The 144,179-nt window shown below is 45.2% G+C and overlaps 1 long non-coding RNA gene across 1 annotated transcript; it reads right to left on the bottom strand.

Moving 5' to 3' along the window:
- Positions 1-34,790: 34,790 nt before the first annotated feature.
- On the bottom strand, positions 34,791-98,848 carry LOC309797488. Its single transcript, XR_014292660.1, has 3 exons — positions 98,748-98,848; positions 59,867-59,963; positions 34,791-34,853 (listed from the first exon to the last, which is right to left on the bottom strand). It is a non-coding gene; the product is annotated as an uncharacterized lncRNA (long non-coding RNA).
- Positions 98,849-144,179: the final 45,331 nt, after the last annotated feature.

The raw sequence follows: 144,179 nt of genomic DNA, 5'->3' as shown, positions 1-144,179 counted from the left end.
TAGAACCACATATACAAGCCTGCACGATGGATGAAGCCAAGGTCTCCTCCATGATTTCCCTTCTGACCACCTTATTGTCTCCTCAACCATAAAAGGTGAACTTGAAACTCAGGACCTTGCCTTGTCACCAGAAACATCCAAGCTTGGATCAGTCATTCTAAGACCAGATACTTGCTCTCTGAACTATTAGAGACTTGTCACATACACACAGGTAGAACAGGATTATTTCTATCTACCTGGGGACATGGAGTCTTTCACATTGCTCCTGATAAAACTCTCACAACAGCAAAACTTTACCTACAAAGGGTTCAAGCTATGACACTCCCAATTTCCACAAACCTCCTCAGCACTTGTGAGTCACATGCAGCCAATTCCAGGAATTGGAAACATGGTTGTGAGGATGAAACTGACTTTGGGGCTCCCCTTGGATATGGTCTTCCAGACTTACCAAAAGGCCATTAAGAGGAAGGTTTACCCCACCTCAGGGAAACCAGTGGCAGTACTTGCAGTCAAGGGCTGGCCATGGCTTCTGAGCTACATCCAAAAAGAATTTCATACTGTACCTGGGTCTGCTGAAGCCATTTCTGACTGTCCGAGAGCCAGCATGTACCGCTCCTCAACTGCCTCCATTGTGGATCTTCAGTAGGGCTGTCAGATTTAGGACATAAAAATACAGGATACCCAGTTAAACTTGAACTTCACATGAATAATAAGTCATTATTTTTAGTATAAGTAGATCCTATGAACTATTTGGGGCATACTTATCTTCAAAATGTACTCGTTGTTTTTCAAACATTCATATTTAACTAAACAGCCTATATTTTATCTGTCAACCCTACTCAGCAGAAATGATGGAGGCTCATAGAGATCCAGGAGACGCCTCACCGCCTCCTCAGCTTTTATTTCTACGTCCTGGACAGCGAGCACGAACCTTCCACTCCGTCATTGGCTAGAATGGAGGATATTCTCTGTTTTAGAGATTTTTCTACTTGTCATTGTTATTATCTTCCTTATTTTAAAGAGATGTTTATTTTTCCCCAAACTTAATAGCTCATCCAAAAGTATTTCAAAGTTCATTAGACAAGGGAAAAACAACATGTTTCTGAAAAGTGAAGGAAACCGCCTGGTGTTTAGTAAAGAAGTAGTAGGGAGATTGAAATAGCCAAACTTAATAAGCATATCTCTCCAAGGGTATTTTCAGAGCTTGATACCCTCCCACACCCTGAAAATATTATTACATCAAGAATGTAGAACTGCTAACCAAATGTAAGGCTCCCATATGATTCTATCAAACTGAGGATGCTTCTTTACTAAGCAGTGAGCACACTTGCTGCCCCAGGGACCTTGGCAGTTGCAACGTAGGGCTCTTCCCTTTGGGATGGAAACAGCAAGTTTTCCTGTGGTCTACACGCTGGCCCCCAAAATACTACACTCCCAGTACTTGTCAACTTTAAGTATTTTCCTACATATCTCCATTTTTCTGTTACTATTTGGGCTACATCCTAGACTTGACACTACATAAATTGCATTCAAGAAGCTATTTTTAAAAGTTGGTAGGAAACCTTAAATCTATGGCTTGCAGTCCCTGGCTTACTTTCATCCAGGTGCATAAGGGTTTTCAAAAGTAGTCAGGTTAGTTACCCCGTATCACAGCCCCACGCTTGTGTCACAGATATAAAAATGGAACATGATATTTAAGGTTTTAGTTGCCAAATCATCAAGCCTCCCAGACAGAGGCAATAGAGCAAAATGATTACAGAGGCATGGATTTTGATTTGCTCCAGCGTCTTGGGCAAGTCACTTGGCCTCTGTATTTATTTGTACTTATCTGCACTTATCTGTCACTTGGGGGTCATAATTGTACCTGATCCATGGGTACGCTGTACAAATGATCTGTAAAGTAGTTACAAGAAACCGACACAGAGTAAGCACTCCACAGACATTGGCGTTTAGCTATTGGAAATAGTTCTCCGTGAAACAGATGACTTTATCAGTGGATGACTCGGTGGGAGACAGTGAATCACAGAATCACAGCATGTTGAAAGTGACCTAGTTCACACTCTTATGTGAAAAAAAGAAAAGTGTGCATGGGTAGAAAATGTCTGAAACTTTACCTAACAAATAGTTCATCATGTTAGCATTGAGGATTAGTATAAATCAGGAAAGGAGGAAAGAAAAACTTGAGTGTAATTCAATTTCTCTATCATTTGTGTTTCTACACTGAGACTCTGAGTACACTGGAAGTGCAATTTTTTTTAATGTGGCGGGATAAAGGTTTTCAAGTTTTCCTGATCCATCCATATTATTATCTCAGAATTGCTGGCAGTTCTTGCCATCTTCGGATCTACACCCATGTGAGTCAGTGGGCCATTCTGGACGGAGGAGATAATAGAGCAGAAGTGAAGTGAGAGAAAAGGAGAGACAAGATTTTCTCTTTTCTCTTCAAAGAGGAAAGGTCTTTGGAATGGGAACAACTCACAACCAAACTTTGGGGAAAGGATGTGATGGAAAATGAGACAAACATCCTACCCCTGTGATGAGAAGGATTCCCTGGGCTGGATGGAGGGAGATCACAGGTGGCTGGACAAGGAAACCAACTAGGGAGAAACACACACAAGTGCAGGGCAAACACCCTGAGGCCACTCAGCCTGACTCCATGCAAACATGTGTCCAGCAGCCAGCCCTTCACCTCTGGCTCCCCAGCAAGACAGGTACCTCGGGCGTGCCAACTCATTCTGAGTCCATTATGCCTGGCCATTCATAAACCGCTGTCTAACGTGTGAGGAATAAACTCTCAATGTTTATGAGGAAACTGGGGAAGGAGATTGAAAGGTTACTTAAACGGCAAAAAAAGAAGTTCAGCAAGGCAGGATGGTAGAGAGACAAGAAAAAGACCTTAAAAAATAGAAAGGATTTGCCAAAGAAGAGAAAGAAAAAGAAATGATTCCAAATGGGTTAACCTGCAGCTAGGAAGTTAAGGAAGATTATTGATGGGTGAAGACTATGGAATAAAGCGAATAAAATTTATCCGAAATTGCTGAGAATATGGTAAGCAGCATGATTATCAAATTATGAATTGGCTGCAATGGCATTCTAGGGGGACACTAGGAAGGGGAAGCAAATGTTCCTGAGATGACAGTAGCAGGTGGAAAGTTGTTTCAGGGGAAGATCAGTCTTGCAGAGTGTGTATCAGAGGAGGGCAAGCGTGAGCAAGCAAGGAAATACTAAGTGTATACAGTTCCTTCACTGAGTGCACCCAGCCCCGCGGTCAGCCTTGAGAACAAGCAGGACTTCAGGTACTAGAGCTACATTTCAGTCATCAAGACTTGAGAAGACACCCTTAACTCAGGTCTTCTCTTCAAACTCCATCTTTCCTTCTTAACCTTCATTTGGCCTCTTCCCTTACCCTCCAGCTGTGGACTGAGGCCACAGAGCAAGATGGGTCACTAGTGTCCTCCATCCCCTGGCGACTGTGGTTCACATCAGTGGAGTACCAAAGGCAATAACCAAGTAACAGACACAAGATTGTATGAAGAAGAAGAGATTCTGACAAGGCTTTCTGTGACAGTGTGGGCCAAGTCGGCTCTATATGGCCGGTATCACGTGAATTATGAGCAGCCTTAGGGGAGAAGTTCTCAGAAGGCAGAGCCTGGCTCTCTAGAGGCTCTGCGTGCTCACAGCCCACTCCAAGACCTCAGTTACAGCTTCGGCCCCCAATATCCCTCCCTCTGCCTGCTCACAGATTTTGAAGTCTTCTTTCCTCCACATTTCTCTTGAGAGGTGGAGGAGGAAGATGAGCTTCAGGCTAGCTCAGACTCCCCTGGGATCCCAGCAAGATGCCTATCATTAACCTCCCACCTTCTAGGAAGCTCCTAAGATCTTCACATTTGGGGCAGTTCTCATTTCAGCTGTGCTTCAAATTGCTGGCTGGAGACGGCCTGTTGGAAGGTGGCTAAAAGCAAGTAGCAATCCTTCGGGCAGCCTGGCCCTTCTCGACTGTCAGACACCTTCAGGGATATTCTAGGAAATGTTGTTTGTTCTAGAGAAGGGAGGGAAACAATCCAATTGTCCAATAATGCTTGAATGGAAAATAAATGATGCTATATGCATGTGATCAAATAATATCAAACAGTCAAAAATCAAAGACCTAGATCTATATGGATTCACATGGATAAATCTTGAAAACATAATATTGATTGAAAGAAAATAAGATAAAGAACGTTAGATTGTGATAACAGGTATGTAAGTATTTAAATATTTAAATCAATTCAACATATTGCTTCTATATATATAGATGCAAGAAAATAAACTTTATCCAAAGAACACACTATTTACATTTAATATGCTCATTTATCTAGGAGACCCAAAAGAACCCACAGATAAACTAGCAGGAACTAATAAGACGGTTCAACAAGGCACACACATACAAGATCAATAAATTTTAAAAATCAATCAGGCTCCTCTACACTGGCGATAACAAATTAGAAACTGTAAAAGAAAATAAGAAAAAAAGAAGATCTAAAAATAGTCACAAGAGCCATATAAATTATTTAGAGCTAAGCATACGTAGAAGGCAATATAACTAACAAACTGAGTACGAACAGTTAAACTCCGCCCAACCCAAGGTTAGGAAAAGACTGTTGTTACTTTATGAGAACAGACCCTCTTCTTAAGGAGCAGATCAGTAAGTGAGAGTGAATCAAAGAAACACAGCATTTGAAAAGTCAGCTAGTCCAAGCCTCTTGATCGCACATACAGAAGCTGAAGCCCAGATAGTTTGAGTTACTTGCTAAAGGGCCCAATGTCCTGACTCAAGGACTAGCATTTTTCACTCAGTCGCAAGACACAATCAAATGCAGTACCTTGGAGAGAGATGGGGAAAAAATGAAGAAATCAATTATATAGTTCCTCATCTTTAAGTACAGAAATAGCTGTGACAAAATTACACGTATTGAGGGAAAATTGAAGTGCAGAGTTTAAAATGTCAATAATCCACAGGGAAACTGGAGACCATTTAAAATATTCATATTAAATCTCTCTAGAAAAGACATTAAAAGATGTCCAATCAAAATGTGAATTTTATAATAGACATGGTATGATACAATTTATAATAGATATGGTAGGAACCTTTCCCTTTCACGGGAAAGCATCGGCTGGGAAAAAGGAATTGTTCTTGAAAATGGGGCCTGTGCTACTGCAGACACTGTGCTCACCCTAGGTCCATCGAATGCACTGATGTCAGCACTGAGGTCACAGAATTCCGCTGTGCGCCTGGCAACCTTGCAAACATAACAGCCCTGGTGAGCACTAGGCAGTACTGCTGGTTCACTAAGTGGTACAAGTTTTTCAGCCATTTAGGAGACTTGACTATTTTTGTTTGTATTGAATCATTTCAACGGATTGCCCAAGAGCCAAGAAGGGCCAACCTGTAGGGAAGAGGAGGAGTTGGACATCTCTTGAGGCATCTTCTAAGGGAGACTTCTAGTTGGTACGATGGAACGGCGACAAAAGAGGAAACATCTGGAAAATGAAGAGTCCCAGGAAACTGCCGAGAACGGAGGAGGTATGTGGGGGGCAACTTGTCTGGGGCACATGGGTTTCTGCCAAACTGAAGCTTCTCTAGGAAGCGGGGGACTGAGAACGTGTCACCTGTGAAGCAGGGAGCGAGAGACCTTGTCTCACTGATGCTGCCGTATCTATCTGGAGGGCCCCTGTGGTGTGAGACGGCACAGAACGGCCAGATGACCCCTGGGAGTTGGGAGGTCAGCTCCGCTGGTCTGAGGACTCTCTCCTGGGGCAGCCGGGCCTGGAGCTTTGTCGGACTCACAGCAGGCTGCATCCTGCTTGCACAGACCTAGAGGTGCAGCTTTTCTCAGTCCCCGATTTCTCTCTTATTCTCTTGGATCTTTCCCTGGGGTCATGAGGTGGGGGATGTGAAGGATGCAAGGATGCTGAGAGAGACCCATGAGTTGCTTGGCCTCTTTTACCAAAGTGGAAAGAGAAGCCCCATGAGTTGAAGGCCCTGTTGAAAAATATCTTGACAAGTGGAATGCACTTTGAAAGAAGATTGTTTGTCTAGGGATGGTGTCATATTGAAAGCAAGGAGGATTTATTCCTTCAACAGGAAGAATTTCCCAAAGGAGATCAAGGGAAGGGAAGGGTTTTCCAGAGACTGAGACCACGTGAGCGGGGGTGAGAAATGGCCTCAGGGTCCTGCGGGGAGCTCTGAGAGCCACGGGCCACGTGGTGCCTGCGTGCATTAAATGTAGGCGAGTAGCTTGCCCTGGGAGAGGGGTGGTCACCCCAGAGCTCCAGCTAGAGGCCTCTGCCCCAGATTAGAGCCCAGTAGCTCCTACCAGGCCCAGGGCCCTGGAGACTGTAGGATGGGCCCTGGGAATGGAGCTCTAGACAGCAGGCAGATTTCCAGGCAGTGGCTGGGACAGGCTGGGGAAGGCAATGACTGCCCCTGACCATTCAGAATATTTTGCTCTATGTTCCTGTGTGTGTGTGGGTGTGTGAGTGTGTGTGTGTGTGTGTGTGTGTGTGTGTGTGTGTGTGGTAGTGCAGAGAAGAGCGAGATGAATGGGGTTAGAGTGCTTACCAGATATAAAGTCTGCGTGGTAAAGTTCTTGTCACCCTGCCTGGACCTGGCTGACACTCGGTGTACGTAAGAGTGTATACAGAATTCTTGTTAGGGGTGTTTTATGAGACAGTAACTCATACACCCATGTACACTCTGATGCAGCAAAAATATCACACACCCCACATATAACTTCCTTATTAAACCACACACAGCACATGGAGGTATATACACGCATCCCTCCTGTACTACATTCTCATACAACCCACCTGTATCACAATCCTGTCCTCCAACACCAAACGCTGGAGATGAGATATGTATATAGACACTCACACTATATATATAGGACACACAGACACACACACACTATATATATATATATATATATATATATATATATATATATATATATATATATATATATATATATATATATATATATGTATCTCCACAACTCTCACACAAACACAGCTAACTTCAGCCATCGCTAAATACCTCTGTAAGAACCAGTCACGTGTCATACACACCACACTTGTAACACATTCTTGAGTAATGCCAGACCCGCTTTGTACAAACCACAGTAAACCACAGTCTCAGTAACCCATGTCAGGATTGCCAGAGAAAATATGGGCTATCCAGTTCAATTTGAATTCCAGATAAACAACAAGTAATTTTTCAGTATCCGTATGTCCCAAATATTGTATGGGCCATACTTACACTAAAACTAAGTAAGAACAAATACTGCATGGGAATACTTACACTAAAATATTATTCTGGGTTTATCTGAAACTGAAATTTAACTGGGTGCCTTGTATTCTTGTTCGCTAAGTCTGGCAACCCTTATATACTTACCACCAGCTGATGTATTATATATTTATTGTAGTTTTGTTTAGTGTGTGTCTTCCCCTACTAGAATGTGCAGCGTTACCAAAGACTACAACAATGGAAGAGTGCCGGATACACAGGAGTAGCTGCTTACTGAATCTTGGTGAATGAATGAATGAACACGCACCATAAATACAAGCCACACCATGTAATGAGGAAACGTTACATGTCCCAGAATTCCTGACTTGTGAACAGAAAAAATGCACACAAAGGCCACAGACACAGATAGACACATCTGCACTGTGCTCCCCATGCCAACCCCACACATACCACAGACTTAACTGATACACATCACTCACTCTTCCCACACACTCACAGTCACCACCGAGGCCTACATTACCAACTAGACAGTGAGAGAATAAGTATTGATTGGAATTAAATCCTGGAGGATCCACTGGGAACCACACTCTCAACTGTGTGTATTCACTGCACCTGACACGTGTCACACACTCAGTAAATATTTGTGGACAGAGGACTGATGAACCCACCCTGAGCCTTTCATTCCTCCCTCAGGAATCTCGAAGTCACAAGAGGATCCCCCTCGGCTTGGATCCACTGTGGTGGCCCAAGGCTGCAGCCCAGGGGCAGTGGAGGTCTCCTCTGCCCCTAAATACTTCTTCTGTACTTCTACTCCGCGCAAGCTCAGCTACGCTGGTAAGGGCGCGGGGCTCCTCAGGTGAGGGGGTGCTTGGCTGTGAGGCAGGAGGCACACAGATCCCAGGGAGGCTGAGAGGAAATCCAGGGTCATCAGAGGTGATGAGGGCTCTGTGGAGGAGCCTGTGCAAGATGGCTGAGCTGTTCCGAGGGCGTGGATGCCAGCTGAGTCTGGGGGGGCGGTGTGAATACTGCTACTACAATGGTGGGGAAGTCAAGGAGCAGGGTCCGGAAATGTCTGGGCTTGAGGTGGAGGGAAGAGGGACCAGATTAAGCATCTTCAGAGGAAAATGTAGGCTTTGTCTTTGCCTTTGCTTCCAGAGAAGGACAGAGTTCTGCATCATACACCTCCAGACTGAGAGCAGGACCATCCAGCTCAGGTCCACACAGCTCACACATACATCTGTCCTCCAGGAACAGCCCTTCTCAGAGCACACATAAACCCCAAGCACCACAGCCCCATTCCACATGTAATGCACCACCGATATTACCAAAATCACACTCCTTGTCATACACGCATCCAGCCGCATCCCTCACATACCACAGCCCTCACCACCATACTCCACACCCCTGTATACAGACACCGCTCCAGTATCCCCCCCACACACATGAAAAGCCCACAGATGACACCAGATACACCGCTCCATCCTACGGCCAACAGACACCAAGCTCATGACAAAGCTACGTCATGCAAATGTCCCTCTCTCGTCTACCACACCTGCTCCCTCAGCTTCCGGCACGGCCCATGCATGTTATTATGGTTTTAATTTCCTTTTTCAGCAATGCGGAGATTTCGAGACACTGCCTGGCCTACAGCACCCCTAGCCCAGGTTCAGGAAGAAGGGGAGACCGCTCCCCCATCACACTGTGTCTCCTCCTCACTCTCTTCACCCTGTAAGGACTATCTGCACCCAGACAAAGAGGAAAGGGGCATGAAAATATACTACATGCAGGTACAAGTGAACAAGGGTGTCGCTGTCTCCTGGAAGACAAAGAAACACTTGGAGTTGCCTGAAAAGCAGCTGACGATAGAAGAAGTGACCCTTCCTGAGGATGCGTGCACAGTAGGCACTTGCCCCTCTGATGTGTTCACCGAAAGCCTCCTGTCTGACAGTGAGCCCACTGGGGAGGAGAAAGAGTATGAGGAAAGGGCAGAGCCAGGCAGCCCATCAGGGTCACCTGCCATCGAGGAGAGACAAAGGGCCAAGACACCGGACTGGATGGTGACCATGGAGACCGGCTTCAGGTGCATGGCCTGCTGCCGGGTCTTCCCCACCTTGGAGATCCTCCAGCAGCACGTGAAGGGCGGCGTCCTGCAGGGCTTCAGCTGCCGTGTCTTTCATCTCAACATGGCCCAGTGGATGGGCAATGTGGAATCCGAGAGCACACCTGAGGAGGAGGAGGAGGAGGAGGAAGAGAAGCAAGAAGAAAAGGAGAATGAGGGAGAGCAGCCCACGGGGGAAGGCCCCAGCCCAAAGAGACCCCGCAGGCAGGGTCTTTTCTCTCCTTTGAGTTCCAAACAGCAACTGAGATTCATGGGACAGAAGATCCTGGAGGACGGTGTGGCCGTCCCTTGGAAGAGGTAAGGCTTGAGGCTGGCAGTCTTCTGAGCCTATGTCACGAGGGCCCAGAGGAGTCTAAGGGAAGGGGCCGCACACATGTGCTGGTTTACCTAATGGCTCTGCAGTTGCATCAAATGGGACACACCCAGCACTAACAAAGGCATTGACCTCTGTTGACGTAAACAAGAAGGTGGAGCCTTTTCCTAGGAGTTTTCTCAGGGTCTGCACGATGGACCTCAACTCTTAGAGGACGTACTGCCAGCAGCTCCTTCTCGGCAGAGAGAGCCAGGAGTGGTCTCAAGAGAGGACAGGGGCCCTTGCAGGACCAGAACTTTGAGGTCTGAGAGCCTTGGGCCTGAGCCGAGATCTCACCCTGACCACTGGACCTAGCCTTCTGTGACAAAGGGGAATATGAAAGAGAGTCACGTGGAAATGAGGTCCCCCGAGATATGGAAATGTTCCAGAACCTTCGTTGCGTGGTAGTTGATCTGGAGCCAAGCTCACTGTGGTGTGTGTGGCTCTGAGCATTAAGGCAATGCTGGAGGGTAACCCTGACCAGCAGAGCTTGGAGTGCTTCTTGTCTCTTCCTGTCCTACCTCATTTGTTTTATCCCTTCCAGGGAGAAGAAAGGACCCTCGGGAGAGCAGCAGACAGAATGCCGTGGTCTGAAGGAGGATGAAGGGACTGGCACTCAGTCTAACATCATATGACAATAGAAGCGTCCTATGCAATAAAGGGCATTTTCCAAACCTTTCCTGGAGCTTTTATTTAAGGGCATTTTTCTATCTATGCATCTATCTGTCATCTACATCTGTATCTTTCAAGGTTTGTGAACAAGCTTTCACATAAGCACTAGAGACGTCCGCCAGCATTTTCCAGAAGAGGCCTGCAAATTGCTGGGGACTCCTCACAAATAGGGAACGGCCACAACCCCTGCCACACAGACTATGCGCGTGGCCCTCCTGACGTACTCCCACTCTCTCTCTGAATTTCCCAACGTCTGAGATGAGGGTGCTGGCTGGAAGCAATGATCACGTGCAGGCTGAATCTTCTCCAGATTCTGATTCTCTTCCTGGGCATATCGTCCTCAAGCACAGTCTCCATGTCCCTGGCCACACTGATCTCTCTCCTTCAGTCCTTCCCTCCCTCCCTCTCCTGCCTCCCAGTGCAGAGAATACTTTTTTGCATTTGAGACGACATTTATTTTTGGTTCACAGAATTCTCACCTGTTCTACTGTGGCCTCCGTTGTGAACATTCCAAAGCTGAGACTTTTCTGTTTTTCTCCCTCATTTCTGCTGAGTCTTTACCTTCCTAATGCAATGAACTCAGAGTGCCTAGCTGACTGGATGGGGAAAAAGATCCAGGGAGCAAAGAGAAATAATAAAAGAATATATCAGTTAATTTTTCATAGTGTTATCCAACTACATATTTTTAAAATTTTGGAATAATATTAGGAATCTTCTCTTTATAAAAAACTGAATTATCGGGCTTCCCTGGTGGAGCAGTGGTTAAGAATATGCCAGCGAATGCACGGGACATGGGTTCGAGCCCTGGTCTGGGAAGATCCCACGTGCCACGGAGTAACTAAGCCCGCGCGCCACAACTACTGAGCCTGCGCTCTAGAGCCTGTGCCACATCTACCGAGCCCACGTGCCACAACTACGGAAGCCTGCGTGCCTAGAGACCATGCTCCGCAACAAGAGAAGCCACTGCAATGAGAAGCCCGTGCACCAGAGCCAAGAGGAGCCCCCGCTCACTGCAACTAGAGAACGCCCGCTAGCAGCAACAAAGACCCAATGCAGCCCCAAATAAATTAATTAATTTTAAAAAATTGAATTAGTTTCAAGGGTACAATGTATAAAAGTACAATAAAAGCCCCCCTTCATAACCCCCCAACCCCACTCTCAAGATGGAATCGATATGCTGTGATACAATTTATAGTCGTAGTACTACTCCTCCTCCCACCACATCCGAAATCCTCTGAGCCAGGTGCAGCAGCTTCCTTTCACAATGCTAGGACCCGCCACAAGACACATGATAATCCCTTTGGACATTTCAAGGAGCGGCACCAAGGGAACAGTACCGGGGAAATGCCACTGACAGCTCAGAATATCCATGGCATTTCTAGAGCCTCGGCACTGCTCTTGCTCTGGGAATGAAGGTCCAAAAAGCACATCGGAGAATGTTCATAGTTGTAAACAAGCTCCACCTTTGAAACACGATCTACATAGAACCACATATACAAGCCTGCACGATGGATGAAGCCAAGGTCTCCTCCATGATTTCCCTTCTGACCACCTTATTGTCTCCTCAACCATAAAAGGTGAACTTGAAACTCAGGACCTTGCCTTGTCACCAGAAACATCCAAGCTTGGATCAGTCTTTCTAAGACCAGATACTTGCTCTCTGAACTATTAGAGACTTGTCACATACACACAGGTAGAACAGGATTATTTCTATCTACCTGGGGACATGGAGTCTTTCACATTGCTCCTGATAAAACTCTCACAACAGCAAAACTTTACCTACAAAGGGTTCAAGCTATGACACTCCCAATTTCCACAAACCTCCTCAGCACTTGTGAGTCACATGCAGCCAATTCCAGGAATTGGAAACATGGTTGTGAGGATGAAACTGACTTTGGGGCTCCCCTTGGATATGGTCTTCCAGACTTACCAAAAGGCCATTAAGAGGAAGGTTTACCCCACCTCAGGGAAACCAGTGGCAGTACTTGAAGTCAAGGGCTGGCCATGGCTTCTGAGCTACATCCAAAAAGAATTTCATACTGTACCTGGATCTGCTGAAGCCATTTCTGACTGTCCGAGAGCCAGCATGTACCGCTCCTCAACTGCCTCCATTGTGGATCATCAGTAGGGCTGTCAGATTTAGGACATAAAAATACAGGATACCCAGTTAAACTTGAACTTCACATGAATAATAAGTCATTATTTTTAGTATAAGTAGATCCTATGAACTATTTGGGGCATACTTATCTTCAAAATGTACTCGTTGTTTTTCAAACATTCATATTTAACTAAACAGCCTATATTTTATCTGTCAACCCTACTCAGCAGAAATGATGGAGGCTCATAGAGATCCAGGAGACGCCTCAGCGCCTCCTCAGCTTTTATTTCTACGTCCTGGACAGCGAGCACGAACCTTCCACTCCGTCATTGGCTAGAATGGAGGATATTCTCTGTTTTAGAGATTTTTCTACTTGTCATTGTTATTATCTTCCTTATTTTAAAGAGATGTTTATTTTTCCCCAAACTTAATAGCTCATCCAAAAGTATTTCAAAGTTCATTAGACAAGGGAAAAACAACATGGTTCTGAAAAGTGAAGGAAACCGCCTGGTATTTAGTAAAGAAGTAGTAGGGAGATTGAAATAGCCAAACGTAATAAGCAGATCTCTCCAAGGGTATTTTCAGAGCTTGATACCCTCCCACACCCTGAAAATATTATTACATCAAGAATGTAGAACTGCTAACCAAATGTAAGGCTCCCATATGATTCTATCAAACTGAGGATGCTTCTTTACTAAGCAGTGAGCACACTTGCTGCCCCAGGGACCTTGGCAGTTGCAACGTAGGGCTCTTCCCTTTGGGATGGAAACAGCAAGTTTTCCTGTGGTCTACACGCTGGCCCCCAAAATACTACACTCCCAATACTTGTCAACTTTAAGTATTTTCCTACATATCTCCATTTTTCTGTTACTATTTGGGCTACATCCTAGACTTGACACTACATAAATTGCATTCAAGAAGCTATTTTTAAAAGTTGGTAGGAAACCTTAAATCTATGGCTTGCAGTCCCTGGCTTACTTTCATCCAGGTGCATAAGGGTTTTCAAAAGTAGTCAGGTTAGTTACCCCGTATCACAGCCCCACGCTTGTGTCACAGATATAAAAATGGAACATGATATTTAAGGTTTTAGTTGCCAAATCATCAAGCCTCCCAGACAGAGGCAATAGAGCAAAATGATTACAGAGGCATGGATTTTGATTTGCTCCAGCGTCTTGGGCAAGTCACTTGGCCTCTGTATTTATTTGTACTTATCTGCACTTATCTGTCACTTGGGGGTCATAATTGTACCTGGTCCATGGGTACGCTGTACAAATGATCTGTAAAGTAGTTACAAGAAACCGACACAGAGTAAGCACTCCACAGACATTGGCGTTTAGCTATTGGAAATAGTTCTCCGTGAAACAGATGACTTTATCAGTGGATGACTCGGTGGGAGACAGTGAATCACAGAATCACAGCATGTTGAAAGTGACCTAGTTCACACTCTTATGTGAAAAAAAGAAAAGTGTGCATGGGTAGAAAATGTCTGAAACTTTACCTAACAAATAGTTCATCATGTTAGCATTGAGGATTAGTATAAATCAGGAAAGGAGGAAAGAAAAACTTGAGTGTAATTCAATTTCTCTATCATTTGTGTTTCTACACTGAGACTCTGAATACACTGGAAGTGCAATTTTTTTTAATGTGGCGGGATAAAGGTTTTCAAGTTTTCCTGATCCATCCATATTATTATCTCAGAATTGCTGGCAGTTCTTGCCATCTTCGGATCTACACCCATGTGAGTCAGTGGGCCATTCTGGACGGAGGAGATAATAGAGCAGAAGTGAAGTGAGAGGAAAGGAGAGACAAGATTTTCTCTTTTCTCTTCAAAGACGAAAGGTCTTTGGAATGGGAACAACTCACAACCAAACTTTGGGGAAAGGATGTGATGGAAAATGAGACAAACATCCTACCCCTGTGATGAGAAGGATTCCCTGGGCTGGATGGAGGGAGGTCACAGGTGGCTGGACAAGGAAAGCAAATAGGGAGAAACACACACAAGTGCAGGGCAAACACCCTGAGGCCACTCAGCCTGACTCCATGCAAACATGTGTCCAGCAGCCAGCCCTTCACCTCTGGCTCCCCAGCAAGACAGGTACCTTGGGCGTGCCAACTCATTCTGAGTCCATTATGCCTGGCCATTCATAAACCGCTGTCTAACGTGTGAGGAATAAACTCTCAATGTTTATGAGGAAACTGGGGAAGGAGATTGAAAGGTTACTTAAACGGAAAAAAAAGAAGTTCAGCAAGGCAGGATGGTAGAGAGACAAGAAAAAGACCTTAAAAGATAGAAAGGATTTGCCAAAGAAGAGAAAGAAAAAGAAATGATTCCAAATGGGTTAACCTGCAGCTAGGAAGTTAAGGAAGATTATTGATGGGTGAAGACTATGGAATAAAGCGAATAAAATTTATCCGAAATTGCTGAGAATATGGTAAGCAGCATGATTATCAAATTATGAATTGGCTGCAATGGCATTCTAGGGGGACACTAGGAAGGGGAAGCAAATGTTCCTGAGATGACAGTAGCAGGGGGAAAGTTGTTTCAGGGGAAGATCAGTCTTGCAGAGTGTGTATCAGAGGAGGGCAAGCGTGAGCAAGCAAGGAAATACTAAGTGTATACGGTTCCTTCACTGAGTGCACCCAGCCCCGCGGTCAGCCTTGAGAACAAGCAGGACTTCAGGTACTAGAGCTACATTTCAGTCATCAAGACTTGAGAAGACACCCTTAACTCAGGTCTTCTCTTCAAACTCCATCTTTCCTTCTTAACCTTCATTTGGCCTCTTCCCTTACCCTCCAGCTGTGGACTGAGGCCACAGAGCAAGATGGGTCACTAGTGTCCTCCATCCCCTGGCGACTGTGGTTCACATCAGTAGAGTACCAATGGCAATAACCAAGTAACAGACACAAGAGTGTATGAAGAAGAAGAGATTCTGATAAGGCTTTCTGTGACAGTGTGGGCCAAGTCGGCTCTATATGGCCGGTATCACGTGAATTATGAGCAGCCTTAGGGGAGAAGTTCTCAGAAGGCAGAGCCTGGCTCTCTAGAGGCTCTGCGTGCTCACAGCCCACTCCAAGACCTCAGTTACAGCTTCGGCCCCCAATATCCCTCCCTCTGCCTGCTCACAGATTTTGAAGTCTTCTTTCCTCCACATTTCTCTTGAGAGGTGGAGGAGGAAGATGAGCTTCAGGCTAGCTCAGACTCCCCTGGGATCCCAGCAAGATGCCTATCATTAACCTCCCACCTTCTAGGAAGCTCCTAAGATCTTCACATTTGGGGCAGTTCTCATTTCAGCTGTGCTTCAAATTGCTGGCTGGAGACGGCCTGTTGGAAGGTGGCTAAAAGCAAGTAGCAATCCTTCGGGCAGCCTGGCCCTTCTCGACTGTCAGACACCTTCAGGGATATTCTAGGAAATGTTGTTTGTTCTAGAGAAGGGAGGGAAACAATCCAATTGTCCAATAATGCTTGAATGGAAAATAAATGATGCTATATGCATGTGATCAAATAATATCAAACAGTCAAAAATCAAAGACCTAGATCTATATGGATTCACATGGATAAATCTTGAAAACATAATATTGATTGAAAGAAAATAAGATAAAGAACGTTAGATTGTGATAACAGGTATGTAAGTATTTAAATATTTAAATCAATTCAACATATTGCTTCTATATATATAGATGCAAGAAAATAAACTTTATCCAAAGAACACACTATTTACATTTAATATGCTCATTTATCTAGGAGACCCAAAAGAACCCACAGATAAACTAGCAGGAACTAATAAGACGGTTCAACAAGGCACACACATACAAGATCAATAAATTTTAAAAATCAATCAGGCTCCTCTACACTGGCGATAACAAATTAGAAACTGTAAAAGAAAATAAGAAAAAAAGAAGATCTAAAAATAGTCACAAGAGCCATATAAATTATTTAGAGCTAAGCATACGTAGAAGGCAATATAACTAACAAACTGAGTACGAACAGTTAAACTCCGCCCAACCCAAGGTTAGGAAAAGACTGTTGTTACTTTATGAGAACAGACCCTCTTCTTAAGGAGCAGATCAGTAAGTGAGAGTGAATCAAAGAAACACAGCATTTGAAAAGTCAGCTAGTCCAAGCCTCTTGATCGCACATACAGAAGCTGAAGCCCAGATAGGTTGAGTTACTTGCTAAAGGGCCCAATGTCCTGACTCAAGGACTAGCATTTTTCACTCAGTCGCAAGACACAATCAAATGCAGTACCTTGGAAAGAGATGGGGAAAAAATGAAGAAATCAATTATATAGTTCCTCATCTTTAAGTACAGAAATAGCCGTGACAAAATTACACGTATTGAGGGAAAATTGAAGTGCAGAGTTTAAAATGTCAATAATCCACAGGGAAACTGGAGACCATTTAAAACATTCATATTAAATCTCTCTAGAAAAGACATTAAAAGATGTCCAATCAAAATGTGAATTTTATAATAGATATGGTATGATACAATTTATAATAGATATGGTAGGAACCTTTCCCTTTCACGGGAAAGCTTCGGCTGGGAAAAAGGAATTGTTCTTGAAAATGGGGCCTGTGCTACTGCAGACACTGTGCTCAACCTAGGTCCACCGAATGCTCTGATGTCATCACTGAGGTCACAGAATTCCACTGTGAGCCTGGCAACCTTGCAAACATAACAGCCCTGGTGAGCACTAGGCACTACTGCTGGTTCACCAAGTGGTACAAGTTTTTCAGCCATTTAGGAGACTTGACTATTTTTGTTTGTATTGAATCATTTCAACGGATTGCCCAAGAGCCAAGAAGGGCCAACCTGTAGGGAAGAGGAGGAGTTGGACATCTCTTGAGGCATCTTCTAAGGGAGACTTCTAGTTGGTACGATGGAACGGCGACAAAAGAGGAACCATCTGGAAAATGAAGAGTCCCAGGAAACTGCCGAGAACGGAGGAGGTATGTGGGGGGCAACTTGTCTGGGGCACATGGGTTTCTGCCAAACTGAAGCTTCTCTAGGAAGCGGGGGACTGAGAACGTGTCACCTGTGAAGCAGGGAGCGAGAGACCTTGTCTCACTGATGCTGCCGTATCTATCCGGAGGGTCCCTGTGGTGTGAGACGGCACAGAACGGCCAGATGCCCCCTGGGAGATGGGAGGTCAGCTCCGCTGGTCTGAGGACTCTCTCCTGGGGCAGCCGGGCCTGGAGCTTTGTCGGACTCACAGCAGGCTGCATCCTGCTTGCACAGACCTAGAGGTGCAGCTTTTCTCAGTCCCCGATTTCTCTCTTATGCTCTTGGATCTTTCCTAGGGGTCATGAGGTGGGGGATGTGAAGGATGCAAGGATGCTGAGAGAGACCCATGAGTTGCTTGGCCTCTTTTACCAAAGTGGAAAGAGAAGCCCCATGAGTTGAAGGCCCTGTTGAAAAATATCTTGACAAGTGGAATGCACTTTGAAAGAAGATTGTTTGTCTAGGGATGGTGTCATATTGAAAGCAAGGAAGATTTATTCCTTCAACAGGAAGAATTTCCCAAAGGAGATCAAGGGAAGGGAAGGGTTTTCCAGAGACTGAGACCGCGTGAGCGGGGGTGAGAAATGGCCTCAGGGTCCTGCGGGGAGCTCTGAGAGCCACGGGCCACGTGGTGCCTGCGTGCATTAAATGTAGGCGAGTAGCTTGCCCTGGGAGAGGGGTGGTCACCCCAGAGCTCCAGCTAGAGGCCTCTGCCCCAGATTAGAGCCCAGTAGCTCCTACCAGGCTCAGGGCCCTGGAGACTGTAGGATGGGCCCTGGGAATGGAGCTCTAGACAGCAGGCAGATTTCCAGGCAGTGGCTGGGACAGGCTGGGGAAGGCAATGACTGCCCCTGACCATTCAGAATATTTTGCCCTATGTTCCTGTGTGTGTGTGTGTGTGTGTGTGTGTGTGTGTGTGTGTGTGTGTGTGTGTGGTAGTGCAGAGAAGAGCGAGATGAATGGGGTTAGAGTGCTTACCAGATATAAAGTCTGCGTGGTAAAGTTCTTGTCACCCTGCCTGAACCTGGCTGACACTCGGTGTACGTAAGAGTGTATACAGAATTCTTGTTAGGGGGGTTTTATGAGACAGTAACTCATACACCCATGTACACTCTGATGCAGCAAAAATATCACACACCCCACATATAACTTCCTTTGTAAACCACACACAGCACATGGAGGTATATACACGCATCCCTCCTATACTACGTTCTCATACAACCCACCTGTATCACAATCCTCTCCTCCAACACCAAACGCTGGAGATGAGATATGTATATAGACACACACACTATATATATAGGACACACACACACACACACACACACACTATATACATGTATCTCCTCAACTCTTGCACAAACACAACTAACTTCAGCCATCTCTAAATACCTCTATAAGAACCAGTCACGTGTCATACACACCACACTTATAACACATTCTTGAGTAATGCCAGACCCGCTTTGTACAAACCACAGTAAACCACAGTCTCAGTAACCCATGTCAGGATTGCCAGAGAAAATATGGGCTATCCAGTTCAATTTGAATTCCAGATAAAGAACAAGTAATTTTTCAGTATCCGTATGTCCCACATATTGTATGGGCTATACTTACACTAAAACTAAGTCAGGCCAAATACTGCATGGGAATACTTACACTAAAAGATTATTCTGGGTTTATCTGAAACTGAAATTTAACTGGGTGCCTTGTATTCTTGTTCGCTAAGTCTGGCAACCCTTATATACTTACCACCAGCTGATGTATTATATATTTATTGTAGTTTTGTTTAGCGTGTGTCTTCCCCTACTAGAATGTGCAGCGTTACCAAAGACTACAACAATGGAAGAGTGCCGGATACACAGGAGTAGCTGCTTACTGAATCTTGGTGAATGAATGAATGAACACACACCATAAATACAAGCCACACCATGTAATGAGGAAACGTTACATGTCCCAGAATTCCTGACTTGTGAACAGAAACCATGCACACAAAGGCCACAGATACAGATAGACACGTCTGCACTGTGCTCCCCATGCCAACCCCACACTTACCACAGACTTAACTGATACACATCACTCACTCTTCCCACACACTCACAGTCACCACCGAGGCCTACATTACCAACTAGACAGTGAGAGAATAAGTATTGATTGGAATTAAATCCTGGAGGATCCACTGGGAACCACACTCTCAACTGTGTGTATTCACTGCACCTGACACGTGTCACACACTCAGTAAATATTTGTGGACAGAGGACTGATGAACCCACCCTGAGCCTTTCATTCCTCCCTCAGGAATCTCGAAGTCACAAGAGGATCCCCCTCGGCTTGGATCCACTGTGGTGGCCCAAGGCTGCAGCCCAGGGGCAGTGGAGGTCTCCTCTGCCTCTAAATACTTCTTCTGTACTTCTACTCTGCGCAAGCTCAGCTACGCTGGTAAGGGCGTGGGGCTCCTCAGGTGACGGGGTGCTTGGCTGTGAAGCAGGAGGCACACAGATCCCAGGGAGGCTGAGAGGAAATCCAGGGTCATCAGAGGTGATGAGGGCTCTGTGGAGGAGCCTGGGCAGGATGGCTGAGCTGTTCCGAGGGCGTGGATGCCAGCTGAGTCTGGGGGTGTGTGTGTGAATACTGCTACTACCATGGTGGGGAAGTCAAGGAGCAGGGGCCGGAAAGGTCTGGGCTTGAGGTGGAGGGAAGAGGGACCAGATTAAGCATCTTCAGAGGAAAATGTAGGCTTTGTCTTTGCCTTTGCTTCCAGAGAAGGACAGAGTTCTGCATCATACACCTCCAGCCTGAGAGCAGGACCATCCAGCTCAGGTGCACACAGCTCACACATACACGCGCCCTCCAGGCACAGCCCTTCTCAGTGCACATCAACCCCAAGCACGTGCTCCACAGTACTCTCCTGCACCACAGCCCCATTCCACAAGGAATGCACCACCGATATTCCCAAACTCACACTCCTCATCGTACACGCATCCAGCCGCATCCCTCACATACTACAGCCCTCACCACCATACTCCACACCCCTGTATACAGACACCGCTCCAGTATACCCCCCCACGCACATGAAAAGCCCACAGATGACACCAGATACACCACTCCGTCCTACGGCCAACGGACACCAAGCTCATGACATTGCTATGTCGTGCCAATGTCCCTCTCTCGTCTACCACACCTGCTCCCTCAGCTTCCGGCATGGCCCATGCATGTTATTATGATTTTAATTTCCTTTTTCAGGAATCCGGAGATTTCATCGAGACACTGCCCAGCCTAGACCACCCCTAGCCCAGGATCAGGAAGAAGGAGAGACCGCTTCCCCATCACACTGTGTCTCCTCCTCACCCTCTTCACCCTGTAAGAACTATCTGCACCCAGACAAAGAGGAAAGGGGCATGAAAATATACTACATGCAGGTACAAGTGAACAAGGGTGTCGCTGTCTCCTGGAAGACAAAGAAACCCTTGGAGTTGCCTGAAAAGCAGCTGAGGATAGAAGAAGTGACCCTTCCTGAGGATGTGTGCGCAGTAGCCACTGACCCCTCTTCTGATGTGTGCACCGAAAGCCTCCTGTCTGACAGTGAGCCCACTGGGGAGGAGAAAGAGTATGAGGAAAGGGCAGAGCCAGGCAGCCCATCAGGGCCACCTGCCGTCGAGGAGAGACCCAGCGCCAAGACAGCGGACTGGATGCTGACCATGGAGACCGGCTTCAGGTGCATGGCCTGCTGCCGGGTCTTCCCCACCTTGGAGATCCTCCAGCAGCACGTGAAGGGTGGCATCCTGCAGGGCTTCAGCTGCCGTGCCTTTCATCTCACCATGGCCCAGCGGATGGGCAATGTGGAATCCGAGAGCACCCCTGAGGAAGAGGACGAGGAGGAGGAGGAGGAGAACGAGGAGGAGGAGGAGGAGGAGGAGGAGGAGAAGGAGGTAGAGAAGCAAGAAGAAAAGGAGAATGAGGGAGAGCAGCCCATGGGGGAAGGCCACAGCCCAAAGAGACCCCGCAGGCAGGGTCTTTTCTCTCCTTTGAGTTCCAAACAGCAACTGAGATTCATGGGACAGAAGATCCTGGAAGACGTTGTGGCCGTCCCTTGGAAGAGGTAAGGCTTGAGGCTGGCAGTCTTCTGAGCCTATGTCACGAGGGCCCAGAGGAGTCTAAGGGAAGGGGCTGCACACATGTGCTGGTTTACCTAATGGCTCTGCAGTTGCATCAAATGGGACACACCCAGCACTAACAAAGGCATTGACCTCTGTTGACGTAAACAAGAAGGTGGAGCCTTTTCCTAGGAGTTTTCTCAGGGTCTGCACGATGGACCTCAACTCTTAGAGGACGTACTGCCAGCAGCTCCTTCTCGGCAGAGAGAGCCAGGAGTGGTCTCAAGAGAGGACAGGGGCCCTTGCAGGACCAGAACTTTGAGGTCTGAGAGCCTTGGGCCTGAGCCGAGATCTCACCCGGACCACTGGACCTAGCCTTCTGTGACAAAGGGGAATATGAAAGAGAGTCACGTGGAAATGAGGTCCCCCGAGATATGGAAATGTTCCAGAACCTTCGTTGCGTGGTAGTAGATCTGGAGCCAAGTTCACTGTGGTGTGTGTGGCTCTGAGCATTAAGGCAATGCTGGAGGGTAACCCTGACCAGCAGAGCTTGGAGTGCTTCTTGTCTCTTCCTGTTCTACCTCATTTGTTTTATCCCTTCCAGGGAGAAGAAAGGACCCTCGGGAGAGTAGCAGACAGAATGCCGTGGTCTGAAGGAGGATGAAGGGACCGGCACTCAGTCTAACATCATATGACAATAGAAGCGTCCTATGCAATAAAGGGCATTTTCCAAACCTTTCCTGGAGCTTTTATTTAAGGACATTTTTCTATCTATGCATCTATCTGTCATCTACATCTGTATCTTTCAAGGTTTGTGAACAAGCTTTCACATAAGCACTAGAGACGTCCGCCAGCATTTTCCAGAAGAGGCCTGCAAATTGCTGGGGACCCCTCACAAATAGGGAACGGCCACAACCCGTGCCACACAGACTATGCGCGTGGCCCTCCTGACGTACTCCCACTCTCTCTCTGAATTTCCCAACGTCTGAGATGAGGGTGCTGGCTGGAGGCAATGATCACGTGCAGGCTGAATCTTCTCCAGATTCTGATTCTCTTCCTGGGCATATCGTCCTCAAGCACAGTCTCCATGTCCCTGGCCACACTGATCTCTCTCCTTCAGTCCTTCCCTCCCTCCCTCTCCTGCCTCCCAGTGCAGAGAATACTTTTTTGCATTTGAGACGACATTTATTTTTGGTTCACAGAATTCTCACCTGTTCTACTGTGGCCTCCGTTGTGAACATTCCAAAGCTGAGACTTTTCTGTTTTTCTCCCTCATTTCTGCTGAGTCTTTACCTTCCTAATGCAGTGAACTCACAGTGCCTAGCTGACTGGATGGGGAAAAAGATCCAGGGAGCAAAGAGGAATAATAAAAGAATATATCAGTTAATTTTTCATAGTGTTATCCAACTACATATTTTTAAAATTTTGGAATAATATTAGGAATCTTCTCTTTATAAAAAACTGAATTATCGGGCTTCCCTGGTGGAGCAGTGGTTAAGAATATGCCTGCGAATGCAGGGGTCATGGGTTCGAGCCCTGGTCTGGGAACATCCCACGTGCCACGGAGTAACTAAGCCCGCGCGCCACAACTACTGAGCCTGCGCTCTAGAGCCCGTGTGCCACATCAACCGAGCCCACGTGCCACAACTACGGAAGCCTGCGTGCCTAGAGACCATGCTCTGCAACAAGAGAAGCCACTGCAATGAGAAGCCCGTGCACCACAGCCAAGAGGAGCCCCCGCTCACTGCAACTAGAGAACGCCCGCTAGCAGCGACAAAGACCCAATGCAGCCCCAAATAAATTAATTAATTTTTAAAAATTGAATTAGTTTCAAGGGTACAATGTATAAAAGTACAATAAAAGCCCCCCTTCATAACCCCCCAACCCCACTCTAAAGATGGAATCGATATGCTGTGATACAATTTATAGTCGTAGTACTACTCCTCCTCCCACCACATCCGAAATCCTCTGAGCCAGGTGCAGCAGCTTCCTTTCACAATGCTAGGACCCGCCACAAGACACATGATAATCCCTTTGGACATTTCAAGGAGCGGCACCAAGGGAACAGTACCGGGGAAATGCCACTGACAGCTCAGAATATCCATGGCATTTCTAGAGCCTCGGCACTGCTCTCGCTCTGGGAATGAAGGTCCAAAAAGCACATCGGAGAATGTTCATAGTTGTAAACAAGCTCCACCTTTGAAACACAATCTGCATAGAACCACATATACAAGCCTGCACGATGGATGAAGCCAAGGTCTCCTCCATGATTTCCCTTCTGACCACCTTATTGTCTCCTCAACCATAAAAGGTGAACTTGAAACTCAGGACCTTGCCTTGTCACCAGAAACATCCAAGCTTGGATCAGTCTTTCTAAGACCAGATACTTGCTCTCTGAACTATTAGAGACTTGTCACATACACACAGGTAGAACAGGATTATTTCTATCTACCTGGGGACTTGGAGTCTTTCACATTGCTCCTGTTAAAACTCTCACAACAGCAAAACTTTACCTACAAAGGGTTCAAGCTATGACACTCCCAACTTCCACAAACCTCCTCAGCTCTTGTGAGTCACATGCAGCCAATTCCAGGAATTGGAAACATGGTTGTGAGGATGAAACTGACTTTGGGGCTCCCCTTGGATATGGTCTTCCAGACTTACCAAAAGGCCATTAAGAGGAAGGTTTACCCCACCTCAGGGAAACCCGAGGCAGTACTTGCAGTCAAGGGCTGGCCATGGCTTCTGAGCTACATCCAAAAAGAATTTCATACTGTACCTGGATCTGCTGAAGCCATTTCTGACTGTCCGAGAGCCAGCATGTACCGTTCCTCAACTGCCTCCATTGTGGATCATCAGTAGGGCTGTCAGATTTAGGACATAAAAATACAGGATACCCAGTTAAACTTGAACTTCACATGAATAATAAGTCATTATTTTTAGTATAAGTAGATCCTATGAACTATTTGGGGCATACTTATCTTCAAAATGTACTCGTTGTTTTTCAAACATTCATATTTAACTAAACAGTCTATATTTTATCTGTCAACCCTACTCAGCAGAAATGATGGAGGCTCATAGAGATCCAGGAGATGCCTCAGCGCCTCCTCAGCTTTTATTTCTACGTCCTGGACAGCGAGCACGAACCTTCCACTCCCAGTCAGTGGCTAGAATGGAGGATATTCTCTGTTTTAGAGCTTTTTCTACTTGTCATTGTTATTTTCTTCCTTATTTTAAAGAGATGTTTATTTTTTCCCAATCTCAATAGCTCATCCAAAAGTATTTCAAAGTTCATTAGAGAAGGGAAGAACAATATGGTTCTGAAAAGTGAAGGAAACCGCCTGGTGTTTAGTAAAGAAGTAGTAGGGAGACTGAAAAAGCCAAACTTAATAAGCAGATCTCTCCAAGGGTATTTTCAGAGCTTGATACCCTCCCACACCCTGAAAATATTATTACATCAAGAATGTAGAACTGCTAACCAAATGTAAGGCTCCCATATGATTCTATCAAACTGAGGATGCTTCTTTACTAAGCAGTGAGCACACTTGCTGTCCCAGGGACCTTGGCAGTTGCAACGTAGGGCTCTTCCCTTTGGGATGGAAACAGCAAGTTTTCCTGTGGTCTACACGCTGGCCCCAAAAATACTACACTCCCAATACTTGTCAACTTTAAGTATTTTTCTACATATCTCCATTTTTCTGTTACTATTTGGACTACATCCTAGACTTGACACTACATAAATTGCATTCAAGAAGCTATTTTTAAAAGTTGGTAGGAAACCTTAAATCTATGGCTTGCAGTCCCTGGCTTACTTTCATCCAGGTGCATAAGGGTTTTCAAAAGTAGTCAGGTTACTTACCCCGTATCACAGCCCCACGCTTGTGTCACAGATATAAAAATGGAACATGATATTTAAGGTTTTAGTTGCCAAATCATCAAGCCTCCCAGACAGAGGCAATAGAGCAAAATGATTACAGAGGCATGGATTTTGATTTGCTCCAGTGTCTTGGGCAAGTCACTTGGCCTCTGTATTTATTTGTACTTATCTGCACTTATCTGTCACTTGGGGGTCATAATTGTACCTGGTCCATGGGTACGCTGTACAAATGATCTGTAAAGTAGTTACAAGAAACCGACACAGAGTAAGCACTCCACAGACATTGGCTATTAGCTATTGGAAATAGTTCTCCGTGAAACAGATGACTTTATCCGTGGATGACTCGGTGGGAGACAGTGAATCACAGAATCACAGCATGTTGAAAGTGACCTAGTTCACACTCTAATGTGAAAAGAAGAAAAGTGTTCATGGGTAGAAAATGTCTGAAACTTTACACAACAAAGAGTTCATCATGTTAACTTGGAGGATTAGAATAAATCAGGAAAGGAGGAAAGAAAAACTTGAGTGTAATTCAATTTCTCTATCATTTGTGTTTCTACACTGAGACTCTGAATACACTGGAAGTGCAATTTTTTTTAATGTGGCGGGATAAAGGTTTTCAAGTTTTCCTGATCCATCCATATTATTATCTCAGAATTGCTGGCAGTTCTTGCCATCTTAGGATCTACAACCATGTGAGTCAGTGGGCCATTCTGGACGGAGGAGATAATAGAGCAGAAGTGAAGTGAGAGGAAAGGAGAGACAAGATTTTCTCTTTTCTCTTCAAAGCGGAAAGGTCTTTGGAATGGGAACAACTCACAGCCAAACTTTGGGGAAAGGATGTGATGGAAAATGAGACAAACATCCTACCCCTGTGATGAGAAGGATTCCCTGGGCTGGATGGAGGGAGGTCACAGGTGGCTGGACAAGGAAACCAACTAGGGAGAAACACACACAAGTGCAGGGCAAACACCCTGAGGCCACTCAGCCTGACTCCATGCAAACATGTTTCCAGCAGCCAGCCCTTCACCTGTGGCTCCCCAGCAAGACAGGTACCTCGGGGGTGCCAACTCATTCTGAGTCCATTATGCCTGGCCATTCATAAACCGCTGTCTAACGTGTGAGGAATAAACTCTCAATGTTTATGAGCAAACTGGGGAAGGAGATTGAAAGGTTACTTAAACGGAAAAAAAAGAAGTTCAGCAAGGCAAGATGGTAGAGACACAAGAAAAAGACCTTAAAAGATAGAAAGGATTTGCCAAAGAAGAGAAAGAAAAAGAAATGATTCCGATTGGGTTAACCTGCAGCTAGGAAGTTAAGAAAGATTATTGATGGGTGAAGACTATGGAATAAAGTGAATAAAATTTATCCAAAATTGCTGAGAATATGGTAAGCAGCATGATTATCAAATTATGAATTGGCTGCAATGGCATTCTAGGGGGACACTAGGAAGGGGAAGCAAATGTTCCTGAGATGACAGTAGCAGGTGGAAAGTTGTTTCAGGGGAAGATCAGTCTTGCAGAGGGTGTATCAGAGGAGGGCAAGTGTGAGCAAGCAAGGAAATACTAAGTGTATACGGTTCCTTCACTGAGTGCACCCAGCCCCGCGGTCAGCCTTGAGAACAAGCAGGACTTCAGGTACTGGAGCTACATTTCAGTCATCAAGACTTGAGAAGACACCCTTAACTCAGGTCTTCTCTTCAAACTCCATCTTTCCTTCTTGACCTTCATTTGGCCTCTTCCCTTACCCTCCAGCTGTGGACTGAGGCCACAGAGCAAGATGGGTCACTAGTGTCCTCCATCCCCTGGCGACTGTGGTTCACATCACTGGAGTACCAAAGGCAATAAAGAAGTAACAGACACAAGAGTGTATGAAGAAGAAGAGATTCTGATAAGGCTTTCTGTGACAGTGTGGGCCAAGTCGGCTCTATATGGCTGGTATCACGTGAATTATGAGCAGCCTTAGGGGAGAAGTTCTCAGAAGGCAGAGCCTGGCTCTCGAGAGGCTCTGCGTGCTCACAGCCCACTCCAAGACCTCAGTTACAGCTTCGGCCCCCAATATCTCTCCCTCTGCCTGCTCACAGTTTTTGAAGTCTTCTTTCCTCCACATTTCTCTTGAGAGGTGGAGGAGGAAGATGAGCTTCAGGCCAGCTCAGACTCCCCTGGGATCCCAGCAGGATGCCTATCATTAACCTCCCACCTTCTAGGAAGCTCCTAAGATCTTCACATTTGGGGCAGTTCTCATTTCAGCTGTGCTTCAAATTGCTGGCTGGAGACGGCCTGTTGGAAGGTGGCTAAAAGCAAGTAGCAATCCTTCGGGCAGCCTGGCCCTTCTCGACTGTCAGACATCTTCAGGGATATTCTAGGAAATGTTGTTTGTTCTAGAGAAGGGAGGGAAACAATCCAATTGTCCAATAATGCTTGAATGGAAAATAAATGATGCTATATGCATGTGATCACATAATATCAAACAGTCAAAAATCAAAGGCCTAGATCTCTATGGATTCACGTGGATAAATCTTGAAAACATAATATTGATTGAAAGAAAATAAGATAAAGAACGTTAGATTGTGATAACAGGTATGTAAGTATTTAAATATTTAAATCAATTCAACATATTGCTTCTATATATAGAGATGCAAGAAAATAAACTTTATCCAAAGAACACACTATTTACATTTAATATGCTCATTTATCTAGGAGACCCAAAAGAACCCACAGATAAACTAGCAGGAACTAATAAGACGGTTCAACAAGGCACACACATACAAGATCAATAAATTTTAAAAATCAATCAGGCTCCTCTACACTGGCGATAACAAATTAGAAACTGTAAAAGAAAATAAGAAAAAAAGAAGATCTAAAAATTGTCACAAGAGCCATATAAATTATTTAGAGCTAAGCATACGTAGAAGGCAATATAACTAACAAACTGAGTACGAACAGTTAAACTCCGCCCAACCCAAGGTTAGGAAAAGACTGTTGTTACTTTATGAGAACAGACCCTCTTCTTAAGGAGCAGATCAGTAAGTGAGAGTGAATCAAAGAAACACAGCATTTGAAAAGTCAGCTAGTCCAAGCCTCTTGATCGCACATACAGAAGCTGAAGCCCAGATAGGTTGAGTTACTTGCTAAAGGGCCCAATGTCCTGACTCAAGGACTAGCATTTTTCACTCAGTCGCAAGACACAATCAACTGCAGTAACTTGGAAAGAGATGGGGAAAAAATGAAGAAATCAATTATATAGTTCCTCATCTTTAAGTACAGAAATAGCTGTGACAAAATTACACGTATTGAGGGAAAATTGAAGTGCAGAGTTTAAAATGTCAATAATCCACAGGGAAACTGGAGACCATTTAAAATATTCATATTAAATCTCTCTAGAAAAGACATTAAAAGATCTCCAATCAAAATGTGAATTTTATAATAGACATGGTATGATACAATTTATAATAGATATGGTATGAACCTTTCCCTTTCACGGGAAAGCTTCGGCTGGTAAAAAGGAATTGTTCTTGAAAATGGGGCCTGTGCTACTGCAGACACTGTGCTCACCCTAGGTCCATCGAATGCACTGATGTCAGCACTGAGGTCACAGAATTCCGCTGTGCGCCTGGCAACCTTGCAAACATAACAGCCCTGGTGAGCACTAGGCAGTACTGCTGGTTCACTAAGTGGTACAAGTTTTTCAGCCATTTAGGAGACTTGACTATTTTTGTTTGTATTGAATCATTTCAACGGATTGCCCAAGAGCCAAGAAGGGCCAACCTGTAGGGAAGAGGAGGAGTTGGACATCTCTTGAGGCATCTTCTAAGGGAGACTTCTAGTTGGTACGATGGAACGGCGACAAAAGAGGAAACATCTGGAAAATGAAGAGTCCCAGGAAACTGCCGAGAACGGAGGAGGTATGTGGGGTCAACTTGGCTGGGCACATGGGTTTCTGCCAAACTGAAGCTTCTCTAGGAAGCGGGGGACTGAGAACGTGTCACCTGTGAAGCAGGGAGTGAGAGACCTTGTCTCACTGATGCTGCCGTATCTATCTGGAGGGCCCCTGTGTTGTGAGACGGCACAGAACGGCCAGATGCCCCCTGGGAGATGGGAGGTCAGCTCCGCTGGTCTGAGGACTCTCTCCTGGGGCAGCCGGGCCTGGAGCTTTGTCGGACTCACAGCAGGCTGCATCCTGCTTGCACAGACCTAGAGGTGCAGCTTTTCTCAGTCCCCGATTTCTCTCTTATTCTCTTGGATCTTTCCCTGGGGTCATGAGGTGGGGGATGTGAAGGATGCAAGGATGCTGAGAGAGACCCATGAGTTATTTGGCCTCTTTTACCAAAGTGGAAAGGGAAGCCCCATGAGTTGAAGGCCCTGTTGAAAAATATCTTGACAAGTGGAATGCACTTTGAAAGAAGATTTTGTCTAGGGATGGTGTCATATTGAAAGCAAGGAGGATTTATTCCTTCAACAGGAAGAATTTCCCAAAGGAGATCAAGGGAAGGGAAGGGTTTTCCAGAGATTGAGACCACGTGAGCGGGGGTGAGAAATGGCCTCAGGGTCCTGCGGGGAGCTCTGAGAGCCACGGGCCACGTGGTGCCTGCGTGCATTAAATGTAGGCGAGTAGCTTGCCCTGGGAGAGGGGTGGTCACCCCAGAGCTCCAGCTAGAGGCCTCTGCCCCAGATTAGAGCCCAGTAGCTCCTACCAGGCCCAGGGCCCTGGAGACTGTAGGATGGGCCCTGGGAATGGAGCTCTAGACAGCAGGCAGATTTCCAGGCAGTGGCTGGGACAGGCTGGGGAAGGCAAAGACTGACCCTGACCATTCAGAATATTTTGCCCTATGTTCCTGTGTGTGTGTGTGTGTGAGTGTGTGTGTGTGTGTGTGTGTGTGTGTGGTAGTGCAGAGAAGAGCGAGATGAATGGGGGTAGAGTGCTTACCAGATATAAAGTCTGCGTGGTAAAGTTCTTGTCACCCTGCGTGGACCTGGCTGACACTCGGTGTACGTAAGAGTGTATACAGAATTCTTGTTAGGGGTGTTTTATGAGACAGTAACTCATACACCCATGTACACTCTGATACAGCAAAAATATCACACACCCCACATATAACTTCCTTAGTAAACCACACAGAGCACATGGAGGTATATACACGCATCCCTCCTGTACTACATTCTCATACAACCCACCTGTATCACAATCCTCTCCTCCAACACCAAACGCTGGAGATGAGATATGTATATAGACACACACACTATATATATAGGACACACACACACACACACACACACACACTATATACATGTATCTCCTCAACGCTTGCACAAACACAGCTAACTTCAGCCATCTCTAAATACCTCTATAAGAACCAGTCACGTGTCATCCACACCACACTTATAACACATTCTTGCGTAATGCCAGACCCGCTTTGTACAAACCACAGTAAACCACAGTCTCAGTAACCCATGTCAGGATTGCCAGAGAAAATATGGGCTATCCAGTTCAATTTGAATTCCAGATAAACAACAAGTAATTTTTCAGTATCCATATGTCCCACATATTGTATGGGCTATACTTACACTAAAACTAAGTCAGGCCAAATACTGCATGGGAATACTTACACTAAAAGATTATTCTGGGTTTATCTGAAACTGAAATTTAACTGGGTGCCTTGTATTCTTGTTCGCTAAGTCTGGCAACCCTTATATACTTACCACCAGCTGATGTATTATATATTTATTGTAGTTTTGTTTAGTGTGTGTCTTCCCCTACTAGAATGTGCAGCGTTACCAAAGACTACAACAATGGAAGAGTGCCGGATACACAGGAGTAGCTGCTTACTGAATCTTGGTGAATGAATGAATGAACACACACCATAAATACAAGCCACACCATGTAATGAGGAAACGTTACATGTCCCAAAATTCCTGACTTGTGAACAGAAACCATGCACACAAAGGCCACAGACACAGATAGACACGTCTGCACTGTGCTCCCCATGCCAACCCCACACTTACCACAGACTTAACTGATACACATCACTCACTCTTCCCACACACTCACAGTCACCACCGAGGCCTACATTACCAACTAGACAGTGAGAGAATAAGTATTGATTGGAATTAAATCCTGGAGGATCCACTGGGAACCACACTCTCAACTGTGTGTATTCACTGCACCTGACACGTGTCACACACTCAGTAAATATTTGTGGACAGAGGACTGATGAACCCACCCTGAGCCTTTCATTCCTCCCTCAGGAATCTCGAAGTCACAAGAGGATCCCCCTCGGCTTGGATCCACTGTGGTGGCCCAAGGCTGCAGCCCAGGGGCAGTGGAGGTCTCCTCTGCCTCTAAATACTTCTTCTGTACTTCTACTCTGCGCAAGCTCAGCTACGCTGGTAAGGGCGTGGGGCTCCTCAGGTGACGGGGTGCTTGGCTGTGAAGCAGGAGGCACACAGATCCCAGGGAGGCTGAGAGGAAATCCAGGGTCATCAGAGGTGATGAGGGCTCTGTGGAGGAGCCTGGGCAGGATGGCTGAGCTGTTCCAAAGGCGTGGATGCCAGCTGAGTCTGGGGGTGTGTGTGTGTGAATACTGCTACTACCATGGTGGGGAAGTCAAGGACCAGGGGCCGGAAAGGTCTGGGCTTGAGGTGGAAGGAAGAGGGACCAGATTAAGCATCTTCAGAGGAAAATGTAGGCTTTGTCTTTGCCTTTGCTTCCAGAGAAGGACAGAGTTCTGCATCATACACCTCCAGCCTGAGAGCAGGACCATCCAGCTCAGGTGCACACAGCTCACACATACACGCGCCCTCCAGGCACAGCCCTTCTCAGTGCACATCAACCCCAAGCACGTGCTCCACAGTACTCTCCTGCACCACAGCCCCATTCCACAAGGAATGCACCACCGATATTCCCAAACTCACACTCCTCATCGTACATGCATCCAGCCGCATCCCTCACATACTACAGCCCTCACCACCATACTCAACACCCCTGTATACAGACACCGCTCCAGTATACCCCCCCCACGCACATGAAAAGCCCACAGATGACACCACATACACCACTCCGTCCTACGGCCAACGGACACCAAGCTCACGACATTGCTATGTCGTGCCAATGTCCCTCTCTCGTCTACCACACCTGCTCCCTCAGCTTCCGGCATGGCCCATGCATGTTATTATGATTTTAATTTCCTTTTTCAGGAATCCGGAGATTTCATCGAGACACTGCCCAGCCTAGACCACCCCTAGCCCAGGATCAGGAAGGAGAGACCGCTTCCCCATCACACTGTGTCTCCTCCTCACCCTCTTCACCCTGTAAGAACTATCTGCACCCAGACAAAGAGGAAAGGGGCATGAAAATATACTACATGCAGGTACAAGTGAAAAAGGGTGTCGCTGTCTCCTGGAAGACAAAGAAACCCTTGGAGTTGCCTGAAAAGCAGCTGAGGATAGAAGAAGTGACCCTTCCTGAGGATGTGTGCGCAGTAGCCACTGACCCCTCTTCTGATGTGTCCACCGAAAGCCTCCTGTCTGACAGTGAGCCCACTGGGGAGGAGAAAGAGTATGAGGAAAGGGCAGAGACAGGCAGCCCATCAGGGCCACCTGCCGTCGAGGAGAGACCCAGCGCCAAGACAGCGGACTGGATGCTGACCATGGAGACCGGCTTCAGGTGCATGGCCTGCTGCCGGGTCTTCCCCACCTTGGAGATCCTCCAGCAGCACGTGAAGGGTGGCGTCCTGCAGGGCTTCAGCTGCCATGCCTTTCATCTCACCATGGCCCAGCGGATGGGCAATGTGGAATCCGAGAGCACCCCTGAGGAAGAGGACGAGGAGGAGGAGGAGGAGAACGAGGAGGAGGAGGAGGAGGAGGAGGAGGAAGAGAAGCAAGAAGAAAAGGAGAATGAGGGAGAGCAGCCCACGGGGGAAGGCCCCAGCCCAAAGAGACCCCACAGGCAGGGTCTTTTCTCTCCTTTGAGTTCCAAACAGCAACTGAGATTCATGGGACAGAAGATCCTGGAAGACGGTGTGGCCGTCCCTTGGAAGAGGTAAGGCTTGAGGCTGGCAGTCTTCTGAGCCTATGTCACGAGGGCCCAGAGGAGTCTAAGGGAAGGGGCCGCACACATGTGCTGGTTTACCTAATGGCTCTGCAGTTGCATCAAATGGGACACACCCAGCACTAACAAAGGCATTGACCTCTGTTGACGTAAACAAGAAGGTGGAGCCTTTTCCTAGGAGTTTTCTCAGGGTCTGCACGATGGACCTCAACTCTTAGAGGACGTACTGCCAGCAGCTCCTTCTCGGCAGAGAGAGCCAGGAGTGGTCTCAAGAGAGGACAGGGGCCCTTGCAGGACCAGAACTTTGAGGTCTGAGAGCCTTGGGCCTGAGCCGAGATCTCACCCTGACCACTGTATCTAGCCTTCTGTGACAAAGGGGAATATGAAAGAGAGTCACGTGGAAATGAGGTCCCCCGAGATATGGAAGTGTTCCAGGAACTTTGTTGCGTGGTAGTTGTTCTGGAGCCAAGCTCACTGTGGTGTGTGTGGCTCTGAGCATTAAGGCAATGCTGGAGGGTAACCCTGACCAGCAGAGCTTGGAGTGCTTCTTGTCTCTTCCTGTTCTACCTCAGTTGTTTTATCCCTTCCAGGGAGAAGAAAGGACCCTCGGGAGAGTAGCAGACAGAATGCCGTGGTCTGAAGGAGGATGAAGGGACCGGCACTCAGTCTAACATCATATGACAATAGAAGCGTCCTATGCAATAAAGGGCATTTTCCAAACCTTTCCTGGAGCTTTTATTTAAGGACATTTTTCTATCTATGCATCTATCTGTCATCTACATCTGTATCTTTCAAGGTTTGTGAACAAGCTTTCACATAAGCACTAGAGACGTCCGCCAGCATTTTCCAGAAGAGGCCTGCAAATTGCTGGCGACTCCTCACAAATAGGGAACGGCCACAACCCCTGCCACACAGACTATGCACGTGGCCCTCCTGAAGTACTCCCACTCTCTCTCTGAATTTCCCAACGTCTGAGATGAGGGTGCTGGCTGGAGGCAATGATCACGTGCAGGCTGAATCTTCTCCAGATTCTGATTCTCTTCCTGGGCATATCGTCCTCAAGCACAGTCTCCATGTCCCTGGCCACACTGATCTCTCTCCTTCAGTCCTTCCCTCCCTCCCTCTCCTGCCTCCCAGTGCAGAGAATACTTTTTTGCATTTGAGACGACATTTATTTTTGGTTCACAGAATTCTCACCTGTTCTACTGTGGCCTCCGTTGTGAACATTCCAAAGCTGAGACTTTTCTGTTTTTCTCCCTCATTTCTGCTGAGTCTTTACCTTCCTAATGCAGTGAACTCACAGTGCCTAGCTGACTGGATGGGGAAAAAAATCCAGGGAGCAAAGAGAAATAATAAAAGAATATATCAGTTAATTTTTCATAGTGTTATCCAACTACATATTTTTAAAATTTTGGAATAATATTAGGAATCTTCTCTTTATAAAAAACTGAATTATCGGGCTTCCCTGGTGGAGCAGTGGTTAAGAATATGCCTGCGAATGCAGGGGTCATGGGTTCGAGCCCTGGTCTGGGAAGATCCCACGTGCCACGGAGTAACTAAGCCCGCGCGCCACAACTACTGAGCCCGCACTCTAGAGCCCGTGTGCCACATCAACCTAGCCCACGTGCCACAACTACGGAAGCCTGCGTGCCTAGAGCCCATGCTCCGCAACAAGAGAAGCCACTGCAATGAGAAGCCCGTGCACCACAGCCAAGAGGAGCCCCCGCTCACTGCAACTAGGGAACGCCCGCTAGGAGCAACAAAGACCCAAAGCAGCCCCAAATAAATTAATTAATTTTAAAAAATTGAATTAGTTTCAAGGGTACAATGTATAAAAGTACAATAAAAGCCCCCCTTCATAACCCCCCAACCCCACTCTCAAGATGGAATAGATATGCTGTGATACAATTTATAGTCGTAGTACTACTCCTCCTCCCACCACATCCGAAATCCTCTGAGCCAGGTGCAGCAGCTTCCTTTCACGATGCTAGGACCTGCCACAAGACACATGATAATCCCTGTGGACATTTCAAGGAGCAGCACCAAGGGAACTGTACCGGGGAAATGCCACTGACAGCTCAGAATATCCATGGCATTTCTAGAGCCTCGGCACTGCTCTCGCTCTGGGAATGAAGGTCCAAAAAGCACATCGGAGAATGTTCATAGTTGTAAACAAGATCCACCTTTGAAACACAATCTACATAGAACCACATATACAAGCCTGCACAATGGATGAAGCCAACGTCTCCTCCATGATTGACCTTCTGACCACCTTATTGTCTCCTCAACCATAAAAGGTCAACTTCAGACTCACGACCTTGCCTTGTCACCAGAAACCTCCAAGCTTGGATCAGTCTTTGTAAGAGCAGATATTTGCTCTCTGAACTATTAGAGACTTGTCACATACACAGAAGTAAAACAGGATTGTTTCTATCTACCTGGGGACCTGGAGTCTTTCACATTGCTCCTATTAAAACTCTCAGAGCACCAAAACTTTACCTACAAAGGGTTCAAGCTATGACACTCCCAATTTTCACAAACCTCCTCATCTCTTGTGAGTCACCTGCAGCCAATTCTAGGAATTGGAAACATGGTTGTGAGGATGAAACTGACTTTGGGGCTCCCCTTGGATATGGTCTTCCAGACTTACCAAAAGGCCATTAAGAGGACGGTTTACCCCACCTCAGGGAAACCCGAGGCAGTACTTGCAGTCAAGGGCTGGCCATGGCTTCTGAGCTACATCCAAAAAGAATTTCATACTGTACCTGGATCTGCTGATGCCATTTCTGACTGTCCGAGAGCCAGCATGTACCGTTCCTGAACTGCCTTCATTGTGGATCATCAGTAAGGCTGTCACCTTTACTAAATAAAAATACAGGATACCCAGTTAAACTTGAATTTCCCATGAATAATAAGTCATCACTTTTAGTATAAGTAGATCCTATGTACTATTTGGGGCATACTTACCTTAAAAATGTACTCGTTGTTTTTCTGACATTCATATTTAACTGAAGAGCCTATATTTTATCTGTCAACCCTACTCAGCAGAAATGATGGAGGCTTATAGAGATCCAAGAGATGCCTCAGAGCATCCTCAGCTTTTATTTCTATGTCCTGGACAGTGAGCCCGAGCTTCCCACTCCCATTAATTGGCTATAATGGAGTATAGTCTCCATTTTAGAGGGTTTGCTACTTGTCATTGTTATTATCTTCCTCTCACAGCAGTGAGAGGCCCGCACATTGCAAAACAAACAAACAAACAAACAAACAAAAAGGAATAAGCTTGAATAATTCCTCCAAATCTCAGTGGTTTAAAACAACAAAGGTTCATTTCCCACTCGTTGTACATGCCCATCATGGGCTGCCTAGGAGTTCTGCTCTTCGTTTTCCTTATTCCTGCCCCCTGCTTGACAAAGCCACCTCTCTCAGTCATCTTTGTAGAGAGAAAGAATTCTGGAGCCTCACACTGGCAGTGTGAGTTCTCGCCCAAAAGTAACACACATCACTTCCACCCAAAATTGTTGACCACAATCTTATTTTTAGGGAAACCACTGCCCAAAACTGCCTGCCCTGACCAGGCCCGACAGTAACCACTTTCATGAGTTATCTTAAAACAGGAGGTCCTGGTAAGGAACGCGGAACTAACCAACTACCACCAACCGGAAGAATTAGGGAAAGGTCAAAAGGAGAGAGGAGACTCCTGTCCATATGTCCTACCAACCTCCCAGAATCCTTCTCTCTGGAACCTATCTTAGCTGAGCAATGTGTGCACCACCAGAAAGGATCCTGAGTCAGAATGACTGGCCGGAGACAACCCAGAAACTAACCCCATCACCATAAAACCTGAGACTGCGAGCCACATGGCAGAGCAGTTCTCCTGGGTTCCCTTCCCCTCCTGCTCTGCACCCGGACACCCCTTCCCAATAAAGTCTGTTGATTTGTCAGCACGTGTGTCTCCTCAGAAAATTCTTTTCTGAGTGGTAGGCAAGAGCCCACTCTTGGGCCCTGGAAGAGGTCCCTCTTCCTACAACATTATCATGTGTCTCTCCATTTTCTAAACTCCTTAGGCAAAAGTAATTGTGAACAATACTACTGAATAGTACAGAAACCATACAGAAAAATTCTAATCCCTCCCTGTTAAATAGGAGACTTGACAAAACCACCAAGCTATGCATTCACAAAACTGGGTCTAGAACTCACATCTCTTAGGTCATGATTCAGAACCTTTTCCCACTATGCTATATGTTAGGATTTTTACACCAAGACAATGTAGTTGGGTTAATAATGCCTTTCATTTTTTGTTTTTGTTTTTTTTTTTCATAAATGGATTCAGGAGGGAGGCTTTGGAAGCCCCTAAAACACTTGCCTTAAACTGAAAAGCAACTGGAAAATAATCCCACTGCCTTTTGAAATGTTTGACCTAGTAAAGATTAGATGTCTGCGAGGCTTTTATGTTCTGAATATAAGGAATAAAAAGGAAACAATCTTCCTAAGACTTTAGGAAACAGGCGGAAAAACTCTTGACTCCCACTCTGCTATTTTGATTAGCTCGTTGACACTTCAGTTCTTTGACTAATAGCAGTGGCAACAGCTGGAGTTTAGCCAAGATATAAGTATATATAATAGGGTGGCGGCCCCTGCAGAACCACATACCACTGTAAATGCTTTAGCTCAATCCTACTTGCTCATAGGTCTGTGCAAAGTAACAAATGGTTCTGAAACATTTATTCCAAATAGCTTTCTTATTATTACTTTAAAGATAACTTGGCTGCCAAATACTTGCTCCCTGGTGAAAAAGAATGCATATATGGGAGGAGGATTTATGTATCAAGATATGCTGCTTATTTCCCTCCTGCTGATACAATGCACATCTAATGAATTAGAGGTAATCTTCCTCTCTTCCCCAAATTGTAGATAAATGAGTATGTCGTTTCTCCCTCCCTTCAATTCATCCTGGTCATAGTTATTTTCTTTAAGAATATTATTCCCCTGCTTAAATCTTAAATGGCTTCCCAATGCGAGAAGAATAAAACCGAAAAGAGTCAACCGAACGTTCAAAGCCCCGTAGGGTTGAAGACCCTGCCGAGTTTTCCAGACTAAGTGTAACACTCACCTTCCCGCCTCCACTCAACTAGGCCAGACTTCCCTCCCTCCATCAGAGGACAGGCGCTTGCTCAACTCATTTCTTTCAAGAGTATAATTTTTCAAAGTACAAATTGTTTTTAAGTTCAATTAAAATCCCACTTTCTACAGGAAGCCCTTCCAGATATCCCAGTGAGAATGGACCACACATTTTCCCAGCATGTTAGTTGTACCTCTGTGATAACTCTTTTCACATCCTTCAATCGGGCAGACTCTTAATGAATGCGTCTGATTTCCCCCACAACATAGAGTAGGAGCCCTTGGCAAGTAAGAGGCCATGATTCCTTATCTCTGGATTTTCCACATCTCCTTGCACTGAGTATGATCCCTAGCAGGACCCTGTGGGCTCCTGGGCACAAAGCCTGTATCGGTGTCCCCCATTTCTTGATTACAGGAAATGGCTTCATTCAGCCTCCATGACCTTCCCTGAGTTCCAAGGAGCAGGTTCAAACAGTTGCTAATTAGAGAAGGGAGGGGATGCGAGACAAGGGAGGAATAGTCAAAAGAAACACTAGTGCAGCCTTCGGGCAGGGTCTTGGTTCCCCCTTAAGGGATACACATAACAATATCTTTGAGCTGTTTTGCAGATACTGAAACCCCCACTAGGTGGGAGAAGTTAATGGTGTGCTACCCACAAACACGCAGACCCCAGAACCAGTTGGAACCATAAGGTTGATGATGCTGACACCCACTTACCTCACCACCAACCAATCAGAGAAATGTCCATGAGCTGATCATGCTCTCCTCTTTGAACGATTACTATAAAACTCCTCACTACCCTCTCCAGGTCAGGGACACAGAGTTTTGAGGGCAATCGCCTGCTCTAGCCCCCTTTGCCTGGCAAAGCAATAAAGCTATTCTTTTCTACTTCACCCACAACTCTGTCTTGAGATTTAATTCAGTGTCAGGGTACAGAGGCCGGATTCGGCTTCAAGTATGAGCTCCCCTACTTGCTCCTCTATCCCGCAAAAAAAAAAACAAAAGCTTAAATAAATTACCAAAGTACTGGATCTTCTTCCTCCCTAGGCAAAACAATGTCCTGACCAGTGGCCTCTCTTCCTTTTCCCCATACCAGCACAGGAATGCCATCTCTGCATTTATGCTTGCCTGTCACCATGTTCATGTAACTGAACAGAAGTGACAGCTCTCGGGCTTCCCTGGTGGTGCAGTGGTTGGGAGTCCGCCTGCCAATGCAGGGGACACGGGTTCGTGCCCCGGTCCGGGAGCATCCCGCATGCTGCGGAGCTGCTGGGCCCGTGAGCCATGGCCACTGGGCCTGCACGTCCGGAGCCTGTGCTCCGCAACGGGAGAGGCCACAACAGTGAGAGGCCCACATACCGCAAAAAAAAAAAAAAAAAAAAAAAAAATACTATACACCATGCCCAAATGAAATGCAGTGATGATGAAACATATGAAAATCAATCATTGTAATACAGCAAAATTAACAGAAGGAAAGACAAAACCACGTGATTATATCAACTGATGTAGAAAAAACATTTGACAAAAGTCTAATACCCTTTCCTGATAAAAACACAGCGAACTATTAATAGAAGGAAAGTACTTCAACATAATAAAAGCCATATATGAAAAACCAACAGCTAACATCATACTCGGCAGTGAAAGACTTAAAGCTTTTCCTCTAAGACCAGGAAGACGGAAAAGATACCCACTCTCATCACTACTATTCAACATAGTACTAAATGTCCTAGCCAGAGAAATCAGACACACAAAAAAATAAAATAAAAGGCATCCAAATTTGAAAGGAAGAAGTAAAATGATCTCTGTTTACAGATGACATATTAGGCACAAAAATTCCTAAAGATTACACACACACACACACACACAAACAAACCTGCTGAACCCAAGAAATAATTTTAGCAAAGTTGCAGAATACAAAATTAACAAACACAATGCAGTTGCATTTTTATACATTAACAATGATCAATCTGAAAGAGAATTAAGAAAATAATCTCACAGCAGCATCAAGAAGGAGAAAATGCTTAGGTATAAAATTAGCCAAGAAGGTGAAGAACTTGTACATTGAAAACTACAACACACTGCTTAAAGATATCAAGGAAGATTGTATTTGTATATAAATGGAAAGACATCCCATGCTCAAGGATTGGAATATCGTTAAAATGGCCACGCTACCCAAAGAAATCTACAAATTGAATGCAATTCCGATCAAAATCCCAGTAGCAGAAAAATATCTTATGATTCTTATGGAGCCTCAAGTAGCCATAACAATCTTGTAAAAGAACAAAGTTAGAAGCCTCACACTTCCTGATTTCACAACACAGTACAAAGCAACAGCAATCAAAGTGGTATGGTACTTGTAGAAAAACATTTAGACCAGTTTAACAGAGTAGAGAGCCTAGAAATTAACCCTTGCTTATATGGCCAAACGATATTTGACAAAGGTGCCAAAAATACACAATGGGGAAAACACAATCTCTTAAACAAATGATATTGGAAAACTGGATATCTACTTGCAAAAGAATAAATTAAAGAACGAAGTACAGGGGTTCCCTGTGGTGCAGTGGTTGAGAGTCCACCTGCCGATGCAGGGGACATGGGTTCGTTCCCCTGGTCCGGGACGATCCCACATGCCACGGAGCGGCTAGGCCCGTGAGCCATGGCCGCTGAGCCTGCGCGTGCGGAGCCTGTGCTCCACAACAGGACAGGCCACAACAATGAGAGGCCTGCGTACCGCAAAAAAAAAAAAAAAAAAAAGAAAGAAAGAAAGAAGTACAGGACCAAAACTATAAAACTCCTAGAAGCAAGCATAGGGTAAAAATTTTAGGACATTACATTTGGCAATAATTTCTGGGATACGATACTAAAAGCACATACAACAATGCAAAAGTAGACAAATAGGACTACATCAAATTTTAAAACTTCCATGCAGGTAAGGAAACAATCAACAGAATGACAAGGCAACCTATTGGAATGGGAAAAATATTTGAAAATCTTATGTCTAATGTGGGATTAATATCCAAAATATCTGAGGAACTTCCACAACTCAACAAAAAAACCCACAAATAACTGATTTTTTAAGTGCAAAGAACTTGAACAGACAAGTCTCCAGTGAAGATATACAAATGGCCAACAAGCACATGAAAAGATGCTCAACATCACTAAACTTAAGAGAAATGCAAATCAAGGCCACAATGAGACATTATCTCACACCCACTGGGATGGCCACTGTCAAAAGAACAGAAATAACAAGTGTTGGAGAGGACACGGAGAGGTTAGAACCCTGTGCCCTCTTGCTGGGAATGAGAAATGGTGCAGCCACTAGAGAAAATAGTACAGAAGTTCCTCAAAAAATTAAAAATAAAATTACCATATGATCCAGCAATCCCACTTCTGGGTTTATATGCAAAATAATTCAAAGCAGGATCTCAGAAATAAATCTGCACACTCTGCAACATTATTCACAATAGTCAGGAGGTGGAAGCAAACAAAATATTCCTTCACAGATGAATGGACATACAAACAATGAAATATTATACAGCCTTAAAAAAAAAGAAGGGAATCCTGTCAAATGCTACAACATGGATGAATCCTGAGGACATGATGCTAAGCAAAATAAGCCAGTCACAAAAGGACAAATACTGTATGATTCCTCTCATATGAAGTATGTAGAGTACTCAAAATCATAGAAACAGAAAGTAGAAAAGTGGTTGCCAAGGAAGGGCTGGAAGAAGGAGGGTGGGGGAATTAGTGTTTAATGGGTATCGAGTTTCAGTTCTGCAAGATGAAAAAGTTCTAGAAGTCTGTTGCACAACAATGTGAATACACTTAAAACACTAAACTGTATGCTTAAAATGACTTAGATGATAATCACTGTCATGTGTTTTTAGTACAATTTTTTAAATATATACTGACGTCTGAGTGCTAACCACAGAGAATATCATTTAATTTGTCTGGGATGCAGACTGGACACTGGGATTTTATTTTATTTTTTTTAATTTTTTTTTGCGGTACGCGGGCCTCTCGCTGTTGTGGCCTCTCCCGTTGCGGAGCACAGGCTCCAGAGGCACAGGCTCAGCGGCCATGGCTCACGGGCCCAGCCACTCCATGGCATGTGGGATCTTCCCGGACCGGGGCACGAACCCGTGTCCCTTGCATCGGCAGGCAGACTCTCAACCACTGCGCCACCAAGGAAGCCTGACACTGGGAGTTTTTAAAGGCCTCCTGTAATTCATCAGTGCCATACAGGACCATGGGCCTAGTGTCACATGTTATGATTTTTCCAAGACAGGCTAAAATCAAGATTTTTATCTTTATTTGTAATGTTTATATAAACACTGCTGTTTTTTTTTTTTTAATGCTGGCAACTAATTTTTTAAATTCTGTGCAAACCAAACACACCACTCTTGCTGCCTCTTGGGCTACCGATCTCCAAGTTCCTTTCTAGCTTACAATGTCTGTGGATCAAAATTAAGTTTCCTGTGTCTCAGTAGGTGGCCTCCTTACCAGGGGACTCTCCTCTGGCTTTTGAATCTTCCTATGTGAAATACTCATCAATAAAATGGGTCACTATGCACAGTGGGGTGTCCCAAGAAGTGTATCATGTATCATGGTTACAAGTCCTTGGCATGTGTGGGTTATCGTTTTGGTCAGTAAAGTCGATTGGAGGTTTCTGAACAACAATTTCAGGCAGAGAAACCTGGTTGTTTTGAGGGGGTGGGGGGATGTTTGTTTATTTGATTTCCAGTTTGAGAGAACCCTGTAGTTTAAGCTGAATAGTACATGGATTCCTAAATACACTTACCATACAAAAGTTGAATTGCTTTCATGTAAGTAGGACTGGAGAAGTGGGAAGTGAATGACTGTAATTCATCTCCTGCCTTATCAACAGGCTTTTCTGTCCTGAGCAAACTCGGCTCCACAGAGCCTCCATCCAGGTTCAAAGGGAAAGGTTCAAGGGCTGGAGGAGGGAAAGCAGTGAGCTGAACATCTTCATTCCCTGCTCCTGAGTAACCACTGCTCTTACCCACTGTACTGAGCTTCTACTTAAGCTTTTGTTAGAAAAGGGGTTCAAGTGCTTTAAAGAAAGAAGTTAAAAAAACCCTGACCTAGATGAGGCTATCTAGAATACTCATTAATTTTTCAGATAACACTAATAGAAAAGTAACTGCACAAATAGAAAATACAAGCACCAATGAACAGTGAATACATGGATGGAAAAGAAAGTGGAATTCTGAGGCTATCCAACAAACCAAATCATACGTTATTGTTTATAACACAACTTCAACCTAGAGAAAGCCTAAGTAAAAGCATGGGGATGTAAGGTCCCTTGCAGCCTGCCCACTCACCTTCCGCGTGGAGCAACACTCCAGGCTAGATTTTAGTGTCTGTGAGAGTGAAAAGCATGCTTAGCAGTGAGGTTAAGTAAAGGTCTATAACATGAATCTTGAGGAAAGAGTAAAATAACCAAGATTATTCTTTCAAGATAAAAACACTATAAAAGATTGAATCTAAAAAGACAAAGGCTGCAGAAGCAGCCAAAGAAAAAAATAGGTGAATTGGACTATATCAAAATTTAAAACTTTTATGCATCCAACTTTTGTACTATCAACAAAGTGAAAAGGCAGCTCTTGGAATGAAACAAAATATTTGCAAATTATATGTCTGACAAAGGGTTAATATCAAGAATATAAACAGAACTCCTACAACTCAACAACAAAACAAACAAACAACTCAATTTAAAAATGGGCAAAGGACTTGAATAGGAATTTCTTCAAAGAAAATATACAAATATCTAATAAGCGCATGAAGAGATGGCTTTACATCTCTAATATTAGGGAAATACAAATCAAAACCACAGTGAGACACCACTTCCCATTCGTCAGAATGGTTATTATCCAAAAAACAGAAAATAACTATTGGTGAAGATGCGGAGAAATCGGAACTCTTGTGCGCTGCTGGTGGGAATATAAAACAGTGCAACACTGTGGAAAGTAGTATGGCAGTTCCTCAAAAAATTAAAAATAGGATTACTATCTGATCCAACAATTCCACTTTTGGACATATACCCAAAAGAATTGAAAGCAAGGATGTGAAAAGATATTTGCCCACCCACATTCACAGCAGTAGTATTCACAATAGCCAAAAGGAGGAAACAACCCAATTGTGCATCAACGCACGCATGGATAAAGAAAATGTGGTGTACACCTAGCGTGAAGTATTATGCAACCTTAAAAAGGAAAGAAATTCTGACACATGCTACAACGTGGATGAACCTTGAAGATAGTATGTGAAGTGAAATAAGCCAGTCACAAAAGGACAAATACTGTATATTACCTCACCTATATACGATACCTAGAATAGTCAAATTCATAGAGACAGAAAGTAGAATGATAGTTGCCAGGGGCTGGGGGAAGGGAGGAAAGAGGAGTTATTGTTTAATGAGTACCGGGTTCCCATCTTACGAGATGAAAAAAGTCCTCGAAGTGGACAGTAGTGATGGTTGCACAACAGTGTGAATGCCACTGAAGTGTATACCTTTTTATAAAATGGTTAAAATGGTAAATTACATGTTATGTATATTTTACCACAATGTTTTCAAACATTTTTTAAAAACAAAGACTATAAAATCATGAAAGCATGTTAGCCCACATGCCAAGTGAGTTTCATGAGATGCCAGCCACACGGACTTAACGTATTTCTTCTTTACAATATCATCCCACTTCATTTGATAGACATGAGAACCTGTGATCCACCAGGGTGAACTCTGAGTGCACCTGCAATGGCAGGACTGGTCATAGGGACTGTGACTTAGGAAGGAAATCAATGGAAACATTAAAGAAAGCTTAGAAGGGCTGGTTGAACACAATGAGGTGAGCAGGAATACTGAAAACATTTCAGCCCAAAGGGATTTTAGTGAACCTGATGATTCTCGAACATTACTGGCAAGGCTACTTATAACAGACATCAAACTACTTATTATAACAGGGGAGATAAAAGTCAACTGGTACAGTTTGTGAGAATGAAGTCTTTAGACTACTAACAGGACAAAAGTGTAGACAGTAGGGATTGTTTATCAGACACTAAATGTAATACAGAGAGAAACTAAAGGATCTCATTCCAAAAACACATAAACTTGCCTCATGGATGCTGAAACAATCTTGCGGTTGGAGACAGCAATGATTTCACACATTTTACAATATTAGAAGGTCTGGCCCCCCTTCCTCTGGAAAAGTGAAGATGCTGATTTTTTTTTTCATCCTCTCTGCTTCAGATGGATCTGAGAAACTCAGACGTGTTTGGCATGACGTGTACCACCATTAAATATGCTTCAAGGAGTTACAATATCAACGGATAATGAATAACGTAAAATTAACCATGAATAAAAGACAGACCAAATTTGATACTTCCACGAATTGAGAACTAAGAGCAAATTCACAGCAAGTAAGAGAAAACTCCAACAAAGGAACCTGGAAAAAGCTCCAAAAGATTGAGTTATAACGTAAAAAAGAATTTTCAAGAAAACGTGTCAATTAAGCTTTTGGCAAGATTTAAGAGCAGAGGCAAAGCTCTCAAGTTCATGGTGGTGTTAGAGGATCCAATCCCCCTGCTGTGCCTGAGGTAGGCAGTGAAGGAAGAAGATAAAGACATGATGCTTCGTGGGAGCAGGAAGATACACAAAGAGCTGCCAATGAGCTCCATCAGCAAGTGGCCCCCCAGCCCACTGGCAGCACAATGGGAACCAGACACCTGTGCACAATGCCTGAAGCACACACCAGAAGGATGCTCTGCGTCCAGAGACATGCCAAGCTTCAGCGGCAAAGACCTCTCCAGGTGGGAAAAATGTAATTGACCTATGTGCTTTTCTTCTTTTTATTCCTCTTTTTATTGATGTCAGGTCACTGAATATTCATATCATAAAAGCTATGTTCCATTTCATAGAGATAGCCATTTCAGGGTTTGGGATTTAGACAAATGATCTACTTCACAACAACCATCCATAAGACCCACATCACTTTACTTCTCAGTATTCAACCTTCCTAAATCCTCCCAGATGGCTACATTTTACCAAAAGACGTCTCTCCATTCACAGGAGCAGGGCTTCATGGGGGAGCAATTGCTCACACTTTCTGTGACTCGCCAACCACGTTTCTTGTGAGTAAAGGTCACCACGGCTTAATAACACTTTCTGTGTAGAATACGGAGAGGAACACAATTGCATTTTATAATCAGATCTACGTTTGTCCTTGTGACATAGCAACAGAGGAGAATAAAACATTCACTGACTGTCAAGCCTCGAAAGATGACTTTAAATCACCCAGCTTTATGTTTCAGTGGCCTTTTTTATTGAAACATAATCAACTCATATTTGATGAAACAGACACAAGACTATGGGAAGAACAACGATTCCAAATGTGGAGAAGGTCTGGACTTCTTACTGTTTGTTATTTCAGTAATTTAAGCATTTTGGGATTCAGGTCTATGAAACTCCTTTCTAACCCAAGTCAAGGACTTGGTCTCTCTCCAAAGTTTTTTAAAGAAAACACGGATTGAAAGTCAATGCACATCAGTCATGTGGGGGAAAGGCGGCTTTTGTAGTGAGATATGGATCTGAATCTCAGCCTTATCACTTATTAGTTACATGACCTGACATTCGTGTCGTTACCTCTCTGAGCCTCAATTTTCTGTCTGTAACATGGTGCTGATAATGCTTACTTCTGCTGCTTGCTGAGGATATTAAATGGGGTAATGAATCAACATTACCTGGCACAGAGCCAGGGACATGGTCAATGTTTTAAAAATTGAAGGTAAAAAGAGGTTAGGACATTTCTGGCTTCTATATGTGCTGAGGAGAAGGAAGAAGGTGGGGAGAGAAGGAAAGAAAAGAAGGAGTATCACAGCACAATGCACTGATACCCCTAAGATACGTCACTATCCTAACATCCTTTCTAACAGAAACACAGAATAGAATCGAAGACCCATCTTATGCAGCCAACTCATAAAGCAGGTATAGGACTCCCACCATAACATCAGGAGTCCAACGGGTTCCACTGTAATTAACTTGGATTTGTACTCAGACCATTCAGATGTGAGGATAAAATCATTTCTTAAATAAACTAAAGGGAACTTAAAGGTATCCCTCTACCCCCAGTCTCTACTGCAAGGGCTAAAGAATTTCCATATTCGTCTCCCTTTCCCACTCACTTCAGACATGCCATGTCCCACCAAGATGCAGTTATCCTACTTCCCTCTCTTCCGTCTCTGTTTGGGTGAAAAAAATCATCCATTCCTGTATTGGTTCAGTCTTTTGGACCATTTCTAACCGATTTTCTTCATATCTCATCACAGAATGATAACTTTAGGCAAGGCTTGAAGAGTAAACTGCAGCCAGCTAGCAAATTCAAAACAAGCCCAAGGTCAGCAGCACACCAGTGAGACCAGGGTTCATTACTTAAACGTTAGAATCATTTCACATGAAAATGAAAAGGGGGGTTAATCAGTTAATGAATCTGGCACGGCAGCATCCAGAGCGGCAGGGGAGGACAAAACACTGAATGAGTTCAGAAACCAAGGAGACATTATAAACAAAGAGGGCCATTGCCTACATGTCCCTGCTTCTCTCCTTAAGATCTGAATGTCCTTTGAATCCTAACATTTAAGAGTGCAACCCTTTCCAGCTCTGGGAGGCTTGAATGCCTCTAGTGAAATGCCAGCGTTAATGAGAGTCTAATATACCTTTCCACCTGCAGCACCTGTGCAGACAAATTGTACCAGGCTTCAGACAAGCTGAAAAGCCTCCGTGTGCTGTAGATGGAACAGCTGGTAGAGTCAGTGTTCATTTGCTGAATGGTTCCTCTAGTCCCAGCTTGAGCTGGATAGGAAACTCTACAAAGGTAGCTAACTCGGAGCTTCCACGCAAGAAACATCTGTCAACTCAACAACTTTGTGTGAGACGCCTGCCTTCTCGGCTGTGGCGAATGACGACAAAGACTGCCACCAGATAGACTGACAATGGTAGTCAACACGTCCTTTCTGAAGTGACACAGCAAGACTCCATCGACACTAGCTCCAGTTTTGAAACAACATCTGGCACAGAACCAGGGTCATTTACCCACCCCCCTCCTTGGAATAAAATGAACACTTGGTTATTCACAATGCATTTGGTCCCCTTCCATTGAGAGGTATTTTAGCTACCTATTTGTTCTATCTATTGAGTTTATTCTGCATCATTGTATCTACTCTACAAAGCCTGTAAGCATTATTATCAAAAAGAAAGATGAAAAACACCTTTTCAGGAACAGAGTGGTAGAAACCTTCAAACCACCCAACTAACTTCAAAGCATTATCTAACTCCCAGAATTACCCCAGTGGGTACAAGCACATACTATGGAGAGAGTGTATTTTTCAATAAAATATTCCCTTTGTGGGCTGAAACATGCCCTATCTTCTTATGAAATTATTAGTTCGTTATTAAAATTCTTCAATTGAACTATTTCTTGAGATCTGTTCCTCTGCTGACTCATACCCGCTATCACTGATCCTAATCCCACCCTGTACCAGAGATTCTCAGTAAAAGGAAACGAGAAGATTGTACATACACAAAGCCTACGTTCACACCTTCTCTCCAAAACTAATACACCAATAAAGCCAATAAACCAGTTGAAAATCAACAAAGAGAAAAAGAGATCCTTCCATGCTCCATGCCCACCTGATCTCACATTGTCCTACTTCTACTCTCAGCTTTGTCTTCCATTTCTAGATCTTTTCCTACCTTTTGGGAAAATCTGAACTTATCTTCTGAATGAGAAAACTAAATGCCTTTAGTGAATACTCACCCCTACATCTTCCTTCACTACACAAACTTCATCATGCATTTTCAAGGCAAGCACCTTATCTGAGCTCCCCCTGACTCTCCACAATGAGGGAAGGGGACTGTCCAAAATTTCCCATCAGAATGAAGTTGGATGCAAACAAAGAGCCATCCGAACAATAGGTTGTTCTGAATTTCACTCTTTGAGGAAAAGCATTTCTTTAAATGATGGTCCTTTAAAATGTTAATCTATTGCCAATGTGCTTCAGCATTACTTTAGGGAAAATCAAATGACACTCTGTTTCCTATAGACACTTTACAGTCTACAAGCTGAGGTGATTAACGCTTGATATTCAGTACAACATGGTGGCCCAAAAGCTAATAAGAAGCTTATTATGAATGACTTCACAGCCTAAGACAGTAGCCTAAAATTCCTTCCCATTACTGGTTCTGTCCTCCAAGTCTAATGAGTATTCCTGCACATAACTTTACACTTTGATTTTTTATCATTACCAAGCCATCAGACATGGATTAGGAGCAAAGTCAAAGTAATAGGAAGTTATATCCCAATATTATTTTTGAGCAACTAACAGTTCTCACTTGAATGAAATGAATTTTATTTTACACCAAACTCAATGATATAGCTGTCGTCTGGAACTTCAGTGCTATACTCTACTTCCTGGAAGTTTAGCTCATTGGATTCCTGGATTTCAGCACAGAAACCCTGAGTTCCACTCTTCAGGCCTGCCATTGAGTTACTATGTAATCATGCCTAAGTCATTTTTTGATTTGTTTGCTTTTTCTCCATTGGTAAAATGGCAATAATCCAAATTCTCCAAGCCAGGGACCTCATTTTAGGATTTATTTTTAAGCTATGTTTCTAGAAGCCCTAAAATTCTGCATAGTTGTTTCAGGTGTTACATACAAATAATTTAGTCCAAATTTTTTATTTTTAATGTATATTTTAACACTGTGGGAATATTCTAGGAGTCACTGACTCACAAGTGATATATATTAGGTTTTAACACATTTTGGTGAACCCCCTTGCAAGGCATGTCTGGTTAACTCATTCTTGTCTGCAAATCTCAGTGTAAGACTCCTACCAAATTTGTGTATATAAATGACCTTACTTTAAATATGTTATTTATTAGTAAGTGTGTAGATTGGCCCTGGTCATTTTTTTAAAACAGCAGTACCTGCTTTGCTCTCATTTCTAAACATGTGTAATCAAGTCCTCATGTCTGTGAAAGCCTTTGTCAAAGCCTACATGCTAAACCAGTCCATATTGGGCATGTGCAGTACCTAGTCTTAGCATGCAACCTTTGGGCAATGAGGCAAGATGGTGCTAGTGGTATAGTGAGAAACTGCTAGAGCCAGGTTACAAGGGCTGCTTGATTAATGGCAGATTTTGCAATCATGTTGGGGAATCATGCTGGATTTTCAGGGTGACAAACAGTTTTCAGGATCCCAAAGGGTTAGATGAGACACCATTCTGGGTTTCATGCAACTGGATAGGACCTCAGAGAATGGAAAATCCATGTTCCTTGAACATCGCACAGACTGGCCTATTGGTACAATTGGCTAAGTACATATCATCTAAGTTTATCACGGTAAACTGTCCCTTCTCTAAGATTTATATAATAAGAGAATTCCGTTTTCCCCTATCAGTAACCCACTTCTACAATAACATGCCCCTCCAATTTCTATACCATGTAAAATTCAGACTCATCTACCTGGAACCCAGTCTTATCACATAATAGTCAATTACTCAATAACTAATTTCTAACAGATAATGTTTTAATATTACTTAGTTATAAATCTTTTAGTACTTATTAGAAGTTTTGTGTGCTTCTTCCCTGACTTTGATGCTTATGATAAGAAATACGAGGGCTTCCCTGGTGGCGCAGTGGTTGAGAGTCCACCTGCCGATGCAGGGGATGCGCATTTGTGCCCCGGTCTGGGAAGATCCCACATGCCGCAGAGCGGCTAGGCCCGTGAGCCATGGCCGCTGAGCCTGCGCGTCCGGAGCCTGTGCTCCGCAAAGGGAGAGGCCACAGCAGTGAGAGGCCCGTGTACCGCAAAATATAAAAATTAAAAAGAAAAAATACAAGCAGTAGTTAGGCATTGTTGGTGATGCAATTTTGAAATGGGATTTCTTACTATACCTCCCATGGGTTTCTGGGTAAATAATAACTGCAGAGTGTCCTGAGAGCACACAGCAGTCCATTACCATTTTCAGCTACCTGCCTGTCAAATCAGTATTTTCATAATATAGTTTATACTTTGGAGTTCTAGAGAAAATTATATTTGTAAAAGGAATCAATCACTGGGGGGAAAAAAGTTTGAAAGCTGCTATTTTGACGACACAACCGCTGGCATCATTTGTAAATCAACCTGATAGATAAAACCAAAACATCCAACGTGTATTCCATGCTGTATTTTGTCTGAGTTATGAGTAGGCATACCCCCTGAGAGGGAGACTGCTTACTTCAGCCCAACTCAAAACACAGATGGAACAGCTCTCCAAAATCAATTATGCAGTCAATGCATGAAAATAGAAAAAGTAAGTTTTGTGGGGAGACAGAAAATTTGGGTTTCATCTGAATCAGAAAGAATACACAGAGGTCTCATGATGATACTATCATGTCACTGATATTTATTATAAATATTGGATGCCTCTGGCCTGGTTGTATATTTATGATAAGGAATTAAACCAGTTGTTAAATGCCGAGCTGTGATTACACATGGGTTCTGGTCAGATTCAATCTTTTCTTTTCTTTTCTTTTTTAACATCTTTATTGGGTTATACTTACTTTAAAATGGTGTGTTAGTTCATGCTTTATTAAAAAGTGAATCAGCTATATATATATACATATATCACCATATCTCCTCCCTCTTGTGTCTCCCTCCCACTCCCCCTATCCCACCCCTCTAGGTGGTAACAAAGCACCGAGCTGATCTCCCTGTGCTATGCGGCCGCTTCCCACTAGCTATCTATTTCACATTTGGTAGTGTATATATGTCCATGCCACTCTCTCACTTCATCCCAGCTTACCCTTCCCACTCCCCGTGTCCTCAAGTCCATTCTCTACATCTGTGTCTTTATTCCTATCCTGCCCCTAGGTTCTTCAGAACCTTTTTTTTTTTTAGATACCATATATACGTGTTAGCATAGGGTATTTATTTTTCTCTTTCAGACTTACTTCACTCTGTATAGCAGTCTCTAGCTCCATTCACCTCACTACAAATAACTCAATTTTGTTTCTTTTTATGGCTGAGTAGTATTCCATTGTATATATGTGCCACATCTTCTTTATCCATTCATCTATCGATGGACACATAGGTTGCTTCCATACCCTGGCTGTTGTAAATAGAGCTGCAATGAACATTGTGGCACATGACTCTTTTTGAATTATGGTTTTCTCAGGGTATATGCCCAGTAGTGGGATTGCTGAGTCGTATGGTAGCTCTATTTTTAGTTTTTTAAGGAACCTCCATACTGACCTCCATAGTGGCTGTATCAAGTTACATTCCCAACAACAGTGCAAGAGGCTTCCCTTTTCTCCACAGCCTCTGCAGCATTTACGGTTTGTAGATTTTTTGATGATGGCCATTCTGACTGGTGTGAGGTGATACCTCATTGTAGCTTTGATTTGCATTTCTCTAATGATTAGTGATGTTGAGCATTCTTTCATGTGTTTGTGGGCAATCTCTATATCTTCTTTGGAGAAATGTCTATTTAGGCCTTCTGCCCATTTTTGGATTGGGTTCTTTGTTTTTTTGATATTGAGTTGCATGAGATGTTTGTGAATTTTGGAGATTGATCCTTTGTCAGTTGCTTCGTTTGCAAATATTTCCTCCCATTCTGAGGGTGGTCTTTTCATCTTGTTTAGGGTTTCTTTTGATGTGCAAAAGCTTTTACGTTTCATTAGGTCCCATTTGTTTATTTTTATTTCCATTTCTCTAGGAGGTGGGTCAAAAAGGATCTTGCTGTGATTTATGTCATAGACTGTTCTGCCTATGTTTTCCTTGAAGAGTTTTATAGTGTCTGGCTGTATATTTAGGTCATTAATCCATTTTGACTTTCTTTTTCGTATGGTGTTAGGGAGTGTTCTAATTTCATTCTTTAACATGTAGCTGTCCAGTTTTCTCAGCACCACTTATAGAAGAGGCTCTCTTCTTTCCATTGTGTATTCTTGCCTCCTTTCTCAAAAATAAGGTGACCAAATGTGCGTGGCTTTATCTCCGGGCTTTCTGTCCTGTTCCACTGATCTATATTTCTGTTTTTGTGCCAGTACCATACTGTCTTGATTACTGTAGCTTTGTAGTATAGTATGAAGTCTGGGAGCCTGATTCCTCCAGCTCGTTTTTCTTTCTCAACATTGCTTTGGCTATTCAGGGTCTTTTGTGTTTCCATACAAATTGTGAAAATTTTTGTTCTAGTTCTGTGAAAAATGCCATTGCTAGTTTGATGGGAATTGCACTGAATCTGTAGATTGCTTTGGGTCGTATAGTCATTTTCACAATGTTGATTCTTCCAATCCAAGAACATGGTATTCCTCTCCATCTATTTGAATCATCTTTCATTTCTTTCATCAGTGTCTTACCCTTTTCTGCATACAGGTCTTTTGTCTCCTTAGGTAGGTTTATTCCTAGGTATTTTATTCTTTTTGTTGCCATGGTAAATGGGAGTGTTTCCTTCATTTCTCTTTCAGATTTTTCATCATTAGTGTACAGGAATGCAAGAGGTTTCTGCCCATTTTGTATCCTGCTACTTTACCAAATTCATTGATTAGCTCTAGTAGTTTTCTGGTAGCATCTTTAGGATTCTCTATGTAAAGTAGCATGTCATCTGCAAACAGTGACAGCTTTACTTCTTTTCCAATTTGGATTCCTTTTATTTCTTTTTCTCCTCTGATTGCTGCGGCTAAAACTTCCAAAACTATGTTGAATAATAGTGGTGAGAGTGGACAACCTTGTCTTGTTCCTGATCTTAGAGGAAAGGGTTTCAGTTTCTCACCATTGAGAACGATGTTAGCTATGGGTTTGTCATACATGGCCTTTATTATACTGAGGTAAGTTCCCTCTATGCCTAGTTTCTGGATGCTTTTTATCATAAATGGGTGTTGAATTTTGTCAAAAGCTTTTTCTGCATCTCTTGAGATGATCATATTGTTTTACTCCTTCAATTTGTTAATATGGTTTATCACAATGATTGATTTGCGTATATTAAAGAATCCTTGCATCCTGGGATAAACCCCACTTGATCGTGGTGTATGATCCTTTTAATGTGCTGCTGGATTCTGTTTGCTAGTATTTTGTTGAGGATTTTTTCATCTCTGTTCATCAATGATATTGGCCTGTAGTTTTCTATCAATGTGACATATTTGTCTGGTTTTGGTATCAGGGTGATGGTGGCCTTGTAGAATGAGTTTGGAAGTGTTGCTCCATCTGCTACATTTTGGGAGAGCTTGACAAGGAGACGTGTTAGCTCTTCTCTAAATGTTTGATAGAATTTGCCTGTGAAGCCATCTGGTCCTGGGCTTTTGTTTCTTGGAAGATTTTTAATCACAGTCTCAATTTCAGCACTTGTGATTGGTCTGTTTATATTTTCTATTCCTTCCTGGTTCAGTCTCGGAAGGTTATGCTTTTCTAATAATTTGTCCATTTCTTCCAGGTTGTCCATTTTATTGGCATAGAGTTGCTTGTAGTCATCTCTCACGATCCTTTGTATTTCTGCAGTGTCAGTTGTTACTTCTTCATTTCTAACTGTTGATTTGCATCTTCTCCCTTTTTTTCCTGATGAGTCTGACTAATGGTTTATCAATTTGGCTTCTCTTCTCAAAGAACCGGCTTTTAGTTTTATTGATCTTTGCTACTGTTTCCTTCATTTCTTTTTTGTTTATTTCTGATGTGATCTTAATGATTTCTTTCCTTTTGCTAACTTTGGGTCTTTTTTGTTTTTCTTTCTCTAATTGCTTTAGGTGTGAGGTTAGGTTGTTTATTTGAGATTTTTCCTGTTTCTTGAGGTAGGATTGTATTGCTATAAACTTCCCTCTTAGAACTGCAGTTGCTGCATCCCATAGGTTTTGGGTCATCATGTTTTCATTTCACATAACTGATGTGTCTTAGATGCTTAACATGAAAACAAATATTCTAAAATCAGCAGTGTCCTTTTGCTTTTTGTATCACTTCTATATTATATCATTATTTAAACAATACTGTAGCCAATTAATGTGCATAGGGAAAAATCAATCGACCATAAAGAAAGCTTAAGTTTTTCTATTATTTAATATCTTTTCATAGAAGGCAACTTGACAACTGTTTTCTCTCAAGAAAATGACTTCCTAGGGGTTCTCCCAGAATCAAACCCAGTCATAAACATTCCAGTTCAAATAGTTAATATGAGAAATGGAAGAAACGCCAATAGGAAAGTGAGATAGGGAAGAGAAGGCAAGCATTAAATACTGTGTTATAGCCAGGTAAGAGTGTGGAAAAGTGGAGGTAATCCACAGAGAAACTCTGGGAAACACAAGCTTCCAACTTGAAGGGCCAGGGAGCTGGGGCATTTAGATACCCACTCCCATCAGTCCTTGGTTGAGGACTGCTGCTGGGAAGCTATTAATTCCCCTCACTTCCTTCCTGCCATCTACACAGACAGAGCAGACTTCAACAGCTTCAGAAGTTCCTGGGCTGGAAAATGCCAAATAATGGCAATTGAAAGTTTGCCACATGCACAAAATGGTAGGGTCTAAGAAATATAGGAGGGACATTGAACAAATTGCCAATAGCAGGCAACCGGCAAATGCAAATTCAGAGGGCTTCACAAGTCATCTTAGCAATTAGAATAGATAATAAGAAACCTCTCTCAACAAGAGCCTGAGATGCACTATTCTTATCATTTGAATAATGAGTGCTGGTTTCCATTTATTAAACAGTTCTTATGTGCCAGGTACTGTACCAATGGCCCAACGTCCATGATCTCATTTAATGCCCACAACAATCTTATTAGTACATCACCAGTTTATAGAGGAGGAAGCTGGACTCAGAGGCATTAAGTAATTTACTGAAGTAACAGACACCAGCCCAGGTCTCTCAGTTGCCAAAATATTTTCTCTTTCTGCCTCCCACTGTTTTCAGCGTCCCTAGATGGACAGATATATTTTCTTTAGCTTGAGTATGTCATTAGCTCTGGAAATTCTATCTAAAAAACGTCACAGTCCGCCCCTTTCAGAGAAAGACCTGTGTCTTCATATCTTGGAAATTCCAGCCTGTGTACCAAACATGGAGAGACTTCCCACCTGGTGCCCCTGTCATCTCTGCCGCGTGGACTTTTACGAGAGGCTCTCATTTGGTGCTCTGCACCTGCCCCATGGTGGTTAGCACTTTCAAAGAGCTGCAGGCTCCAGGAATCACAAAACCATCTCTGCTTCTATGTCCTTTCCCACCTGATTTCCATTTGCTCTGCCTGGTCATGATGGGAAGTTTCTTTTTTTGTAGCATCATTCCAGTCTGACTTTTCTTTCACCTCTTCACATTCCACATTCCATCAAGTGGCAATTTTATTCTACGATCACCAGTTAGAACTTTAAAATAGATTTTCAAAGAATATCTGACTGTTAGAACTTCAAATAGCTCAAATATAACCATTTTCTTCAATAAACCTAAATTCTAATCTCTTTTAAATAGTATTTTGAGCAAAATAATAATTCATGCTCACTTGTATTAGTCCCTTTTCACTCCTGAGTCTCCAAGTCATTCTTAAAACCTTCAAACTTTAAGTCCTCTAATGCTATCACAGCACACTTTTAATTACTGGTATCAAAAGAAAGGGACTATCATAGGGGAAAAGCCTTCTATGTTATTTTACCAGCTTAATTTCTACACAAAAGCTTTCAAGTAATCAACAAAAAGAAGAAATGCGAATCCAAATAAGCCACAAACTAGGAAGACAGTCCAAGAATGAACAATGAAGGTCAAATCCAAGTACAACAAACCCCATGGAGAATACTGATGTTTTGCTGCAGTGACATTTCATGGTTAATTGGTGGTTTGTTAAAGATTACATTTCCAAGATCAAAAAGAATAATGATAAAACACACTCAGACATGGAAAGCAAGGGCTCTATAAACAGTAGCTGTTTGGAAATTATAAATGGTACTAAATGACTAATGAGGAAGATAGAGAGCTTACCAATTCTCAGGGAATTTTGTAACTTTCAAACCACAGACTGTTGTGGGCAGGATTTGATCAAAGGTCTCTAGAGTACACTTTCATCCTCATGAGGTTGGGGTCAGGAAGAGGAGAAGGTAAAGAGGACCAGGAGCTATAAGGCTGTGACTTGGAAAGGCCTTTTGCAGTCATCTACTTCCAGCATCCTGCCCCAGAATTCCTCAAATTCCATGTTTTCCCATAAGCTGTTATTTCCATCCAGGTGTTACATGTACCAGACCCCTTTTCTACAGCAATGGCCCTTTCAGGTCTTGAGGGAATTTAAAATCATACAAAGAAAAATCTGCCTTGCAGAATCTTAGGAGATTTCACTGATTTCACATTGCTCTTAATGGAACGAAGGCATGGCATCATCTGCCTAGCCTCATATAAAAAAGGAGGAAAAAACCAAAAAACATTCATTGCCCCATTGAATCTGGTGCCCTACATAGTCCCATGTGTGACACTGGTCCCACACAGAAAAATTTGAGCTTACTGTCCACGCTGGTGCTCAGTTAAACCCACCCTATACACAGTCACCTAAGTGGCTTTTCTAGGACACAGTCTGATGGAGGCACTCCTCTGCCTTCACCTTCAATGAATCCCCATTGCTTACAGAACAAAGTCTAAATGACAGAGCCATGGCTCTCATTCCAGCCATATCTCCTATCAACCCCCTTTCTCAGAGTTCATGCCCCAGCCATGCTGAAGAACATACAATATTCTCTTTATCTTAAGGATTTTGTACAGAGTGGTCCCTCTGCCTGAAACTTCCTTCCTTCCTTCCATCTTTGCCTGGGAAGGTCCTGGAAAATTGCTACTCACCCTGCTCATCTCCACTATCACTTCGTTCAAGAAGTCCCTCTGGGTCTCCCATTCCCTACCACCACAACTGGACTTAGTTAAATTTACCCTCCTGTTTACACCCACAAACACCTACTTCCTCTATCAAATGACTTATTTCCGATGTTGTAATTACCTATTTCTTTATCAGTCTCTCTGACTGAACTATACACTCCTTAAAGACCGAGAAGTTGTTTCCTTCACTATCGTATCACAAAACCTAACAGACTAACTGACACATGATAGGAACTCAGTAAATACGTGTTGGATGAATAAATGAATGAATGAACGAATGAACAACACACTAACCAGCTGTATGAGCTCAATCTCTAGTCCATCCCTCTGTCTCTTACCTGCAACCTAAAACAATCCCAGTACTTCTGGTTGTCTTCCTTGGTCCTGGAACATTTGTGAACTTGCAACAACATCATTCCCATCCCAGACAATGCCACTTCCAATAATTTGTTGTCCTTATCTATAGTAACACCAGTTATCTAAATTTGGCCCATCTACTCCAACCACATCCCAAATCCTCTGAGCCAGGTGCAGCAGCTTCCTTTCACAATGCTAGGACCCACCACAAAACAGATGATAATCCCTTTGCACATTTCAAGGAGCAGCACCAAGGGAACAGTACCTGGGAAAGGCCATTGACAGCTCAGAATATCCAGGGCATTTCTAGAACCTCGGCACTGCTCTCGCTCTAGGAATGAAGGTCCAAAAAGCGTCTCAGAAAATGTTCATAAATGTAAACAAGCTCCACCTTTGAAACACAATCTAGATAGAACCAAATATACAAGCCTGCACAATGGATGAAGCCAACGTCTCCTCCATGATTGCCCTTCTGACAACCTTATAGTCTCCTCAACCATAAAAGGTGAACTTCAAACTCACGACCTTGCCTTGTCACCAGAAACATCTAAGCTTGGATCAGTCTTTCCAAGACCAGATATTTGTTCTGTGAGCTACTAGAGACTTGTCACATACACAGAAGTATAAGAGGATTATTTCTATCTACCTGGGGACCTGGAGACTTTCACATTGCTCCTGTTAAAACTCTCACAACAGCAAAACTTTACCTACAAAGGGTTCAAGCTATGACACTCCCAATTTCCACAAACCTCCTCAGCTCTTGTGAGTCACATGCAGCCAATTCCAGGAATTGGAAACATGGTTGGGAGGATGAAACTGACTTTGGGGCTCCCCTTGGATATGGTCTTCCAGACTTACCAAAAGGCCATTAAGAGGAAGGTTTACCCCACCTCAGGGAAACCCGAGGCAGTACTTGCAGTCAAGGGCTGGCCATGGCTTCTGAGCTACATCCAAAAAGAAATTCATACTGTACCTGGATCTGCTGGAGCCATTTCTGACTGTCCGAGAGCCAGCATGTACCGTTCCTGAACTGCCTCCATTGTGGATCATCAGTAGGGCTGTCAGATTTACTAAATAAAAATACAGGATACCCAGTTAAACTTGAACTTCACATGAATAGTAAGTCATCACTTTTAGTATAAGTAGATCCTATGTAGTATTTGGGGCATACTTATCTTAAAAATGTACTCGTTGTTTTTCTGACATTCATATTTAACTGAACAGCTTATATTTTACCTGTCAACCCTACTCATCAGAAATGATGGAGGCTTATAGAGATCCAAGAGATGCCTCAGAGCATCCTCAGCTTTTATTTCTATGTCCTGGACAGTGAGGACGAGCTTCCCACTCCCATTAATTGCCTGTAATGGCATATATTCTCCATTTTAGAGTCTTTTCTACTTGTCATTGTAATTATCTTCCTTATTTTAAAGAGATGTATGTTTTTTTCCAAACTTAATAGCTCATCCAAAAGTATTTGGAAGTTCATTCGACAAGGGAAAAACAACATGATTCTGACAAGCGAAGGAAGCCGCCTGGTGCTTAGTAAAGAAGTATTAGGGAGATTGAAAAAGCCAAACTTAATAAGCAAATCTCTCCAAGGGTATTTTCAGAGCTTGATACCCTCCCACACCCTGAAAATATTATTACATCAAGAATGTAGAACCTGCTAACCAAATGTAAGGCTCCCATATGATTCTATCAAACTGAGGATGCTTCTTTACTAAGCAGTGAGCACACGTGCTGCCCCAGGTACCTTGGCAGTTGCAACACAGAGCTCTTCCCTTTGGGATGGAAACAGCAAGTTTTCCTGTAGTCTTCACACTGGCCCCAAAAATACTACACTCCCAATTCTTGTCAACTTTAAGTATTTTTCTGCATATCTTCATTTTTCTGTTACTATTTGGACTACATCCTAGCCTTGACATTACATACATTGCATTCAAGAAGCTATTTTTAAAAGTTGGTAGGAAATCTTAAATCTATGGCTTGCAGTCCCTGGCTTACTTTCATCCAGGTGCATAAGGGTTTTCAAAAGTACTCAGGTTAGTTACCCCGTATCACAGTCCCACGCTTGTGTCACAGATATGAAAATGGAACATGATATTTAAGGTTTTAGTTGCCAAATCATCAAGCTTCCCAGACAGAGGCAATAAAGCAAAATGAGTACAGAGGCATGGATTTTGATTTGCTCCAGTGTATTGGGAAAGTCACTTGGCCTCTGTATTTATTTGTACTTATCTGCACTTATCTGTCACTTGGGGGTTATCATTGTACCTAGTCCATGGGTATGTTGTACAAATTAACTGTAACGTAGTTAGAAGAAACCGACACAGAGTAAGCACTCCACAGACATTGGCTATTAGCTATTGGAAATATTTCTCCATGAAACAGATGACTTTATCAGTGGATGACCCGGTGGGAGACAGTGAATCACAGAATCACAGCATGTTGAAGGTGACCTAGTTCACACACTTATGTGAAAAAAAGAAAAGTGTGCATGGGTAGAAAATGTCTGAAACTTTACATAACAAATAGTACATCATGTTAACTTTGAGGATTAGAATAAATGAGGAAAGGAGGAAAGCAAAACTTGAGTGTAATTCAATTTCTACATCATTTGTGTTTCTACACAGAGACTCTGAATACACTGGAAGTGCAATTTTTTTTAATGTGGCGGGATAAAGGTTTTCAAGTTTTCCTGATCCATCCGTATTATTATTTCAGAATTGCTGGCATTTCTTGCCATCTTCAGATCTACACCCATTTGAGTCAGTGGGCCCTTCTGGATGGAGGAGATAATAGAGCAGAAGTGAAGTGAGAGAAAAGGACAGACAAGGTTTTCTCTTTTCTCTTCAAAGAGGAAAGGTCTTTGGAATGGGAACAACTCACAACCAAACTTTGGGGAAAGGATGTGATGGAAAATGAGACAAACATCCGACCCCTGTGATGAGAAGGATTCCCTGGGCTGGATGGAGGGAGGTCACAGGTGGCTGGACAAGGAAACCAACTAGGGAGAAACACACACAAGTGCAGAGCAAACACCCCGAGGCCACTCAGCCTGACTCCATGCAAACATGTGTCCAGCAGACAGCCCTTCACCTGTGGCTCCCCAGCAAGACAGGTACCTCGGGGGTGCCAACTCATTCTGAGTCCATTATGCCTGGCCATTCATAAACCGCTGTCTAACTTGTGAGGAATAAATTCTAAATGTTTATGAGGAAGTTGGGGAAGGAGATTGAAAGGTTACTTAAACGGAAAAAAAAAGTTCAGGAAGGCAGGATGGTAGAGAGACAAGAAAAAGACCTTAAAAGATAGAAAGGATTTGCCAAAGAAGAGAAAGCAAAAGAAATGATTCCGAATGGGTTAACCTGCAGCTAGGAAGTTAAGGAAGATTATTGATGGGTGAAGACTATGGAATAAAGTGAATAAAATTTCTCAGAAGTTGCTGAGACTATGGTAAGACGCATGATTATCAAATTATGAATTGTCTGCAGTAGCATTCTAGGGGGACACTAGGAAGGGGAAGCAAATGTTCATGAGATGACAGTGGCAGGTGGAAAGTTGTTTCAGGGGAAGATCAGACGTGCAGAGTGTGTATCAGAGGAGGGCAAGTGTGAGCAAGCAAGGAAATACTAAGTGTATACGATTCCTTCACTGAGTGCACCCAGCCCCGTGGTCAGCCTTGAGAACAAGCAGGACTTCAGGTACTGGAGCTACATTTCAGTCATCAAGACTTGAGAAGACACCCTTAACTCAGGTCTTCTCTTCAAACTCCATCTTTCCTTCTTGACCTTCAATTGGCCTCTTCCCTTACCCTCAAGCTGTGGACTGAGGCCACAGAGCAAGATGGGTCACTAGTGTCCTCCATCCCCTGGTGACTGTGCTTCACATCAGTGGAGTACCAAAGGCAATAACCACGTAACAGACACAAGAGTGTATGAAGAAGAAGAGATTCTGATAAGGCTTTCTGTGACAGTGTGGGACGAGTTGGCTGTATATGCCTGCTATCACCTGAATGATGAGCAACCTTAGGGGAGAAGTGCTCAGAAGGCAGAGCCTGGCTCTCGAGAGGCTCTGCATCCTCACAGCCCACTCCAAGATCTCAGTTGCAGCTTCGGCCCCCAATCTCTCTCCTTCTGCCTACTCATAGTTTTTGAAGTCTTCTTTCCTCCACATTTCTCTTGAGAGGTGGAGGAGGAAGATGAGCTTCAGGCCAGCTCAGACTCCCCTGGGATCCCAGCAGGATGCCTATCATTAACCTCCCACATTCTAGGAAGCTCCTAAGATCTCCACACTTGGGGGAGTTTTCATTTCATCAGTGCTTCAAATTGCTGGCTGGAGATGGCCTGTTGAAAGGTGGCTAAAAGAAAGTAGGAACCTTTGGGCAGCCTGGCCCTTCTCGACTGTCAGACATCTTCAGGGATATTTTGGGAAACATTGCTTGTTTTAGAGAAGGGAGGGAAACAATCCAATTGTCCAATAATGCTTGAATGGAAAATAAATGATGCTATACGAATGTGACGAAATAATACCAAACAGTCAAAAATCAAAGACCTAGATCTATATGGACGGATGTCACTAAATCTTGAAAACATAATATTGTTTGAAAGAAAATAAGATAAAGAATCTTAGATTATGATAACAGGTATGTAAGTATTTAAATATTTAAATCAATTCAACATGTTGCTTCTATATATATAGATGCAAGAAAATAAATTTTATCCAATGAACACATTATTTACATTTAATATGTTCATTTATCTAGGAAACTCAAAAGAACCCACAGATAAACTAGCAGGAACTAATAAGACGGTTCAACAAAGCACACACATACAAGATCAATAAATTTTAAAAGTCAATCACGCTCCTCTATACTGGTGATAGCAAATTAGAAACTGTAAAAGAAAATAAGAAAAGAAGAAGATCTAAAAATTGTCACAAGAGCCATATAAATTACTTAGAACTAAGCATACATAAAAGTAAATAAAACTGACAAACTGAGTACGACCACTTAAACTGCGCCCAACCCAAGGATTAGAAAACGACTGTTCTTACTTTATGAGAACACGCCCTCTTCCTAAGTAGCAGATCAGTACGTGAGAGTGAATCAAAGAAACACAGCATTTGAAAAGTCAACTAGGCCAAGCCTCTCGATCGCACAGACAGAAGCTGAAGCCCAGACAGGTTGAGTTACTTGGTAAAGGGTCCAATGTCCTGACTCAAGGACTCGCATTTTTCACTCATTCGTAAGACACAATCAAATTCAGTACCTTGGAAAGAGATGGGAAAAAAATGAAGAAATCAATTATATAGTTACTCATCTTTAAGTACAGAAATAGCCGTGACAAAATTACACGTATTGAGGGAAAATTGAAGTGCAGAGATTAAAATGTCAATAATCCACAGGGAAACTGGAGACCATTTAAAATATTCATATTAAATCTCTCTAGAAAAGGCATTAAAAGATCTCCAATCAAAATGTTCATTTTATAATAGATATGGTATGATACAACTTATAATAGATATGGTATGAACCTTTCCCTTTCACGGGAAAGCTTCGGCTGGGAAACAGGAATTGTTCTTGAAAATGGGGCCTGTGGTATTGCAGACACTGTGCTGAACTTAGGTCCACAGAATGCTCCGATGTCATCATTGAGGTCACAGAATCCTGCTGTGCGCCTGGCAACCTTGTAAACTGAACAGCCCTGGTGAGCACTAGGCAGTACTGCTGGTTCACTAAGTGGTACAAGTTTTTCAGCCATTTAGGAGACTTGACTATTTTTGTTTGTATTGAATCACTTGAACAGATTGCCCAAGAGGCAACAAGGGCCAACCTGTAGGGAAGAGGAGGAGTTGGACATCTCTTGAGGCATCTTCTAAGGGAGACTTCTAGTAGGTACCATGAAACGGCGACAAAAGAGGAAACATCTGGAAAATGAAGAGTCCCAGGAAACTGCCGAGAATGGAGGAGGTATGTGGGGGGCAACTTGCTGGGGCACATGGGTTTCTGCCAAACTAAACCTTCTCTAGGATGGGGGGGACTGAGAACGTGTCACCTGTGAAGCAGGGAGCGAGAGACCTCGTCTCACTGATGCTGCCGTATCCATCCGGAGGGTCCCTGTGGTGTGAGATGGCACAGAACGGCCAGATGCCCCCTGGGAGATGGGAGGTCAGCTCCGCTGGTCTGGGGACTCTCTCCTGGGGCAGCCGGGCCTGGAGCTTTGTCGGACTCACAGCAGGCTGCATCCTGCTTGCACAGACCTAGAGGTGCAACTTTTCTCAGTCCCCGATTTCTCTCTTATTCTCTTGGATCTTTCCCTGGGGTCATGAGGTGGGGGATGTGAAGGATGCAAGGATGCTGAGAGAGACCCATGAGTTGCTTGGCCTCTTTTACCAAAGTGGAAAGAGAAGCCCCATGAGTTGAAGGCCCTGTTGAAAAGTATCTTGAGAAGTGGAATGCAGTTCGAAAGAAGATTGTTTGTCTAGGGATGGTGTCATATTGAAAGCAAGGAGGTTTTATTCCTTCAACAGGATGAATTGCCCAAAGGAGATCAAGGGAAGGGAAGGGTTTTCCAGAGACTGAGACCACGTGGGCGGGGGTGAAAAATGTCCTCAGTGTCCTGCAGGGAGCTCTGAGAGCCACGGGCCACGGGGTGCCTGCGTGCATTAAATGTAGGCGAGTAGCTTGCCCTGGGCGGGGGTGGACACCCCAGAGTTCCAGCTAGACGTCTCTGCCCCAGATTAGAGCCCAGTAGCTCCTACCAGGCCCAGGACACTGGAGACTGTAGGATGGGCCCTGGGAATGGAGGTCTAGACAGCAGGTAGATTTTCAGGCAGTGGCTGGGACAGGCTGGGGAAGGCAATGACTGCCCCTGACCATTCAGAATATTTTTCTCTATGTTCCTGTGTGTGTGTGTGTGACTGTGTCTGTGTGTGTGTGTGTGTTGTAGTGCAGAGATGAGCAGGATGAATGGGGATAGAGTGCTTATCAGATATAAACTCTGCGTGGTAAAGTTCCTGTCACCCTGCCTGGACCTGGCTGACACTCGCTGTATGTAAGAGTGTATACAGAACTCTTGTTAGGGGTGTTTTATGAGACAGTAACTCATACACCCATGTGCACTCTGATACAGCAAAAATATCACACACCCCACATATAACTTCCTTAGTAAACCACACACAGCACATGGAGGTATATACATGCATCCCTCCTGTACTACGTTCTCATACAACCCATCTGTACCACAATCCTGTCCTCCAACACCAAACGCTGGAGATGAGATATGTATATAGACACTCACACTATATATATAGGACACACAGACACACACACACACTATATATATATATATATATATATATATATATATATATATATATATATATATATATATATATATATATGTATCTCCACAACTCTCACACAAACACAGCTAACTTCAGCCATCGCTAAATACCTCTGTAAGAACCAGTCACGTGTCATACACACCACACTTGTAACACATTCTTGAGTAATGCCAGACCCGCTTTGTACAAACCACAGTAAACCACAGTCTCAGTAACCCATGTCAGGATTGCCAGAGAAAATATGGGCTATCCAGTTCAATTTGAATTCCAGATAAACAACAAGTAATTTTTCAGTATCCGTATGTCCCACATATTGTATGGGCTATACTTACACTAAAACTAAGTCAGGCCAAATACTGCATGGGAATACTTACACTAAAAGATTATTCTGGGTTTATCTGAAACTGAAATTTAACTGGGTGCCTTGTATTCTTGTTCGCTAAGTCTGGCAACCCTTATATACTTACCACCAGCTGATGTATTATATATTTATTGTAGTTTTGTTTAGTGTGTGTCTTCCCCTACTAGAATGTGCAGCGTTACCAAAGACTACAACAATGGAAGAGTGCCGGATACACAGGAGTAGCTGCTTACTGAATCTTGGTGAATGAATGAATGAACACGCACCATAAATACAAGCCACACCATGTAATGAGGAAACGTTACATGTCCCAGAATTCCTGACTTGTGAACAGAAAAAATGCACACAAAGGCCACAGACACAGATAGACACATCTGCACTGTGCTCCCCATGCCAACCCCACACATACCACAGACTTAACTGATACACATCACTCACTCTTCCCACACACTCACAGTCACCACCGAGGCCTACATTACCAACTAGACAGTGAGAGAATAAGTATTGATTGGAATTAAATCCTGGAGGATCCACTGGGAACCACACTCTCAACTGTGTGTATTCACTGCACCTGACACGTGTCACACACTCAGTAAATATTTGTGGACAGAGGACTGATGAACCCACCCTGAGCCTTTCATTCCTCCCTCAGGAATCTCGAAGTCACAAGAGGATCCCCCTCGGCTTGGATCCACTGTGGTGGCCCAAGGCTGCAGCCCAGGGGCAGTGGAGGTCTCCTCTGCCCCTAAATACTTCTTCTGTACTTCTACTCCGCGCAAGCTCAGCTACGCTGGTAAGGGCGCGGGGCTCCTCAGGTGAGGGGGTGCTTGGCTGTGAGGCAGGAGGCACACAGATCCCAGGGAGGCTGAGAGGAAATCCCTGGTCATCAGAGGTGATGAGGGCTCTGTGGAGGAGCCTGTGCAGGATGGCTGAGCTGTTCCGAGGGCGTGGCTGCCAGCTGAGTCTGGGTGGGCGGTGTGAATACTGCTACTACAATGGTGGGGAAGTCAAGGAGCAGGGTCCGGAAATGTCTGGGCTTGAGGTGGAGGGAAGAGGGACCAGATTAAGCATCTTCAGAGGAAAATGTAGGCTTTGTCTTTGCCTTTGCTTCCAGAGAAGGACAGAGTTCTGCATCATACACCTCCAGACTGAGAGCAGGACCATCCAGCTCAGGTCCACACAGCTCACACATACATCTGCCCTCCAGGCACAGCCCTTCTCAGAGCACACATAAACCCCAAGCACCACAGGCCCATTCCACATGTAATGCACCACCGATATTACCAAAATCACACTCCTTGTCATACACGCATCCAGCCGCATCCCTCACATACCACAGCCCTCACCACCATACTCCACACCCCTGTATACACACACCGCTCCAGTATCCCCCCCACACACATGAAAAGCCCACAGATGACACCAGATACACCGCTCCATCCTACGGCCAACAGACACCAAGCTCACGACATAGCTACGTCATGCAAATGTCCCTCTCTCGTCTACCACACCTGCTCCCTCAGCTTCCGGCACGGCCCATGCATGTTATTATGGTTTAATTTCCTTTTTCAGCAATGCGGAGATTTCGAGACACTGCCTGGCCTACAGCACCCCTAGCCCAGGTTCAGGAAGAAGGGGAGACCGCTCCCCCATCACACTGTGTCTCCTCCTCACTCTCTTCACCCTGTAAGGACTATCTGCACCCAGACAAAGAGGAAAGGGGCATGAAAATATACTACATGCAGGTACAAGTGAACAAGGGTGTCGCTGTCTCCTGGAAGACAAAGAAACACTTGGAGTTGCCTGAAAAGCAGCTGACGATAGAAGAAGTGACCCTTCCTGAGGATGCGTGCACAGTAGGCACTTGCCCCTCTGATGTGTTCACCGAAAGCCTCCTGTCTGACAGTGAGCCCACTGGGGAGGAGAAAGAGTATGAGGAAAGGGCAGAGCCAGGCAGCCCATCAGGGTCACCTGCCATCGAGGAGAGACCCAGGGCCAAGACACCGGACTGGAAGGTGACCATGGAGACCGGCTTCAGGTGCATGGCCTGCTGCCGGGTCTTCCCCACCTTGGAGATCCTCCAGCAGCACGTGAAGGGCGGCATCCTGCAGGGCTTCAGCTGCCGTGTCTTTCATCTCAACATGGCCCAGTGGATGGGCAATGTGGAATCCGAGAGCACACCTGAGGAGGAGGAGGAGGAGGAGGAAGAGAAGCAAGAAGAAAAGGAGAATGAGGGAGAGCAGCCCACGGGGGAAGGCCCCAGCCCAAAGAGACCCCGCAGGCAGGGTCTTTTCTCTCCTTTGAGTTCCAAACAGCAACTGAGATTCATGGGACAGAAGATCCTGGAGGACGGTGTGGCCGTCCCTTGGAAGAGGTAAGGCTTGAGGCTGGCAGTCTTCTGAGCCTATGTCACGAGGGCCCAGAGGAGTCTAAGGGAAGGGGCCGCACACATGTGCTGGTTTACCTAATGGCTCTGCAGTTGCATCAAATGGGACACACCCAGCACTAACAAAGGCATTGACCTCTGTTGACGTAAACAAGAAGGTGGAGCCTTTTCCTAGGAGTTTTCTCAGGGTCTGCACGATGGACCTCAACTCTTAGAGGACGTACTGCCAGCAGCTCCTTCTCGGCAGAGAGAGCCAGGAGTGGTCTCAAGAGAGGACAGGGGCCCTTGCAGGACCAGAACTTTGAGGTCTGAGAGCCTTGGGCCTGAGCCGAGATCTCACCCTGACCACTGGACCTAGCCTTCTGTGACAAAGGGGAATATGAAAGAGAGTCACGTGGAAATGAGGTCCCCCGAGATATGGAAATGTTCCAGAATCTTCGTTGCGTGGTAGTTGATCTGGAGCCAAGCTCACTGTGGTGTGTGTGGCTCTGAGCATTAAGGCAATGCTGGAGGGTAACCCTGACCAGCAGAGCTTGGAGTGCTTCTTGTCTCTTCCTGTCCTACCTCATTTGTTTTATCCCTTCCAGGGAGAAGAAAGGACCCTCGGGAGAGCAGCAGACAGAATGCCGTGGTCTGAAGGAGGATGAAGGGACCGGCACTCAGTCTAACATCATATGACAATAGAAGCGTCCTATGCAATAAAGGGCATTTTCCAAACCTTTCCTGGAGCTTTTATTTAATGACATTTTTCTATCTATGCATCTATCTGTCATCTACATCTGTATCTTTCAAGGTTTGTGAACAAGCTTTCACATAAGCACTAGAGACGTCCGCCAGCATTTTCCAGAAGAGGCCTGCAAATTGCTGGGGACTCCTCACAAATAGGGAACGGCCACAACCCCTGCCACACAGACTATGCGCGTGGCCCTCCTGACGTACTCCCACTCTCTCTCTGAATTTCCCAACGTCTGAGATGAGGGTGCTGGCTGGAGGCAATGATCACGTGCAGGCTGAATCTTCTCCAGATTCTGATTCTCTTCCTGGGCATATCGTCCTCAAGCACAGTCTCCATGTCCCTGGCCACACTGATCTCTCTCCTTCAGTCCTTCCCTCCCTCCCTCTCCTGCCTCCCAGTGCAGAGAATACTTTTTTGCATTTGAGACGACATTTATTTTTGGTTCACAGAATTCTCACTTGTTCTACTGTGGCCTCCGTTGTGAACATTCCAAAGCTGAGACTTTTCTGTTTTTCTCCCTCATTTCTGCTGAGTCTTTACCTTCCTAATGCAGTGAACTCACAGTGCCTAGCTGACTGGATGGGGAAAAAGATCCAGGGAGCAAAGAGAAATAATAAAAGAATATATCAGTTAATTTTTCATAGTGTTATCCAACTACATATTTTTAAAATTTTGGAGTAATATTAGGAATCTTCTCTTTATAAAAAACTGAATTATCGGGCTTCCCTGGTGGAGCAGTGGTTAAGAGTATGCCTGCGAATGCACGGGACATGGGTTCGAGCCCTGGTCTGGGAAGATCCCACGTGCCACGGTGTAACTAAGCCCGCGCGCCCCAACTACTGAGCCTGCGCTCTAGAGCCTGTGCCACATCTACCGAGCCCACGTGCCACAACTACGGAAGCCTGCGTGCCTAGAGACCATGCTCCGCAACAAGAGAAGCCACTGCAATGAGAAGCCCGTGCACCAGAGCCAAGAGGAGCCCCCGCTCACTGCAACTAGAGAACGCCCGCTAGCAGCAACAAAGACCCAATGCAGCCCCAAATAAATTAATTAATTTTAAAAAATTGAATTAGTTTCAAGGGTACAATGTATAAAAGTACAATAAAAGCCCCCCTTCATAACCCCCCAACCCCACTCTCAAGATGGAATCGATATGCTGTGATACAATTTATAGTCGTAGTACTACTCCTCCTCCCACCACATCCGAAATCCTCTGAGCCAGGTGCAGCAGCTTCCTTTCACAATGCTAGGACCCGCCACAAGACACATGATAATCCCTTTGGACATTTCAAGGAGCGGCACCAAGGGAACAGTACCGGGGAAATGCCACTGACAGCTCAGAATATCCATGGCATTTCTAGAGCATCGGCACTGCTCTCGCTCTGGGAATGAAGGTCCAAAAAGCACATCGGAGAATGTTCATAGTTGTAAACAAGCTCCACCTTTGAAACACGATCTACATAGAACCACATATACAAGCCTGCACGATGGATGAAGCCAAGGTCTCCTCCATGATTTCCCTTCTGACCACCTTATTGTCTCCTCAACCATAAAAGGTGAACTTGAAACTCAGGACCTTGCCTTGTCACCAGAAACATCCAAGCTTGGATCAGTCATTCTAAGACCAGATACTTGCTCTCTGAACTATTAGAGACTTGTCACATACACACAGGTAGAACAGGATTATTTCTATCTACCTGGGGACATGGAGTCTTTCACATTGCTCCTGATAAAACTCTCACAACAGCAAAACTTTACCTACAAAGGGTTCAAGCTATGACACTCCCAATTTCCACAAACCTCCTCAGCACTTGTGAGTCACATGCAGCCAATTCCAGGAATTGGAAACATGGTTGTGAGGATGAAACTGACTTTGGGGCTCCCCTTGGATATGGTCTTCCAGACTTACCAAAAGGCCATTAAGAGGAAGGTTTACCCCACCTCAGGGAAACCAGTGGCAGTACTTGCAGTCAAGGGCTGGCCATGGCTTCTGAGCTACATCCAAAAAGAATTTCATACTGTACCTGGGTCTGCTGAAGCCATTTCTGACTGTCCGAGAGCCAGCATGTACCGCTCCTCAACTGCCTCCATTGTGGATCTTCAGTAGGGCTGTCAGATTTAGGACATAAAAATACAGGATACCCAGTTAAACTTGAACTTCACATGAATAATAAGTCATTATTTTTAGTATAAGTAGATCCTATGAACTATTTGGGGCATACTTATCTTCAAAATGTACTCGTTGTTTTTCAAACATTCATATTTAACTAAACAGCCTATATTTTATCTGTCAACCCTACTCAGCAGAAATGATGGAGGCTCATAGAGATCCAGGAGACGCCTCACCGCCTCCTCAGCTTTTATTTCTACGTCCTGGACAGCGAGCACGAACCTTCCACTCCGTCATTGGCTAGAATGGAGGATATTCTCTGTTTTAGAGATTTTTCTACTTGTCATTGTTATTATCTTCCTTATTTTAAAGAGATGTTTATTTTTCCCCAAACTTAATAGCTCATCCAAAAGTATTTCAAAGTTCATTAGACAAGGGAAAAACAACATGTTTCTGAAAAGTGAAGGAAACCGCCTGGTGTTTAGTAAAGAAGTAGTAGGGAGATTGAAATAGCCAAACTTAATAAGCATATCTCTCCAAGGGTATTTTCAGAGCTTGATACCCTCCCACACCCTGAAAATATTATTACATCAAGAATGTAGAACTGCTAACCAAATGTAAGGCTCCCATATGATTCTATCAAACTGAGGATGCTTCTTTACTAAGCAGTGAGCACACTTGCTGCCCCAGGGACCTTGGCAGTTGCAACGTAGGGCTCTTCCCTTTGGGATGGAAACAGCAAGTTTTCCTGTGGTCTACACGCTGGCCCCCAAAATACTACACTCCCAGTACTTGTCAACTTTAAGTATTTTCCTACATATCTCCATTTTTCTGTTACTATTTGGGCTACATCCTAGACTTGACACTACATAAATTGCATTCAAGAAGCTATTTTTAAAAGTTGGTAGGAAACCTTAAATCTATGGCTTGCAGTCCCTGGCTTACTTTCATCCAGGTGCATAAGGGTTTTCAAAAGTAGTCAGGTTAGTTACCCCGTATCACAGCCCCACGCTTGTGTCACAGATATAAAAATGGAACATGATATTTAAGGTTTTAGTTGCCAAATCATCAAGCCTCCCAGACAGAGGCAATAGAGCAAAATGATTACAGAGGCATGGATTTTGATTTGCTCCAGCGTCTTGGGCAAGTCACTTGGCCTCTGTATTTATTTGTACTTATCTGCACTTATCTGTCACTTGGGGGTCATAATTGTACCTGATCCATGGGTACGCTGTACAAATGATCTGTAAAGTAGTTACAAGAAACCGACACAGAGTAAGCACTCCACAGACATTGGCGTTTAGCTATTGGAAATAGTTCTCCGTGAAACAGATGACTTTATCAGTGGATGACTCGGTGGGAGACAGTGAATCACAGAATCACAGCATGTTGAAAGTGACCTAGTTCACACTCTTATGTGAAAAAAAGAAAAGTGTGCATGGGTAGAAAATGTCTGAAACTTTACCTAACAAATAGTTCATCATGTTAGCATTGAGGATTAGTATAAATCAGGAAAGGAGGAAAGAAAAACTTGAGTGTAATTCAATTTCTCTATCATTTGTGTTTCTACACTGAGACTCTGAGTACACTGGAAGTGCAATTTTTTTTAATGTGGCGGGATAAAGGTTTTCAAGTTTTCCTGATCCATCCATATTATTATCTCAGAATTGCTGGCAGTTCTTGCCATCTTCGGATCTACACCCATGTGAGTCAGTGGGCCATTCTGGACGGAGGAGATAATAGAGCAGAAGTGAAGTGAGAGAAAAGGAGAGACAAGATTTTCTCTTTTCTCTTCAAAGAGGAAAGGTCTTTGGAATGGGAACAACTCACAACCAAACTTTGGGGAAAGGATGTGATGGAAAATGAGACAAACATCCTACCCCTGTGATGAGAAGGATTCCCTGGGCTGGATGGAGGGAGATCACAGGTGGCTGGACAAGGAAACCAACTAGGGAGAAACACACACAAGTGCAGGGCAAACACCCTGAGGCCACTCAGCCTGACTCCATGCAAACATGTGTCCAGCAGCCAGCCCTTCACCTCTGGCTCCCCAGCAAGACAGGTACCTCGGGCGTGCCAACTCATTCTGAGTCCATTATGCCTGGCCATTCATAAACCGCTGTCTAACGTGTGAGGAATAAACTCTCAATGTTTATGAGGAAACTGGGGAAGGAGATTGAAAGGTTACTTAAACGGCAAAAAAAGAAGTTCAGCAAGGCAGGATGGTAGAGAGACAAGAAAAAGACCTTAAAAAATAGAAAGGATTTGCCAAAGAAGAGAAAGAAAAAGAAATGATTCCAAATGGGTTAACCTGCAGCTAGGAAGTTAAGGAAGATTATTGATGGGTGAAGACTATGGAATAAAGCGAATAAAATTTATCCGAAATTGCTGAGAATATGGTAAGCAGCATGATTATCAAATTATGAATTGGCTGCAATGGCATTCTAGGGGGACACTAGGAAGGGGAAGCAAATGTTCCTGAGATGACAGTAGCAGGGGGAAAGTTGTTTCAGGGGAAGATCAGTCTTGCAGAGTGTGTATCAGAGGAGGGCAAGCGTGAGCAAGCAAGGAAATACTAAGTGTATACAGTTCCTTCACTGAGTGCACCCAGCCCCGCGGTCAGCCTTGAGAACAAGCAGGACTTCAGGTACTAGAGCTACATTTCAGTCATCAAGACTTGAGAAGACACCCTTAACTCAGGTCTTCTCTTCAAACTCCATCTTTCCTTCTTAACCTTCATTTGGCCTCTTCCCTTACCCTCCAGCTGTGGACTGAGGCCACAGAGCAAGATGGGTCACTAGTGTCCTCCATCCCCTGGCGACTGTGGTTCACATCAGTGGAGTACCAAAGGCAATAACCAAGTAACAGACACAAGATTGTATGAAGAAGAAGAGATTCTGATAAGGCTTTCTGTGACAGTGTGGGCCAAGTCGGCTCTATATGGCCGGTATCACGTGAATTATGAGCAGCCTTAGGGGAGAAGTTCTCAGAAGGCAGAGCCTGGCTCTCTAGAGGCTCTGCGTGCTCACAGCCCACTCCAAGACCTCAGTTACAGCTTCGGCCCCCAATATCCCTCCCTCTGCCTGCTCACAGATTTTGAAGTCTTCTTTCCTCCACATTTCTCTTGAGAGGTGGAGGAGGAAGATGAGCGTCAGGCTAGCTCAGACTCCCCTGGGATCCCAGCAAGATGCCTATCATTAACCTCCCACCTTCTAGGAAGCTCCTAAGATCTTCACATTTGGGGCAGTTCTCATTTCAGCTGTGCTTCAAATTGCTGGCTGGAGACGGCCTGTTGGAAGGTGGCTAAAAGCAAGTAGCAATCCTTCGGGCAGCCTGGCCCTTCTCGACTGTCAGACACCTTCAGGGATATTCTAGGAAATGTTGTTTGTTCTAGAGAAGGGAGGGAAACAATCCAATTGTCCAATAATGCTTGAATGGAAAATAAATGATGCTATATGCATGTGATCAAATAATATCAAACAGTCAAAAATCAAAGACCTAGATCTATATGGATTCACATGGATAAATCTTGAAAACATAATATTGATTGAAAGAAAATAAGATAAAGAACGTTAGATTGTGATAACAGGTATGTAAGTATTTAAATATTTAAATCAATTCAACATATTGCTTCTATATATATAGATGCAAGAAAATAAACTTTATCCAAAGAACACACTATTTACATTTAATATGCTCATTTATCTAGGAGACCCAAAAGAACCCACAGATAAACTAGCAGGAACTAATAAGACGGTTCAACAAGGCACACACATACAAGATCAATAAATTTTAAAAATCAATCAGGCTCCTCTACACTGGCGATAACAAATTAGAAACTGTAAAAGAAAATAAGAAAAAAAGAAGATCTAAAAATAGTCACAAGAGCCATATAAATTATTTAGAGCTAAGCATACGTAGAAGGCAATATAACTAACAAACTGAGTACGAACAGTTAAACTCCGCCCAACCCAAGGTTAGGAAAAGACTGTTGTTACTTTATGAGAACAGACCCTCTTCTTAAGGAGCAGATCAGTAAGTGAGAGTGAATCAAAGAAACACAGCATTTGAAAAGTCAGCTAGTCCAAGCCTCTTGATCGCACATACAGAAGCTGAAGCCCAGATAGTTTGAGTTACTTGCTAAAGGGCCCAATGTCCTGACTCAAGGACTAGCATTTTTCACTCAGTCGCAAGACACAATCAAATGCAGTACCTTGGAGAGAGATGGGGAAAAAATGAAGAAATCAATTATATAGTTCCTCATCTTTAAGTACAGAAATAGCTGTGACAAAATTACACGTATTGAGGGAAAATTGAAGTGCAGAGTTTAAAATGTCAATAATCCACAGGGAAACTGGAGACCATTTAAAATATTCATATTAAATCTCTCTAGAAAAGACATTAAAAGATGTCCAATCAAAATGTGAATTTTATAATAGACATGGTATGATACAATTTATAATAGATATGGTATGAACCTTTCCCTTTCACGGGAAAGCATCGGCTGGGAAAAAGGAATTGTTCTTGAAAATGGGGCCTGTGCTACTGCAGACACTGTGCTCACCCTAGGTCCATCGAATGCACTGATGTCAGCACTGAGGTCACAGAATTCCGCTGTGCGCCTGGCAACCTTGCAAACATAACAGCCCTGGTGAGCACTAGGCAGTACTGCTGGTTCACTAAGTGGTACAAGTTTTTCAGCCATTTAGGAGACTTGACTATTTTTGTTTGTATTGAATCATTTCAACGGATTGCCCAAGAGCCAAGAAGGGCCAACCTGTAGGGAAGAGGAGGAGTTGGACATCTCTTGAGGCATCTTCTAAGGGAGACTTCTAGTTGGTACAATGGAACGGCAACAAAAGAGGAAACATCTGGAAAATGAAGAGTCCCAGGAAACTGCCGAGAACGGAGGAGGTATGTGGGGGGCAACTTGTCTGGGGCACATGGGTTTCTGCCAAACTGAAGCTTCTCTAGGAAGCGGGGGACTAAGAACGTGTCACCTGTGAAGCAGGGAGCGAGAGACCTTGTCTCACTGATGCTGCCGTATCTATCTGGAGGGCCCCTGTGGTGTGAGACGGCACAGAACGGCCAGATGACCCCTGGGAGTTGGGAGGTCAGCTCCGCTGGTCTGAGGACTCTCTCCTGGGGCAGCCGGGCCTGGAGCTTTGTCGGACTCACAGCAGGCTGCATCCTGCTTGCACAGACCTAGAGGTGCAGCTTTTCTCAGTCCCCGATTTCTCTCTTATTCTCTTGGATCTTTCCCTGGGGTCATGAGGTGGGGGATGTGAAGGATGCAAGGATGCTGAGAGAGACCCATGAGTTGCTTGGCCTCTTTTACCAAAGTGGAAAGAGAAGCCCCATGAGTTGAAGGCCCTGTTGAAAAATATCTTGACAAGTGGAATGCACTTTGAAAGAAGATTGTTTGTCTAGGGATGGTGTCATATTGAAAGCAAGGAGGATTTATTCCTTCAACAGGAAGAATTTCCCAAAGGAGATCAAGGGAAGGGAAGGGTTTTCCAGAGACTGAGACCACGTGAGCGGGGGTGAGAAATGGCCTCAGGGTCCTGCGGGGAGTTCTGAGAGCCACGGGCCACGTGGTGCCTGCGTGCATTAAATGTAGGCGAGTAGCTTGCCCTGGGAGAGGGGTGGTCACCCCAGAGCTCCAGCTAGAGGCCTCTGCCCCAGATTAGAGCCCAGTAGCTCCTACCAGGCCCAGGGCCCTGGAGACTGTAGGATGGGCCCTGGGAATGGAGCTCTAGACAGCAGGCAGATTTCCAGGCAGTGGCTGGGACAGGCTGGGGAAGGCAATGACTGCCCCTGACCATTCAGAATATTTTGCTCTATGTTCCTGTGTGTGTGTGGGTGTGTGAGTGTGTGTGTGTGTGTGTGTGTGTGTGTGTGTGTGTGGTAGTGCAGAGAAGAGCGAGATGAATGGGGTTAGAGTGCTTACCAGATATAAAGTCTGCGTGGTAAAGTTCTTGTCACCCTGCCTGGACCTGGCTGACACTCGGTGTACGTAAGAGTGTATACAGAATTCTTGTTAGGGGTGTTTTGTGAGACAGTAACTCATACACCCATGTACACTCTGATGCAGCAAAAATATCACACACCCCACATATAACTTCCTTATTAAACCACACACAGCACATGGAGGTATATACACGCATCCCTCCTGTACTACGTTCTCATACAACCCACCTGTATCACAATCCTCTCCTCCAACACCAAACGCTGGAGATGAGATATGTATATAGACACTCACACTATATATATAGGACACACAGACACACACACACTATATATATATATATATATATATATATATATATATATATATATATATATATATATATATATATATATATATGTATCTCCACAACTCTCACACAAACACAGCTAACTTCAGCCATCGCTAAATACCTCTGTAAGAACCAGTCACGTGTCATACACACCACACTTGTAACACATTCTTGAGTAATGCCAGACCCGCTTTGTACAAACCACAGTAAACCACAGTCTCAGTAACCCATGTCAGGATTGCCAGAGAAAATATGGGCTATCCAGTTCAATTTGAATTCCAGATAAACAACAAGTAATTTTTCAGTATCCGTATGTCCCAAATATTGTATGGGCCATACTTACACTAAAACTAAGTAAGAACAAATACTGCATGGGAATACTTACACTAAAATATTATTCTGGGTTTATCTGAAACTGAAATTTAACTGGGTGCCTTGTATTCTTGTTCGCTAAGTCTGGCAACCCTTATATACTTACCACCAGCTGATGTATTATATATTTATTGTAGTTTTGTTTAGTGTGTGTCTTCCCCTACTAGAATGTGCAGCGTTACCAAAGACTACAACAATGGAAGAGTGCCGGATACACAGGAGTAGCTGCTTACTGAATCTTGGTGAATGAATGAATGAACACGCACCATAAATACAAGCCACACCATGTAATGAGGAAACGTTACATGTCCCAGAATTCCTGACTTGTGAACAGAAAAAATGCACACAAAGGCCACAGACACAGATAGACACATCTGCACTGTGCTCCCCATGCCAACCCCACACATACCACAGACTTAACTGATACACATCACTCACTCTTCCCACACACTCACAGTCACCACCGAGGCCTACATTACCAACTAGACAGTGAGAGAATAAGTATTGATTGGAATTAAATCCTGGAGGATCCACTGGGAACCACACTCTCAACTGTGTGTATTCACTGCACCTGACACGTGTCACACACTCAGTAAATATTTGTGGACAGAGGACTGATGAACCCACCCTGAGCCTTTCATTCCTCCCTCAGGAATCTCGAAGTCACAAGAGGATCCCCCTCGGCTTGGATCCACTGTGGTGGCCCAAGGCTGCAGCCCAGGGGCAGTGGAGGTCTCCTCTGCCCCTAAATACTTCTTCTGTACTTCTACTCCGCGCAAGCTCAGCTACGCTGGTAAGGGCGCGGGGCTCCTCAGGTGAGGGGGTGCTTGGCTGTGAGGCAGGAGGCACACAGATCCCAGGGAGGCTGAGAGGAAATCCAGGGTCATCAGAGGTGATGAGGGCTCTGTGGAGGAGCCTGTGCAGGATGGCTGAGCTGTTCCGAGGGCGTGGATGCCAGCTGAGTCTGGGGGGGCGGTGTGAATACTGCTACTACAATGGTGGGGAAGTCAAGGAGCAGGGTCCGGAAATGTCTGGGCTTGAGGTGGAGGGAAGAGGGACCAGATTAAGCATCTTCAGAGGAAAATGTAGGCTTTGTCTTTGCCTTTGCTTCCAGAGAAGGACAGAGTTCTGCATCATACACCTCCAGACTGAGAGCAGGACCATCCAGCTCAGGTCCACACAGCTCACACATACATCTGTCCTCCAGGAACAGCCCTTCTCAGAGCACACATAAACCCCAAGCACCACAGCCCCATTCCACATGTAATGCACCACCGATATTACCAAAATCACACTCCTTGTCATACACGCATCCAGCCGCATCCCTCACATACCACAGCCCTCACCACCATACTCCACACCCCTGTATACAGACACCGCTCCAGTATCCCCCCCACACACATGAAAAGCCCACAGATGACACCAGATACACCGCTCCATCCTACGGCCAACAGACACCAAGCTCACGACATAGCTACGTCATGCAAATGTCCCTCTCTCGTCTACCACACCTGCTCCCTCAGCTTCCGGCACGGCCCATGCATGTTATTATGGTTTTAATTTCCTTTTTCAGCAATGCGGAGATTTCGAGACACTGCCTGGCCTACAGCACCCCTAGCCCAGGTTCAGGAAGAAGGGGAGACCGCTCCCCCATCACACTGTGTCTCCTCCTCACTCTCTTCACCCTGTAAGGACTATCTGCACCCAGACAAAGAGGAAAGGGGCATGAAAATATACTACATGCAGGTACAAGTGAACAAGGGTGTCGCTGTCTCCTGGAAGACAAATAAACACTTGGAGTTGCCTGAAAAGCAGCTGACGATAGAAGAAGTGACCCTTCCTGAGGATGCGTGCACAGTAGGCACTTGCCCCTCTGATGTGTTCACCGAAAGCCTCCTGTCTGACAGTGAGCCCACTGGGGAGGAGAAAGAGTATGAGGAAAGGGCAGAGCCAGGCAGCCCATCAGGGTCACCTGCCATCGAGGAGAGACAAAGGGCCAAGACACCGGACTGGATGGTGACCATGGAGACCGGCTTCAGGTGCATGGCCTGCTGCCGGGTCTTCCCCACCTTGGAGATCCTCCAGCAGCACGTGAAGGGCGGCGTCCTGCAGGGCTTCAGCTGCCGTGTCTTTCATCTCAACATGGCCCAGTGGATGGGCAATGTGGAATCCGAGAGCACACCTGAGGAGGAGGAGGAGGAGGAGGAAGAGAAGCAAGAAGAAAAGGAGAATGAGGGAGAGCAGCCCACGGGGGAAGGCCCCAGCCCAAAGAGACCCCGCAGGCAGGGTCTTTTCTCTCCTTTGAGTTCCAAACAGCAACTGAGATTCATGGGACAGAAGATCCTGGAGGACGGTGTGGCCGTCCCTTGGAAGAGGTAAGGCTTGAGGCTGGCAGTCTTCTGAGCCTATGTCACGAGGGCCCAGAGGAGTCTAAGGGAAGGGGCCGCACACATGTGCTGGTTTACCTAATGGCTCTGCAGTTGCATCAAATGGGACACACCCAGCACTAACAAAGGCATTGACCTCTGTTGACGTAAACAAGAAGGTGGAGCCTTTTCCTAGGAGTTTTCTCAGGGTCTGCACGATGGACCTCAACTCTTAGAGGACGTACTGCCAGCAGCTCCTTCTCGGCAGAGAGAGCCAGGAGTGGTCTCAAGAGAGGACAGGGGCCCTTGCAGGACCAGAACTTTGAGGTCTGAGAGCCTTGGGCCTGAGCCGAGATCTCACCCTGACCACTGGACCTAGCCTTCTGTGACAAAGGGGAATATGAAAGAGAGTCACGTGGAAATGAGGTCCCCCGAGATATGGAAATGTTCCAGAATCTTCGTTGCGTGGTAGTTGATCTGGAGCCAAGCTCACTGTGGTGTGTGTGGCTCTGAGCATTAAGGCAATGCTGGAGGGTAACCCTGACCAGCAGAGCTTGGAGTGCTTCTTGTCTCTTCCTGTCCTACCTCATTTGTTTTATCCCTTCCAGGGAGAAGAAAGGACCCTCGGGAGAGCAGCAGACAGAATGCCGTGGTCTGAAGGAGGATGAAGGGACTGGCACTCAGTCTAACATCATATGACAATAGAAGCGTCCTATGCAATAAAGGGCATTTTCCAAACCTTTCCTGGAGCTTTTATTTAAGGACATTTTTCTATCTATGCATCTATCTGTCATCTACATCTGTATCTTTCAAGGTTTGTGAACAAGCTTTCACATAAGCACTAGAGACGTCCGCCAGCATTTTCCAGAAGAGGCCTGCAAATTGCTGGGGACTCCTCACAAATAGGGAACGGCCACAACCCCTGCCACACAGACTATGCGCGTGGCCCTCCTGACGTACTCCCACTCTCTCTCTGAATTTCCCAACGTCTGAGATGAGGGTGCTGGCTGGAAGCAATGATCACGTGCAGGCTGAATCTTCTCCAGATTCTGATTCTCTTCCTGGGCATATCGTCCTCAAGCACAGTCTCCATGTCCCTGGCCACACTGATCTCTCTCCTTCAGTCCTTCCCTCCCTCCCTCTCCTGCCTCCCAGTGCAGAGAATACTTTTTTGCATTTGAGACGACATTTATTTTTGGTTCACAGAATTCTCACTTGTTCTACTGTGGCCTCCGTTGTGAACATTCCAAAGCTGAGATTTTTCTGTTTTTCTCCCTCATTTCTGCTGAGTCTTTACCTTCCTAATGCAATGAACTCAGAGTGCCTAGCTGACTGGATGGGGAAAAAGATCCAGGGAGCAAAGAGAAATAATAAAAGAATATATCAGTTAATTTTTCATAGTGTTATCCAACTACATATTTTTAAAATTTTGGAATAATATTAGGAATCTTCTCTTTATAAAAAACTGAATTATCGGGCTTCCCTGGTGGAGCAGTGGTTAAGAATATGCCAGCGAATGCACGGGACATGGGTTCGAGCCCTGGTCTGGGAAGATCCCACGTGCCACGGAGTAACTAAGCCCGCGCGCCACAACTACTGAGCCTGCGCTCTAGAGCCTGTGCCACATCTACCGAGCCCACGTGCCACAACTACGGAAGCCTGCGTGCCTAGAGACCATGCTCCGCAACAAGAGAAGCCACTGCAATGAGAAGCCCGTGCACCAGAGCCAAGAGGAGCCCCCGCTCACTGCAACTAGAGAACGCCCGCTAGCAGCAACAAAGACCCAATGCAGCCCCAAATAAATTAATTAATTTTAAAAAATTGAATTAGTTTCAAGGGTACAATGTATAAAAGTACAATAAAAGCCCCCCTTCATAACCCCCCAACCCCACTCTCAAGATGGAATCGATATGCTGTGATACAATTTATAGTCGTAGTACTACTCCTCCTCCCACCACATCCGAAATCCTCTGAGCCAGGTGCAGCAGCTTCCTTTCACAATGCTAGGACCCGCCACAAGACACATGATAATCCCTTTGGACATTTCAAGGAGCGGCACCAAGGGAACAGTACCGGGGAAATGCCACTGACAGCTCAGAATATCCATGGCATTTCTAGAGCCTCGGCACTGCTCTTGCTCTGGGAATGAAGGTCCAAAAAGCACATCGGAGAATGTTCATAGTTGTAAACAAGCTCCACCTTTGAAACACGATCTACATAGAACCACATATACAAGCCTGCACGATGGATGAAGCCAAGGTCTCCTCCATGATTTCCCTTCTGACCACCTTATTGTCTCCTCAACCATAAAAGGTGAACTTGAAACTCAGGACCTTGCCTTGTCACCAGAAACATCCAAGCTTGGATCAGTCTTTCTAAGACCAGATACTTGCTCTCTGAACTATTAGAGACTTGTCACATACACACAGGTAGAACAGGATTATTTCTATCTACCTGGGGACATGGAGTCTTTCACATTGCTCCTGATAAAACTCTCACAACAGCAAAACTTTACCTACAAAGGGTTCAAGCTATGACACTCCCAATTTCCACAAACCTCCTCAGCACTTGTGAGTCACATGCAGCCAATTCCAGGAATTGGAAACATGGTTGTGAGGATGAAACTGACTTTGGGGCTCCCCTTGGATATGGTCTTCCAGACTTACCAAAAGGCCATTAAGAGGAAGGTTTACCCCACCTCAGGGAAACCAGTGGCAGTACTTGCAGTCAAGGGCTGGCCATGGCTTCTGAGCTACATCCAAAAAGAATTTCATACTGTACCTGGATCTGCTGAAGCCATTTCTGACTGTCCGAGAGCCAGCATGTACCGCTCCTCAACTGCCTCCATTGTGGATCATCAGTAGGGCTGTCAGATTTAGGACATAAAAATACAGGATACCCAGTTAAACTTGAACTTCACATGAATAATAAGTCATTATTTTTAGTATAAGTAGATCCTATGAACTATTTGGGGCATACTTATCTTCAAAATGTACTCGTTGTTTTTCAAACATTCATATTTAACTAAACAGCCTATATTTTATCTGTCAACCCTACTCAGCAGAAATGATGGAGGCTCATAGAGATCCAGGAGACGCCTCAGCGCCTCCTCAGCTTTTATTTCTACGTCCTGGACAGCGAGCACGAACCTTCCACTCCGTCATTGGCTAGAATGGAGGATATTCTCTGTTTTAGAGATTTTTCTACTTGTCATTGTTATTATCTTCCTTATTTTAAAGAGATGTTTATTTTTCCCCAAACTTAATAGCTCATCCAAAAGTATTTCAAAGTTCATTAGACAAGGGAAAAACAACATGGTTCTGAAAAGTGAAGGAAACCGCCTGGTATTTAGTAAAGAAGTAGTAGGGAGATTGAAATAGCCAAACGTAATAAGCAGATCTCTCCAAGGGTATTTTCAGAGCTTGATACCCTCCCACACCCTGAAAATATTATTACATCAAGAATGTAGAACTGCTAACCAAATGTAAGGCTCCCATATGATTCTATCAAACTGAGGATGCTTCTTTACTAAGCAGTGAGCACACTTGCTGCCCCAGGGACCTTGGCAGTTGCAACGTAGGGCTCTTCCCTTTGGGATGGAAACAGCAAGTTTTCCTGTGGTCTACACGCTGGCCCCCAAAATACTACACTCCCAATACTTGTCAACTTTAAGTATTTTCCTACATATCTCCATTTTTCTGTTACTATTTGGGCTACATCCTAGACTTGACACTACATAAATTGCATTCAAGAAGCTATTTTTAAAAGTTGGTAGGAAACCTTAAATCTATGGCTTGCAGTCCCTGGCTTACTTTCATCCAGGTGCATAAGGGTTTTCAAAAGTAGTCAGGTTAGTTACCCCGTATCACAGCCCCACGCTTGTGTCACAGATATAAAAATGGAACATGATATTTAAGGTTTTAGTTGCCAAATCATCAAGCCTCCCAGACAGAGGCAATAGAGCAAAATGATTACAGAGGCATGGATTTTGATTTGCTCCAGCGTCTTGGGCAAGTCACTTGGCCTCTGTATTTATTTGTACTTATCTGCACTTATCTGTCACTTGGGGGTCATAATTGTACCTGGTCCATGGGTACGCTGTACAAATGATCTGTAAAGTAGTTACAAGAAACCGACACAGAGTAAGCACTCCACAGACATTGGCGTTTAGCTATTGGAAATAGTTCTCCGTGAAACAGATGACTTTATCAGTGGATGACTCGGTGGGAGACAGTGAATCACAGAATCACAGCATGTTGAAAGTGACCTAGTTCACACTCTTATGTGAAAAAAAGAAAAGTGTGCATGGGTAGAAAATGTCTGAAACTTTACCTAACAAATAGTTCATCATGTTAGCATTGAGGATTAGTATAAATCAGGAAAGGAGGAAAGAAAAACTTGAGTGTAATTCAATTTCTCTATCATTTGTGTTTCTACACTGAGACTCTGAATACACTGGAAGTGCAATTTTTTTTAATGTGGCGGGATAAAGGTTTTCAAGTTTTCCTGATCCATCCATATTATTATCTCAGAATTGCTGGCAGTTCTTGCCATCTTCGGATCTACACCCATGTGAGTCAGTGGGCCATTCTGGACGGAGGAGATAATAGAGCAGAAGTGAAGTGAGAGGAAAGGAGAGACAAGATTTTCTCTTTTCTCTTCAAAGAGGAAAGGTCTTTGGAATGGGAACAACTCACAACCAAACTTTGGGGAAAGGATGTGATGGAAAATGAGACAAACATCCTACCCCTGTGATGAGAAGGATTCCCTGGGCTGGATGGAGGGAGGTCACAGGTGGCTGGACAAGGAAAGCAACTAGGGAGAAACACACACAAGTGCAGGGCAAACACCCTGAGGCCACTCAGCCTGACTCCATGCAAACATGTGTCCAGCAGCCAGCCCTTCACCTCTGGCTCCCCAGCAAGACAGGTACCTCGGGCGTGCCAACTCATTCTGAGTCCATTATGCCTGGCCATTCATAAACCGCTGTCTAACGTGTGAGGAATAAACTCTCAATGTTTATGAGGAAACTGGGGAAGGAGATTGAAAGGTTACTTAAACGGAAAAAAAAGAAGTTCAGCAAGGCAGGATGGTAGAGAGACAAGAAAAAGACCTTAAAAGATAGAAAGGATTTGCCAAAGAAGAGAAAGAAAAAGAAATGATTCCAAATGGGTTAACCTGCAGCTAGGAAGTTAAGGAAGATTATTGATGGGTGAAGACTATGGAATAAAGTGAATAAAATTTCTCAGAAGTTGCTGAGAATATGGTAAGCAGCATGATTATCAAATTATGAATTGGCTGCAATGGCATTCTAGGGGGACACTAGGAAGGGGAAGCAAATGTTCCTGAGATGACAGTAGCAGGGGGAAAGTTGTTTCAGGGGAAGATCAGTCTTGCAGAGTGTGTATCAGAGGAGGGCAAGCGTGAGCAAGCAAGGAAATACTAAGTGTATACGGTTCCTTCACTGAGTGCACCCAGCCCCGCGGTCAGCCTTGAGAACAAGCAGGACTTCAGGTACTAGAGCTACATTTCAGTCATCAAGACTTGAGAAGACACCCTTAACTCAGGTCTTCTCTTCAAACTCCATCTTTCCCTCTTAACCTTCATTTGGCCTCTTCCCTTACCCTCCAGCTGTGGACTGAGGCCACAGAGCAAGATGGGTCACTAGTGTCCTCCATCCCCTGGCGACTGTGGTTCACATCAGTGGAGTACCAATGGCAATAACCAAGTAACAGACACAAGAGTGTATGAAGAAGAAGAGATTCTGATAAGGCTTTCTGTGACAGTGTGGGCCAAGTCGGCTCTATATGGCCGGTATCACGTGAATTATGAGCAGCCTTAGGGGAGAAGTTCTCAGAAGGCAGAGCCTGGCTCTCTAGAGGCTCTGCGTGCTCACAGCCCACTCCAAGACCTCAGTTACAGCTTCGGCCCCCAATATCCCTCCCTCTGCCTGCTCACAGATTTTGAAGTCTTCTTTCCTCCACATTTCTCTTGAGAGGTGGAGGAGGAAGATGAGCTTCAGGCCAGCTCAGACTCCCCTGGGATCCCAGCAAGATGCCTATCATTAACCTCCCACCTTCTAGGAAGCTCCTAAGATCTTCACATTTGGGGCAGTTCTCATTTCAGCTGTGCTTCAAATTGCTGGCTGGAGACGGCCTGTTGGAAGGTGGCTAAAAGCAAGTAGCAATCCTTCGGGCAGCCTGGCCCTTCTCGACTGTCAGACACCTTCAGGGATATTCTAGGAAATGTTGTTTGTTCTAGAGAAGGGAGGGAAACAATCCAATTGTCCAATAATGCTTGAATGGAAAATAAATGATGCTATATGCATGTGATCAAATAATATCAAACAGTCAAAAATCAAAGACCTAGATCTATATGGATTCACATGGATAAATCTTGAAAACATAATATTGATTGAAAGAAAATAAGATAAAGAACGTTAGATTGTGATAACAGGTATGTAAGTATTTAAATATTTAAATCAATTCAACATATTGCTTCTATATATATAGATGCAAGAAAATAAACTTTATCCAAAGAACACACTATTTACATTTAATATGCTCATTTATCTAGGAGACCCAAAAGAACCCACAGATAAACTAGCAGGAACTAATAAGACGGTTCAACAAGGCACACACATACAAGATCAATAAATTTTAAAAATCAATCAGGCTCCTCTACACTGGCGATAACAAATTAGAAACTCTAAAAGAAAATAAGAAAAAAAGAAGATCTAAAAATAGTCACAAGAGCCATATAAATTATTTAGAGCTAAGCATACGTAGAAGGCAATATAACTAACAAACTGAGTACGAACAGTTAAACTCCGCCCAACCCAAGGTTAGGAAAAGACTGTTGTTACTTTATGAGAACAGACCCTCTTCTTAAGGAGCAGATCAGTAAGTGAGAGTGAATCAAAGAAACACAGCATTTGAAAAGTCAGCTAGTCCAAGCCTCTTGATCGCACATACAGAAGCTGAAGCCCAGATAGTTTGAGTTACTTGCTAAAGGGCCCAATGTCCTGACTCAAGGACTAGCATTTTTCACTCAGTCGCAAGACACAATCAAATGCAGTACCTTGGAGAGAGATGGGGAAAAAATGAAGAAATCAATTATATAGTTCCTCATCTTTAAGTACAGAAATAGCTGTGACAAAATTACACGTATTGAGGGAAAATTGAAGTGCAGAGTTTAAAATGTCAATAATCCACAGGGAAACTGGAGACCATTTAAAATATTCATATTAAATCTCTCTAGAAAAGACATTAAAAGATGTCCAATCAAAATGTGAATTTTATAATAGACATGGTATGATACAATTTATAATAGATATGGTATGAACCTTTCCCTTTCACGGGAAAGCATCGGCTGGGAAAAAGGAATTGTTCTTGAAAATGGGGCCTGTGCTACTGCAGACACTGTGCTCACCCTAGGTCCATCGAATGCACTGATGTCAGCACTGAGGTCACAGAATTCCGCTGTGCGCCTGGCAACCTTGCAAACATAACAGCCCTGGTGAGCACTAGGCAGTACTGCTGGTTCACTAAGTGGTACAAGTTTTTCAGCCATTTAGGAGACTTGACTATTTTTGTTTGTATTGAATCATTTCAACGGATTGCCCAAGAGCCAAGAAGGGCCAACCTGTAGGGAAGAGGAGGAGTTGGACATCTCTTGAGGCATCTTCTAAGGGAGACTTCTAGTTGGTACGATGGAACGGCGACAAAAGAGGAAACATCTGGAAAATGAAGAGTCCCAGGAAACTGCCGAGAACGGAGGAGGTATGTGGGGGGCAACTTGTCTGGGGCACATGGGTTTCTGCCAAACTGAAGCTTCTCTAGGAAGCGGGGGACTGAGAACGTGTCACCTGTGAAGCAGGGAGCGAGAGACCTTGTCTCACTGATGCTGCCGTATCTATCTGGAGGGCCCCTGTGGTGTGAGACGGCACAGAACGGCCAGATGACCCCTGGGAGTTGGGAGGTCAGCTCCGCTGGTCTGAGGACTCTCTCCTGGGGCAGCCGGGCCTGGAGCTTTGTCGGACTCACAGCAGGCTGCATCCTGCTTGCACAGACCTAGAGGTGCAGCTTTTCTCAGTCCCCGATTTCTCTCTTATTCTCTTGGATCTTTCCCTGGGGTCATGAGGTGGGGGATGTGAAGGATGCAAGGATGCTGAGAGAGACCCATGAGTTGCTTGGCCTCTTTTACCAAAGTGGAAAGAGAAGCCCCATGAGTTGAAGGCCCTGTTGAAAAATATCTTGACAAGTGGAATGCACTTTGAAAGAAGATTGTTTGTCTAGGGATGGTGTCATATTGAAAGCAAGGAGGATTTATTCCTTCAACAGGAAGAATTTCCCAAAGGAGATCAAGGGAAGGGAAGGGTTTTCCAGAGACTGAGACCACGTGAGCGGGGGTGAGAAATGGCCTCAGGGTCCTGCGGGGAGCTCTGAGAGCCACGGGCCACGTGGTGCCTGCGTGCATTAAATGTAGGCGAGTAGCTTGCCCTGGGAGAGGGGTGGTCACCCCAGAGCTCCAGCTAGAGGCCTCTGCCCCAGATTAGAGCCCAGTAGCTCCTAACAGGCCCAGGGCCCTGGAGACTGTAGGATGGGCCCTGGGAATGGAGCTCTAGACAGCAGGCAGATTTCAAGGCAGTGGCTGGGACAGGCTGGGGAAGGCAATGACTGCCCCTGACCATTCAGAATATTTTGCTCTATGTTCCTGTGTGTGTGTGTGTGTGTGAGTGTGTGTGTGTGTGTGTGTGTGTGTGTGTGTGTGTGTGTGTGGTAGTGCAGAGAAGAGCGAGATGAATGGGGTTAGAGTGCTTACCAGATATAAAGTCTGCGTGGTAAAGTTCTTGTCACCCTGCCTGGACCTGGCTGACACTCGGTGTACGTAAGAGTGTATACAGAATTCTTGTTAGGGGTGTTTTATGAGACAGTAACTCATACACCCATGTACACTCTGATGCAGCAAAAATATCACACACCCCACATATAACTTCCTTATTAAACCACACACAGCACATGGAGGTATATACACGCATCCCTCCTGTACTACGTTCTCATACAACCCACCTGTATCACAATCCTCTCCTCCAACACCAAACGCTGGAGATGAGATATGTATATAGACACTCACACTATATATATAGGACACACAGACACACACACACTATATATATATATATATATATATATATATATATATATATATATATATATATATATATATATATATATATATATATATATGTATCTCCACAACTCTCACACAAACACAGCTAACTTCAGCCATCGCTAAATACCTCTGTAAGAACCAGTCACGTGTCATACACACCACACTTGTAACACATTCTTGAGTAATGCCAGACCCGCTTTGTACAAACCACAGTAAACCACAGTCTCAGTAACCCATGTCAGGATTGCCAGAGAAAATATGGGCTATCCAGTTCAATTTGAATTCCAGATAAACAACAAGTAATTTTTCAGTATCCGTATGTCCCAAATATTGTATGGGCCATACTTACACTAAAACTAAGTAAGAACAAATACTGCATGGGAATACTTACACTAAAATATTATTCTGGGTTTATCTGAAACTGAAATTTAACTGGGTGCCTTGTATTCTTGTTCGCTAAGTCTGGCAACCCTTATATACTTACCACCAGCTGATGTATTATATATTTATTGTAGTTTTGTTTAGTGTGTGTCTTCCCCTACTAGAATGTGCAGCGTTACCAAAGACTACAACAATGGAAGAGTGCCGGATACACAGGAGTAGCTGCTTACTGAATCTTGGTGAATGAATGAATGAACACGCACCATAAATACAAGCCACACCATGTAATGAGGAAACGTTACATGTCCCAGAATTCCTGACTTGTGAACAGAAAAAATGCACACAAAGGCCACAGACACAGATAGACACATCTGCACTGTGCTCCCCATGCCAACCCCACACATACCACAGACTTAACTGATACACATCACTCACTCTTCCCACACACTCACAGTCACCACCGAGGCCTACATTACCAACTAGACAGTGAGAGAATAAGTATTGATTGGAATTAAATCCTGGAGGATCCACTGGGAACCACACTCTCAACTGTGTGTATTCACTGCACCTGACACGTGTCACACACTCAGTAAATATTTGTGGACAGAGGACTGATGAACCCACCCTGAGCCTTTCATTCCTCCCTCAGGAATCTCGAAGTCACAAGAGGATCCCCCTCGGCTTGGATCCACTGTGGTGGCCCAAGGCTGCAGCCCAGGGGCAGTGGAGGTCTCCTCTACCCCTAAATACTTCTTCTGTACTTCTACTCCGCGCAAGCTCAGCTACGCTGGTAAGGGCGCGGGGCTCCTCAGGTGAGGGGGTGCTTGGCTGTGAGGCAGGAGGCACACAGATCCCAGGGAGGCTGAGAGGAAATCCAGGGTCATCAGAGGTGATGAGGGCTCTGTGGAGGAGCCTGTGCAGGATGGCTGAGCTGTTCCGAGGGCGTGGATGCCAGCTGAGTCTGGGGGGGCGGTGTGAATACTGCTACTACCATGGTGGGGAAGTCAAGGAGCAGGGTCCGGAAATGTCTGGGCTTGAGGTGGAGGGAAGAGGGACCAGATTAAGCATCTTCAGAGGAAAATGTAGGCTTTGTCTTTGCCTTTGCTTCCAGAGAAGGACAGAGTTCTGCATCATACACCTCCAGACTGAGAGCAGGACCATCCAGCTCAGGTCCACACAGCTCACACATACATCTGTCCTCCAGGAACAGCCCTTCTCAGAGCACACATAAACCCCAAGCACCACAGCCCCATTCCACATGTAATGCACCTCCGATATTACCAAAATCACACTCCTTGTCATACACGCATCCAGCCGCATCCCTCACATACCACAGCCCTCACCACCATACTCCACACCCCTGTATACAGACACCGCTCCAGTATCCCCCCCACACACATGAAAAGCCCACAGATGACACCAGATACACCGCTCCATCCTACGGCCAACAGACACCAAGCTCACGACATAGCTACGTCATGCAAATGTCCCTCTCTCGTCTACCACACCTGCTCCCTCAGCTTCCGGCACGGCCCATGCATGTTATTATGGTTTTAATTTCCTTTTTCAGCAATGCGGAGATTTCGAGACACTGCCTGGCCTACAGCACCCCTAGCCCAGGTTCAGGAAGAAGGGGAGACCGCTCCCCCATCACACTGTGTCTCCTCCTCACTCTCTTCACCCTGTAAGGACTATCTGCACCCAGACAAAGAGGAAAGGGGCATGAAAATATACTACATGCAGGTACAAGTGAACAAGGGTGTCGCTGTCTCCTGGAAGACAAATAAACACTTGGAGTTGCCTGAAAAGCAGCTGACGATAGAAGAAGTGACCCTTCCTGAGGATGCGTGCACAGTAGGCACTTGCCCCTCTGATGTGTTCACCGAAAGCCTCCTGTCTGACAGTGAGCCCACTGGGGAGGAGAAAGAGTATGAGGAAAGGGCAGAGCCAGGCAGCCCATCAGGGTCACCTGCCATCGAGGAGAGACCCAGGGCCAAGACACCGGACTGGATGGTGACCATGGAGACCGGCTTCAGGTGCATGGCCTGCTGCCGGGTCTTCCCCACCTTGGAGATCCTCCAGCAGCACGTGAAGGGCGGCGTCCTGCAGGGCTTCAGCTGCCGTGTCTTTCATCTCAACATGGCCCAGCGGATGGGCAATGTGGAATCCGAGAGCACACCTGAGGAGGAGGAGGAGGAGGAGGAAGAGAAGCAAGAAGAAAAGGAGAATGAGGGAGAGCAGCCCACGGGGGAAGGCCCCAGCCCAAAGAGACCCCGCAGGCACGGTCTTTTCTCTCCTTTGAGTTCCAAACAGCAACTGAGATTCATGGGACAGAAGATCCTGGAGGACGGTGTGGCCGTCCCTTGGAAGAGGTAAGGCTTGAGGCTGGCAGTCTTCTGAGCCTATGTCACGAGGGCCCAGAGGAGTCTAAGGGAAGGGGCCGCACACATGTGCTGGTTTACCTAATGGCTCTGCAGTTGCATCAAATGGGACACACCCAGCACTAACAAAGGCATTGACCTCTGTTGACGTAAACAAGAAGGTGGAGCCTTTTCCTAGGAGTTTTCTCAGGGTCTGCACGATGGACCTCAACTCTTAGAGGACGTACTGCCAGCAGCTCCTTCTCGGCAGAGAGAGCCAGGAGTGGTCTCAAGAGAGGACAGGGGCCCTTGCAGGACCAGAACTTTGAGGTCTGAGAGCCTTGGGCCTGAGCCGAGATCTCACCCTGACCACTGGACCGAGCCTTCTGTGACAAAGGGGAATATGAAAGAGAGTCACGTGGAAATGAGGTCCCCCGAGATATGGAAATGTTCCAGAACCTTCGTTGCGTGGTAGTTGATCTGGAGCCAAGCTCACTGTGGTGTGTGTGGCTCTGAGCATTAAGGCAATGCTGGAGGGTAACCCTGACCAGCAGAGCTTTGAGTGCTTCTTGTCTCTTCCTGTCCTACCTCATTTGTTTTATCCCTTCCAGGGAGAAGAAAGGACCCTCGGGAGAGTAGCAGACAGAATGCCGTGGTCTGAAGGAGGATGAAGGGACCGGCACTCAGTCTAACATCATATGACAATAGAAGCGTCCTATGCAATAAAGGGCATTTTCCAAACCTTTCCTGGAGCTTTTATTTAAGGACATTTTTCTATCTATGCATCTATCTGTCATCTACATCTGTATCTTTCAAGGTTTGTGAACAAGCTTTCTCATAAGCACTAGAGACGTCCGCCAGCATTTTCCAGAAGAGGCCTGCAAATTGCTGGGGACCCCTCACAAATAGGGAACGGCCACAACCCCTGCCACACAGACTATGCGCGTGGCCCTCCTGACGTACTCCCACTCTCTCTCTGAATTTCCCAACGTCTGAGACGAGGGTGCTGGCTGGAGGCAATGATCACGTGCAGGCTGAATCTTCTCCAGATTCTGATTCTCTTCCTGGGCATATCGTCCTTAAGCACAGTCTCCATGTCCCTGGCCACACTGATCTCTCTCCTTCAGTCCTTCCCTCCCTCCCTCTCCTGCCTCCCAGTGCAGAGAATACTTTTTTGCATTTGAGACGACATTTATTTTTGGTTCACAGAATTCTCACCTGTTCTACTGTGGCCTCCGTTGTGAACATTCCAAAGCTGAGACTTTTCTGTTTTTCTCCCTCATTTCTGCTGAGTCTTTACCTTCCTAATGCAGTGAACTCACAGTTCCTAGCTGACTGGATGGGGAAAAAGATCCAGGGAGCAAAGAGAAATAATAAAAGAATATATCAGTTAATTTTTCATAGTGTTATCCAACTACATATTTTTAAAATTTTGGAATAATATTAGGAATCTTCTCTTTATAAAAAACTGAATTATCGGGCTTCCCTGGTGGAGCAGTGGTTAAGAGTATGCCTGCGAATGCACAGGACATGGGTTCGAGCCCTGTTCTGGGAAGATCCCACGTGCCACGGAGTAACTAAGCCCGCGCGCCCCAACTACTGAGCCTGCGCTCTAGAGCCTGTGCCACATCTACCGAGCCCACGTGCCACAACTACGGAAGCCTGCGTGCCTAGAGCCCATGCTCCGCAACAAGAGAAGCCACTGCAATGAGAAGCCCGTGCACCAGAGCCAAGAGGAGCCCCTGCTCACTGCAACTAGAGAACGCCCGCTAGCAGCAACAAAGACCCAATGCAGCCCCAAATAAATTAATTAATTTATAAAAATTGAATTAGTTTCAAGGGTACAATGTATAAAAGTACAATAAAAGACCCCTTCAAACCCCCCAACCCCACTCTCAAGATGGAATAGATATGCTGTGATACAATTTATAGTCGTAGTACTCCTCCTCCTCCCACCACATCCGAAATCCTCTGAGCCAGGTGCAGCAGCTTCCTTTCACAATGCTAGGACCCGCCACAAGACACATGATAATCCCTTTGGACATTTCAAGGAGCGGCACCAAGGGAACAGTACCGGGGAAATGCCACTGACAGCTCAGAATATCCATGGCATTTCTAGAGACTCGGCACTGCTCTCGCTCTGGGAATGAAGGTCCAAAAAGCACATCGGAGAATGTTCATAGTTGTAAACAAGCTCCACCTTTGAAACACGATCTACATAGAACCACATATACAAGCCTGCACGATGGATGAAGCCAAGGTCTCCTCCATGATTTCCCTTCTGACCACCTTATTGTCTCCTCAACCATAAAAGGTGAACTTGAAACTCAGGACCTTGCCTTGTCACCAGAAACATCCAAGCTTGGATCAGTCTTTCTAAGACCAGATACCTGCTCTCTGATCTATTAGAGACTTGTCACAAACACACAGGTAGAACAGGATTATTTCTATCTACCTGGGGACATGGAGTCTTTCACATTGCTCCTGATAAAACTCTCACAACAGCAAAACTTTACCTACAAAGGGTTCAAGCTATGACACTCCCAATTTCCACAAACCTCCTCAGCTCTTGTGAGTCACATGCAGCCAATTCCAGGAATTGGAAACATGGTTGTGAGGATGAAACTGACTTTGGGGCTCCCCTTGGATATGGTCTTCCAGACTTACCAAAAGGCCATTAAGAGGAAGGTTTACCCCACCTCAGGGAAACCCGAGGCAGTACTTGCAGTCAAGGGCTGGCCATGGCTTCTGAGCTACATCCAAAAAGAATTTCATACTGTACCTGGATCTGCTGAAGCCATTTCTGACTGTCCGAGAGCCAGCATGTACCGCTCCTCAACTGCCTCCATTGTGGATCATCAGTAGGGCTGTCAGATTTAGTAAATAAAAATACAGGATACCCAGTTAACCTTGAACTTCACATGAATAATAAGTCATTATTTTTAGTATAAGTAGATCCTATGAACTATTTGGGGCATACTTATCTTCAAAATGTACTCGTTGTTTTTCAAACATTCATATTTAACTAAACAGCCTATATTTCATCTGTCAACCCTACTCAGCAGAAATGATGGAGGCTCATAGAGATCCAGGAGACGCCTCAGCGCCTCCTCAGCTTTTATTTCTACGTTCTGGACAGCGAGCACGAACCTTCCACTCCGTCATTTGCTAGAATGGAGGATATTCTCTGTTTTAGAGCTTTTTCTACTTGTCATTGTTATTATCTTCCTTATTTTAAAGAGATGTTTATTTTTCCCCAAACTTAATAGCTCATCCAAAAGTATTTCAAAGTTCATTAGACAAGGGAAAAACAACATGGTTCTGAAAAGTGAAGGAAACCGCCTGGTGTTTAGTAAAGAAGTAGTAGGGAGATTGAAAAAGCCAAACTTAATAAGCAGATCTCTCCAAGGGTATTTTCAGAGCTTGATACCCTCCCACACCCTGAAAATATTATTACATCAAGAATGTAGAACTGCTAACCAAATGTAAGGCTCCCATATGATTCTATGAAACTGAGGATGCTTCTTTACTAAGCAGTGAGCACACTTGCTGCCCCAGGGACCTTGGCAGTTGCAACGTAGGGCTCTTCACTTTGGGATGGAAACAGCAAGTTTTCCTGTGGTCTACACGCTGGCCCCAAAAATACTACACTCCCAATACTTGTCAACTTTAAGTATTTTCCTACATATCTCCATTTTTCTGTTACTATTTGAGCTACATCCTAGACTTGACACTACATAAATTGCATTCAAGAAGCTATTTTTAAAAGTTGGTAGGAAACCTTAAATCTATGGCTTGCAGTCCCTGGCTTAATTTCATCCAGGTGCATAAGGGTTTTCAAAAGTAGTCAGGTTAGTTACCCCGTATCACAGCCCCACGCTTGTGTCACAGATATAAAAATGGAACATGATATTTAAGGTTTTAGTTGCCAAATCATCAAGCCTCCCAGACAGAGGCAATAGAGCAAAATGATTACAGAGGCATGGATTTTGATTTGCTCCAGTGTCTTGGGCAAGTCACTTGGCCTCTGTATTTATTTGTACTTATCTGCACTTATCTGTCACTTGGAGGTCATAATTGTACCTGGTCCATGGGTACGCTGTACAAATGATCTGTAAAGTAGTTACAAGAAACCGACACAGAGTAAGCACTCCACAGACATTGGCGTTTAGCTATTGGAAATAGTTCTCCGTGAAACAGATGACTTTATCCGTGGATGACTCGGTGGGAGACAGTGAATCACAGAATCACAGCATGTTGAAAGTGACCTAGTTCACACTCTAATGTGAAAAGAAGAAAAGTGTGCATGGGTAGAAAATGTCTGAAACTTTACACAACAAAGAGTTCATCATGTTAACTTGGAGGATTAGAATAAATCAGGAAAGGAGGAAAGAAAAACTTGAGTGTAATTCAATTTCTCTATCATTTGTGTTTCTACACTGAGACTCTGAATACACTGGAAGTGCAATTTTTTTTAATGTGGCGGGATAAAGGTTTTCAAGTTTTCCTGATCCATCCATATTATTATCTCAGAATTGCTGGCAGTTCTTGCCATCTTAGGATCTACAACCATGTGAGTCAGTGGGCCATTCTGGACGGAGGAGATAATAGAGCAGAAGTGAAGTGAGAGGAAAGGAGAGACAAGATTTTCTCTTTTCTCTTCAAAGCGGAAAGGTCTTTGGAATGGGAACAACTCACAGCCAAACTTTGGGGAAAGGATGTGATGGAAAATGAGACAAACATCCTACCCCTGTGATGAGAAGGATTCCCTGGGCTGGATGGAGGGAGGTCACAGGTGGCTGGACAAGGAAACCAACTAGGGAGAAACACACACAAGTGCAGGGCAAACACCCTGAGGCCACTCAGCCTGACTCCATGCAAACATGTTTCCAGCAGCCAGCCCTTCACCTGTGGCTCCCCAGCAAGACAGGTACCTCGGGGGTGCCAACTCATTCTGAGTCCATTATGCCTGGCCATTCATAAACCGCTGTCTAACGTGTGAGGAATAAACTCTCAATGTTTATGAGCAAACTGGGGAAGGAGATTGAAAGGTTACTTAAACGGAAAAAAAAGAAGTTCAGCAAGGCAAGATGGTAGAGACACAAGAAAAAGACCTTAAAAGATAGAAAGGATTTGCCAAAGAAGAGAAAGAAAAAGAAATGATTCCGATTGGGTTAACCTGCAGCTAGGAAGTTAAGAAAGATTATTGATGGGTGAAGACTATGGAATAAAGTGAATAAAATTTATCCAAAATTGCTGAGAATATGGTAAGCAGCATGATTATCAAATTATGAATTGGCTGCAATGGCATTCTAGGGGGACACTAGGAAGGGGAAGCAAATGTTCCTGAGATGACAGTAGCAGGTGGAAAGTTGTTTCAGGGGAAGATCAGTCTTGCAGAGGGTGTATCAGAGGAGGGCAAGTGTGAGCAAGCAAGGAAATACTAAGTGTATACGGTTCCTTCACTGAGTGCACCCAGCCCCGCGGTCAGCCTTGAGAACAAGCAGGACTTCAGGTACTGGAGCTACATTTCAGTCATCAAGACTTGAGAAGACACCCTTAACTCAGGTCTTCTCTTCAAACTCCATCTTTCCTTCTTGACCTTCATTTGGCCTCTTCCCTTACCCTCCAGCTGTGGACTGAGGCCACAGAGCAAGATGGGTCACTAGTGTCCTCCATCCCCTGGCGACTGTGGTTCACATCAGTGGAGTACCAAAGGCAATAACCAAGTAAAAGACACAAGAGTGTATGAAGAAGAAGAGATTCTGATAAGGCTTTCTGTGACAGTGTGGGCCAAGTCGGCTCTATATGGCTGGTATCACGTGAATTATGAGCAGCCTTAGGGGAGAAGTTCTCAGAAGGCAGAGCCTGGCTCTCGAGAGGCTCTGTGTGCTCACAGCCCACTCCAAGACCTCAGTTACAGCTTCAGCCGCCAATATCTCTCCCTCTGCCTGCTCACAGTTTTTGAAGTCTTCTTTCCTCCACATTTCTCTTGAGAGGTGGAGGAGGAAGATGAGCTTCAGGCCAGCTCAGACTCCCCTGGGATCCCAGCAGGATGCCTATCATTAACCTCCCACCTTCTAGGAAACTCCTAAGATCTTCACATTTGGGGCAGTTCTCATTTCAGCTGTGCTTCAAATTGCTGGCTGGAGGCGGCCTGTTGGAAGGTGGCTAAAAGCAAGTAGCAATCCTTCGGGCAGCCTGGCCCTTCTCGACTGTCAGACATCTTCAGGGATATTCTAGGAAATGTTGTTTGTTCTAGAGAAGGGAGGGAAACAATCCAATTGTCCAATAATGCTTGAATGGAAAATAAATGATGCTATATGCATGTGATAAAATAATATCAAACAGTCAAAAATCAAAGACCTAGATCTCTATGGATTCACGTGGATAAATCTTGAAAACATAATATTGATTGAAAGAAAATAAGATAAAGAACGTTAGATTGTGATAACAGGTATGTAAGTATTTAAATATTTAAATCAATTCAACATATTGCTTCTATATATAGAGATGCAAGAAAATAAACTTTATCCAAAGAACACATTATTTGCATTTAATATTCTCATTTATCTAGGAGACCCAAAAGAACCCACAGATAAACTAGCAGGAACTAATAAGACGGTTCAACAAGGCACACACATACAAGATCAATAAATTTTAAAAATCAATCAGGCTCCTCTACACTGGCGATAACAAATTAGAAACTGTAAAAGAAAATAAGAAAAAAAGAAGATCTAAAAATTGTCACAAGAGCCATATAAATTATTTAGAGCTAAGCATACGTAGAAGGCAATATAACTAACAAACTGAGTACGAACAGTTAAACTCCGCCCAACCCAAGGTTAGGAAAAGACTGTTGTTACTTTATGAGAACAGACCCTCTTCTTAAGGAGCAGATCAGTAAGTGAGAGTGAATCAAAGAAACACAGCATTTGAAAAGTCAGCTAGTCCAAGCCTCTTGATCGCACATACAGAAGCTGAAGCCCAGATAGGTTGAGTTACTTGCTAAAGGGCCCAATGTCCTGACTCAAGGACTAGCATTTTTCACTCAGTCGCAAGACACAATCAAATGCAGTACCTTGGAGAGAGATGGGGAAAAAATGAAGAAATCAATTATATAGTTCCTCATCTTTAAGTACAGAAATAGCTGTGACAAAATTACACGTATTGAGGGAAAATTGAAGTGCAGAGTTTAAAATGTCAATAATCCACAGGGAAACTGGAGACCATTTAAAATATTCATATTAAATCTCTCTAGAAAAGACATTAAAAGATGTCCAATCAAAATGTGAATTTTATAATAGACATGGTATGATACAATTTATAATAGATATGGTATGAACCTTTCCCTTTCACGGGAAAGCATCGGCTGGGAAAAAGGAATTGTTCTTGAAAATGGGGCCTGTGCTACTGCAGACACTGTGCTCACCCTAGGTCCATCGAATGCACTGATGTCAGCACTGAGGTCACAGAATTCCGCTGTGCGCCTGGCAACCCTGCAAACATAACAGCCCTGGTGAGCACTAGGCAGTACTGCTGGTTCACTAAGTGGTACAAGTTTTTCAGCCATTTAGGAGACTTGACTATTTTTGTTTGTATTGAATCATTTCACGGATTGCCCAAGAGCCAAGAAGGGCCAACCTGTAGGGAAGAGGAGGAGTTGGACATCTCTTGAGGCATCTTCTAAGGGAGACTTCTAGTTGGTACGATGGAACGGCGACAAAAGAGGAAACATCTGGAAAATGAAGAGTCCCAGGAAACTGCCGAGAACGGAGGAGGTATGTGGGGGGCAACTTGTCTGGGGCACATGGGTTTCTGCCAAACTGAAGCTTCTCTAGGAAGCGGGGGACTGAGAACGTGTCACCTGTGAAGCAGGGAGCGAGAGACCTTGTCTCACTGATGCTGCCGTATCTATCTGGAGGGCCCCTGTGGTGTGAGACGGCACAGAACGGCCAGATGACCCCTGGGAGTTGGGAGGTCAGCTCCGCTGGTCTGAGGACTCTCTCCTGGGGCAGCCGGGCCTGGAGCTTTGTCGGACTCACAGCAGGCTGCATCCTGCTTGCACAGACCTAGAGGTGCAGCTTTCCTCAGTCCCCGATTTCTCTCTTATTCTCTTGGATCTTTCCCTGGGGTCATGAGGTGGGGGATGTGAAGGATGCAAGGATGCTGAGAGAGACCCATGAGTTGCTTGGCCTCTTTTACCAAAGTGGAAAGAGAAGCCCCATGAGTTGAAGGCCCTGTTGAAAAATATCTTGACAAGTGGAATGCACTTTGAAAGAAGATTGTTTGTCTAGGGATGGTGTCATATTGAAAGCAAGGAGGATTTATTCCTTCAACAGGAAGAATTTCCCAAAGGAGATCAAGGGAAGGGAAGGGTTTTCCAGAGACTGAGACCACGTGAGCGGGGGTGAGAAATGGCCTCAGGGTCCTGCGGGGAGCTCTGAGAGCCACGGGCCACGTGGTGCCTGCGTGCATTAAATGTAGGCGAGTAGCTTGCCCTGGGAGAGGGGTGGTCACCCCAGAGCTCCAGCTAGAGGCCTCTGCCCCAGATTAGAGCCCAGTAGCTCCTACAAGGCCCAGGGCCCTGGAGACTGTAGGATGGGCCCTGGGAATGGAGCTCTAGACAGCAGGCAGATTTCCAGGCATTGGCTGGGACAGTCTGGGGAAGGCAATGACTGCCCCTGACCATTCAGAATATTTTGCTCTATGTTCCTGTGTGTGTGTGGGTGTGTGAGTGTGTGTGTGTGTGTGTGTGTGTGTGGTAGTGCAGAGAAGAGCGAGATGAATGGGGTTAGAGTGCTTACCAGATATAAAGTCTGCGTGGTAAAGTTCTTGTCACCCTGCCTGGACCTGGCTGACACTCGGTGTACGTAAGAGTGTATACATAATTCTTGTTAGGGGTGTTTTATGAGACAGTAACTCATAGACCCATGTACACTCTGATGCAGCAAAAATATCACACACCCCACATTTAACTTCCTTAGTAAACCACACACAGCACATAGAGGTATATACACGGATCCCTCCTGTACTACGTTCTCATACAACCCACCTGTATCACAATCCTCTCCTCCAACACCAAACGCTGGAGATGAGATATGTATATAGACACTCACACTATATATATAGGACACGCACACACACTCACACTATATATATATATATATATATATATATATATATATATATGTATCTCCACAACTCTCGCACAAACACAGCTAACTTCAGCCATCGCTAAATACCTCTGTAAGAACCAGTCACGTGCCATACACACCACACTTGTAACACATTCTTGAGTAATGCCAGACCCGCTTTGTACAAACCACAGTAAACCACAGTCTCAGTAACCCATGTCAGGATTGCCAGAGAAAATATGGGCTATCCAGTTCAATTTGAATTCCAGATAAAGAACAAGTAATTTTTCAGTATCAGTATGTCCCAAATATTGTATGGGCCATACTTACACTAAAACTAAGTAAGAACAAATACTGCATGGGAATACTTACACTAAAAAATTATTCTGGGTTTATCTGAAACTGAAATTTAACTGGGTGCCTTGTATTCTTGTTCGCTAAGTCTGGCAACCCTTATATACTTACCACCAGCTGATGTATTATATATTTATTGTAGTTTTGTTTAGTGTGTGTCTTCCCCTATTAGAATGTGCAGCGTTACCAAAGACTACAACAATGGAAGAGTGCCGGATACACAGGAGTAGCTGCTTACTGAATCTTGGTGAATGAATGAATGAACACGCACCATAAATACAAGCCACACCATGTAATGAGGAAACGTTACATGTCCCAGAATTCCTGACTTGTGAACAGAAACCATGCACACAAAGGCCACAGACACAGATAGACACGTCTGCACTGTGCTCCCCATGCCAACCCCACACTTACCACAGACTTAACTGATACACATCACTCACTCTTCCCACACACTCACAGTCACCACCGAGGCCTACATTACCAACTAGACAGTGAGAGAATAAGTATTGATTGGAATTAAATCCTGGAGGATCCACTGGGAATCACACTCTCAACTGTGTGTATTCACTGCACCTGACACGTGTCACACACTCAGTAAATATTTGTGGACAGAGGACTGATGAACCCACCCTGAGCCTTTCATTCCTCCCTCAGGAATCTCGAAGTCACAAGAGGATCCCCCTCGGCTTGGATCCACTGTGGTGGCCCAAGGCTGCAGCCCAGGGGCAGTGGAGGTCTCCTCTGCCCCTAAATACTTCTTCTGTACTTCTACTCCGCGCAAGCTCAGCTACGCTGGTAAGGGCGCGGGGCTCCTCAGGTGAGGGGGTGCTTGGCTGTGAGGCAGGAGGCACACAGATCCCAGGGAGGCTGAGAGGAAATCCAGGGTCATCAGAGGTGATGAGGGCTCTGTGGAGGAGCCTGGGCAGGATGGCTGAGCTGTTCCGAGGGCGTGGATGCCAGCTGAGTCTGGGGGGGCGGTGTGAATACTGGTAGTACCATGGTGGGGAAGTCAAGGAGCAGGGGCCGGAAAGGTCTGGGCTTGAGGTGGAGGGAAGAGGGACCAGATTAAGCATCTTCAGAGGAAAATGTAGGCTTTGTCTTTGCCTTTGCTTCCAGAGAAGGACAGAGTTCTGCATCATACACCTCCAGCCTGAGAGCAGGACCATCCAGCTCAGGTCCACACAGCTCACACATACAACTGCCCTCCAGGCACAGCCCTTCTCACAGCACACATAAACCCCAAGCACCACAGCCCCATTCCACAAGTAATGCACCACCAATATTACCAAAATCACACTCCTTGTCATACACGCATCCAGCCGCATCCCTCACATACCACAGCCCTCACCACCATACTCCACACCCCTGTATACAGACACCGCTCCAGTATCCCCCCCACGCACATGAAAAGCCCACAGATGACAGCAGATACACCGCTCCATCCTACGGCCAACAGACACCAAGCTCACGACATAGCTACGTCATGCAAATGTCCCTCTCTCGTCTACCACACCTGCTCCCTCAGCTTCCGGCACGGCCCATGCATGTTATTATGGTTTTAATTTCCTTTTTCAGCAATGCGGAGATTTCGAGACACTGCCTGGCCTACAGCACCCCTAGCCCAGGTTCAGGAAGAAGGGGAGACCGCTCCCCCATCACACTGTGTCTCCTCCTCACTCTCTTCACCCTGTAAGGACTATCTGCACCCAGACAAAGAGGAAAGGGGCATGAAAATATACTACATGCAGGTACAAGTGAACAAGGGTGTCGCTGTCTCCTGGAAGACAAAGAAACCCTTGGAGTTGCCTGAAAAGCAGCTGACGATAGAAGAAGTGACCCTTCCTGAGGATGCGTGCACAGTAGGCACTTGCCCCTCTGATGTGTTCACCGAAAGCCTCCTGTCTGACAGTGAGCCCACTGGGGAGGAGAAAGAGTATGATGAAAGGGCAGAGCCAGGCAGCCCATCAGGGTCACCTGCCATCGAGGAGAGACCCAGGGCCAAGACACCGGACTGGATGGTGACCATGGAGACCGGCTTCAGGTGCATGGCCTGCTGCCGGGTCTTCCCCACCTTGGAGATCCTCCAGCAGCACGTGAAGGGCGGCGTCCTGCAGGGCTTCAGCTGCCGTGTCTTTCATCTCAACATGGCCCAGTGGATGGGCAATGTGGAATCCGAGAGCACACCTGAGGAGGAGGAGGAGGAGGAGGAAGAGAAGCAAGAAGAAAAGGAGAATGAGGGAGAGCAGCCCACGGGGGAAGGCCCCAGCCCAAAGAGACCCCGCAGGCAGGGTCTTTTCTCTCCTTTGAGTTCCAAACAGCAACTGAGATTCATGGGACAGAAGATCCTGGAAGACGGTGTGGCCATCCCTTGGAAGAGGTAAGGCTTGAGGCTGGCAGTCTTCTGAGCCTATGTCACGGGGGCCCAGAGGAGTCTAAGGGAAGGGGCCGCACACATGTGCTGGTTTACCTAATGGCTCTGCAGTTGCATCAAATGGGACACACCCGGCACTAACAAAGGCATTGACCTCTGTTGACGTAAACAAGAAGGTGGAGCCTTTTCCTAGGAGTTTTCTCAGGGTCTGCACGATGGACCTCAACTCTTAGAGGACGTACTGCCAGCAGCTCCTTCTCGGCAGAGAGAGCCAGGAGTGGTCTCAAGAGAGGACAGGGGCCCTTGCAGGACCAGAACTTTGAGGTCTGAGAGCCTTGGGCCTGAGCCGAGATCTCACCCTGACCACTGGACCGAGCCTTCTGTGACAAAGGGGAATATGAAAGAGAGTCACGTGGAAATGAGGTCCCCCGAGATATGGAAGTGTTCCAGAACCTTCGTTGCGTGGTAGTTGATCTGGAGCCAAGCTCACTGTGGTGTGTGTGGCTCTGAGCATTAAGGCAATGCTGGAGGGTAACCCTGACCAGCAGAGCTTGGAGTGCTTCTTGTCTTTTCCTATCCTACCTCATTTGTTTTATCCCTTCCAGGGAGAAGAAAGGACCCTCGGGAGAGTAGCAGACAGAATGCCGTGGTCTGAAGGAGGATGAAGGGACCGGCACTCAGTCTAACATCATATGACAATAGAAGCGTCCTATGCAATAAAGGGCATTTTCCAAACCTTTCCTGGAGCTTTTATTTAAGGACATTTTTCTATCTATGCATCTATCTGTCATCTACATCTGTATCTTTCAAGGTTTGTGAACAAGCTTTCACATAAGCACTAGAGACGTCCGCCAGCATTTTCCAGAAGAGGCCTGCAAATTGCTGGGGACTCCTCACAAATAGGGAACGGCCACAACCCCTGCCACACAGACTATGCACGTGGCCCTCCTGACGTACTCCCACTCTCTCTCTGAATTTCCCAACGTCTGAGATTAGGGTGCTGGCTGGAGGCAATGATCACGTGCAGGCTGAATCTTCTCCAGATTCTGATTCTCTTCCTGGGCATATCGTCCTCAAGCACAGTCTCCATGTCCCTGGCCACACTGATCTCTCTCCTTCAGTCCTTCCCTCCCTCCCTCTCCTGCCTCCCAGTGCAGAGAATACTTTTTTGCATTTGAGACGACATTTATTTTTGGTTCACAGAATTCTCACCTGTTCTACTGTGGCCTCCGTTGTGAACATTCCAAAGCTGAGACTTTTCTGTTTTTCTCCCTCATTTCTGCTGAGTCTTTACCTTCCTAATGCAGTGAACTCAGAGTGCCTAGCTGACTGGATGGGGAAAAAGATCCAGGGGGCAAAGAGAAATAATAAAAGAATATATCAGTTAATTTTTCATAGTGTTATCCAACTACATATTTTTAAAATTTTGGAATAATATTAGGAATCTTCTCTTTATAAAAAACTGAATTATCTGGCTTCCCTGGTGGAGCAGTGGTTAAGAATATGCCTGCGAATGCAGGGGACATGGGTTCGAGCCCTGTTCTGGGAAGATCCCACGTGCCACGGAGTAACTAAGCCCGCGCGCCACAACAACTGAGCCTGCGCTCTAGAGCCCGTGCCACATCTACCGAGCCCACGTGCCACAACTACGGAAGCCTGCGTGCCTAGAGCCCATGCTCTGCAACAAGAGAAGCCACTGCAATGAGAAGCCCGTGCACCACAACCAAGAGGAGCCCCCGCTCACTGCAACTAGAGAACGCCCGCTAGCAGCAACAAAGACCCAATGCAGCCCCAAATAAATTAATTAATTTTAAAAAATTGAATTAGTTTCAAGGGTACAATGTATAAAAGTACAATAAAAGCCCCCCTTCAAACCCCCCAACCCCACTCTCAAGATGGAATCGATATGCTGTGATACAATTTATAGTCGTAGTACTCCTCCTCCTCCCACCACATCCGAAATCCTCTGAGCCAGGGGCAGCAGCTTCCTTTCACAATGCTAGGACCCGCCACAAGACACATGATAATCCCTTTGGACATTTCAAGGAGCGGCACCAAGGGAACAGTACCGGGGAAATGCCACTGACAGCTCAGAATATCCATGGCATTTCTAGAGACTCGGCACTGCTCTCGCTCTGGGAATGAAGGTCCAAAAAGCACATCGGAGAATGTTCATAGTTGTAAACAAGCTCCACCTTTGAAACACGATCTACATAGAACCACATATACAAGCCTGCACGATGGATGAAGCCAAGGTCTCCTCCATGATTTCCCTTCTGACCACCTTATTGTCTCCTCAACCATAAAAGGTGAACTTGAAACTCAGGACCTTGCCTTGTCACCAGAAACATCCAAGCTTGGATCAGTCTTTCTAAGACCAGATACTTGCTCTCTGAACTATTAGAGACTTGTCACATACACACAGGTAGAACAGGATTATTTCTATCTACCTGGGGACATGGAGTCTTTCACATTGCTCCTGTTAAAACTCTCACAACAGCAAAACTTTACCTACAAAGGGTTCAAGCTATGACACTCCCAATTTCCACAAACCTCCTCAGCTCTTGTGAGTCACATGCAGCCAATTCCAGGAATTGGAAACATGGTTGTGAGGATGAAACTGACTTTGGGGCTCCCCTTGGATATGGTCTTCCAGACTTACCAAAAGGCCATTAAGAGGAAGGTTTACCCCACCTCAGGGAAACCCGAGGCAGTACTTGCAGTCAAGGGCTGGCCATGGCTTCTGAGCTACATCCAAAAAGAATTTCATACTGTACCTGGATCTGCTGAAGCCATTTCTGACTGTCCGAGAACCAGCATGTACCGCTCCTCAACTGCCTCCATTGTGGCCGCTCCTCAACTGCCTCCATTGTGGATCATCAGTAGGGCTGTCAGATTTAGTAAATAAAAATACAGGATACCCAGTTAACCTTGAACTTCACATGAATAATAAGTCATTATTTTTAGTATAAGTAGATCCTATGAACTATTTGGGGCATACTTATCTTCAAAATGTACTCGTTGTTTTTCAAACATTCATATTTAACTAAACAGCCTATATTTCATCTGTCAACCCTACTCAGCAGAAATGATGGAGGCTCATAGAGATCCAGGAGACGCCTCAGCGCCTCCTCAGCTTTTATTTCTACGTCCTGGACAGCGAGCACGAACCTTCCACTCCGTCATTGGCTAGAATGGAGGATATTCTCTGTTTTAGAGCTTTTTCTACTTGTCATTGTTATTATCTTCCTTATTTTAAAGAGATGTTTATTTTTCCCCAAACTTAATAGCTCATCCAAAAGTATTTCAAAGTTCATTAGACAAGGGAAAAACAACATGGTTCTGAAAAGTGAAGGAAACCGCCTGGTGTTTAGTAAAGAAGTAGTAGGGAGATTGAAAAAGCCAAACTTAATAAGCAGATCTCTCCAAGGGTATTTTCAGAGCTTGATACCCTCCCACACCCTGAAAATATTATTACATCAAGAATGTAGAACTGCTAACCAAATGTAAGGCTCCCATATGATTCTATCAAACTGAGGATGCTTCTTTACTAAGCAGTGAGCACACTTGCTGCCCCAGGGACCTTGGCAGTTGCAACGTAGGGCTCTTCACTTTGGGATGGAAACAGCAAGTTTTCCTGTGGTCTACACGCTGGCCCCAAAAATACTACACTCCCAATACTTGTCAACTTTAAGTATTTTCCTACATATCTCCATTTTTCTGTTACTATTTGAGCTACATCCTAGACTTGACACTACATAAATTGCATTCAAGAAGCTATTTTTAAAAGTTGGTAGGAAACCTTAAATCTATGGCTTGCAGTCCCTGGCTTAATTTCATCCAGGTGCATAAGGGTTTTCAAAAGTAGTCAGGTTAGTTACCCCGTATCACAGCCCCACGCTTGTGTCACAGGTATAAAAATGGAACATGATATTTAAGGTTTTAGTTGCCAAATCATCAAGCCTCCCACACAGAGGCAATAGAGCAAAATGATTACAGAGGCATGGATTTTGATTTGCTCCAGCGTCTTGGGCAAGTCACTTGGCCTCTGTATTTATTTGTACTTATCTGCACTTATCTGTCACTTGGGGGTCATAATTGTACCTGGTCCATGGGTACGCTGTACAAATGATCTGTAAAGTAGTTACAAGAAACCGACACAGAGTAAGCACTCCACAGACATTGGCGTTTAGCTATTGGAAATAGTTCTCCGTGAAACAGATGACTTTATCAGTGGATGACTCGGTGGGAGACAGTAAATCACAGAATCACAGCATGTTGAAAGTGACCTAGTTCACACTCTTATGTGAAAAAAAGAAAAGTGTGCATGGGTAGAAAATGTCTGAAACTTTACCTAACAAAGAGTTCATCATGTTAGCATTGAGGATTAGAATAAATCAGGAAAGGAGGAAAGAAAAACTTGAGTGTAATTCCATTTCTCTATCATTTGTGTTTCTACACTGAGACTCTGAATACACTGGAAGTGCAATTTTTTTTAATGTGGCGGGATAAAGGTTTTCAAGTTTTCCTGATCCATCCATATTATTATCTCAGAATTGCTGGCAGTTCTTGCCATCTTCGGATCTACAACCATGTGAGTCAGTGGGCCATTCTGGACGGAGGAGATAATAGAGCAGAAGTGAAGTGAGAGGAAAGGAGAGACAAGATTTTCTCTTTTCTCTTCAAAGAGGAAAGGTCTTTGGAATGGGAACAACTCACAGCCAAACTTTGGGGAAAGGATGTGATGGAAAATGAGACAAACATCCTACCCCTGTGATGAGAAGGATTCCCTGGGCTGGATGGAGGGAGGTCACAGGTGGCTGGACAAGGAAAGCAACTAGGGAGAAACACACACAAGTGCAGGGCAAACACCCTGAGGCCACTCAGCCTGACTCCATGCAAACATGTGTCCAGCAGCCAGCCCTTCACCTCTGGCTCCCCAGCAAGACAGGTACCTCGGGCGTGCCAACTCATTCTGAGTCCATTATGCCTGGCCATTCATAAACCGCTGTCTAACGTGTGAGGAATAAACTCTCAATGTTTATGAGGAAACTGGGGAAGGAGATTGAAAGGTTACTTAAACGGAAAAAAAAGAAGTTCAGCAAGGCAGGATGGTAGAGAGACAAGAAAAAGACCTTAAAAGATAGAAAGGATTTGCCAAAGAAGAGAAAGAAAAAGAAATGATTCCGAATGGGTTAACCTGCAGCTAGGAAGTTAAGGAAGAATATTGATGGGTGAAGACTATGGAATAAAGCGAATAAAATTTATCCAAAATTGCTGAGAATATGGTAAGCAGCATGATTATCAAATTATGAATTGGCTGCAATGGCATTCTAGGGGGACACTAGGAAGGGGAAGCAAATGTTCCTGAGATGACAGTAGCAGGGGGAAAGTTGTTTCAGGGGAAGATCAGTCTTGCAGAGGGTGTATCAGAGGAGGGCAAGTGTGAGCAAGCAAGGAAATACTAAGTGTATACGGTTCCTTCACTGAGTGCACCCAGCCCTGCGGTCAGCCTTGAGAACAAGCAGGACTTCAGGTACTGGAGCTACATTTCAGTCATCAAGACTTGAGAAGACACCCTTAACTCAGGTCTTCTCTTCAAACTCCATCTTTCCTTCTTAACCTTCATTTGGCCTCTTCCCTTACCCTCCAGCTGTGGACTGAGGCCACAGAGCAAGATGGGTCACTAGTGTCCTCCATCCCCTGGCGACTGTGGTTCACATCACTGGAGTACCAAAGGCAATAACCAAGTAACAGACACAAGAGTGTATGAAGAAGAAGAGATTCTGATAAGGCTTTCTGTGACAGTGTGGGCCAAGTCGGCTCTATATGGCTGGTATCACGTGAATTATGAGCAGCCTTAGGGGAGAAGTTCTCAGAAGGCAGAGCCTGGCTCTCGAGAGGCTCTGCGTGCTCACAGCCCACTCCAAGACCTCAGTTACAGCTTCGGCCCCCAATATCTCTCCCTCTGCCTGCTCACAGTTTTTGAAGTCTTCTTTCCTCCACATTTCTCTTGAGAGGTGGAGGAGGAAGATGAGCTTCAGGCCAGCTCAGACTCCCCTGGGATCCCAGCAGGATGCCTATCATTAACCTCCCACCTTCTAGGAAACTCCTAAGATCTTCACATTTGGGGCAGTTCTCATTTCAGCTGTGCTTCAATTTGCTGGCTGGAGACGGCCTGTTGGAAGGTGGCTAAAAGCAAGTAGCAATCCTTCGGGCAGCCTGGCCCTTCTCGACTGTCAGACATCTTCAGGGATATTCTAGGAAATGTTGTTTGTTCTAGAGAAGGGAGGGAAACAATCCAATTGTCCAATAATGCTTGAATGGAAAATAAATGATGCTATATGCATGTGATCAAATAATATCAAACAGTCAAAAATCAAAGACCTAGATCTCTATGGATTCACGTGGATAAATCTTGAAAACATAATATTGATTGAAAGAAAATAAGATAAAGAACGTTAGATTGTGATAACAGGTATGTAAGTATTTAAATATTTAAATCAATTCAACATATTGCTTCTATATATAGAGATGCAAGAAAATAAACTTTATCCAAAGAACACATTATTTACATTTAATATGCTCATTTATCTAGGAGACCCAAAAGAACCCACAGATAAACTAGCAGGAACTAATAAGACGGTTCAACAAGGCACACACATACAAGATCAATAAATTTTAAAAATCAATCAGGCTCCTCTACACTGGCGATAACAAATTAGAAACTGTAAAAGAAAATAAGAAAAAAAGAAGATCTAAATATTGTCACAAGAGCCATATAAATTATTTAGAGCTAAGCATACGTAGAAGGCAATATAACTAACAAACTGAGTACGAACAGTTAAACTCCGCCCAACCAAAGGTTAGGAAAAGACTGTTGTTACTTTATGAGAACAGACCCTCTTCTTAAGGAGCAGATCAGTAAGTGAGAGTGAATCAAAGAAACACAGCATTTGAAAAGTCAGCTAGTCCAAGCCTCTTGATCGCACATACAGAAGCTGAAGCCCAGATAGGTTGAGTTACTTGCTAAAGGGCCCAATGTCCTGACTCAAGGACTAGCATTTTTCACTCAGTCGCAAGACACAATCAAATGCAGTACCTTGGAAAGAGATGGGGAAAAAATGAAGAAATCAATTATATAGTTCCTCATCTTTAAGTACAGAAATAGCTGTGACAAAATTACACGTATTGAGGGAAAATTGAAGTGCAGAGTTTAAAATGTCAATAATCCACAGGGAAACTGGAGACCATTTAAAATATTCATATTAAATCTCTCTAGAAAAGACATTAAAAGATGTCCAATCAAAATGTGAATTTTATAATAGACATGGTATGATACAATTTATAATAGATATGGTAGGAACCTTTCCCTTTCACGGGAAAGCATCGGCTGGGAAAAAGGAATTGTTCTTGAAAATGGGGCCTGTGCTACTGCAGACACTGTGCTCACCCTAGGTCCACCGAATGCACTGATGTCAGCACTGAGGTCACAGAATTCCGCTGTGCGCCTGGCAACCTTGCAAACATAACAGCCCTGGTGAGCACTAGGCAGTACTGCTGGTTCACTAAGTGGTACAAGTTTTTCAGCCATTTAGGAGACTTTACTATTTTTGTTTGTATTGAATCATTTCAACGGATTGCCCAAGAGCCAAGAAGGGCCAACCTGTAGGGAAGAGGAGGAGTTGGACATCTCTTGAGGCATCTTCTAAGGGAGACTTCTAGTTGGTACGATGGAACGGCGACAAAAGAGGAAACATCTGGAAAATGAAGAGTCCCAGCAAACTGCCGAGAACGGAGGAGGTATGTGGGGGGAAACTTGTCTGGGGAACATGGGTTTCTGCCAAACTGAAGCTTCTCTAGGAAGCGGGGGACTGAGAACGTGTCACCTGTGAAGCAGGGAGCGAGAGACCTTGTCTCACTGATGCTGCCGTATCTATCTGGAGGGCCCCTGTGGTGTGAGACGGCACAGAACGGCCAGATGCCCCCTGGGAGATGGGAGGTCAGCTCCGCTGGTCTGAGGACTCTCTCCTGGGGCAGCCGGGCCTGGAGCTTTGTCGGACTCACAGCAGGCTGCATCCTGCTTGCACAGACCTAGAGGTGCAGCTTTTCTCAGTCCCCGATTTCTCTCTTATGCTCTTGGATCTTTCCTAGGGGTCATGAGGTGGGGGATGTGAAGGATGCAAGGATGCTGAGAGAGACCCATGAGTTGCTTGGCCTCTTTTACCAAAGTGGAAAGAGAAGCCCCATGAGTTGAAGGCCCTGTTGAAAAATATCTTGACAAGTGGAATGCACTTTGAAAGAAGATTGTTTGTCTAGGGATGGTGTCATATTGAAAGCAAGGAGGATTTATTCCTTCAACAGGAAGAATTTCCCAAAGGAGATCAAGGGAAGGGAAGGGTTTTCCAGAGACTGAGACCACGTGAGCGGGGGTGAGAAATGGCCTCAGGGTCCTGCGGGGAGCTCTGAGAGCCACGGGCCACGTGGTGCCTGCGTGCATTAAATGTAGGCGAGTAGCTTGCCCTGGGAGAGGGGTGGTCACCCCAGAGCTCCAGCTAGAGGCCTCTGCCCCAGATTAGAGCCCAGTAGCTCCTAACAGGCCCAGGGCCCTGGAGACTGTAGGATGGGCCCTGGGAATGGAGCTCTAGACAGCAGGCAGATTTCCAGGCAGTGGCTGGGACAGGCTGGGGAAGGCAATGACTGCCCCTGACCATTCAGAATATTTTGCTCTATGTTCCTGTGTGTGTGTGGGTGTGTGAGTGTGTGTGTGTGTGTGTGTGTGTGTGTGTGTGTGTGTGTGTGTGTGTGGTAGTGCAGAGAAGAGCGAGATGAATGGGGTTAGAGTGCTTACCAGATATAAAGTCTGCGTGGTAAAGTTCTTGTCACCCTGCCTGGACCTGGCTGACACTCGGTGTACGTAAGAGTGTATACAGAATTCTTGTTAGGGGTGTTTTATGAGACAGTAACTCATACACCCATGTACACTCTGATGCAGCAAAAATATCACACACCCCACATTTAACTTCCTTAGTAAACCACACACAGCACATGGAGGTATATACACGGATCCCTCCTGTACTACGTTCTCATACAACCCACCTGTATCACAATCCTCTCCTCCAACACCAAACGCTGGAGATGAGATATGTATATAGACACTCACACTATATATATAGGACACACACACACACACACACACTATATATATATATATATATATATATATATATATATATATGTATCTCCACAACTCTCGCACAAACACAGCTAACTTCAGCCATCGCTAAATACCTCTGTAAGAACCAGTCACGTGTCATACACACCACACTTGTAACACATTCTTGAGTAATGCCAGACCCGCTTTGTACAAACCACAGTAAACCACAGTCTCAGTAACCCATGTCAGGATTGCCAGAGAAAATATGGGCTATCCAGTTCAATTTGAATTCCAGATAAAGAACAAGTAATTTTTCAGTATCAGTATGTCCCAAATATTGTATGGGCCATACTTACACTAAAACTAAGTAAGAACAAATACTGCATGGGAATACTTACACTAAAAAATTATTCTGGGTTTATCTGAAACTGAAATTTAACTGGGTGCCTTGTATTCTTGTTCGCTAAGTCTGGCAACCCTTATATACTTACCACCAGCTGATGTATTATATATTTATTGTAGTTTTGTTTAGTGTGTGTCTTCCCCTACTAGAATGTGCAGCGTTACCAAAGACTACAACAATGGAAGAGTGCCGGATACACAGGAGTAGCTGCTTACTGAATCTTGGTGAATGAATGAATGAACACGCACCATAAATACAAGCCACACCATGTAATGAGGAAACGTTACATGTCCCAGAATTCCTGACTTGTGAACAGAAAAAATGCACACAAAGGCCACAGACACAGATAGACACATCTGCACTGTGCTCCCCATGCCAACCCCACACTTACCACAGACTTAACTGATACACATCACTCACTCTTCCCACACACTCACAGTCACCACCGAGGCCTACATTACCAACTAGACAGTGAGAGAATAAGTATTGATTGGAATTAAATCCTGGAGAATCCACTGGGAACCACACTCTCAACTGTGTGTATTCACTGCACCTGACACGTGTCACACACTCAGTAAATATTTGTGGACAGAGGACTGATGAACCCACCCTGAGCCTTTCATTCCTCCCTCAGGAATCTCGAAGTCACAAGAGGATCCCCCTCGGCTTGGATCCACTGTGGTGGCCCAAGGCTGCAGCCCAGGGGCAGTGGAGGTCTCCTCCGCCCCTAAATACTTCTTCTGTACTTCTACTCCGTGCAAGCTCAGCTACGCTGGTAAGGGCGCGGGGCTCCTCAGGTGAGGGTGTGCTTGGCTGTGAGGCAGGAGGCACACAGATCCCAGGGAGGCTGAGAGGAAATCCAGGGTCATCAGAGGTGATGAGGGCTCTGTGGAGGAGCCTGGGCAGGATGGCTGAGCTGTTCCGAGGGCGTGGATGCCAGCTGAGTCTGGGGGGGCGGTGTGAATACTGGTAGTACCATGGTGGGGAAGTCAAGGAGCAGGGGCCGGAAAGGTCTGGGCTTGAGGTGGAGGGAAGAGGGACCAGATTAAGCATCTTCAGAGGAAAATGTAGGCTTTGTCTTTGCCTTTGCTTCCAGAGAAGGACAGAGTTCTGCATCATACACCTCCAGCCTGAGAGCAGGACCATCCAGCTCAGGTCCACACAGCTCACACATACATCTGCCCTCCAGGCACAGCCCTTCTCACAGCACACATAAACCCCAAGCACCACAGCCCCATTCCACAAGTAACGCACCACCGATATTACCAAAATCACACTCCTTGTCATACACGCATCCAGCCGCATCCCTCACATACCACAGCCCTCACCACCATACTCCACACCCCTGTATACAGACACCGCTCCAGTATCCCCCCCACGCACATGAAAAGCCCACAGATGACACCAGATACACCGCTCCATCCTACGGCCAACAGACACCAAGCTCACGACATAGCTACGTCATGCAAATGGCCCTCTCTCGTCTACCACAGCTGCTCCCTCAGGTTCCGGCACGGCCCATGCATGTTATTATGGTTTTAATTTCCTTTTTCAGCAATGCGGAGATTTCGAGACACTGCCTGGCCTACAGCACACCTAGCCCAGGTTCAGGAAGAAGGGGAGACCGCTCCCCCATCACACTGTGTCTCCTCCTCACTCTCTTCACCCTGTAAGGACTATCTGCACCCAGACAAAGAGGAAAGGGGCATGAAAATATACTACATGCAGGTACAAGTGAACAAGGGTGTCGCTGTCTCCTGGAAGACAAAGAAACCCTTGGAGTTGCCTGAAAAGCAGCTGACGATAGAAGAAGTGACCCTTCCTGAGGATGCGTGCACAGTAGGCACTTGCCCCTCTGATGTGTTCACCGAAAGCCTCCTGTCTGACAGTGAGCCCACTGGGGAGGAGAAAGAGTATGAGGAAAGGGCAGAGCCAGGCAGCCCATCAGGGTCACCTGCCGTCGAGGAGAGACCCAGGGCCAAGACACTGGACTGGATGGTGACCATGGAGACCGGCTTCAGGTGCATGGCCTGCTGCCGGGTCTTCCCCACCTTGGAGATCCTCCAGCAGCACGTGTAGGGCGGTGTCCTGCAGGGCTTCAGCTGCCGTGTCTTTCATCTCAACATGGCCCAGTGGATGGGCAATGTGGAATCCGAGAGCACCCCTGAGGAGGAGGAGGAGGAGGAGGAGGAGGAGGAAGAGAAGCAAGAAGAAAAGGAGAATGAGGGAGAGCAGCCCACGGGGGAAGGCCCCAGCCCAAAGAGACCCCGCAGGCAGGGTCTTTTCTCTCCTTTGAGTTCCAAACAGCAACTGAGATTCATGGGACAGAAGATCCTGGAGGACGGTGTGGCCGTCCCTTGGAAGAGGTAAGGCTTGAGGCTGGCAGTCTTCTGAGCCTATGTCACGAGGGCCCAGAGGAGTCTAAGGGAAGGGGCCGCACACATGTGCTGGTTTACCTAATGGCTCTGCAGTTGCATCAAATGGGACACACCCAGCACTAACAAAGGCATTGACCTCTGTTGACGTAAACAAGAAGGTGGAGCCTTTTCCTAGGAGTTTTCTCAGGGTCTGCACGATGGACCTCAACTCTTAGAGGACGTACTGCCAGCAGCTCCTTCTCGGCAGAGAGAGCCAGGAGTGGTCTCAAGAGAGGACAGGGGCCCTTGCAGGACCAGAACTTTGAGGTCTGAGAGCCTTGGGCCTGAGCCGAGATCTCACCCTGACCACTGGACCGAGCCTTCTGTGACAAAGGGGAATATGAAAGAGAGTCACGTGGAAATGAGGTCCCCCGAGATATGGAAGTGTTCCAGAACCTTCGTTGCGTGGTAGTTGATCTGGAGCCAAGCTCACTGTGGTGTGTGTGGCTCTGAGCATTAAGGCAATGCTGGAGGGTAACCCTGACCAGCAGAGCTTGGAGTGCTTCTTGTCTCTTCCTGTCCTACCTCATTTGTTTTATCCCTTCCAGGGAGAAGAAAGGACCCTCGGGAGAGTAGCAGACAGAATGCCGTGGTCTGAAGGAGGATGAAGGGACCGGCACTCAGTCTAACATCATATGACAATAGAAGCGTCCTATGCAATAAAGGGCATTTTCCAAACCTTTCCTGGAGCTTTTATTTAAGGACATTTTTCTATCTATGCATCTATCTGTCATCTACATCTGTATCTTTCAAGGTTTGTGAACAAGCTTTCACATAAGCACTAGAGACGTCCGCCAGCATTTTCCAGAAGAGGCCTGCAAATTGCTGGGGACTCCTCACAAATAGGGAACGGCCACAACCCCTGCCACACAGACTATGCGCGTGGCCCTCCTGACGTACTCCCACTCTCTCTCTGAATTTCCCAACGTCTGAGATGAGGGTGCTGGCTGGAGGCAATGATCACGTGCAGGCTGAATCTTCTCCAGATTCTGATTCTCTTCCTGGGCATATCGTCCTCAAGCACAGTCTCCATGTCCCTGGCCACACTGATCTCTCTCCTTCAGTCCTTCCCTCCCTCCCTCCCCTGCCTCCCAGTGCAGAGAATACATTTTTGCATTTGAGACGACATTTATTTTTGGTTCACAGAATTCTCACCTGTTCTACTGTGGCCTCCGTTGTGAACATTCCAAAGCTGAGACTTTTCTGTTTTTCTCCCTCATTTCTGCTGAGTCTTTACCTTCCTAATGCAGTGAACTCAGAGTGCCTAGCTGACTGGATGGGGAAAAAGATCCAGGGGGCAAAGAGAAATAATAAAAGAATATATCAGTTAATTTTTCATAGTGTTATCCAACTACATATTTTTAAAATTTTGGAATAATATTAGGAATCTTCTCTTTATAAAAAAACTGAATTATCGGGCTTCCCTGGTGGAGCAGTGGTTAAGAATATGCCTGCGAATGCAGGGGACATGGGTTCGAGCCCTGTTCTGGGAAGATCCCACGTGCCACGGAGTAACTAAGCCCGCGCGCCACAACTACTGAGCCTGCGCTCTAGAGCCTGTGCCACATCTACCGAGCCCACGTGCCACAACTACGGAAGCCTGCATGCCTAGAGCCCATGCTCCGCAACAAGAGAAGCCACTGCAATGAGAAGCCCATGCACCACAGCCAAGAGGAGCCCCCGCTCACTGCAACTAGAGAATTCCCGCTAGCAGCAACAAAGACCCAATGCAGCCCCAAATAAATTAATTAATTTTAAAAAATTGAATTAGTTTCAAGGGTACAATGTATAAAAGTAAAATAAAAGCCCCCCTTCAAACCCCCCAACCCCACTCTCAAGATGGAATAGATATGCTGTGATACAATTTATAGTCGTAGTACTCCTCCTCCTCCCACCACATCCGAAATCCTCTGAGCCCGGTGCAGCAGCTTCCTTTCACAATGCTAGGACCCTCCACAAGACACATGATAATCCCTTTGGACATTTCAAGGAGCGGCACCAAGGGAACAGTACCGGGGAAATGCCACTGACAGCTCAGAATATCCATGGCATTTCTAGAGCCTCGGCACTGCTCTCGCTCTGGGAATGAAGGTCCAAAAAGCACATCGGAGAATGTTCATAGTTGTAAACAAGCTCCACCTTTGAAACACAATCTACATAGAACCACATATACAAGCCTGCATGATGGATGAAGCCAAGGTCTCCTCCATGATTTCCCTTCTGACCACCTTATTGTCTCCTCAACCATAAAAGGTGAACTTGAAACTCAGGACCTTGCCTTGTCACCAGAAACATCCAAGCTTGGATCAGTCTTTCTAAGACCAGATACTTGCTCTCTGAACTATTAGAGACTTGTCACATACACACAGGTAGAACAGGATTATTTCTATCTACCTGGGGACATGGAGTCTTTCACATTGCTCCTGTTAAAACTCTCACAACAGCAAAACTTTACCTACAAAGGGTTCAAGCTATGACACTCCCAATTTCCACAAACATCCTCAGCTCTTGTGAGTCACATGCAGCCAATTCCACGAATTGGAAACATGGTTGTGAGGATGAAACTGACTTTGGGGCTCCCCTTGGATATGGTCTTCCAGACTTACCAAAAGGCCATTAAGAGGAAGGTTTACCCCACCTCAGGGAAACCCGAGGCAGTACTTGCAGTCAAGGGCTGGCCATGGCTTCTGAGCTACATCCAAAAAGAATTTCATACTGTACCTGGATCTGCTGAAGCCATTTCTGACTGTCCGAGAGCCAGCATGTACCGCTCCTCAACTGCCTCCATTGTGGCCGCTCCTCAACTGCCTCCATTGTGGATCATCAGTAGGGCTGTCAGATTTAGTAAATAAAAATACAGGATACCCAGTTAACCTTGAACTTCACATGAATAATAAGTCATTATTTTTAGTATAAGTAGATCCTATGAACTATTTGGGGCATACTTATCTTCAAAATGTACTCGTTGTTTTTCAAACATTCATATTTAACTAAACAGCCTATATTTCATCTGTCAACCCTACTCAGCAGAAATGATGGAGGCTCATAGAGATCCAGGAGACGCCTCAGCGCCTCCTCAGCTTTTATTTCTACGTCCTGGACAGCGAGCACGAACCTTCCACTCCGTCATTGGCTACAATGGAGGATATTCTCTGTTTTAGAGCTTTTTCTACTTGTCATTGTTATTATCTTCCTTATTTTAAAGAGATGTTTATTTTTCCCCAAACTTAATAGCTCATCCAAAAGTATTTCAAAGTTCATTAGACAAGGGAAAAACAACATGGTTCTGAAAAGTGAAGGAAACCGCCTGGTGTTTAGTAAAGAAGTAGTAGGGAGATTGAAAAACCAAACTTAATAAGCAGATCTCTCCAAGGGTATTTTCAGAGCTTGATACCCTCCCACACCCTGAAAATATTATTACATCAAGAATGTAGAACTGCTAACCAAATGTAAGGCTCCCATATGATTCTATCAAACTGAGGATGCTTCTTTACTAAGCAGTGAGCACACTTGCTGCCCCAGGGACCTTGGCAGTTGCAACGTAGGGCTCTTCCCTTTGGGATGGAAACAGCAAGTTTTCCTGTGGTCTACACGCTGGCCCCAAAAATACTACACTCCCAATACTTGTCAACTTTAAGTATTTTCCTACATATCTCCATTTTTCTGTTACTATTTGGACTACATCCTAGACTTGACACTACATAAATTGCATTCAAGAAGCTATTTTTAAAAGTTGGTAGGAAACCTTAAATCTATGGCTTGCAGTCCCTGGCTTACTTTCATCCAGGTGCATAAGGGTTTTCAAAAGTAGTCAGGTTAGTTACCCCGTATCACAGCCCCACGCTTGTGTCACAGATATAAAAATGGAACATGATATTTAAGGTTTTAGTTGCCAAATCATCAAGCCTCCCAGACAGAGGCAATAGAGCAAAATGATTACAGAGGCATGGATTTTGATTTGCTCCAGTGTCTTGGGCAAGTCACTTGGCCTCTGTATTTATTTGTACTTATCTGCACTTATCTGTCACTTGGGGGTCATAATTGTACCTGGTCCATGGGTACGCTGTACAAATGATCTGTAAAGTAGTTACAAGAAACCGACACAGAGTAAGCACTCCACAGACATTGGTTATTAGCTATTGGAAATATTTCTCCGTGAAACAGATGACTTTATCCGTGGATGACTCGGTGGGAGACAGTGAATCACAGAATCACAGCATGTTGAAAGTGACCTAGTTCACACTCTTATGTGAAAAAAAGAAAAGTGTGCATGGGTAGAAAATGTCTGAAACTTTACCTAACAAATAGTTCATCATGTTAGCATTGAGGATTAGAATAAATCAGGAAAGGAGGAAAGAAAAACTTGAGTGTAATTCAACTTCTCTATCATTTGTGTTTCTACACAGAGACTCTGAATACACTGGAAGTGCAATTTTTTTTAATGTGGCGGGATAAAGGTTTTCAAGTTTTCCTGATCCATCCATATTATTATCTCAGAATTGCTGGCAGTTCTTGCCATCTTCGGATCTACATTCATGTGAGTCAGTGGGCCATTCTGGACGGAGGAGATAATAGAGCAGAAGTGAAGTGAGAGGAAAGGAGAGAAAAGATTTTCTCTTTTCTCTTCAAAGAGGAAAGGTCTTTGGAATGGGAACAACTCGCAGCCAAACTTTGGGGAAAGGATGTGATGGAAAATGAGACAAACATCCTACCCCTGTGATGAGAAGGATTCCCTGGGCTGGATGGAGGGAGGTCACAGGTGGCTGGACAAGGAAAGCAACTAGTGAGAAACACACACAAGTGCAGGGCAAACACCCTGAGGCCACTCAGCCTGACTCCATGCAAACATGTTTCCAGCAGCCAGCCCTTCACCTGTGGCTCCCCAGCAAGACAGGTACCTCGGGGGTGCCAACTCATTCTGAGTCCATTATGCCTGGCCATTCATAAACCGCTGTCTAACGTGTGAGGAATAAACTCTCAATGTTTATGAGGAAACTGGGGAAGGAGATTGAAAGGTTACTTAAACGGAAAAAAAAGAAGTTCAGCAAGGCAAGATGGTAGAGACACAAGAAAAAGACCTTAAAAGATAGAAAGGATTTGCCAAAGAAGAGAAAGAAAAAGAAATGATTCCGATTGGGTTAACCTGCAGCTAGGAAGTTAAGAAAGATTATTGATGGGTGAAGACTATGGAATAAAGTGAATAAAATTTATCCGAAATTGCTGAGAATATGGTAAGCAGCATGATTATCAAATTATGAATTGGCTGCAATGGCATTCTAGGGGGACACTAGGAAGGGGAAGCAAATGTTCCTGAGATGACAGTAGCAGGGGGAAAGTTGTTTCAGGGGAAGATCAGTCTTGCAGAGGGTGTATCAGAGGAGGGCAAGTGTGAGCAAGCAAGGAAATACTAAGTGTATACGGTTCCTTCACTGAGTGCACCCAGCCCCGCGGTCAGCCTTGAGAACAAGCAGGACTTCAGGTACTGGAGCTACATTTCAGTCATCAAGACTTGAGAAGACACCCTTAACTCAGGTCTTCTCTTCAAACTCCATCTTTCCTTCTTGACCTTCATTTGGCCTCTTCCCTTACCCTCCAGCTGTGGACTGAGGCCACAGAGCAAGATGGGTCACTAGTGTCCTCCATCCCCTGTCGACTGTGGTTCACATCACTGGAGTACCAAAGGCAATAACCAAGTAACAGACACAAGAGTGTATGAAGAAGAAGAGATTCTGATAAGGCTTTCTGTGACAGTGTGGGCCAAGTCGGCTCTATATGGCTGGTATCACGTGAATTATGAGCAGCCTTAGGGGAGAAGTTCTCAGAAGGCAGAGCCTGGCTCTCGAGAGGCTCTGCGTGCTCACAGCCCACTCCAAGACCTCAGTTACAGCTTCGGCCCCCAATATCTCTCCCTCTGCCTGCTCACAGTTTTTGAAGTCTTCTTTCCTCCACATTTCTCTTGAGAGGTGGAGGAGGAAGATGAGCTTCAGGCCAGCTCAGACTCCCCTGGGATCCCAGCAGGATGCCTATCATTAACCTCCCACCTTCTAGGAAGCTCCTAAGATCTTCACATTTGGGGCAGTTCTCATTTCAGCTGTGCTTCAAATTGCTGGCTGGAGACGGCCTGTTGGAAGGTGGCTAAAAGCAAGTAGCAATCCTTCGGGCAGCCTGGCCCTTCTCGACTGTCAGACATCTTCAGGGATATTCTAGGAAATATTGTTTGTTCTAGAGAAGGGAGGGAAACAATCCAATTGTCCAATAATGCTTGAATGGAAAATAAATGATGCTATATGCATGTGATCACATAATATCAAACAGTCAAAAATCAAAGACCTAGATCTATATGGATTCACGTGGATAAATCTTGAAAACATAATATTGATTGAAAGAAAATAAGATAAAGAACGTTAGATTGTGATAACAGGTGTGTAAGTATTTAAATATTTAAATCAATTCAACATATTGCTTCTATATATATAGATGTAAGAAAATAAACTTTATCCAAAGAACACATTATTTACATTTAATATGCTCATTTATCTAGGAGACCCAAAAGAACCCACAGATAAACTAGCAGGAACTAATAAGACGGTTCAACAAGGCACACACATACAAGATCAATAAATTTTAAAAATCAATCAGGCTCCTCTACACTGGCGATAACAAATTAGAAACTGTAAAAGAAAATAAGAAAAAAAGAAGATCTAAAAATTGTCACAAGAGCCATATAAATTATTTAGAGCTAAGCATACGTAGAAGGCAATATAACTAACAAACTGAGTACGAACAGTTAAACTCCGCCCAACCCAAGGTTAGGAAAAGACTGTTGTTACTTTATGAGAACAGACCCTCTTCTTAAGGAGCAGATCAGTAAGTGAGAGTGAATCAAAGAAACACAGCATTTGAAAAGTCAGCTAGTCCAAGCCTCTTGATCGCACATACAGAAGCTGAAGCCCAGATAGGTTGAGTTACTTGCTAAAGGGCCCAATGTCCTGACTCAAGGACTAGCATTTTTCACTCAGTCGCAAGACACAATCAAATGCAGTACCTTGGAGAGAGATGGGGAAAAAATGAAGAAATCAATTATATAGTTCCTCATCTTTAAGTACAGAAATAGCTGTGACAAAATTACACGTATTGAGGGAAAATTGAAGTGCAGAGTTTAAAATGTCAATAATCCACAGGGAAACTGGAGACCATTTAAAATATTCATATTAAATCTCTCTAGAAAAGACATTAAAAGATGTCCAATCAAAATGTGAATTTTATAATAGACATGGTATGATACAATTTATAATAGATATGGTATGAACCTTTCCCTTTCACGGGAAAGCATCGGCTGGGAAAAAGGAATTGTTCTTGAAAATGGGGCCTGTGCTACTGCAGACACTGTGCTCACCCTAGGTCCATCGAATGCACTGATGTCAGCACTGAGGTCACATAATTCCGCTGTGCGCCTGGCAACCCTGCAAACATAACAGCCCTGGTGAGCACTAGGCAGTACTGCTGGTTCACTAAGTGGTACAAGTTTTTCAGCCATTTAGGAGACTTTACTATTTTTGTTTGTATTGAATCATTTCACGGATTGCCCAAGAGCCAAGAAGGGCCAACCTGTAGGGAAGAGGAGGAGTTGGACATCTCTTGAGGCATCTTCTAAGGGAGACTTCTAGTTGGTACGATGGAACGGCGACAAAAGAGGAAACATCTGGAAAATGAAGAGTCCCAGGAAACTGCCGAGAACGGAGGAGGTATGTGGGGGGCAACTTGTCTGGGGCACATGGGTTTCTGCCAAACTGAAGCTTCTCTAGGAAGCGGGGGACTGAGAACGTGTCACCTGTGAAGCAGGGAGCGAGAGACCTTGTCTCACTGATGCTGCCATATCTATCTGGAGGGCCCCTGTGGTGTGAGACAGCACAGAACGGCCAGATGACCCCTGGGAGTTGGGAGGTCAGCTCCGCTGGTCTGAGGACTCTCTCCTGGGGCAGCCGGGCCTGGAGCTTTGTCGGACTCACAGCAGGCTGCATCCTGCTTGCACAGACCTAGAGGTGCAGCTTTCCTCAGTCCCCGATTTCTCTCTTATTCTCTTGGATCTTTCCCTGGGGTCATGAGGTGGGGGATGTGAAGGATGCAAGGATGCTGAGAGAGACCCATGAGTTGCTTGGCCTCTTTTACCAAAGTGGAAAGAGAAGCCCCATGAGTTGAAGGCCCTGTTGAAAAATATCTTGACAAGTGGAATGCACTTTGAAAGAAGATTGTTTGTCTAGGGATGGTGTCATATTGAAAGCAAGGAGGATTTATTCCTTCAACAGGAAGAATTTCCCAAAGGAGATCAAGGGAAGGGAAGGGTTTTCCAGAGACTGAGACCACGTGAGCGGGGGTGAGAAATGGCCTCAGGGTCCTGCGGGGAGCTCTGAGAGCCACGGGCCACGTGGTGCCTGCGTGCATTAAATGTAGGCGAGTAGCTTGCCCTGGGAGAGGGGTGGTCACCCCAGAGCTCCAGCTAGAGGCCTCTGCCCCAGATTAGAGCCCAGTAGCTCCTACAAGGCCCAGGGCCCTGGAGACTGTAGGATGGGCCCTGGGAATGGAGCTCTAGACAGCAGGCAGATTTCCAGGCATTGCCTGGGACAGGCTGGGGAAGGCAATGACTGCCCCTGACCATTCAGAATATTTTGCTCTATGTTCCTGTGTGTGTGTGTGTGTGTGAGTGTGTGTGTGTGTGTGTGTGTGTGTGTGTGTGTGTGGTAGTGCAGAGAAGAGCGAGATGAATGGGGTTAGAGTGCTTACCAGATATAAAGTCTGCGTGGTAAAGTTCTTGTCACCCTGCCTGGACCTGGCTGACACTCGGTGTACGTAAGAGTGTATACATAATTCTTGTTAGGGGTGTTTTATGAGACAGTAACTCATAGACCCATGTACACTCTGATGCAGCAAAAATATCACACACCCCACATTTAACTTCCTTAGTAAACCACACACAGCACATGGAGGTATATACACGGATCCCTCCTGTACTACGTTCTCATACAACCCACCTGTATCACAATCCTCTCCTCCAACACCAAACGCTGGAGATGAGATATGTATATAGACACTCACACTATATATATAGGACACGCACACACACTCACACTATATATATATATATATATATATATATATATATATATATATATATATGTATCTCCACAACTCTCGCACAAACACAGCTAACTTCAGCCATCGCTAAATACCTCTGTAAGAACCAGTCACGTGTCATACACACCACACTTGTAACACATTCTTGAGTAATGCCAGACCCGCTTTGTACAAACCACAGTAAACCACAGTCTCAGTAACCCATGTCAGGATTGCCAGAGAAAATATGGGCTATCCAGTTCAATTTGAATTCCAGATAAACAACAAGTAATTTTTCAGTATCAGTATGTCCCAAATATTGTATGGGCCATACTTACACTAAAACTAAGTAAGAACAAATACTGCATGGGAATACTTACACTAAAAAATTATTCTGGGTTTATCTGAAACTGAAATTTAACTGGGTGCCTTGTATTCTTGTTCGCTAAGTCTGGCAACCCTTATATACTTACCACCAGCTGATGTATTATATATTTATTGTAGTTTTGTTTAGTGTGTGTCTTCCCCTACTAGAATGTGCAGCGTTACCAAAGACTACAACAATGGAAGAGTGCCGGATACAAAGGAGTAGCTGCTTACTGAATCTTGGTGAATGAATGAATGAACACACACCATAAATACAAGCCACACCATGTAATGAGGAAACGTTACATGTCCCAGAATTCCTGACTTCTGAACAGAAAAAATGCACACAAAGGCCACAGACACAGATAGACACATCTGCACTGTGCTCCCCATGCCAACCCCACACTTACCACAGACTTAACTGATACACATCACTCACTCTTCCCACACACTCACAGTCACCACCGAGGCCTACATTACCAACTAGACAGTGAGAGAATAAGTATTGATTGGAATTAAATCCTGGAGGATCCACTGGGAACCACACTCTCAACTGTGTGTATTCACTGCACCTGACACGTGTCACACACTCAGTAAATATTTGTGGACAGAGGACTGATGAACCCACCCTGAGCCTTTCATTCCTCCCTCAGGAATCTCGAAGTCACAAGAGGATCCCCCTCGGCTTGGATCCACTGTGGTGGCCCAAGGCTGCAGCCCAGGGGCAGTGGAGGTCTCCTCCGCCCCTAAATACTTCTTCTGTACTTCTACTCCGCGCAAGCTCAGCTACGCTGGTAAGGGCGCGGGGCTCCTCAGGTGAGGGGGTGCTTGGCTGTGAGGCAGGAGGCACACAGATCCCAGGGAGGCTGAGAGGAAATCCAGGGTCATCAGAGGTGATGAGGGCTCTGTGGAGGAGCCTGGGCAGGATGGCTGAGCTGTTCCGAGGGCGTGGATGCCAGCTGAGTCTGGGGGGGCGGTGTGAATACTGGTAGTACCATGGTGGGGAAGTCAAGGAGCAGGGGCCGGAAAGGTCTGGGCTTGAGGTGGAGGGAAGAGGGACCAGATTAAGCATCTTCAGAGGAAAATGTAGGCTTTGTCTTTGCCTTTGCTTCCAGAGAAGGACAGAGTTCTGCATCATACACCTCCAGCCTGAGAGCAGGACCATCCAGCTCAGGTCCACACAGCTCACACATACATCTGCCCTCCAGGCACAGCCCTTCTCACAGCACACATAAACCCCAAGCACCACAGCCCCATTCCACAAGTAACGCACCACCGATATTACCAAAATCACACTCCTTGTCATACACGCATCCAGCCGCATCCCTCACATACCACAGCCCTCACCACCATACTCCACACCCCTGTATACAGACACCGCTCCAGTATCCCCCCCACGCACATGAAAAGCCCACAGATGACACCAGATACACCGCTCCATCCTACGGCCAACAGACACCAAGCTCACGACATAGCTACGTCATGCAAATGTCCCTCTCTCGTCTACCACACCTGCTCCCTCAGCTTCCGGCACGGCCCATGCATGTTATTATGGTTTTAATTTCCTTTTTCAGCAATGCGGAGATTTCGAGACACTGCCTGGCCTACAGCACCCCTAGCCCAGGTTCAGGAAGAAGGGGAGACCGCTCCCCCATCACACTGTGTCTCCTCCTCACTCTCTTCACCCTGTAAGGACTATCTGCACCCAGACAAAGAGGAAAGGGGCATGAAAATATACTACATGCAGGTACAAGTGAACAAGGGTGTCGCTGTCTCCTGGAAGACAAAGAAACCCTTGGAGTTGCCTGAAAAGCAGCTGACGATAGAAGAAGTGACCCTTCCTGAGGATGCGTGCACAGTAGGCACTTGCCCCTCTGATGTGTTCACCGAAAGCCTCCTGTCTGACAGTGAGCCCACTGGGGAGGAGAAAGAGTATGAGGAAAGGGCAGAGCCAGGCAGCCCATCAGGGTCACCTGCCGTCGAGGAGAGACCCAGGGCCAAGACACTGGACTGGATGGTGACCATGGAGACCGGCTTCAGGTGCATGGCCTGCTGCCCGGTCTTCCCCACCTTGGAGATCCTCCAGCAGCACGTGTAGGGCGGTGTCCTGCAGGGCTTCAGCTGCCGTGTCTTTCATCTCAACATGGCCCAGTGGATGGGCAATGTGGAATCCGAGAGCACCCCTGAGGAGGAGGAGGAGGAGGAGGAAGAGAAGCAAGAAGAAAAGGAGAATGAGGGAGAGCAGCCCACGGGGGAAGGCCCCAGCCCAAAGAGACCCCGCAGGCAGGGTCTTTTCTCTCCTTTGAGTTCCAAACAGCAACTGAGATTCATGGGACAGAAGATCCTGGAAGACGGTGTGGCCGTCCCTTGGAAGAGGTAAGGCTTGAGGCTGGCAGTCTTCTGAGCCTATGTCACGAGGGCCCAGAGGAGTCTAAGGGAAGGGGCCGCACACATGTGCTGGTTTACCTAATGGCTCTGCAGTTGCATCAAATGGGACACACCCAGCACTAACAAAGGCATTGACCTCTGTTGACGTAAACAAGAAGGTGGAGCCTTTTCCTAGGAGTTTTCTCAGGGTCTGCACGATGGACCTCAACTCTTAGAGGACGTACTGCCAGCAGCTCCTTCTCGGCAGAGAGAGCCAGGAGTGGTCTCAAGAGAGGACAGGGGCCCTTGCAGGACCAGAACTTTGAGGTCTGAGAGCCTTGGGCCTGAGCCGAGATCTCACCCTGACCACTGGACCGAGCCTTCTGTGACAAAGGGGAATATGAAAGAGAGTCACGTGGAAATGAGGTCCCCCGAGATATGGAAATGTTCCAGAACCTTCGTTGCGTGGTAGTTGATCTGGAGCCAAGCTCACTGTGGTGTGTGTGGCTCTGAGCATTAAGGCAATGCTGGAGGGTAACCCTGACCAGCAGAGCTTGGAGTGCTTCTTGTCTCTTCCTGTCCTACCTCATTTGTTTTATCCCTTCCAGGGAGAAGAAAGGACCCTCGGGAGAGTAGCAGACAGAATGCCGTGGTCTGAAGGAGGATGAAGGGACCGGCACTCAGTCTAACATCATATGACAATAGAAGCGTCCTATGCAATAAAGGGCATTTTCCAAACCTTTCCTGGAGCTTTTATTTAAGGACATTTTTCTATCTATGCATCTATCTGTCATCTACATCTGTATCTTTCAAGGTTTGTGAACAAGCTTTCACATAAGCACTAGAGACGTCCGCCAGCATTTTCCAGAAGAGGCCTGCAAATTGCTGGGGACTCCTCACAAATAGGGAACGGCCACAACCCCTGCCACACAGACTATGCGCGTGGCCCTCCTGACGTACTCCCACTCTCTCTCTGAATTTCCCAACGTCTGAGATGAGGGTGCTGGCTGGAGGCAATGATCACGTGCAGGCTGAATCTTCTCCAGATTCTGATTCTCTTCCTGGGCATATCGTCCTCAAGCACAGTCTCCATGTCCCTGGCCACACTGATCTCTCTCCTTCAGTCCTTCCCTCCCTCCCTCCCCTGCCTCCCAGTGCAGAGAATACATTTTTGCATTTGAGACGACATTTATTTTTGGTTCACAGAATTCTCACCTGTTCTACTGTGGCCTCCGTTGTGAACATTCCAAAGCTGAGACTTTTCTGTTTTTCTCCCTCATTTCTGCTGAGTCTTTACCTTCCTAATGCAGTGAACTCAGAGTGCCTAGCTGACTGGATGGGGAAAAAGATCCAGGGGGCAAAGAGAAATAATAAAAGAATATATCAGTTAATTTTTCATAGTGTTATCCAACTACATATTTTTAAAATTTTGGAATAATATTAGGAATCTTCTCTTTATAAAAAAACTGAATTATCGGGCTTCCCTGGTGGAGCAGTGGTTAAGAATATGCCTGCGAATGCAGGGGTCATGGGTTCGAGCCCTGTTCTGGGAAGATCCCACGTGCCACGGAGTAACTAAGCCCGCGCGCCACCACTACTGAGCCTGCGCTCTAGAGCCCGTGCCACATCTACCGAGCCCACGTGCCACAACTACGGAAGCCTGCGTGCCTAGAGCCCATGCTCCGCAACAAGAGAAGCCACTGCAATGAGAAGCCCATGCACCACAGCCAAGAGGAGCCCCCGCTCACTGCAACTAGAGAATGCCCGCTAGCAGCAACAAAGACCCAATGCAGCCCCAAATAAATTAATTAATTTTAAAAAATTGAATTAGTTTCAAGGGTACAATGTATAAAAGTACAATAAAAGCCCCCCTTCAAACCCCCCAACCCCACTCTCAAAATGGAATAGATATGCTGTGATACAATTTATAGTCGTAGTACTCCTCCTCCTCCCACCACATCCGAAATCCTCTGAGCCAGGTGCAGCAGCTTCCTTTCACAATGCTAGGACCCGCCACAAGACACATGATAATCCCTTTGGACATTTCAAGGAGCGGCACCAAGGGAACAGTCCCGGGGAAATGCCACTGACAGCTCAGAATATCCACGGCATTTCTAGAGCCTCGGCACTGCTCTCGCTCTGGGAATGAAGGTCCAAAAAGCACATCGGAGAATGTTCATAGTTGTAAACAAGCTCCACCTTTGAAACACAATCTACATAGAACCACATATACAAGCCTGCACGATGGATGAAGCCAAGGTCTCCTCCATGATTTCCCTTCTGACCACCTTACTGTCTCCTCAACCATAAAAGATGAACTTGATACTCAGGGCCTTGCCTTGACACCAGAAACATCCAAGCTTGGATCAGTCTTTCTAAGACCAGATACTTGCTCTCTGAACTATTAGAGACTTGTCACATACACACAGGTAGAACAGGGTTATTTCTATCTACCTGGGGACCTGGAGTCTTTCACATTGCTCCTGTTAAAACTCTCACAACAGGAAAACTTTACCTACAAAGGGTTCAAGCTATGACACTCCCAACTTCCACAAACCTCCTCAGCTCTTGTGAGTCACATGCAGCCAATTCCAGGAATTGGAAACATGGTTGTGAGGATGAAACTGACTTTGGGGCTCCCTTTGGATATGGTCTTCCAGACTTACCAAAAGGCCATTAAGAGGACGGTTTACCCCACCTCAGGGAAACCCGAGGCAGTACCTGCAGTCAAGGGCTGGCCATGGCTTCTGAGCTACATCCAAAAAGAATTTCATACTGTACCTGGATCTGCTGAAGCCATTTCTGACTGTCCGAGAGCCAGCATGTACCCCTCCTCAACTGCCTCCGTTGTGGGTCATCAGTAGGGCTGTCAGATTTAGTAAATAAAAATACAGGATACCCAGTTAAAGTTGAACTTCACATGAAAAATAAGTCTTTATTTTTAGTATAAGTAGATCCTATGAAGTATTTGGGGCATACTTATCTTCAAAATGTACTTGTTGTTTTTCAAACATTCATATTTAACTAAACAGCCTATATTTTATCTGTCAACCCTACTCAGCAGAAATGATAGAGGCTCATAGAGATCCAGGAGACACCTCAGCGCCTCCTCACCTTTTATTTCTACGTCCTAGACAGCGAGCACGAACCTTCCACTCCCAGTCATTGGCTAGAATGGAGGATATTCTCTGTTTTAGAGCTTTTTCTACTTGTCATTGATATTATCTTCCTTATTTTAAAGAGATGTTTATTTTTCCCCAAACTTAATAGCTCATCGAAAAGTATTTCAAAGTTCATTAGACAAGGGAAAAACAACATGGTTCTGAAAAGTGAAGGAAACCGCCTGGTGTTTAGTAAAGAAGTAGTAGGGAGATTGAAAAAGCCAAACTTAATAAGCAGATCTCTCCAAGGGTATTTTCAGAGCTTGATACCCTCCCACACCCTGAAAATATTATTACATCAAGACTGTAGAACTGCTAACCAAATGTAAGGCTCCCATATGATTCTATCAAACTGAGGATGCTTCTTTACTAAGCAGTGAGCACACTTGCTGCCCCAGGGACCTTGGCAGTTGCAACGTAGGGCTCTTCCCTTTGGGATGGAAACAGCAAGTTTTCCTGTGGTCTACACGCTGGCCCCAAAAATACTACACTCCCAATACTTGTCAACTTTAAGTATTTTCCTACATATCTCCATTTTTCTGTTACTATTTGGACTACATCCTAGACTTGACATTACATAAATTGCATTCAAGAAGCTATTTTTAAAAGTTGGTAGGAAACCTTAAATCTATGGCTTGCAGTCCCTGGCTTACTTTCATCCAGGTGCATAAGAGTTTTCAAAAGTAGTCAGGTTAGTTACCCCATATCACAGCCCCACGCTTGTGTCACAGATATAAAAATGGAACATGATATTTAAGGTTTTAGTTGCCAAATCATCAAGCCTCCCAGACAGAGGCAATAGAGCAAAATGATTACAGAGGCATGGATTTTGATTTGCTCCAGTGTCTTGGGCAAGTCACTTGGCCTCTGTATTTATTTGTACTTATCTGCACTTATCTGTCACTTGGGGGTCATAATTGTACCTGGTCCATGAGTACGTTGTACAAATGATCTGTAAAGTAGTTACAAGAAACCGACACTGAGTAAGCACTCCACAGACATTGGCTATTAGCTATTGGAAATATTTCTCCGTGAAACAGATGACTTTATCCGTGGATGACTCGGTGGGAGACAGTGAATCATAGAATCACAGCATGTTGAAAGTGACCTAGTTCACACTCTTATGTGAAAAGAAGAAAAGTGTGCATGGGTAGAAAATGTCTGAAACTTTACACAACAAAGAGTTCATCATGTTAACTTGGAGGATTAGAATAAATCAGGAAAGGAGGAAAGAAAAACTTGAGTGTAATTCAATTTCTCTATCATTTGTGTTTCTACACTGAGACTCTGAATACACTGGAAGTGCATTTTTTTTTAATGTGGCGGGATAAAGGTTTTCAAGTTTTCCTGATCCATCCGTATTATTATCTCAGAATTGCTGGCATTTCCTGCCATCTTTGTATCTACACCCATGTGAGTCAGTGGGCCATTCTGGACGGAGGAGATAATAGAGCAGAAGTGAAGTGAGAGAAAAGGAGAGACAAGATTTTCTCTTTTCTCTTCAAAGAGGAAAGGTCTTTGGAATGGGAACAACTCACAACCAAACTTTGGGGAAAGGATGTGATGGAAAATGAGACAAACATCCTACCCCTGTGATGAGAAGGATTCCCTGGGCTGGATGGAGGGAGGTCACAGGTGGCTGGACAAGGAAACCAACTAGGGAGAAACACACACAAGTGCAGAGCAAACACCCTGAGGCCACTCAGCCTGACTCCATGCAAACATGTGTCCAGCAGACAGCCCTTCACCTGTGGCTCCCCAGCAAGACAGGTACCTCGGGGGTGCCAACTCATTCTGAGTCCATTATGCCTGGCCATTCATAAACCGCTGTCTAACGTGTGAGGAATAAACTCTCAATGTGTATGAGGAAATTGGGGAAGGAGATTGAAAGGTTACTTAAACGGAAAAAAAAGAAGTTCAGGAAGGCAAGATGGTAGAGAGACAAGAAAAAGACCTTAAAAGATAGAAAGGATTTGCCAAAGAAGAGAAAGAAAAAGAAATGTTTCCGAATGGGTTAACCTGCAGCTAGGAAGTTAAGGAAGATTATTGATGGGTGAAGACTATGGAATAAAGCGAATAAAATTTCTCAGAAGTTGCTGAGAATATGGTAAGCAGCATGATTATCAAATTATGAATTGGCTGCAATGGCATTCTAGGGGGACACTAGGAAGGGGAAGCAAACGTTCATGAGATGACAGTGGCAGGTGGAAAGTTGTTTCAGGGGAAGATCAGTCTTGCAGAGGGTGTATCAGAGGAGGGCAAGTGTGAGAAAGCAAGCAAGGAAATACTAAGTGTATACGGTTCCTTCACTGAGTGCACCCAGCCCCGCGGTCAGCCTTGAGAACAAGCAGGACTTCAGGTACTGGAGCTACATTTCAGTCATCAAGACTTGAGAAGACACCCTTAACTCAGGTCTTCTCTTCAAACTCCATCTTTCCTTCTTGACCTTCATTTGGTCTCTTCCCTTACCCTCCAGCTGTGGACTGAGGCCACAGAGCAAGATGGGTCACTAGTGTCCTCCATCCCCTGGTGACTGTGGTTCACATCACTGGAGTACCAAAGGCAATAACCAAGTAACAGACACAAGAGTGTATGAAGAAGAAGAGATTCTGATAAGGCTTTCTGTGACAGTGTGGGCCAAGTCGGCTCTATATGGCTGGTATCACGTGAATTATGAGCAGCCTTAGGGGAGAAGTTCTCAGAAGGCAGAGCCTGGCTCTCTAGAGGCTCTGCGTGCTCACAGCCCTCTCCAAGACCTCAGTTACAGCTTCGGCCCCCAATATCTCTCCCTCTGCCTGCTCACAGTTTTTGAAGTCTTCTTTCCTCCACATTTCTCTTGAGAGGTGGAGGAGGAAGATGAGCTTCAGGCCAGCTCAGACTCCCCTGGGATCCCAGCAGGATGCCTATCATTAACCTCCCACCTTCTAGGAAGCTCCTAAGATCTTCACATTTGGGGCAGTTCTCATTTCAGCTGTGCTTCAAATTGCTGGCTGGAGACGGCCTGTTGGAAGGTGGCTAAAAGCAAGTAGCAATCCTTCGGGCAGCCTGGCCCTTCTCGACTGTCAGACATCTTCAGGGATATTCTAGGAAATGTTGTTTGTTCTAGAGAAGGGAGGGAAACAATCCAATTGTCCAATAATGCTTGAATGGAAAATAAATGATGCTATATGCATGTGATGAAATAATATCAAACAGTCAAAAATCAAAGACCTAGATCTATATGATTTCACGTGGATAAATCTTGAAAACATAATATTGATTGAAAGAAAATAAGATAAAGAATGTTAGAATGTGATAACAGGTATGTAAGTATTTAAATATTTAAATCAATTCAACATATTGCTTCTATATAGAGAGATGCAAGAAGATAAACTTTATCCAATGAACACATTATTTACATTTAATATGTTCATTTATCTAGGAAACCCAAAAGAACCCACAGATAAACTAGCAGGAACTAATAAGATGGTTCAACAAGGCACACACATACAAGATCAATAAATTTTAAAAGTCAATCACGCTCCTCTATACAGGCGATAGCAAATTAGAAACTGTAAAAAAAAAATAAGAAAAAAATAAGATCTGAAATTTGTCACAAGAGCCATATAAATTACTTAAAGTAAGCATATGTACAAGTAAATAAAACTGACAAACTGAGTACGACCACTTAAACTCCGCCCAAACAAAGGATTAAAAAACGACTGTTCTTACTTTATGAGAACACGCCCTTTTTCTAAGTAGCAGATCAGTACGTGAGAGTGAATCAAAGAAACACAGCATTTGAAAAGTCAACTAGGCCAAGGCTCTCGATCGCACAGACAGAAGCTGAAGCCCAGACAGGTTGAGTTACTTGGTAAAGGGCCCAATGTCCTGACTCACGGACTCGCATTTTTCACTCATTCGTAAGACACAATCAAATTCAGTACCTTGGAAAGAGATGGGAAAAAAATGAAGAAATCAATTATATAGTTCCTCATCTTTAAGTACAGAAATAGCTGTGACAAAATTACACGTATTGAGGGAAAATTGAAGTGCAGAGTTTAAAATGTCAATAATCCACAGGGAAACTGGAGACCATTTAAAATATTCATATTAAATCTCTCTAGAAAAGATATTAAAAGATCTCCAATCAAAATGTTCATTTTATAATAGATATGGTATGATACAACTTATAATAGATATGGTATGAACCTTTCCCTTTCAAGGGAAAGCTTCGGCTGGGAAACAGGAATTGTTCTTGAAAACGGGGCCTGTGCTATTGCAGACACTGTGCTCAACCTAGGTCCACCGAATGCTCTGATGTCATCACTGAGGTCACAGAATTCCACTGTGAGCCTGGCAACCTTGCAAACATAACAGCCCTGGTGAGCACTAGGCACTACTGCTGGTTCACCAAGTGGTACAAGTTTTTCAGCAATTTACGAGACTTGACTATTTTTGTTTGTATTGAATCATTTCAACGGATTGCCCAAGAGCCAAGAAGGGCCAACCTGTAGGGAAGAGGAGGAGTTGGACATCTCTTGAGGCATCTTCTAAGGGAGACTTCTAGTTAGTACCTTGAAACGGCGACAAAAGAGGAAACATCTGGAAAATGAAGAGTCCCAGGAAACTGCCGAGAACGGAGGAGGTATGTGGGGGGCAAATTGCTGGGGCACATGGGTTTCTGCCAAACTGAAGCTTCTCTAGGAAGCGGGGGACTGAGAACGTGTCACCTGTGAAGCAGGGAGCGAGAGACCTCGTCTCACTGATGCTGCCGTATCCATCCGGAGGGTCCCTGTGGTGTGAGATGGCACAGCACGGCCAGATGCCCCCTGGGAGATGGGAGGTCAGCTCCGCTGGTCTGGGGACTCTCTCCTGGGGCTGCCGGGCCTGGAGCTTTGTCGGACTCACAGCAGGCTGCATCCTGCTTGCACAGACCTAGAGGTGCAGCTTTTCTCAGTCCCCGATTTCTCTCTTATGCTCTTGGATCTTTCCCTGTGGACATGAGGTGGGGGATGTGAAGGATGCAAGGATGCTGAGAGAGACCCATGGGTTGCTTGGCCTCTTTTACCAAAGTGGAAAGAGAAGCCCCATGAGTTGAAGGCCCTGTTGAAAAGTATCTTGACAAGTGGAATGCAGTTCGAAAGAAGATTGTTTGTCTAGGGTTGGTGTCATATTGAAAGCAAGGAGGTTTTATTCCTTCAACAGGAAGAATTGCCCAAAGGAGATCAAGGGAAAGGAAGGGATTTCCAGAGACTGAGACCACGTGGGCGGGGGTGAGAAATGTCCTCAGGGTCCTGCGGGGAGCTCTGAGAGCCACGGGCCACGGGGTGCCGGCGTGCATTAAATGTAGGCGAGTAGCTTGCCCTGGGCGGGTGTGGTCACCCCAGAGTTCCAGCGAGACGTCTCTGCCCCAGATTAGAGCCCAGTAGCTCCTTCCAGGCCCAGGACACTGGAGACTGTAGGGTTGGCCCTGGCAATGGAGGTCTAGACAGCAGGCAGATTTTCAGGCAGTGGCTGGGATAGGCTGGGGAAGGCAAGGACTGCCCCTAACCATTCAGAATATTTTTCTCTATGTTCCTGTGTGTGTGTGTGTGTGTGACTGTGTCTCTCTGTGTGTGTGTGTCGTAGTGCAGAGATGAGCAGGATGAACCACACTCTCAACTGTGTGTATTCACTGCACCTGAGACGTGTCACTCTCAGTAAATATTTGTGGACAGAGGACTGATGAACCCACCCTGAGCCTTTCATTCCTCCCTCAGGAATCTCGAAGTCACAAGAGGATCCCCCTCGGCTTGGATCCACTGTGGTGGCCCAAGGCTGCAGCCCAGGGGCAGGGGAGGTCTCCTCTGCCCCTAAACACTTCTCCTGTGCTTCTTCTCCACGCAAGCTCATCTACGCCGGTAAGGGCGCGGGGCTCCTCAGGTGAGGGGGTGCTTGGCTGTGAGGCAGGAGGCACACAGATCCCAGGGAGGCTGAGAGGAAACCCAGGGTCATCAGAGGTGATGAGGGCTCTGTGGAGGAGCCTGGGCCGGATGGCTGAGCTGTTACGAGGGTGTGGATCCCAGCTGAGTCAGGGGTGGGGGGCGGGTGTGAATCCTGGTACTACCATGGTGGGGAAGTCAAGGAGCAGGGGCCGGAAAGGTCTGGACTTGAGGTTCAGGGAAGAGGGACCAGATTAAGCATCTTCAGAGGAAAATGTAGGGTTTCTCTTTGCCTTTGCTTCCAGAGAAAGACATAGTTCTGCATCACAAACCTCCAGCCTGAGAGCAGCACCATCCAGCTCAGGTCCACCCAGCTAACACACACATGCGCCCTCCAGGCACAGCCCTTCTCAGTGCACACAAGAACCCCAAGCACGTGATCCACAGTACTCTCCTCCTGCACCACCGCCCCATTCCACAAGGAATGCACCACCGGTATTCCCAAACTCACACTCCTCGTCATACACGCATCCATCCGCATCCCTGACATACCACAGTCCTCACCACTGTACTCCACACCCGTGTATACAGACACCGCTCCAGTATCCCCCAACACGCAGAAAAAAGCCCACAGATGACACCAGATACACCACTGCCTCCTACGGCCAACAGACACCAAGCTCACGACATAGCTACGTCATGCAAATGTCCCTCTCTCGTCTACCACACTTGCTCCCTCAGCTTCTGGCATGGCCCATGCATGTTATTATGTTTTTAATTTCCTTTTTCAGGAATCCGGCGATCACATCGAGACACTGCCCAGCCTACCGCACCCCTAGCCCAGGTTCAGGAAAAAGGGGAGACCGCTCCCCCATCACACTGTGTCTCCTCCTCACCCTCTTCACCCTGTAAGAACAATCTGCACACAGACAAAGAGGAAAGGGGCATGAAAATATACTACATGCAGGTACAAGTGAACAAGGGTGTCGCTGTCTCCTGGAAGACAAAGAAACCCTTGGAGTTGCCTGAAAAGCAGCTGAGGATAGAAGAAGTGACCCTTCCTGAGGATGCATGCACAGTAGACACTTACCCCTCTGATGTGTCCACCGAAAACCTCCTGTCTGACAGTGAGCCCACTGGGGAGGAGAAAGAGTATGAGGAAAGGGCAGAGCCAGGCAGCCCATCAGGGTCACCTGCCGTCGAGGAGACACCCAGGGCCAAGACACCGGACTGGATGGTGACCATGGAGACTGGCTTCAGGTGCATGGCCTGCTGCCGGGTCTTCCCCACCTTGGAGGTCCTCCAGTAGCACGTGAAGGGCGGCGTCCTGGAGGGCTTCAGCTGCCGTATCTTTCATCTCAACATGGCCCAGTGGATGGGCAATGTGGAATCCGAAATCACCCCGAGGAGGAGGACAAGGAGGACGAGGAGGACGAGGAGGAGGAGGAAGAGAAGCAAGAAGGCCCCAGCCCAAACAGACCCCGTAGGCAGGCTCTTTCCTCTCTTTTGATTTCCACACAGCAACTGAGATTCATGGGACAGAAGATCCTGGAGACGGTGTGGTCTTGGAAGAGGTAAGGCTTGAGGCTGGCAGTCTTCTGAGCCTATGTCATGAGGGCCCAGAGGAGTCTAAGGGAAGGAGCCGCACACATGTGCTGGTTGACCTAATGGCTCTGAAGTTGCATCAACTTGGGACACACCCAGCATTTCCAAAGGAATTGAGCTCTGTTGACTTCAATAAGAATGTGGAGCCTTTTCCTAGGAGTTTTCTCAGGGTCTGCACGATGGACCTCAACTCTTAGAGGACGTACTGCCAGCAGCTCCTTCTCGGCAGAGAGAGCCAGGAGTGGTCTCAAGAGAGGACAGGGGCCCTTGCAGGACCAGAACTTTGAGGTCTGAGAGCCTTGGGCCTGAGCCGAGATCTCACCCGGACCACTGGACCTAGCCTTCTGTGACAAAGGGGAATATGAAAGAGAGTCACGTGGAAATGAGGTCCCCCGAGATATGGAAATGTTCCAGAACCTTCGTTGCGTGGTAGTTGATCTGGAGCCAAGCTCACTGTGGTGTGTGTGGCTCTGAGCATTAAGGCAATGCTGGAGGGTAACCCTGACCAGCAGAGCTTGGAGTGCTTCTTGTCTCTTCCTGTCCTACCTCATTTGTTTTATCCCTTCCAGGGAGAAGAAAGCACCCTCGGGATAGTTGGTAGTAAACCAGGGTATATCCTCCCTCAAGGGGACCTGGCCTGCCCTTCATTCAAGATGCTCTGGAAATGGGAACTGACTCATGTTATCGAATTGGCTGAGGGAGCACAACTCCCATGTTGATTCCGGTCAGACATGTTCATCAGACCTAGAGCTTTTCTCCTGATTCAAATCAAGTAGGGTATTAGTAGACTTCCCATTTATTTCAGCCCTAGAGATAGCACATGAGCAAATATAAAAAATCTCTGTGTATCAAAGCATTCTAATGAGCCCTTTCATTTTGCTGTTCATTGTGAAAAACACGCTCACTTTATCTCTGCCAATGAAGTGTTTCCACTTGACCAATGATGCCACACGATCCCATTAGCCTCACTGAATTTAGGGAGCCCATTATGATGACATAATTTCCCTCTCATTCCTGGCCTGCAGAGAAGAGCAGCTATAGAGCATTCCAAGACTGCTAACGCTCCCCTCACCAATACGTTTCTTAAACCTCTGGCAAAGCAAGTGTCCTCTGAGCCCTCCCAGGGCACATACGGGGTTTGGGTGAGCAGATCTTATGTGATAAATCCACTCCAGTGGTCTGGCATTCCTATGCCTTTGTAAACCTTCTACAGTGGTGGTTCTCAGCTGGGGACACTTTTGGTCCCCCCTCCCAGGATATATGTGGCAGTGTCTTGAGAATTTTTTTTTTCTTTTGTGGTACGCGGGCCTCTCACTGTTGTGGCCTCTCCTGTTGTGGAGCACAAGCTCTGGACGCACAGGCTCAGTGGCCGTGGCTCACGGGCCTAGCTGCTCCATGGCATGTGGGATCTTCCCAGGCCCTGGCACGGACCCATGTCCCCTGCATCGGCAGGCGGACTCTCAACCACTGTGCCACCAGGGATGCCCCTTGAGACTTTTTTAAGGAGCTGTGTTATGAATGAGCCCCACGTGGCTGGTGCACACGGATGTATCAAGGCACTTTTTTTTTTCTTTGGTACGCGGGCCTCTCACTGTTGTGGTCTCTCCCGTTGCGGAGCACAGGCTCTGGACGCGCAGGCTCAGCGGCCATGGCTCACGGGCCCAGCTGCCCCGCGGCATGTGGGATCTTCCCGGACCGGGGCACAAACCCGTGTCCCCTGCATCGGCAGGCGGACTCTCCATCACTGCGCCACCAGGGAAGCCCTCAAGGCACTTTTGATTGTTACAACTAGGGTGGCAGGGAAGAGTATGTGCCACTGGCCCATCTTACATTGCACAGGACAGCTCCCAACAACAAAGAGCTATCCAGTTCAAAATGTCAGTCATGCCAACGCCAAGAAATTTTGCTACAACATACTTAGAAAGTCCTGGCATTTTGACTTTAGCATACGCTCACTTTGGGTACAGGTTTCAGTCATTTGAGCAAACTGTTGAAGGCATTCCCAGGTAGCCAAGCTAACACGCTGAGTCTGGAATGGGTGTTGAATGCACTCGTATCAACAAATCCAGCCTAACCCAATATTACATTACTCCCACCTGCTTCAATACCTACAAAATCCACACACATTATTTCTCAGGTTTCTATTGATATAAATTATAAAATTCCATATTTTAGCAGATAGTGTCTCCTCATGGTCATCCTTTATACCCGGTGGGTACCCACCCCTTCCCTGCTCCCGTCCCCATTTCAAGGACTCTAGTCTGATTACTAGGTCTGGAAAAACGAGAGGTAGTGGAGGCAAGTCTTGAGGATCCACAGACCCCTGCAAGGAAACTATCTCAGAGTAGAGGCAGACTTCCTTCTAATAGCACAGCAGGCTCAACTAAGAGGTCACAGGTCAGAGGTCACAGGCCTCAGCTTTGTTGGAATCTGCCCATGTATTTCCACCTCAAATTTCCAGGATTCTACTCCTTCCCACTGATGCCCTAGGACATAAGAGAATCTACAAGGTTGTGAATCAATGTGTTGTCATTCAGCCACTGACTGAATTTGACTTTGGATCCACTTAAAAAAATAAATAAATAAAAAGGAAGGAAAGAAAGATAGAAATGCTGATTATAACAAGTCCCCCAAAGTGTTGCTTATGTAGCCAAGCTCAAAGCTAAGACAGAAAATCCCCAACGCTAAAAAGAGATTTCGAGCTCAAGCTATCAACTGGGAGTTGAAACTGAAGGCCCTACAAAGGCCAATGGAACGGGATACAAAGCTAAAGACTTAGTCTTTAGCATAGGTGGGAGTCAAGGTTAGAGGCCATGCACTGGGAGTGAGTTGTGAACTACTCAACACTAAGAATGGAAGAGCAGCTCTTTCATTGAATGTGAAGAAAGAAACAGGTAGTCCCTAGTTGCTACCACTGTCTTTGAACCAAACTAAAGAACAAGGTCAACCAGAAGGGCAGATATGAGAATCAAAAAGGAAACCTCTCTGGAATCCTCACTGAACCAAGTCTAAGTTCTGCTCTACTTGTGGTCTTTCACTTACAGAGACAAACCTTTTGGGCTTACAACAGGGATCAACAGACTTTTTCTCTCAAGGGCCAGAAAGTAAATATTTTAGGTTTTGTGGGCCATCAGTGCTCGTCACAACCACTGAACACTGTCAGCACAATGGGAAACACTCAAAGATGGTAAATAAATGGATGGGCCAATAAAGAGCTTTTATGTTCCAATAAAGCTTTAAAGGCAATGAGCCAGGTTGGGCTCACAGGAGGTAGTTTTCCAGCCCTTGACTTAACTCACTAAACTACAAATTACCTTGAGAGTTGGTGGTTTGATAGCTACCAAACCAAACCAAACAAGAAAGCCCTAGGATTTCTGACATCTAATGCAATGCAATTTGAGGTAGCATGGACTTCACATACACATGTGAAGGTGTGGTCTAGGAAACCAATCTTGGAAACCTGCCTCTCACATTAAATACATCTTTTGCTGAGTAAAGCCCTTTAACCAAGTAAGTGTTAAACATCAGTGAAATGACTAAGAAGTAGGAAATGGTATGCAAACCTCCTCCTTAACAACTTGTTCCCATCAGTCGAGGTTTCTTCCCTATGCACATTTTTCCTTAGGGAACCGTTGATAAATTTTACCTCTAAAACTTACCTATTTCCACTCTCTATCTTCAGGATTTGCCCAATCACTGTTACTTTGTAAACAATTTAAAAAAGTTTTTTGGGGGGTAAATTCCTTTTTTCCCACAGCTAATGGTTCTCTGTGTCATAGTGTCTGGAACGACCCAGCTACTTCTCCAGTCAGACCAAGCACTTGAAAGGACAAGCCGGTACCCCGAGCTATCCATCCATTCACCCAGTAAGGAAGCCTGATGAGGAGAACTAGGATGTGTAAATTTCTACTGTTGGAATTAAAACAGAATATTCTGGGCTGCATGGATTTATCCTAAACTTCAAATGCATTAATTATAAATATACCGTTACACTGACTACTATTCTGTATCTTTGAATAACCATATACATTTTTTCTTTTTATAACTGATTTCTAGAGGTCTATTCCTTAATTTTGGCCATATATATGTATACCTCATGATGATAGGATTTCTCACTGTGAGGGATTAATATGTTCTTAGTAATTTTTAATATTATATTTTACATTATTTTACTACCTATGTTACTATAAAAATAACAGTATTTTACTGGAAAATTGATGCTCAATGAAAAATTTAAAATATGGAAGTTACGTGTGGAAAAAATCCCTGAAAATCTTGCCACTGTTTACATAAGGGTGAATATCCCTTTACAGATGATAGGATGCATTAACACATACACATACATGTTTGATTAAGGTATGTGATGTACCTACCTAAAATACATTAAACTGTTACATGCTTCTGTCATTAAGTTTAAGCCATCATTTTAACAGACCTGTTATTACATAACTATCTTAAAATATAAAGACATTCCTATTGAATATTTCACTTTTACAAAATTTAGTAACATTGACATGCTACTCACCTTTTCTATTTGAATTTCCTAATTATAAGGTCCTATTCTGTGATTTCTATATCAAAGGGACGCACGTTCTATGTTTTGATATGTACTCAGCAACTTCACTTTGAAAATCAATTTTTCAATCCACCGCTAGGAAAAAGTGTGCAAGTCAGTCATTGAATAAATATGTTTGATGAAATTACCAAATTTCAACAAATAATTTTTTTCTTTTTATCTCAGGCCAGAGAGGAGTAAGGAGATAGAGAACTTGACAAAAGTAATCTACTTCAAACAGCCTCTTTTCTCTACTTAAGAAGTCTTGATGAAAGTAATGCTAAAACCCTTGGGAGACAATCACATCAAAACCTAGACGGAAATGTGGTGAATAAGAAACCAACGATCAGTTCATTTACTAAGAAATGTTTGTCCTCTGTCACTGTCATTAGTAACTCTTTCTGACACTTAAACCTCTGCCTTGACATTCTTGAAAAAAGGGTCAACAGTATGTTTTCTGTATTGCAAGATGAACAATCCA

This window comes from Mesoplodon mirus (genome assembly GCF_964341445.2).
Source record: "Mesoplodon mirus genome assembly, contig: HAP1_SCAFFOLD_619, whole genome shotgun sequence".
In the NCBI taxonomy this organism is placed as follows: Eukaryota; Metazoa; Chordata; class Mammalia; order Artiodactyla; family Ziphiidae; genus Mesoplodon; species Mesoplodon mirus.
The sequence above is the reverse complement of the archived record's forward strand: the minus strand, read 5'-3'. Positions and strand labels throughout refer to the sequence as shown.